Here is a 144,179-nt window from a genome sequence, read left to right as displayed (position 1 = left end):
TATCCACAAACAGATGTTATGTGATGGTCACTGAAATGTTAATGAGTCTCTGAGAGGGGGAACTTCAGGTAAATCTCTTTTCTATACACTTCTGTATTTCTTTTTGCAATGAGCATGTATTTTTTTTTATCAGAAGAATAAACACAAATCTGTTTTGATTAGAATAACACTTTTACTCATAACCTCAGGATTGTTTCTAGAAAATGTTTCACACAGATGAGTGTGAATAGCTCAAGTGACCAATGAAGGCAATGGGAGAGAGGCTGGGGAGAGGAGCATCTGAGCCAAAATGTGCATTCTTTTTATTTCCTGCACTCTGGATCTATTCAAATCTCGTCTCCTGCCGAGGGATTCAGTGCAGAACTAAAATATGATGACTTACTTGGCAGCAGCAAAAAAAAGAGCATTTACTCAAATGCAATAAAGATAAGCAATAAGTTTCAGTGATGCATATAGTATGTTCTCTGCTCGCCTGCTTGTTCTTTCTTCTCTCAGCAGAAGTTCAACTGAAAATAAGCTCAAGCAGCAATTTGCCAAATTAGCCAGTCACCTCACTTGTGACCAAATCACAGAGAGATGCTGAACCCCAAGCTTTCACTTCCTGGAATATATGCAGTTTGAAGAGACTTCACTTAACAAGTAGAGGGGTAATCTAGCCCTTTGAGTTCTCTGGAAATGAGCCACAAAAATAGGAGCGCCTGGGTGGCTCAGTCTGTTGGGCTTCCAGCCATGACTCGGGTCACGATCCCACGGTTTGTGAGTTCGAGTCCCACATCGGGCTGTGTGCTGACAGCTCAGAGCCTGGAGCCTGCTTCGGATTTTGTGTCTCACTCTGTCTCTCTGCCCCACCCCTGCTTGTGGTCTGTCTCTCTCTCAAAAAATAAATAAATAAACATTAAAAAAAAAAAAAAGAAAAAAAGAAAGAATCTTTGTGCATGATACCTAAACACAATACCCAAGTTAGCTCTTCCCAAACTACCACCTCTCAAAAAAAGGCAGTGTTAAAAAAAAAAAAAGAGAGAGAGAGATACTTTTCTTCTTTTTCCTGCCCTTTCCCAATCTCAAAAGCAGTTAAAATAATAATTGCATGGTAAAATCCTGAAAAGTAAGCTGCAGGAAGAAATAAAAAGAAGAGAAGAGGAGAGAACTTTGATAAAGCAGTGGCTAGATAATCAAGAATTTGATATATGATAGAGTCAACACTTAGCCACAGAGGCGAGGGGTATTTATTGTTTCTTTATGTTTCCTTTCTTCCTCTGATTGGTCCCGATTGTCAGTGCTTGATACTATGAACAACTCTGAATCAGTCACTATGCACAGACATTACTGCGTGTAGTTTGGGGCCTTCTGATTGGCTAACATGAAGCAAATGTCAGGCCTCTGGAAGAACAGACCGCCATGTGAACCAGCCCATCAGGAAGATGGGCAGTTTCCCCTAAGAAACAAATAACTAGGCGAACTAGAGTATTAGCTGTTGACTACATTGAGATGCTCTTGAGCAGTAATATCCTAGGTACTACCCTCATGTAACACCTTTTCTCTACCCTGTCTTTTAACCAGGGTTAAATTTTTGGCCAATACAAAATAGTTGACTTTTTCCCTGAGGATCAAGAATGAAGATTTTATTCCATATATTTATCTGGGGAAATTATTTCTAGAGGTAACTCCTGTTTTTCTTGTTGGCTAGTGGTAACACTGTTACATGCTCTTAGAAAGGCTGACATTTCATTCTTTATAGTATGCTCTACTTTTGTATACTATTAGGAAAATCAAATCAAAATGTTACCACTTATTGATTAAAATTCTCCCATAAGGTATCTCTCCAAGCAAACACAAAAATGCCTTCTCTTCTTGGAAATTCACTTTAACAACTAAAACAGGTATCTTTTCCTGATGTCAAGCCACTCCCAGACGGCCTGTATCAGTTTTCTGTTGTGTAACAAATTGCCACAATCTTAACAGTTGAAAACAAAGCACACTTATTATCTCACGGTTGTGAAGGTCAACAGACATGTGAACACAGCTGGGCTCTCTGCTCAGTCTCCCAAGGCTCATATCAAGGCATTGGCCTGCCCAGGCTGTATCCTAGAGATTCCAGGAAAGAATCCACTTCCAACCTCATTCAGGTTATTGGCAGATCTTGTTCCTGTGGGTGTAGGACTGAGATTTCATTTCTTTTCTTTTCTTCGCTGGCTGTCCCCAGGGAGATGTTCTTTTTCCTGGAGAAGGCCCTGCATTCCTTCCGGGATGGCACCCTCCACCTCAAAGCCAGCAATGGGGCACTGAGTCCTTCTCATGCTTTAAATTTCTATGGTGTCCCTTTCAGCCACCATTTGGAGAAAGCTCTCTGCTTTCACGACCACATGGATAATCTCCCTTTCTTAAAGTCAGCTGTCCCATATAACATAACATATAATCACAGAAGTGATAGCTCATCAAATTCATGGTTTCTGGAGATTAAGAATAAGGTAGGACATCTCTGGAGACAGTCTGAGAAATTGTGCCTACCACCTTGCCTCAAGCCAACATTTTATTCAGTGCTTGTTGTGTGCCCAACAGGCGCTGTGCTGAGTGCTTCATATGGGTTATGTTTACTCTATCTCTATGAGTTAGGAACTATTGTCAGCTCCATTTTTGGGTAAGAAAACAAGCTCAGGCAGCTAAGTTCCCAGGCGAAGGTGGCCAGCCAGCAAAAGGTGATGCCAGCCTATGAACCCAGGCCTTATTGTGATTGTATTCTTAACCACTTCCCTAGTTGATCTATATAGCTGCTCTCCCGACAGTAACCTTTTGAAATAATAAATGATAAACTTATCTAAAAATATTAAAGTGTTATCATTTTATTTAGTTAGTATTTGTATTATTAGTTTTAGCTACATTAGTTCATATGGCTAGTGTATCACAGACACTTAAGTGTGTTGTAAACCTAAAGAAAATATTTTAATTTTCAATAATAAGTTTAAAATTTACTTTATTTAGGGGCGCCTGGGTGGCTCAGTCGGTTAAACGTCCGACTTCGGCTCACGTCACGATCTCGCAGTCCGTGAGTTCGAGCCCCGCGTCGGGCTCTGGGCTGATGGCTCAGAGCCTGGAGCCTGCTTCCGATTCTGTGTCTCCCTCTCTCTTTGCCCCTCCCCCGTTCATGCTCTGTCTCTCTCTGTCTCAAAAATAGATAAAATTTACTTTATTTAAAACACAAAAAAGGAGCTATTGTCATTTTCATGACAAGCATTTTGAATTGCATCTGGTAGAAATGGTCATTTGCACCAGCCAAAATCGCAATGGCCAGACTATCTTTCCATGTGCATTATTACTAAAGGCACCACTTCAGACTTCTGGGTAGACCATTCAGAGCAAAGGGGTACCTCTGGGTGCATCAGTTAGAAAAAAACCACTGTCTCTTGGGCTGACACTTGGGGAATGAAATCTGGATAGGCTTTCATTGGCACCCGCACCCTTGACAGGTTCTCCCACCCATGCACTGCCCAGACAACACTGGCTGAAGCCCACTCTGAGCTATGCACGTTCCCCAAGACCCACCTTGTAAACAGCAGGGCTCATTTACAAAACTGCTACACACATTGTGCACTCTCTTGCCGCGGCCTAAGCTGCTGGCCTGTGCAGGATCAAGTGTCTTTCCAGGGCCTTCCATTGGATCAAATACAGAGGAGACTGGCCCAAGATACCAATGGAAATGTCTTACATATTACATAGTAGCTAAAGAAATGAATTTTCTGGGTATCAATTTAGAGAGACTTCTGCACCATTTCTTTGGGTTTAGTATTTCACATGAATCTTTCCCATTTTATGATTTAAGTACAAAGACACAGAGAGGGAAAAAAGTCAGAAAAATAATCTTTTGGGTATTTCTAAATTGCCCAGTTTCCTTTTTATAACCAAGCCTAATAATTAAAACCTGAAAGACAGAAATAAAGGATATACTGTGTCTCCAAGTCAACAATTCTAAACATTGTCATTCAAAAGTTGGGCTGTTTCTTTGCATTTAATGTAGAATTTATGAATTCCCATAAACCATTCATATTTCACTTAGCACTCTCTTGAGCCTTTTGAGTACTAAAACATTTGTTTTAATGCAGCACATTAGTGTCAGGATTTCCAAAGTAAGTGGCTGAATTACTCATTGTCTTGAAAGGAAATAATATTTGTTTTCACTTTTATGGCATAAGCAGTAACAACAAAAACAAAAGCCAAACCCAAACCAAAACTTAAAAAAGTCATTGCCTCAGAAAACACATCTCTTTCTTTCCAACACCCACAGTTTGCGACTTTCATTTGCAGTGTTTTGTTTCAAATCTCAAACTCCACTGTAATAGTCAAACGTTTGGAAGATGAGTCCCCAAGGGCCTGGGTCAAAGTCCAGGCTGACAGATTGGTACTGTTGCTCACAGGGCAGCAATAAAAACTCAGTGACTTGTTATAACATCCAGTACTTAAACATCTTTAAAGGTGTGATATATTTGTTCAAGGTAAATCTTTTTCCAAATTAAACTTTCATTTCGTGACACAAAACATTTTCAACTTGATTCCTAAATTCTATTTATTTTGGAAGTCCTCTCTAGAAGCAAGCTGTTCATTATTTCTCTTTTGATTAAAAAACAAACAAAAAACCCCCACCATAGTGCTCACCATAGATGACACCATCAACCAAAGCTATTTCACTTCTTTATCATGAAACAGATCCAACATTGAAACAATACCAAAGGGGCGCCTGGGTGGGTCAGTCAGTTAAACCTCTGACGATTTCAGCTCAGGTTATGATCTCGCAGTTGGTGAGCTTGAGCCCCACATCTGGCTCTGTGCTGATGGTGTGGAGCCTGCTTGGAATTCTCTCCCCTCCCCCCTCTCTCTCTGCCCCTTCCGCCTTTGTGCACGCTCTTTCTCTCAAAATAAGTAAACTTAAAAAAAAAAATAAAACAATACCAAAAATCCATTCACTGAAACAGAAAACAACACCATATCATTCTAAGGTGGAGAAGCACACATTTAATTAATCAAAACCTTAGTTGGGAGAAGTTTGTATCCTACACTTGACAAATAAAACAAACTGTAATCATGGATTTATTTTTTAAGCCCCTCCACAGAAGCCATATAAGTCATTTACTGTGATCAGTCCATAGTGAGATTAATCTTCTGCACCTTCTTCATTTGCTGCAGTGCATGTTCAATAAATATTGATGTTCAGAATACTGATGCAAAAGTACTGCCAGCTAAGCACCATCAAAGGAAGGCTCAAGGATCCATGAGTCCAGAGAGTAAATAAAGTAGAATCACTCATTATATTAGCATCTACTTGATTAAGGGGTCTAATTCTTTGATTGTTCTCCTTCAGAACAGGTGAAGTGGATTGTACACATTTCCAGATGAAAAACATCCAGACCAAAAGCCAGGGGATTCATCCAGATTAAATACCTATACTGATTTAATTAATCAACTAAATGCCAAATATCCATATTGTAGTATGAGTGGTTTCAGGCTAGGTCTTTGGGTTTAAGATGCATTCTGTGTCCTTCCTTGGCTTCCAAACGATAGGAGGTAGTGGAAAGTGGGCAGATACAACTTTTCTTCTTTTCCTAGCAAGATGTTTCTTTCCTGTTTTCATCTTAGAAGCTGTTTTGGGAAACTTTATGCATTATATTTTCTAAGGCTAAAGCAAATGGCTACATTCTATTTTTATTTTTTAATGTTTATTTATTTTTGAGAGAGAGACACACAGAGTGTGAGCAGGAGAAGGGGAGAGGGAGGTAGATAGAGTCTGAAGCAGACTGCAGGCTCTGAGCTATCAGCACAGAGCCCGACGCGGGGCTTGAACTCACAGACTGTGAGATCATGACCTGAGCTGAAGTTGGACGCTTAACCGATTAAGCTAACCAGGTGCCCTGGCTGCATTCTATTTTTTGACAGCTTTTGGTTTTCATACTGTAATTGACAAAAAAAAAAAAAAAAAAAAAAAAAGCAAAGAAAGATGTGACTCTACAACCCAAGTGGAAGTTTCCCTCTAGTGTCTGAATAACTCAAGAGTGAATGCCGGCGAGCCCCTGATTCCCAGTCCTAGCCCAACGTCATATGTTCTTTAGTTCTGTGAACTTGAGTTAACATAGCATTATGCAAGGTTACCATTGTTCCTATGGATATGTTTATATATATATTTTTTTGTTTGTCTATTTGTTTATCACTGTTTTAAAAATTCACAAGTTGGGGAGCCTGGGTGCCTCAGTCAGTTAAGTATCCAACTCTTGATTTTGGCTCAGGTCATGATCCCATGGTTTGTGGGTTCCAGCCCTGCATCAGGCTCCACTTTGGCAGTGCAGATCCTGCTTGAGATTCTCTCTCCCTCTCTCTCCCTCAATCAAATTAAATATATGAGCTTTAAAAAAATTAAAAATCCACAAGTGATTTTATTTTGTGACCAAAAAAATTATACTCTAGAAAGGAAATCAGTAAGTTGGTTTGAAATTCTCAGAGGGGAAAAAAATGTGATATGAAATTGAGTTGTGATTTGAAAAAGTGTCAGGTAGCATGCACTGAAGCTAATTAATGAACCAACAGATAGACCAGGTTCTAAAATGAGTAGGTGAATGTTTTTAAACAGCAAAAAGATTATGTTGAATAGAAACTGTTTGGACTTAAGCAGATAGCTTAAAAAAATTTTTTTTTAAATTTTATTAAATGTATTTATTTATTTTGAGAGAGAGAGAGAGAGAGAGAGAGAGAGAGAGAGAACATGTGTGGATGCATGAGCAGGTGAGGGGCAGAGAGAGAGAATCCCAAGCAGCCTCCATACTATCAGTGAAGAGCCTGATTGGGGCTCCATCTCATGAACTGAGAGATAATGACCTGAGTTGAGATCAAGAGTTGGATGCTTAACTGACTGAGCCATCCAGGAGCCCATCCTTGTTTTTTCTTTTTTTTTTCTTTTTGTTTTGTTTTGTTTTGTTTTGTTTTGTTTTAAACATGGGAAGTAGAACATTAAATTTAAAAAAGATATAACTGGCAGCAAGAAGAATGCTACTGAAAAATTTATTGAAAAGTTGACTTAGATAATACATGGTGATTTCAATAATCTAAAAGAATTTGTTGTAAAAAACAACAACAACAACAAAAAAACAAGGAATATGGCAATCACGGTTTTTAGCTTTTGAAGCCAAACCATTTTATTTTCAAGAGAGATCTTGCTAAAGTACTATTCTCTGTTTCATATAGCACATAAATGCCCAAAGAGTGAAATAAAAGAAAAAAACATGTATTAAGAGTATATAGTAATGCAAAATGCAAGTTTGAATTTTATTTTGAGAGTCTACAAGTCCAGGCTAATTAGGTACTTCAATGTTAGTTCCAGAAGGGGGATACAACTGATAAGGAAGAAACTTAACTAGAGTTATCATGCCGAGCTGCCTGTCTTAATGATACAGAAATCAACCATATTAAACATATCATTTAAAAAGAAAGTTTTCCTATGTCAACTATCAGTCCTGGAGGCTAAAACTTGTTAATTCCTTCTAGTGCTAGAAAAATGTTGAGAAATCTACAAAGTGTGACAGCAGCCTCCTTTGCATACTATCACTTCCTTCTTTATTCCTGTTGTCGCGCGCATTGTCAATGGACAGTGCTGATGCTGCCACTGACTATGACAAATGGAACACAGCCCATTTATCTGGGATGATCCCTTCTTGTTAAGGATCTTTTATATCAGGGATAAGTAATGGTAAACAGGAAAGGAGACCAGACCACCCCAAAGATGGCCAAGGAGCTTAGACCTCAGCTTTGAGCCTGACTGCTAGACAGAAGAGCTGTGGATTTTGGAAAGTTGTTAAAACTATAGTTTGCGTGTCTCTAAAGTGGGTATAATGATAGTACATGCCCTTAGGGTTAATGAGAGGACTAAATATATTAAGATACGAAAGCACTTAGCAAAGCACCAGTCATGCTGTAAGTGTTATACGTATTACCTATTATTATTGTTACCATTATTATAAGAATTTGAGAAAGCCATTATGAAAAATAGAATATAATATTCTATCCATATTAAATGATAGGTAATAGTATAACTTTTTATATCAGCTCCCTACAATGCAATAATGACAACATTCACTATGGATGAATTCCAACAAAACTAAGAACTCAAAACCAATGCACATAGATGTTTTCTCTAATTAGAAATTTCTCTTTCACATGGTGTTAATACTAGCCATCCCTCATTTATTCACTCAGCAAATATGTGTTAATCACCTAATGTATGCCAAGCATTAGGCTAGACATAGGGAATATCATAATGAACAAACTACCTGAAAGAATGGACCCCTTTGTCAGCTGACAGGTAATATTTACCATGGAGAAGATGGTTCATGGGATTAAATATGTCTAGATTTCTATAATATGGATCTGGGGTAAATGTAAATGTGTAAGTGCCTGGATACTGAAAACTGAAGTTACCTGAAAGTGGGATAGGATGTCACTTAGGGAGGTAGGAGGAGGCTGAAAGCAGACTTCATTATTTCAAAAATGTGCTCAGACCTGTACCACAGAGAGGGGTAAACTTCTCCTTTTCTGTTCTCTCTTTCTTCTCTTTTAAAAATTTTTTTCAATTAAATTAATTTTATTTTATTTATTTGGGGGCCGGCAGAGAGGCAGTGAGAAAGAGAGAAGCCCAAGCAGGCTCTACATGGTCAATGAGGGGTTCGAACTCACAAACTGAGATCATGACCTGAGCCAAAATTAAGAGTCTGATGCTTAACTGACTGAGCCACCCGGCCTCTTTCTTCTCTTTTGTTATTCACCCTGGAAATATTTTGTGACTATGATTCCTATGGTTTTGGACTAAACAGATGGACCATATAGGCATACAGAGAATCCCTGAGAGTTCTAACTATGATGTAGAACTTTATTTCTATTAAAAGTGTTAATGCTTTAGACAACCTACGTGCAAATAAAATTTTTTTGGAGCACAATCCTTTTGTCTATTGGAGCCTGTATTTTTATTCCTGTTGTGATAATTTTCTGGTTCTGATAATGAGTGTCATGAATGCAGGAGAATAAATATTGATGTTTTCATTTTCTTTGTTTGTCCTACACTCATTTTTTTTTCCTTGTATAGTTATTACGTAGGTTAAAGATGTTAACTTTATTTTCAACAGTGAAATCCAAAATGACTTCAGGGAGAACAAAAGGGACAGATGGGTGGTTTATACTTGAAAAGAGATTAATTTGCATGGTTTAAAATTGAGTGAAGAGATTTGCACCTAAACAAAACGAGAAAATAAAAGAGTGGAACGTGGTCTTTTCCTTTCTCCATAATTTGCTACCACTATGGGTCAGTGCATGGCAATATTTTCAAATATAATCCTTGTCTCATTCAAAAGAAAAATGCCAAGTGAGAAATGAAACACAAAATTCAATCTGTTATTCTGGGCAAAAAAGTTTTCTGGACAATTCTAATTAGCAAATTTGCTTTGATTTTTTTCTTTCCTGTATTAATGAACAATGTTGTGATTCTAAAGTTTGTCTTTACCTGTTTCTACCACTCTCTGAAATGATAACTCAAATTACTGACAACAAAAACACTGTGTAGTTTCTGTAAACAAACCAAATAAACATCACAAAGCGCTCAATTCATGATGCTAAAATAATGATGTCTGACAAAGCAGCAGTACTTAATGGCCATTGTCTTCTAGCTACACTGAACTAAAGCACCAACGTAGTAAAATCAAGCTGTCTTACATAAGAACCTATCTTAGAAGTTCTTAGTATTTTCCTGGTGCCCTTTGGCATTTTGGTTTCTGCCAGTAGCTCTAGCCTCACCATATAGCTCTGAACTAATTTCGTGAAAGACGCTGAGCTCTCATAGATGTCTTTTTGTGTACTTGCTTCCAAAACACACATATTATCATTGCAAAATTTTGTATGTCCAGATGTCTCTTACACTTTCCCTTTGATTATAGCTTAAGGGTTGGGAAACTTGCAGAAATGAGGTGCCACGCTCCAATCACCATCCCTGTTCTTCTGGCGTCTGAGGGGGAGAGAGTGACAGCAAGCTGAACTAGATAACCAGTCTGTTCAAACATACCTACTTTTCTAGAGATCTATGCGTGCTCGTCACCCTAATCAATGGAGTCAGAGATTCTTTCCTCCTAAAAGCTGACGTGAACACTTAAGAATTGAGATTTGGTGGGAAAGGAAGAAGGGACAAGTGTGTGTGCGCACGCGCGTGCGTACGTGGGTGAGTGTGTGTGTGTGTGTGCATGTATTTGTGTGCGTGCACGCCGCACTAGAGGTATTTAATAGCTAGAAGATGGTGTTAAGGTATGAGATCATTTGAGTCGAGAGAAAGTATGTACCTGATGATAGGAGATGGGCCAAGAAAAGAGGTATAGAGTGCCAGTGACCAGATATACCCTTGATCCAAGCCCTAGGGCCAGTAACAACTTTGAAAGCCACTGAAAGAAGGCGTATCCTCCTCATCAGAATTGTTCTAACATATTTTTTTGGGAATATACCCCAGAGGGTATAGAATATGAATAGAAACTGTGTTTTGCCATTGCCAAATAAAATAGCTAAAATGCTCTTCTTGACAAGATGGAAATAATCAAATAATCACATTTGATTGGTTCTAAATGAACCGACTGTTTTGCATGGTGTACATTAATATTTATAATCTATGGTACCAGACATCTGTATAAAATGTGATGAACTACTTATTAGCTATGTACTGACTTTCCCCATGATCTCATCTTCATGCTCGGACTGAAATTCTCCAGCTGTGACTTACAGAAATGCTTGCTCATGTGCTGTGTCACTCTCGCTCCTTGTTTTCCACAAGTATTGACTAAGCACCTACGGCGTTTTAAGGCAGATAGTCAGTACTAAAGATACAGTAATGAACCGGGTGCCTTTTAAAAATTTATAGTCTGTGGAAGGCAGGTATTAAACCGATGTTACACTGATGGAATTATTCAGTAGTCATTTTGCTGGGCCCAAAGAAACAAATTTGAAGTGCTGTAAGAACATGGAACATTGGGAGATAAACCTAGTCTGGGGAGCCAAGGAAGACCTTCCTCGCAGGGGTCAGAGGGTGAGGTGGGGCACTAATGGTCTCAGGGGAGGGTAACTTGGTTGAAGATCGTGATACATTAAAAAAAAACTTTTAATTTTAAAATAATTATAGACTACAAGAAGTTGCAAAAGAGGACATAAAGTACTCTGAGCCTTCCACCAGTCTCCCACAATGGGGATATCTTGTACGACTGTAGTATAATGTCAAAACCAGAAAATTGACATTGGTATTAACTACACTACAGTCCTTCCTTACTCAGTTTTCACCAATTTTTTTCCATGTGCTAATGTATATGGGTGTATAGCTTTATGTGATTTGCCCCCATATAAAGATTTGTGTGACCACCACCACAACCAGGGTGTGGAAGTGCTCTATCATCACAAGGATTCTCCCCTATACTTTCCCTTTAAAGCCTTACCAATGCCTCACCCTTGTCTCTGTTCCCTGGTAACCACTAATCTGTCTTCTCTATAATTGTCTCATTTTGAGAATGTTATACAAATGGAAATCTGTATGTATGCAATCTTTTTGAGATGGGCTTTTTTCACTAGTCATGATGCCCTTAAGACCCATCCAAGTTGTTGTGTGTACCGACAGTTTGTTCCTTTTAATTGCTGAATAGTATTCCATTGAATGGATGTATCAGAGTTCGTTTAGCTGTGAATTCACTGAAGGACATTCAGGTTACTTTCAGTTTAGGGCTGTTATAAATGAAGCCTCTATGAACATTTGTGTATCCTACTGCATTTTGAGGAATGAGAAAAAGGCTGTCATGCCTCTATCACAAAATGGGGCCTGGTAAGAACCCAATTATGCAAAGCCACAAATCCTTTCTGGACATGGTCTATGAAAGTACAAAAATGAATGAATAAATAAGTGGAGGAAACTGAATGTAAACCCAGAGTGTTTTTAGGACTCTGACTTTTGGTGGTAGATCAGATATCCAGATGGTTGATTTGTATTTTCCATATTTTTAAATCTAATTGTTTGAACATAATGAAGTGGTCAGATTTGAATACTAGTTTACAGATGGATGGGGTGTACTCTATACTTGAGATAGCTAATTAAGACATAATCTCTAAAAACAGGCTTATAAAAACTTCTCTTCCCTCTGTTCACTGAGGAAAAAAAAAACCTTATATTTAGCAAAAGAAGTTTTATTGGAAGCACCAAATTGAAAACTGTCAGCTCAGATTCTGTAACCTAAGGAGGATTCTGCCTAGTGGTATGTTGACTAAGAATTTAGAGAAACAAACTGAAAAAGCTCAAGTATACTGAGTTTTCTTTAAATCAGCAGGTGTAGCATAATGGGTTGTGAGAATTATGATCAAACCAAAGGTCTGCAGAGAGCGGATGTTCTCCTGCCAGAGGAAATATGGTTTTGAAAATTAAAAATGTTATCTGCTTCGCTGGCATTCACTTTCTTGATAATATTTAATTCAGTAAGTTTGAGGGAGGAGGTAGGTACCACTCAAAGGTTTGAGTTCCACTTAATGTGAGATGAAGGAGAAAATCACCAAGGAGATTTTAGAATCAAATCGGCCCTATCCAACTTAATGCAGTTTGTCAAAACAGTTGTTTCTAGCAGATGTTTTGCTCATCTGAACCTCTGGGTCTCTGCCTGATGATTTCCTATCCCTATATTGCAACCTTGTCTCCTCTTTGCCAATCTGAATTCTACCAGTCCTTTCACAGTATAGTCTAAGCTCATCCTCTGAAACCTGCATTGAAATGATATCTTCCCTCACTGGTTTCCTGCTGAAGTTCCAGGATCACACGGGTTTATACTTAATGGCTGTCAAATCATTGCATGTGTTAGTCGCATATGCCCAACCAAATTAATCCATTTAAATATAAAAGTAAAATAACAAAATGTAAAGTTTGGAAAATGGGAAGGAGGGTGGAATAGGAAGATGTATAATATTATTACTCAGTCCCTTTCAAAAGTCTTTTGATGTAATGGGGATGCTCAATGTTTGGAAGGGTGAAGTGAAACAAACATGCTAATACACTCTTGATAGGTATTTTAATTGGAATTAGTCTTTCAGGAAAGCCATTTGAGCACTTAAAAAATTTTATGTCCATGGACCCAAGAACCCCACTTCTATGAATGTTTGCTAAGATAATCATTAGAAATATAGACAAAAAAGTTACATATAATATTATTCTTGGCAGTAATGTGATATAGAAACATGGAAATAACCTAAAAGGGAATTGCAAATTAAAAATGTTTTTGCAAACATTAAAAAAATAATCTAATGTTTATTTATTTTTGAGAGAGAGAGAGAGAGAGAGAGAGGCAGACTGCAAGTGGGAGAGGGGTAGGGACAGAGGGAGACACAGAATCTGGAGGCAGGCTCCAGGCTCCAAGCTGTCAGCACAGAGCCCGATGTGAGGCTGGCACCCCTGAACTGTGAGATCATGACCTGAGCTGAAGTCGGTCGCTTAACCGACTGAGCCTCCCAGGAGCCCCTAAAATTAAGTAGTTGAAGAACATTTAATGACTTGAGAAAATGCTCATGTTGTAATAAAAAATGGGAATACAGAGGACACAGAACATTATGTACCATGTTCAAATCAGACCTAATCAGACCTTTCTTTCTCCTCGTGTCTGCCTTCTTTCAGCATTTTGCAATAAATGTTTTGCATCTGGGAAGACTAGGGATTGCTTTGGAAATTCGTATCCTGGTTTCCAAATCTAACATGCATCACTGATTAATTCCAAATAATTGGAACAAAAATACATTTAACACTAAACACATGAAATCTAAAAACTAAAGAGAACAGAAGTTAATCTGTCAGATATTCATTATGCCTGTCAGTTATTACTGTGCTAGGTAGAAGAGACTTCCATTGATTAAATGAAGAAGCAAGGAGTTTTATTGTACCATGGTCTACATTGTATATAAAGTCACATTATACATTATACTTGCATGTTGCCTTGGAAATAATACTGCACCTGTAGTGGAGTCTTAGTTTAGCTCTTGCTCTGTGTAGACATAGTTGTGTGTGACAATGGAACGATTTTTCTTTCTGGATCTTGGTCTCCTCATCTGTGAAATGAATGTTTGTCATTTCCCAAAGGGAGTGTGTGTGTGTGTGTGTGTGGTGAAGTTAATAAGATGAACGTTTTCAATAACAGATGAGAAATTTGAAGTGTAATCACCTCTAATGACTCAAACTTTTTTGAGTGTGTGATTTCAAGCTATATATTTGCCTCCTGCTATATTGTTTATCTCTTTGTAACCGGTGGCATTTCTTGTACTGAATTCCTTCCAGGTGCCTTAATGAGCACAAATACTTGTGGAAAGATGAAGTGCTATCACACTGGCAAAGGTTTAAAAGTTTGAAAATACCCAGTGTTGTAAAGGGTGTGAGGAAACAGGCATTGTCGAATTCTGTGGTTGGAAATGTAGATTGATTTTGGAGGGCAGTTAGGCAAATTTAAAATGTATATACCCTCCGGTTAGCCATTCTACTGCTAAGAAGATCCTACAATTATACTTGTAAATGTAGAAAGATTAATATAGAAGGATTTTTTTTGAGACATTCTTTATAATAGAGAAAAATACATATGACTCAAAATGAGTACTGGATATATAAAGCATGGTACAGCCATACAATGGAAAACTACCTAGCCATTCAAAAGAATGTCTTGGATCTGTATGTCCTGAAATGAAAAGATGTGTAAGACATTATAGTAATTGAAAATAGCAAATTGAAGAGAAATTTGTACAGTGTGACCTGTTGTAAAAAGAAATCTGTGTTTTCATAGATTCGAATAGAAAAATTCAGGGAGGTTGATAAGAGATTGTTAGGAGCAGTTGCCTCTAGGGAACGGGCTTGGAGGCTATGTTTTGTTCTCATGTACTGCATAAATCATTTTCCATGAATATGCATTGTTCCTATAATAATAGAAGAGCAATTTTCACTCACAAGATTAATAAAGAAATCAACAAAGCTGCAATGATCATTGTTGTGTTAGATCTACTTCTCTCTTTTACACTATTTTATTTGGGGAGACTCTCAGAAATGTAATACTAGCTCATTGGATACAAAAAGTTACACATCAGATTGTTTTCCAAAGATTTGTGCCAGTTTAAGATACTACCAGCACCATACAAGAGTAACAGAGTAATAGTTTTGCTAGTATCATCTGTAAAACAATTGTTTTTTAAATTTAAAATGCAAATTTAAAATTTAATTATTACTTTAATTTATTGCCATTTTGTACTATACCTTTTCTGGTTTATTTTATTGCTGATAAATTATGCTAAGGAAGAATCTTAAATACAAACAATAACAGCAACAAACAAAACGTTATGACAATTTTTATTCTAGAAATATCTGTAGTAGTGAAAACTTAGTAACGACTTAAAATCCATGAGAAACAGTTAATTATGGTGGACCACTTCATACCAAGGAATAGTTTTTAACCATATATGACAATAATATAACAACGCAGAAGTAGGTTATACTTACAATGTTTGGAAATGAAAAAGCTAACATATATAATTACTAAGTTATTGGAACTCCATAAGGATTATATATCCATTCATAGAATAAACAAAGGAAGGAAAGTCATTAAAATGGTAAATTGGGATAAATTTCATTAAATGGTAACAGAGGACATTTTATTCTCTTTAGTATTTGCTAACTTTTTTCTTTAATTAGTACATATGTATATATTTTTTAAAACTTGGGAAGTTACTTGACAGAGTTATTTTTAGAATTAAATTAAAAAGAGACTATGTGAGCGTCTATTGGCACAGGGTCAAAGTTGGTACTCAATAAAGGTTAATGTTCCTTCCATACCTGCTGTTTCAAAATAGATAATTACACATTCTATGCTTTTATATGTTGGGGAAACCAAAATTTTCTGTCTTAAAAGTGAAGATACACTCCTGTTATTGCCTTCCTATCCTCTTTTCTCAGCCATAATGGTAATTTTATACACAACTACAATGAAATAAAACAAAACAAAACAAACAAAAAACAAAAACAAAAAAACCCCACAAAACTTCCCCAAAGAATGCAGAAAAATGCAAGGGAGAGTATGTATTGCTCCAGAAAACTTGCAAGGTATAAAAAAGAGAAAAGTTTATGTTGACAGTCCCACCATAGGTGAGGAGGAAATCAATGATCTGGGTACCTACTATTTTGATAGATGAATGAAAACACAATTTCTCTTTCCTCAATAAAAAACATGAGAAGTGATATTTGAGTGAATGCCATATACTAACCCATGAAATTGAGAATTGTATAAAAAATTAGATAAAAATTGTATAAAAAATTGTATAAAAAAAGCTAGACCAAACTAGCTTCAATTTTGTATTTATTTATCAAAATTAGCAACAGAGGTATTAAGAGTTTGTCTAATATTAAAATTATTTTGACTCAGAAATTTGCAGTTATTTCTGTAAAATATGTAAGCAGTGAATCATGGGAATCTACCCCCAAAACCGAGAACACACTGTATACACTGCATGTTAGCCAACTTGGCAATAAATTATATCAAAAAAAACAAAAACATTAAAGAAAGATTAAAAAAATAAAAAAATATGCAGAACTGCAACATGAAGCAAAAAATTGTATTTGGGGGTATTTGGGACTGAAGATAGGAAGACTTGGAGGGGGGCTGTTGAATAGGGACAGCCCTTCCAAATATATATGACAATGAAAGAAATTGATGAGCAGTGAGATAAAATCTGAAGCGCTTCATCTACAATATAGTTAACTTGTCTAGGAAAAATCAAGGGACAGCCTATCTGAATCCATGCATATTCCCTTTGTTGAGAAGTTGATATAGAAAATCTGAAACTTGCCGTTACAATTTAAGGGATGATTGAGCTCTAAAAAGATGCACCACAACATCAACCAACTACACACTCCATATATTTTCTTTAATTCATTAGCAGTAAACCATTTGTGGCATAAGCACTTCTTCCCGTGTTCCAAATGCCCACACCGCTTTCTTTACCTTGTTTCCTATCATTTTGTATACAGTATGCAAATGTACTAAAATTGAAATATGGCTTAGCAATTTGTAACACTATAAAACCCTAAAATATAAAATATGACTGCTAAATATTTTGATTTAATGGGCCTGGTGTTGTACTACATATTTATTTTAACTCACTCTTAAAATGTCAAATGAAACTCAAAAATCTGTTTTAGTTCCAAAATGTAGAACTATTAATTTTATGGCCTAATATCTGATTCAATTTAACTACGCTTCTAAGAGGGTATAGATTCCAAGCATTAGACGGACTGACTGTTTAATTCCATCATTTTAAGTGCAATTGAGCCCCATCTTGCCAAATATGATAATATCCTGGAGGAGGGACGGGGGAGGACTGAAACAATAGATGTTTGAAGGCTCTGTGCATTTATCTCCTCTGCTTAGGAGGTTAACCAAAACATGTTAACACCTCCAGTATCCACATTCTGGGTTAGATAATACCCAAGTAAAAAGAAGTTTTTAGGGATTTCTTTTGTCCTGATAAAAACCATATAAGTGTCAATAGACCTCCAGAATTAAAAAGAATGCCTGCACAACCAGGGATAGGCTGTCTGGGAGGGCTCCGAGGCTGTCTAACTTCTAGTGAACAGTTCTGAGACTATTTCCCAATGGCCAGCTTTTGAGGTAATGCCATTCTTAGTCTGAGAAAAAAAAGGGCACAGACAGGCTTATACTCATGGCCGTCGAGAATCCTGCTGACTGGTTCATTAAACAGAACTGGCAACTGACTCCTAAGATAAAAGTTCTTGATGGCTTTCCAAGCAGGAGGAAGGGCGTTGAGTGACACATATAAATATATAAGGGAAAAGAAGGGTGAGCTGGAATGGTAGTGACCTTTTTGTGAAAGGTTTATGGAAGAGGTACTGGTTATAAGACCTTCGACTGCATTTTGGAGAATTTATTCACCACTAGACCAATGGTAAGACTTTGGGAAGAAGGAGATGTCGGATACCCTTTATAAATATGTGGTGAAACTTTTGAAAATAGTGTGGTCTTAGAAGTGAGTCGCTACACTGGACTACTGCGTGTTCTTTTTCTAAGTTCTACTACTGGCTTTGTGTGAGACTTTGGGAAAATTTCTTGAGGACTCTTTTTAATAGGAATAACTACTTCCATTATTTTATCTATGCATATTCTGTAAGTATCTATTGGCCAAATAAGTATTTGCTGATTTACATTATGCATATAATAAAATACCTAAGTTCTTCAGAAGAAACATAGAATTCAAACAAGGGATAGCTTGTTTAGCTATTTTTCACATATAATTGGATAACTTCTATGTAGTGACTACCCTTTTCAAATGTATTTTTTTTCCGGAATAAATGTATCTTAAAATCTACATCATGATAATTTATCCCAATCTCCCCTCGTCCAATTTTTGTATCAACTACATAATAAAAAACATTTTAATTAGAGATTGAGTAGATAAAAGTATTACAATAGGCCCCAGCTCCTTTCAGGTTTAAACAAGAAAAAAAAATCAATGTAAGTTGTTAGCATTATAAATGTTTGGAATGTATCTATAGCAATGATCTACAGGAATTTTTGCTAAAAAAGTTGAAGTATGATGTTCAAAAGTCAATTTTCTGTGGAGACAATAGTAATACCAATAAGTATTTCAGTCATTACTGGAATGGTAGTATTTTAATGTTACTTAATAAAATTTAATCTTCATTACTCTCACCAATTTTTGCAAACATTTCAGCTCCTTTCACTAAAAAACATCACACTTGTATAAGTATCATGATTTTATTATCTTACTATTAAGTATATGTATGAAATATACTTATATACTATTAAATATATACTATTAAGTATATTAAGCATATACTTATATACTATATAAGTATACTTATATACTATTAAGTCATATGTATGAAATCATGTCTTTAAAATTATCCTTATTCTTAAAAGGATAATTTAAAATGATTTCTAATTGTTTTTACAAATTCAAATGTTTTCTATTTTACTTAAATATGTTAATAAGGGCTTTAATCTTTTGTAACTTAAAGAAAAAACAGTGATTACGTTGTATGTTTGAACCCCTTTGGACAGTGGTTGTAACATGCTTTTCTATTTTGCTCTAACTATGGAAAAATGTCTGACTTAATAAATTGAATTTTAAATGATTCTTATGGAGCATTTATATAACAACTCTAAGATGACTATAATAGAGCCAAAAAGTAATTAAAGCTTCATAAATGCATAGTGACATGATCCAATCAGTCATTTACATTTGGGTAGTTCAAAGTCACAGGACCTGGGAAAGCCTTAATTCATATGAGAAGAGCAAAAAGAAAGAATAATAGGAAAATAAGAAGACAGTTTTAGGGAATTAAATTAATGTTAATAGACAGATATGGATAAAGGAATAGCTTTAAGATTAATTTTCCTCTTAAAACAGAAAGAATATGAGAAGTATAATGTTTATAAAATATTTATGACAAGAGCAATTTTCTTTTGATAAGAACAATAAAGACCTAAAAGAAATTAAGGTAACAGGTCTCACCATATCAAAACCATGACAACTCATTTAATATATATGTGAGCAGATGTTTTCATCAAGTTTTAGATAAAATTAACATGCAAAATAATTTTTTAAAAAGGATAGTTTAGAAAAAAGCTTCAAATGACAGAAAGGTTTTATTTTGAGGGTGCCTGGGTGGCTCAGTTGGTTAAACATCCGACTCTTTTTTTTTTTTTTTTTTTTTTTTTTAACATCTGACTCTTGATTTTGGCTTAGGTCATGATCTAGTGGTTGGTGAGATTGAGACAGCATGGAGCCTGCTTGGGATTCTCTCTCTCTCTCTCTCTCTCTCTCTCTCCCACCCTCCCTCTCTCCCCCTCGCCTGCTCACTTGCATGCTTGCTCTCTCTCTCTCGAAATAAATAAGCATTTAAAAAAAAGAAAGTTTGTGGCGCCTGGGCTGCTCAGTCAATTGAGCAGCTGACTTTGGCTCAGGTCATGATCTCGAGGTTTGTGAGTTCCAGTCCCCACTCAGGCTTTGTGCTGACAGCTCAGAGCCTGGAGCCTGCTTTGGATTCTGTGTCTCCCTCTCTCTGTGCCCCTCTCTCGGCCCCTCCCCACTCTCCTCTTTTATTTAAAAAAAAAAAGAAACTTTGTATTTTCTTTAATACTTGCTTTCTGAAAGAATAGGGAGCAAAGTAGAAAGAGGAATGGAGGGAGGGAGGGAGCAAAGAAGGAAGGAAGGAAAGTGGGAGAAAACCACACAACTCAGTAAGAGGGAATAAGTTCAGTGTCTATGTTTCATTCTTCCGAAATCCAATACTATTGAGTACAAACTTGCTTTAGGTGTATAGACAATCTCCTAATGGGCCTTTCTAATTAACTCCATCATAGTCACTTCAAACTCAGCGCATTCTAAATTGAACCCATCACCTGCCTCACTAGCCCCTGCCCCTCTATGTTCGGATTCCAAGTACTGTTTCCCAGATCTATCAAGCTAGATGCACGGTTGCACCTATGGGCGCCAACCTTTGTTTCAAACACTGCTTTCTATTGCTTCGATATCAGGAGGACCACTTGGTGCACTAGCCCACTGCCTCAAATTTCATAGTCTCTGTCCATTCCCATACTGCTAAAGTATCTATCAGTGAATTTGTTCACGCGACTCTTTTACCGAAAAACCTACTATAAGCAGAGATTGGGTAGGCCTCCACTGCCCCTGCACTTGACTTCTAGATAAAATTGGCAAAACTCTTCATCTTTCCCAATTTCGTGACCACATGATCAAAACCTTCCCCAAGAGTTTTACCTATGCCTGTGGGAGTTAAATTTTCAAGTTGCCTCAGCCTCAGTTAATGGTATGTGTTGTTATGTGCCACTAACTGGGCTTCCCTCTTGATTTGCACAAGCAATAGAATATTTATGTACATACAAGTCTGATGGGCTTAGAGATTTGGGAGAAAGACTCAAGAGTGGACTAAACCTTAACAATGTAAATAATTTCAATTGGAGCAGAGAAATAATTGTTCTTCAAAGACCCTTCATTTCCTCTTATGTGGTGGATGTTTCCTAACATGTTTATGAACCTTTTTTTTTTTTTTGCTTGCTTGCTTATTTTTCTCTGTCTTGTTGGGTTCTCTCTTTTCCTCTTTTCTTCATTTCTCTGTTCCTAGTCTCCTTCTTATCAAATAACTCTGAATTCTTCTCCTTCCATTTTTTCAGAGTAATTCAGCTACCTCTTCCCCCAGCCTCATGCACATTAGAGCTCAACAGACTTGTTCAGCTGAGCCCGTTGAAGCACAGACAGAATGGCTATCTGATTTGCAACTCTTTCCTTAGAAAGCGGCTGTAGTCATTCAAAGAGGAAAAAAATGGATAAATTTAAAAAATAAATGCTGTAAAAACAAACATCGTCAGGGATTTCTGTTTCCTATAGACTCCTTAGTTTATCCCATAAGAACCTACTTTCTACCTATGTCTTCAATCTTTACTTTGATGGTACACCCTCCACTCCCCCACCCTTCTAATTCTCCAGGTTCAGGGGCTTCTCATCTTTCTTCAAACACAACAGACCTTTTGTGCAATCTATTTCTTTTTTGGAGATGTCCCATGCCACCTTTCTTTTCTTTTTTCCTTTTTTTTTAATAATTAAAAAAATATTTATTTTATTTTTGACAGAGAGAGAGAGAGAGAGAGACGAAGCGTGAACAGGGGAGGGGGAGAGAGAGAGAGGGAGTTACAGAATCTGAAGCAGGCTCCAGCCTCAGAGCTGTCAGCACAGAGCCCGACACGGGGCTTGAACTCACAAACCGTGAGATCATGGCCTGAGCCAAAGTTGGACACTTAACTGACTGAGCCACCCAGATGCCCCCCTTTCTTTTCTTAATGAACTTCTGCTTCAAGATCCTTCTCCGGTGATTCCCCTAGGCCCTGTGCACAGATGATCTCAACCTCAGGCAGCTTTTGCATTTTAATTGTTTGAAACCATGTATCCTTCACTAGAATGGGTGCGGCTTCACGAGTCAGGGGCTGTGTTCCAGAAAAGTAAGACGGTCTCAATATTCTACTGTTCTACCGCCTTTGTGTAAAAGTGATCAACGTGACAATATTTCTTACATATTTCATTCATAGAGTGTTATAATCAAATTTCCTCAAAGTTGTAGTATCTTTTATGTGGCATAGACCCAGATTTAATTTTCAGAACCTCAGTCCCGTGAAAAATGATATGAGTTGATTTTTATCCCAATAACTCATTTTAGGTAGGAAAATTTGGCTAACACTTTTGTGCCACATCCTCCCTCTGGCTGCAGCTGCTCGAGATAGAAGACGAAGGCTGGAGGTTTGGCCCTGTCAGACCTGGTGCTGGGAGTAAAATGCCATATTCTGACCCATCAGGCCAGATGGAACTGACGGTTGCTGCTCTGGTCCAATCCTCCAATTTTACAGAAAGGGGACTGAGGCACAAGTTTAGCTGCCGTGCCTTGTGTCATCCAGCCAGTGAGAGTGTCAGGGCTTGGTCTAGAGCTCAAGTCTTTTGAGATCTAAGCTTTTGGATAAAACAGTGAGAACTATAATTGGCATCTTGAGAGAACCACTGCCTTGGAAATTTGTGTGACAGCAACTTGGTAACTTACACATTCTGGATTAAAATCTCCATTTCTGAGGTATTGTCACTTCAAAACTGACTTGACTGGGAGTGCCTGGGTGGCTCAGCCTCTTAAGCATCCAACTTCCGCTCAGGTCATGATCTCATGGTTCGTGAGTCCCATATCAGGCTCTCTTCTGTCAGTGGAGGGCCCACTTCGGATCCTCTGTCCCTCTCTCTCTCTGCCGTTCATGTTCTCTCTCTCAAAAATAAAATAAACACTAACAAAAAGCTGACTCGACTGAATTTAGCATATAAAAAGTAGAATTCAGGCGCGCCTGGGTGGCTAAGTAGGTTGAACGTCTGACTCTTGATTTTGGCTCAGGTCATGACCCCAGAGCCATGGGATAGTGTGTCAGCCTCTGTGCTGAGTGTGGAGTCTACCTGAGATTCTCTCTCTCTCTCTCTCTCTCTCTTTCTCTGTCCATTTCCCCCACTTGTGCTCTATCTCTCTCTCAAAAAAAAGTAGAATTCATAAAATCCTATTTTTCCGCAGATGATGTGAAATTAGGGCTTTGACAACTTTTTCACCTTGTGATTTGTTGTTTGAAGTTTACATGGATTTCACTCGAGGAAAGATATTGACCAGGAATTGCGAAGAGCTGAGAAGAATGTTAACTGTCTTCCGCACAGTTGTGACAATGACTTTAAGCTGAGAGGATAGCTTCCAGGTTGTTGTCCAGAGATAAACAGGGAAAATAGTTGGTTACAAACACAAATTTGTAGATCACAAATAATTTCTTAAAGCAGATCTGTTTATTCACGAAACAGTATAGTAATGCTACAACTGCTCAAGAACGGTTGAGTGTCTCTGTACCACACCCTGTAGACAGTGTGAATTCTGCATAAAACAAGGGTCTATAATCAGTGTTTTTGGCAGACCAACCGACCCAACGTTAGAGTTATCTAGCTGAAACAAGATAAAAGCATGGATGAGCAATAAGCAAGGCAAAGTTTACCCATTAATTTCAACTAATAATAGTATGTCTTAATCTTTTAATGAGACTTTAAAAAGGATACATACAACACACTTACAAAAAAACACACAAAGGCAGAAGATTTTTAACTGATGCTCAAGGGCTGAATTTAGTCAGAATTAAAGCTCAAGGAGAGAAGCTAAAAAGAATAGTTTGTTTTGAACTTAATGGGGAAAAATAGACACACACCTTTGTATCAACACTGCCTTATAAGTGTGATTTAAAAAAAAAAAAAACACTGTTAAAAATCACTGGTTTGGTTGAGAAATAGATTTCTGAGTAGTCATAGGAATAAAACCAGTATCGTTTGTACCCATGAATAGCTCTACCCCCAAGCAGCCTTGATAAACTGAGCAAGATCAAGGCCAGATTGTAGTCCCTTGAAGCATTGATGATAAGCACACTATGGTTAAAGGACACAAATTACCCTTGGAATCATAATGCAGGTACACTGGTTGTAAGGATAATGTGATTCAAACTAATTTCGGACTGTGCCAAGCAGGAAGAGAAAGTCCTTTGGGCATTCAAGAAGAACATTTAGACAAAGCAAAACAAGAAGGGGAATTTGTGGTTAGCAGGAAGCTGTTGCTCATTTATATTTTATTGAAGATTTAAAATGTTGGACAAAAGAATGTGGCTATAACAAGCAGAGAAAGAAATTTGGGATGTACATAGTTTACAACAAAAGAATCAATGAGAAGAAATGATAAGCATAGGAAAATTGAAAAGGTGTTCTCTTTAGTTTCCGAAAATTATTTATTTTGGAAACTCGGATTAGAATTATCAACATAGACTTCTCTTGCATCTCATTATGGTGCCTTATATCACTTACTACTCTTTGATGTTAATCAAAGTGCATCCCTTATAATTATACAGATTGCTATAAAAAATCATGAGACATCACATTTTACCAAATAGGAAAAACTATTGATCTAACATGATCCATTGAATAATGTAAGGGGTCCATTTTTATTACATATTCCATCTAGCAAGATGAAAGACGTAATTGATTTTTGTAGCTTCAGATGCCTAATAGTTTTAGATACATACACGATGATTTGCTAATAGACATAAATAATGTTTTAATTGTCTATATCCTCATATTGCAGTGCTGGAAACTGTTTAGGATCTGTTTAATAAATATCAGGTCTTTCCTTTAGAGTTTATAATCAGAGAAATATATGAAAGGATGGACAACTTTGTAAACCACAAATACAACAGGGTTCAAACATAAGTGCCTTGATCTGCTAAAAATGTAGAAGAGGTTTGTTTTTAATGGGGGGATAAAAAGAAAATATCTGTTATTAGAAGTAAGGTCTTAGTGCTAGCAGACTGTATTGAACAATTCCTTAGTATCTGCAGGATGTGAATTTGTGTATCTATCAATCTATCTATCTATCTATCTATCTATCTATCTACCCATCCATCCATCCAATGGAAGAAGATATAAATAAAATGATCATATGAAGGGGGTAGTAAGCAGACACCTGATGTGTTTCAATCACAGAGCATACAAGAAGAGAGAAAATAGCAAGACATTTTAAAAAATTAGAAAGAAAGACTTTGCAATTGAGCAAGAGGATCTTGGACATAACTTATAGGACAAACTTAAAAAAAAAATTCTATGGCCTCAGAAAAGTCCAGCATATACAAAATGGCACGTGAGAAAGATAACTTTGGCAGAAGAACGAAAGACTTACAGGAAATAAATATTGTAATTTGGGATTCTGGAGAGATGAGCCTATGGTTATCCAAACAGGAGATAAAGGATTATATAATAACCATAAACTGAAATTAACAGTTTATTGGATTAAATTATTATTTTTCACTGAAATAACAAATTGCTTTACTTTGGTTATATCGCCTCTGAGATAATATGATTTGGTCATTAAAATGACTAAAATAAACAGACAATGGAACAGCTAATTCACTTGTCTGGACCACCTTAATGACCAAATTGAGAAACAGTACACATAATCCAGTTGTTCGTGTGGCCATCACTCAACAAATAATAATTGGCTACTCTTTGCAATACATTAGAGCAAGTAGCTACTATACAAAATGCCAATTGAACACAAAGTACTTTTTAAAATTTATTCTGTGAAAAATCCATTGGAAGAGTTGAAAAGAAGGCAAATCAGATTCAGAAAATGTCATGACTGAAAAAGCAGATTTAATTAGGAACTGGAAATAGAATTGAAAAACAACCAGGAGTCAGTGAGGAGTTGTACTTGGGAGCTTTGTATCAGCGTTCTTTACTGACACATGGATGTTGGGTTTGGGAAAAGTTAAAGGCGAGCAATAAATTTCTGTTTAATACGGATTGGTCATGCGACTTGTCTTCCTGCCAGATGCAGTGTGCAGGACAGAAGTGAATATAGAAATTGATCTATTACATACAGGCATTCATTCAACAAATATTTTTTTGATCCCATGTTATTTTGCAAACACTGTCTAGGTACTGGGGTTCCAACGTGAATACAGCATGACCCCTGCCATCTATGAGGCAACTGTACATGGAATAGCTAATTTGCAAAGCAATGGGGATAGCCCCATGGAAAGTGGAAGCTAGGGGAGGAGGGGGGAAAGGTCTCTAAAGCAGATGAGGTGAGAGGCAGACTAAATGAGGAAAGAGGCTCAGAAGCCAAGAAGAGAGAGTTGTGTAATTGGTTATCAGCAGTGTCAAATTCTGTACATAGGTCAAGGAGCATCGAGATGGAGAAGTGCCATTTCGTTTGGCAGGGAGCATGTTACTGGAGACCTTGGCAAGGCTAGCTTCTGGGAAGTGGCGTGGGTTAGAGCCGGACTGGATCAGGTTCAGGAGTATTTTCACTGAGGAACTGAATGCATCTGGTGCACTCTAGGAGTGGGGAGAGGAAAGGGAGGGAACAGTTGTTAGAGGGTGTGGGCATTTCTGGAGGCCCGGGGATATCTGAGACAGCAGGAACCCCCAAACACAGGCTTTCTCGTTCTATTTTGTGAAAGCTGTAGCTTTCACAAGCAATAAGGAAACAGCATTTACATCTCGAAGTAGCCTTTGTTGGGCCTGTTTGTTCTCTCCGGCAATGAGTCACTCTGTAACACTGACCCTGCCATTGAAGTCAGCAGATTCTATTTGGAGAGTGTCGGTGATTGTAGGGAAAGTTGTTTAAAAAGTTGACAAAAATGTTTACTTTCCCTGATATGTAAAGCACCTGTGTGTATTAGTTTTGATGACTGAATACTAGCTGGGGAGCATGTGAATGCTACGGTTGAGTCAAGGAAAAGGGAAGTCTCATCTCCTGAAGGAGCTACATATACATACACAGGAAGAAGTTATACTACTTTCTATTTTGATTTCCCCTCCTTTGAAAAGAATTTTACAGAGGAAAGTGGTTCTGCAGGCACCAACGTCAATTAAAATGCTAAATACTAGTTGTAGTTTCCCTACCTCTGCCAAAGGGAATCTGTCCAATGTGACCAGCCACCTGTTTGCCTTTATAAGAGCTCAAGATTGTTGCCTCGTCCAGCACACTGGACTGACACTAAATATCAGTGTGATGATGAATCAAAAGTCAACAGTGGCAGAGCTTTATTTACCAAGAAGTGACACTTGGTAAGGTCATCTCTTTTCGGGAGAACATTACATTCATTAAAGTTGAAAGATGTATTCAGAGGGTCCTTACCCCCATGTAAGGCAGGAGGTGCATGGGTTACTGATCTTTGGTGTTTCCAACTTGATCAAATATATACAGCCCAACATTCTGGCTGAAGATGTTTGAACAGATAGCAATGGCACATGGTCTGTGATGGCCTAGCCAGACACAGTGAAGGTCATAGAACTAGAAATTTAAGAATCAATTACGAAACAGGTTAAAGTTGCAGTCTACAAGAGAGTGGGTTGGGAGTCCCTAGGACCTGGGTTTTGATGACAGCTGTGTCACGTATTAACTGTGGGACGTTAATCAAATGTCTTAAATTTCTAAGTCTCTATTTCCTCATCTATAAAATGCAAATAATACTAGTGTCTACCTTATATTGCTGTTTTAAGGATTAAATGACGCTAAATGCATTTTAACCCAAGACTAGACATGTAGTAAACGCTTCATAAGTAATAGCCATTATTTTACGTCCGTCAAGCATCGTCAGTTTCCTGTTGATCAGGGAAATACAAACCACTAGCATTCGGTTGAAGTATAACAGCAAGTATAAAAATGAATTTATTGTAGGAAACAGCTTATTGTGAAAATGTTACATTTTAAAAACACTCGAGATATGCCTCAGAGAAAAATAGCACCACAGATTCAATCTAATCTAAGGGGATTGAAATGAGAGCATTTTAATCACCACATCGAACCCAGGAAGAAATCCTAAAGTTATAAAAGTTTGATTCACTTCTAAAATTTAATACGATTCTGATTTTGCTAACATTAAAAAATAAAATTGTCTCTATTAAATGTAGAAATTAGCTTTATTATACATATAAAGAGCCTCAGCACTCTTGTTCAAATTAATAGTAAAAAATTATTCCAATTAGGTTCTATGGGACATATTAGCAATATTCAGATAACAATCAGTGCCCTTCTCTCCACGTATAAAATGCCCTACTCCATTTTTAGAATAACTTGATGGCTGAAGCTCTTTGCTACATTATCTCTTTTATGGTCCCTAGTTTGCCATTTAGTAGGGAGGCCCTAGAGCCCTCTCTGCCATCAGTCAGAGCCAGACCTTCCGCCAGTTCTGAGACCCCATGTTTAATCAAAATGCCCTGGCTCACCAACCCCTGCTCACATTATTCATTTTTCCCATTCTTTGGGGAACTTTGCCAGTTTGAGATATGTCATTCTATCTGCAAATAGAACACAGAGAGAAAATCTGAATGTTATAAAGAACGGATGGTCAATTGCTAAAGCACTTTGAATCTTAGTGAACACTGTGGTTAAATTATACCCTTAAGGAGAACCCAGAAATTCATCCTGCTAGCTCTCAACTTGGCCGGCTGAGGAAAAAGTGAACCCTGCCCTCTACCAAGTATAAACTCGATTTTTTTTTTCCCCAGGTGAGAAAAAACAAAAACAAAAACTGTAAAGGCAAAGTAGTGTGGAGAACAGGCCACTTACTGGGGTAGGTTGACTGAAATTCCACTGGACAAACGTTTCTTAGCCTCTATACCCCAAAGGAACCTCCCCCTCCATTTGTTTCCTACTTGTTTTGCCCCTTGTGTTCATATGTTCTCAGGTTATGAGCTGTCAGAGGGTAGCATGTTTAGGTCTTCATTAGAGCTACATATCATGAAGACAGGCTCTCTTTCTCTGGATCTCCTCAGAGCTGAAGCCAGACCTCAGTCTTCCCTAAGAGTCCTGAAGTCTGGGAGACAGGAAATAGGGAAGGGGGAAGGGAATTTGGGGTTCTGCTTTTTGCCTTTGTCAACCTCCTGTAAGTCATTCAGCTTCACTGGCAGTTATTCTTTTGTATGATGAAGGTAATTATAGATACCGGTTTGAAAAGTCCTTTGATATCCTCAGATAAAAGAGGCTTTAAAAGGGCAGAGGATAATTATTATTAGCAGCTCAATGATTCTTAGGTTTTTCCATATTCAGCTTCCTCCAGGGAAGCTAAATCCATCAAAATAAAACCATTTTGAGAGAAAAGGTACAATACAAAACTATTTAAACAAGGAAAATGACTTCAAAAAGATGAGCCAAATGAAACATAAAAGTGAAATAAAAAATTAAAGCAATGACATACTTCTAAAGAAATCTCTGCGCTATTGTTCAAGAATGAACTTAACATCACACACGAGTTGTGGCAGTAATAATGGCATCTTGTATTTGTATAATGTCTTTCCAATCACCTTACAGTTCTTTTGTGTCATAAGATGATACTTATTAAACCTTCAAGATGGTAGCAGGCTCATTTTCAGGTGAGATAATTGAATGCTGACCCACTTCATAGATTAAGTTAGTGGGAAAGTGAGAATTAGAATCCAGTTTTCCCAACTCACGACACAAAAGAAAGGAACTAGCGTTATCTGCTACTTCCTGGAATCTATCAAAAGTCTCTGTTGGATCTAGGCAGCTAAAAGGTACAGATGGAATTTTGGGCACTTGTTTTGACTTTTATCTTACCGTTTAGTAAATATCAAAAAACAATTAATTGTGCCTCTCCTCGGCAGCTGATCCTTGCTCAAAGAATAACAGACGGAGAATTTTTTTAAAAAACAAGAATAATATCCACTGTCTAGCCACAAGAACCTTACAGTGCAGCTGAGGAAGTAAGACATACGCATAAATCAATTTGAGAACACAATATTATTTGATAGTTTAGTATCAAATGCTATTTTCTCCCAAGAGCTTTCCGTAATAATGCTGCTGGAAAGTAATTTTTAACTTCTGGGGCATTCCTGGAACTATGTTTCTTATAACATTTGTAAAAGGCATATATTATGTCATGCCTTCTCTCTGGTATCAGAGTTTAAGTTCATGGAAAGCAGGAACCATGTTTTTATTGTATATTAGATTTCATTCCATGCTTCATGTTGTCCAGGACGTAAAGTAAGGGCTCATCCACATTTGTTGAATGACATTCTTATATAATAATTTTACAATACAATTAATTATATCATGAGGACAATATATGCTGCAAAAATCCTGAGCCTGTTTTCATTCATGATTAAAATCCATTAGGTTTCAAACAATTAGGAAATAATCACTCCAGTCTTGATACTCTCTTAGTGCCACAACAGCCTTACCAAATTTGTTGAAATTGAAAAGTGTTTTACCATTATATTTTGCATTATTCAAAAGTGTAGGAACATAACTTAATTTTACTTTCCTCAGTAAACAGATGATATAACAAATCAAGTGGGGAATTTGCATTCTTGTCCTATCTTTAAGGTTTTCTTGTCATCTTTGCAGGCCCACCCCACTTACTTTAGCAGGGATAGGGAGCAAGAGAAGCAACTGTAAGAGGGCAGGACCCATGAGTTCCAGAACATACTTGGAAGAACAGCTAGTAGCAGCCGGGCTTAATTTCTTCCCCAGCCAGCATGTAATCAATGTCTAAGTGCCCCTGGAATGAGGGGGCTCAGTGGTCCGGGACAGGGCTGCAGGGTAACTTTTTTACCTCCCCGAAGGAAAAGAAGAAAAATAATTGAGTGATAGTTTACTAACTCCCTTTCTTCATTTCTTTCCTGTTATGCTTTGTCTTTCATGGAAAAATAGCACATACTTTGCACGGATGTCTGATAATCATGTGTTTATGCCAAATGTTTCTAAATTACATTATGTTTTCCTTTCTCTTACTGGTGTAAAATAATTTATATTTACCAATTAAATACTGACCCAGAGAGATAGACGTACACAATTAGGGATGCAATTCCCTTCCCTTCAAGAGGCTCCCAATCTTAGACAGAATGATTTACCAGGGACATATAAGGCCTTCCCAAATCACTAATCAAGTACCTAAACTTGTTTTTAATGAGATCGGTATGTTTCCATTGTGCATAGGCCTAGGACCGGTCTTGCCATTTCACTTATCTCTCCATCTTCCATTCTTCTGAGAGATAGAGGAGAAAAGAAGAGGAAAAGAAGTAAGGAGTTCTACTACCATGAAAATCCATTTCTGGAGAGGTTCTACATGTATTATGGCTATCCAGTACCATGAACTTTGCAGGCAACACTCCACACTGTGTTTCTGAACTGCATGACATAACTTCCCAAGAGAAGCCATGATGTCCAGGCCATCCAGGGTCAGCCAAGTTCAGCTCCTGTTCCCACTATAGGGAGTGAGACACTGGAGTTGGCTTTGCCCAAAAATAGCCTGTGTCTATGTGATGGAATTAGCTTGATAGCACCAAGCCCCAAACTTGGAGCCAGAAGTCCTGCTTTCCGAGGGAAAGGACTCTGAGCCCTTTAACATTGCTGTTATGCAAGTTTTTAATTAGTCGTGAGGGCACTGATAGCCAGGGCCCTGGGATGGTATCAGGATGACAAGGACGGGTGCCGCAGGAGGATGCCAAAGGGACGGAGGCACCACATTTGAAAGAATATTTTCTCTCTATCAGTCCTGAAGGGAGTCTAAGCAAAAAGATGTTGGATTTCTACTGGGATAAGGTCATTTACCCCAAATCCCTATAATTTACCATAATTTGTTATGGCATTTCCATCTTCCTTCTTTTCCAAAAAGCTGCTCATATCAACAACTTAATCCAAGTAATGACAAATTTGATTGATAGGCCAAACCTCCATTAGACAGATGGACTTTATACTTTGAGCCTTCTCTGGCACTTGAGTACATGCCTCAAAAATTGGGTAGATGCAATTGTAACTGTAGAAGAAATACATTCAGTCGACTGTGTATGGAATTCTTATTTTTCTACCGAATCTGTTCCCAGTAAAATTCTTATTTTTAAAAGATTTTTGCTAAACTATTAGTGTGCCATAAATAATGATTTATAAGTGTTGCCTAATAAATCACTTTCCTGGCTTACAGCTAAATGTTAGTCTCCCTTTTGTTTTTACAGAGAGACAAAATGAAAGTCATAGATTAAATTAATGGAAGGAAAGTGAACTACAAACCGTGGTTACTTCTACTTTGGCAAAGTGAATTATTCATGAAAACTCTATTGCAGGCTTACAGTGCCAAAGGTAGCCCTCAGGATGATTTTTCTCAGCCTCTGGGCCCTGGGAGTAATTGCAAAGTGGGTAGCAATTACTTTTGGCATCTTCCCACTTCATATCCAGTGCCCTTCTCCCACCTACTTTTCTGGAAACAAGTATTTAGTAGACTTATCCAAGTTTATGGTTTCCCAAACTCTTCTCTGAGTCATTCCATTCATCTCTACCCTGCACTGAAGGGCCCCACGGTCTATAGTTGTTATACTCACATGCATTGTGTACACACACATACATACACAGAGTTTCAGAAGATGGTTTTCTTCTTATGGGCTCAAGATCATTTGTACTGAGGTATGTATGGCTAATATGTTTACACATTTTAAGAGAAGTTTGTTAATTAAAATGTAACTTGAAATGGATGTGATGTGCTGGGGAGACAGTCTTCAACTTCCTCATCCCCTTGTTTGTTCCCTGATGTCTCCATGCCCAACTCCCATCTTCCAAACAATACTGAGAAGAATTAACTGGTAATTAGTATTCTGCTTTTGAATGATTCCTTTGTCTTTGTTCTTGAGAATATAGACATCTAAACATCAGACACACTTAAAAATTTCTCTCACCATACAGTTTGAAGAAGCACTGAGACTCAAACTTCCTGCTCCCTAACTCATGACAGGCAATACAGTGTAGGGGTATAGAATAATTACCTTTGGGTCCAACCTTTGGTGTGTAAATTCTGGCTCTGCCCTTAGTAGCTGTGTGACCCTAACCAATTTACTTAACCTCTTTGTAAAATGGGGATGCTAATGGCTATTATTTGGTCAGATTATTTTAAGGATTCATTGATATAATGAATATATGGTGCAATACCTGGCTAATACCTGGCTTAGTATAAACTAAGTACTCAATCAATGTTAGCTATTACCATTACTGCAGACCCAGCCATTATTATGTACTATAACACCATCTAGCAAACAATCCCCAAGCGAGTGGCTTCAGGACTTACCTGTGGTTATATCCCTCTTGGTTCTCCAGTATTTTAGTATTTCATCCTTGCTTATTGTTTTTCTGTCTTTAGTTGTTCATTTGGGAATGCTGTGCATCAGGCACTGTACTAGGAGCTGTGGTGAGCTGTGCAAATATGGCTCCTATCCTGATGAGACTTTCAGTGCAGAAAGAATAACAGGAGGGCTAATTTAAAAAGCAATGATGACGTACCATGTAGTGAACAACAGATGTTATGAAAGCGTGTGATATTTGGAGGTAGGGAAGCTAACTACCAGGATCAGGAAAGACTCCATCTTGAAGGATGAGAAGGAATTGGATGGTCCAGAGTTGGGGGTAGAGGAATAGAAAACAAGGAAATGGAAAAATTGTGTGCTATGAACTGAATGTTTGTGTCCCCCCCAAATTCATATGTTGAAGCCCTAGGCCTCAATGTGATGGTATTTGGAGGTGGGGCCTTTGGGAGACAATTAAGAATAGATGAGATCATGAGAATGGTACTCTAGTGATGGGATTGGTGTCCTTATGAGAAGAGGAAGAGAAAACAGAGGTCCCTCTCTCTCTCTCTTCCCCCCCCCTTTCTCTCTCTCTCTCTTTCTCTCTTCTCTACACATAAAGAAGGTAGCTATCTGCAAGCCAGGAAGAGAAGTCTCATCAGGAACTGTATTGGCTGGCACCTTGATGTTGGGTGTCCCAGACTCCAGACTATGAGAAATAAACGTTGTTTGAGGCTCCTACTCCATGTTGTTTGTTATGGTAACTTGAGGAGACTAAGAGGTGGTGGAAGAATGCATTTGACAAGATGAAAGACAGACAGTATGGCTGGAGAAGAGGAGACTGGTTGTAGTGCTTCGGAGGCACGGGGGAGTAATGCAGAATTAACATAGAGTCATGGCATGGTCCAGATAGATCAGTTGCTCTCAGTCAGGGGCAGATATTTGGTAATGTTTGGTGATGTTTTTTGGTTGTCACAACTGGGGGGAGTTGTGGGTAGATGGCTAGATGCCAGTACTTACTGGCGTCTAGTGGGTAGAGGCCAAGAACTCTGCTAAACATCCTACAGTGTAGAGGACAACCTGCTCACAAGGAACTATTCAGCTAAAAAGTCAGTAGAGCCAACCTGGAGAAACCCTCGGGTAGATAGCCCATCACATAGGATCCTGAAGGGCAGGTTAAAAGTTGTGCTTTATCATAAGAATAAGGAGAATCCATTGGAGAGTTGTAAGAAAAGGTGTGATGTGGTTCTACTTTCTTTCTTCCTTTTTAAAAAGTTTACTTATTTTGGGAAAGAGAAAGAAGAGAGGGAGAGAACACACGTGGGGGGAGGGACAGAGAGAAGGACAGACAGGATCCCAAACAGGCTCCACACCATCAATGCAGAGCCCAAGGCCTGGCTCAAACTCACTAACTGTGAGATCATGACCTGAGCCAACATCAAGAGTTGGACTCTAAACCGCCTGCACCACCCAGGGGTGCCTCTATTTTCTTTCTTAAAAACCATCTCTGGCTGCTGCTGGAGAAGACCTTTGCAAGTTCAGACGAGAGATGATGGTGGCTTGGACCTGGCTTGACCTAGAATGTATATCCCAACATTTCTTGAACTTTGAACTGGGGAGTGAATTAACTGGATGTGAAATGGAAAAAGAGACAATAACCGGACTCCAAAGAAAGGGCATTGTGTGTTTCTTCAGACTTTTCTGGCTCTTCCAAAGGCACTTCCTCTTCTCCTTCCCATATATACAAGTCACTGCTGACTTTGCCCCGGTTGGTAGTTACCGCACAGGCCTCAACACCTGCTCCACCTTCTCCACCTGTTCTTCTACTTTCCACTCGGCACTTTCTACTAAGCATCATCTCTCGTGGGCTCCTCTGCCCAGTTAGACTCACTTTAGAAGCAGATGTATGCTGATCACTGCTACACGGATTCCCAGTCTTCCCTGGCCCAGTGTGAAATCTTACCTCTGTCAATAGCGTCAAAGGCTTTGAAAATGGAACATCTGTCTCCCGCTTGGAAACTGCATTTCTGACAAAGTTCACCAAACAACAGTCTTTCATGCCCAACTTCTGCCAAGCACACGGTATCAATGTGGTCAGGAATTTCCAAGAGAATCCTGACTTTATGTTATTTGGTGCTTTTATTTTATTTTATTATTATTTTTTTTAATTTTTTTTTTAACGTTTTATTTATTTTTGAGACAGAGAGAGACAGAGCATGAACGGGGGAGGGGCAGAGAGAGAGGGAGACACAGAACGGAAGCAGGCTCCGGGCTCTGGGCCATTAGCCCAGAGCCCCACGCGGGGCTCGAACTCACGGACCGTGAGATCGTGACCTGAGCTGAAGTCGGACGCTTAACCGACTGAGCCACCCAGGCGCCCCTTGCTGCTTTTAAATAAAATCAATTCGTCATGGATCTTTACAAGTACATCTCATCGCCATCCTAGATCTTTTTCAGGAAAAGAGACAAGATGTGATTAAACCTATTTGTGATTTGAATTTGAAATTTGTAAGATTTTTCCACTACCTAAATTCCTAAATCAGAAGGAATTTTGATTGGTTAGTGAAAAAATTAGGTTGCCATATTTATGAGTCATAATCTTACTTAATAGGAACACCAAAGTAAACCGTCTAGCACTTACATATGGAGGCATATAGAGTTAGATGTTTCAAGATGCACGTATGAATCAGATATAGACTAGATCAGGGTCTCTTGCATTGGGTCCAAGAAGATCTGGAAAGTAAATATGTGAAGCAACCAGAGGCAAGAGAATGGCGAGTGCTGGAATCTATTGAAACCAGGGTGGATGGATGTATCTGCCTAAAAGTATTCCAATTAAGGAAAAAAAAATAAGAAATGTGGAGCTAAACAAAACATGTCTATACACACCAACTGAACTGTCGCTACCAGTTTGCAAATTCTGGTCACAGGAAAAATAAAAGCAAAGGCCTAAAGACCTCCATTAGAAACTTCAAATGCAATTAAAGAGAAAATACTCCTAAAATACTGAAAAACAATCAAAAAATGAATGTATGGCTGAGACACAGGGGGCAATTTTTTTTGAAAAGTCTATCTTCTCTTCCCCCTTTTGATGATGTATTATTTTTGGTGAGATACGCACACATACGCACACACACACACACACACACACACACAGAAGTATTTCTCTTGCTCCCTTTCTCTCACCCTTTCTTCACCACCCAGATCGTTCTTCCTCACACACGACAAAACAGCACCATAACATTAGGGGTATGAGGTCAATCAATGGAGGCAAAGAAATTCATTATCTTTGCTGAACCGCGATCCTTAATGTGTACTGCCGCATCTGTAAGCCCAGAAAAGTAGGCCATCAAAATCTGAAGGGACATATTAACTGTAATGCCTGGTGCATAATAGAGCACATTAAAGACAGACTTTCAGCCTTAACTCTTAATCTCTTTTCCAGCTTTGGTAGATTTAAAAATCTGATATTCCGAGCACAGCATTATGCTTCCCAGGGTTACAGCTGCGCACTGCTTTCTATCTTGGGAGGAGATGTTTTTGCACAGGTCTGAGGAAATGCAACCCAAGGGAAATGTCATTTTAACAAATTTTAAGGCGGGGCGGGGGGAACACTCTTCTTTTTGCTGCAACAGAATTTTGCTGGGGTGGCAATGTTGTGCAGTTATCAAACAGACAAATAAAAATGAAAATTTCCATTTAAAGAAACTCTAGTATTTTAACATTTATATACCGTCCTTTATTCCTTAAGAATCCAGAGACCTTTAGACATAGTATGTACCATCGTTATGCCAGAGTTTATTTTTGGGAGATGTCCAGACCACTCTCATATTTTCTCGACTTTTCTCTGTGAGACGGGTGGAAATAGGGAAAGAGAATCAAAATGGAGGGAAGAGGCTGGGTTTTTCATTGGAGCTAACAGATGGCTTTTGCAATAACTAAAGGTAATGAAAATATATGTGTTGTGGCCCCTTTGTTTATGTCCTAAAACTTTCTGTGACATTCGGATGCAAAACCCTTACTGGGTCCCCTAAATCCTATACTCAACAAATACTGATAAAGTGTAGACACTATTTTAAATATTATAAATGGGGTCGTGACTGAGACAGATAAGCTCCCTGTTCTCATGAAGCTGAACTTAGAAGGAAACAGTCAATGAACAAAACCCCAGAAAAATGCAGAGAATTAGATGAAGGCCTGGGTGACTCTTTAGATTCTATGGTCAAGGTGACATACAGGTTGAGACAAGAGTGACAAACAGGACCCAGCCATGTACAGATTCCAGAGAAAGGGCGTTCTACGTACTGTAAACAGCTAGGTGGGTGCATTAGTTTCCTATGACTGCTCTAGCAAATTATCACAAACCTAGTGGCTTAGAACAACACAAATTTATCATCTTGTAGTTCTAGATGTCAAAAATCCAACATGGGTTCACCCGGCTAAGATTAAGATTAAGGTGTGGCAGGTCTGCTTTCCTATCAAAAGCTCTAGGGGAGATTTTTTTTTTTTCGTTTTCTTTTCTTTTCTTTTTTTTTTTTTTTTTACCTTTCCCAGCTTCTAGAGGCCACCTACATTCCTTGGCTTATGTCCTGCCTTCCATCTTCAAAGTCAGCAAGGTAACATCTTCAAATCTCTCTGAATCCAACTTTCCTGCCTCCCTCTTTTACTTATGAGGAGTGTTGCAATTACACATGTGGCCCACCCAGATAATCCAGGATAACCTCCCCACCTACATTCTTAATTTAGTCACACCAGCAAAGTCTCTTTTGCCACGTAAGACAATTGAAGATGTGGATATCTTTGAGAAGCCATCATTCTGTCTAGCACGGTGGAAATGAGGATTTCTGTGTTCTAGGAACAGAAAAAAACCAATGTGATGGGAATGTAGCAGTGAAATAGAAAATGATGGGGTGAGGCCCAGTTCTGACTTCCCAGTGGCAGAAATAGATACCATTACCACATTCGTCATTTCATCGGGTTTCCCAAAGATCATACACAGCCACGAGAGCATGAGGACAGTCAGGCTTTGGTGTGTCTGATCTTCCTTGATTAATGATAAACCAGGATTAAAATTCCTGAGTCTAACTTTCAGTTGTAAGTACCCCAACGTTTTAGCATTTATTATATACTGTCTTGTATTCTGTTTCATAAAATTGTGGAATTTCAGATCTCAAGAAAATCTGAAAGACCTCTTCACTGTGTTCTTAACTTTTGCAAGAAAAAACAAAAAAAAAAAAATAAAATAAAGAAAACAAAAACGTTGAGACCTAAAGAAGTTAAATGTCTTTCCTAAGAAGCTGGACCAGAGACCAGAAGCTAATTGTGCGGTGTGTCCATCCATATCTTTGGTGTATGATCACATTTTAGGTGTGTATTATTTTTTTTTCCTTAAAAAGATTTTTTTAATGTTAATTTAATTCTGAGAGGGAGCAGAGAGGGGCAGAGAGAGAAGGGGACAGAGGATCTGAAGCGGGCTCTGTGCTGACAGCAGAGAGCCTGATGTGGGCCTCAAACCCACGAACCATGAGATTGTGTCCTGAGCCGAAGTTGGAAGCTTAACCAATGGAGCCACCCAGGCACCCCTAGGTGTGTGTTCTTTTTGTTAGTCGCAACTGCTTCTGTGGGCACAGGGTGTTATGTTGGTCTGGATGCTCCTCGGGTCAAGCGTGCATTGCTTTGCCTGCTTAGAACAGTAGGCGGTGAATAATACTCATTGATTGAAGGGTTGATTCAGTCCATTGCCCTTTCTTTTTACCCAGAATAGACCCTCCAAATGTAGACGATGCTTCTAGATACGTAGCATTTTTATGTTACAAAACACTCGAGACGGATATCAAGCCAACCGGATGAGACAAACCAATCATATGTGGACGTACTTGACTTTCCTGATTACTTGACGCTCTTGGGTAAAGGTTTTCTCACTCAGAGGGTTACATTCTTATCTCTGCAATGCATTTTTTACACACATTTCTTTATATGTTAGAGAAGTTTGAGATTTTCCAATCCTCCAAACTACCCCCCTCCCAACTGGACCTGTGGCGAAGGATATGTAGATAGAACGGTTAACAAAGACTTGAAAAAACTCAAAATATTGTGAAAGGAAATAGTCCCAATGACTAATAGAAATTTGGTTACATAGATTAGAAAGTTGATTGGCACCAGAGGGAAATTTTGCCCTTTAGGTTTTGACTCTGAGCTTTGTAGATAATGTAGTAACTACCAGCAACTTCCAACGTGCTCCTAAAAATAACCTATTGAAGTAAGTCCTGAAAAAATTCAGGAAATGGTGAGACAAAGTGATTCACATAAAGAGGAACAAAAGAATTTCTTATAGCCTGTCCTGGGTAAGAAAGCTGTTGGGGCAGATCCCAGGGACAGAGAAGGGTGTGTGTTTCTTGGGTGTGGATCAAACTTGTAAAGTTCAGGGAGGAAGGTTTGCTAATCTCTGAGCAGGTGAGTGAAGATTTATCTGCATTCTGGATTTTACGTGTCACCGCCCCTTAAGTTTTCTTAAGAGCCTCATAGTAGAAATAAAAATATTTCTAGATCCTTCTTTATACTGTGTAATGTGGTCGTCACTTCAAACTGTTCACCTCTATTTTACCAAGGTAATTTATAATCTCGCATGTGCTGGGTAAATCAGATCATTGAACCAAAGGCAAACCACAGATTATTTATATATAGGGCCAGCTCCAGAACATTCTGTTGATTTATTTCATTTTGGTGAGAACTTAAGAGGAAAACAGGTACAGGGAGCATTTTTCGTTTATGTTAATCATAGGGCTTTTTGCTTTGTTAAAGGGGATACTGAAGTGTGTTCCCAGCATACTTGAATCCCAGGTTTGGAAAGTTCTTAGAACATGTGAACCCATATATTAGGTATTTTTAAACATATCTTATCAGAGCTATTATATTGCCATGTTATACATACATACATATCTATTTATTTATTTATAATTGCTTATCTATTTTTGAGAGAGAGAGTGAGCACCAGCAGGAGAAGGGCAGAGAAAGAGGGGGACAGAGGATCCGAAGTGGGCTCCAAGCTGACAGCATCAAGCCTGATGTGGGGCTTGAACTCAGGAACCTTGAGATCATGACCTGAGCCGAAGTCGACGCTCAACTGACAGAACCAACCACGCGCCCCTGCAATGTTATATATATATATATTTTTTAAAATTTTTTTTTCAACGTTTTTTATTTATTTTGGGACAGAGAGAGACAGAGCATGAACGGGGGAGGGTCAGAGAGAGAGGGAGACACAGAATCGGAAACAGGCTCCAGGCTCCGAGCCATCAGCCCGGAGCCTGACGCGGGGCTTGAACTCACGGACCGCGAGATCGTGACCCGGCTGAAGTCAGACGCTTAACCGACTGCGCCACCCAGGCGCCCCTGCAATGTTATATTTTTATGGTAACTTCATTATATAATTTTACCTTCTTTAAAATTAAGAGCTTATAGCATGCTGTCTGTGACTTCATATTGTGAAATGTGGTGCTGGATCCTCAGAAGCTCACGAAGTACGAACACTAACAGGTTAAAATTCAACAAGTGTTTACTGCCCATTATTGAAAGCTCGTGCTCAACAGAGACCCAAAAGATTTGGCCAGTGCATTCAAGGAATTTAAGATTCCTGAAGATTTAAGGGATTTAAACTAGATCTATGAGTGTATAGTCAAATATGAAATATTTGAAGAAAATAAATCTATAGATTTGGACCAGGAGTGAAACGTCTTCAAAGAAAACTTGACTATTACACTGTTGATTGATGAGGACAATGTGGAAGATGATGGGGGTGGAGAAGCATTCAATATTAATCATAGTGACGACATAGTAACAGATCACTGGATGGCTCCCGAATGCCAGCTAGAAGCCAAGTCCTTTATGAACATTTCTAAGCCTCAACATTAAATTACCTGAAATCTGCAAAGAATCGTTAGCCCCATTTTAAAGATGAAATGCCTGAGGCTCAAAAATGTCACAGCTGGCTAATGACAGAATCGGGACCATTAGATCCAGCTGACTCCAAAGATGACATTTTCCACCATAAAAGAGAATAAGCACAGAAAAATGTGATGGTGTGGCTTGAGGGGAGGGTACATTATGCATAACAATGGACAGTAAATTTGGAAGGGTCATTGAAGCTAATTTGTGGAAGAATTTGAGGGCCAGGAAAAAAAAAAAGTTTAGATTGGGTTGGTTCTCGGCTAAATCTCTACTTCTGGTACATGTTGTATGTTCTGTGCAGATTTCTGGCTCAGCTTTCTATCCCCAGGTAGAAATATACGTAGAAATTCTGTAGCCTAGCATAGTGCCTGCTATATATATGCGCCTAATAAATGGCAAATGTCTTTTCTTTCTGGGGACTCTGGACTCCTTTCTTCTTTCCCTGTAGAAGTTCTGCAGAGTAAGTTGGTCAATGGTCCAGATTTTCTCTTTACTCTTTCCTCTCAGACCAAAACAACCCAAAGCTAATATGTTTTTGCTAACTTCTTTGGACCCTTAAGGAATATAATAGGTGATGCCTGAACCAAAGGACTGTTGCTACTACAAGATGGATGGACAGATCTCAGGGAAAGTACTGTCTATCAGCAACGGACAGAGAACCTATATCCAGAAAGATGAAAAACTATGTTGAGAATTATGCCAGTAAATAAGTGTTTCAAACACTTGAAGGGCAGAAAGGAAGCATGAAAGGAAATGGAGCTATTTTCCACCTTTATGTTGACTTCAGAAATAGAAGAAGTGACTGAAAAGGAAATAGATAGCTTAAAAGTGAGGATGGGAGGGGCACCTGGGGGGTTCAGTCAGTTAAGCGTCCAACTTGGGCTCAGGTCATGATCTCATGGTTCCTAGTTTGAGGCTCGAGTCATGCTCTGTGCTGACAGCTCAGAGCCTGGAGCCTGCTTCAGATTCTGTGTCTCCGCCTCTCTCTGCCCCTCCCTCACTCATTCTCTCTCTCTCTCTCTCTCTCTGAAAAATAAACATTAAAACAATTTTTTTAAAGTGAGAATCTGAAAAGCAGCTTGAAATAGATAAGGGATGAAGGTAGCTAGAGATGAGAAATTATATATGAAGTTTGCATCTTTCAGATCAAATGATTTTGGAGTGCTATTTTTAGGAGTAGGGTAACTAATGTAAAAGGTGATAACCAGTAACTAGGCATTCATGCATGCACTGGTCTTGAGAACCAGCACCTAGATGACCTTTTAGATGATATGTTATTCTTTTTTTCGCACCCAGAGCAACTCTCTTTGGATAAGCAAAGGCAGTTAACCTTAATTTATGCCAAAGATAAATGCGAAATTAGCACAAGGAAGAAATTACGGGTGGAAACTACGGGGCTGTGGAGTTGATTGATGATGTGAAGCCGTAGTTAGTTGTACTGTGAATGGTTTAATGCTAGGGAAATTTACCACTACCCTCCATTCCTGTTTTTTTCTTTTTTTTTCTTATGGTATCAGTGCACTTTCTCTATAAAAGGAATCTGAACATGATGAAGGGAAAGGGGATTTGTTTGGAAATTACAGGAGAGACTGGCGTGATGTCTCAGAGAAAGCAAACCAATAGCATCCCTCTTGGAGAATGTTCTTTCCCTCTGTTTGTGACCTTCCTGCTTTCAGTGTGGCAATGTGTTGGTCCTTTTAGTTTCCTTTTCTTCACTTTTTCCTTTAACTTTTCAGTCTGGGAACCAGTGGCTGCATCCTCCAAAGCATCATTTTACAGGTAAAAATAATTATCACTCCAAGTGTTAGTGCAAGTCTCTGTCACTCAGGCAGTTGGTAGAGATCCTGGTACAGACACTTGTCCTCTTTTGCTGATCTTGTCCAGCGCTCCTTCTAATCTATAGCAAGATTACTGTCTGCTCTCCCCCTTTCTTCTTTCCTGTGCTCTTGTGTGTGCCCGTGCATGGGAGACGAGCTAAAGGATATGGACGGGGGGAGTCGTTGTTACATAGGACTTCCATGAAATACTGAACTCATACTAGTTTGTAAATTCTCAATCGTTGGTCAGGAACTAGGAACCAAATGGGATAATCGTGTTTGCTTCGCCATTCCTCTTTACTCAAAAAGAAAGAGGGAAAGGCAAATTCAATAAGCTTCATGTCTCCCATCTTTAAGCTTGGATTGTTAGAGAGGATATAAAGTCAGACTAATTTTGTCTTGTATTTTATAGCTGTCAGCTATGTAAACTACATTAACCTTTGCTTGTACTTTGTTAAACCTTCCTGCCTGTGCAGGTGGCAAGATTCTGGGATTGAGAGGCAGGTAGGGGAATGAGGAGGGGATATAAATCAAGGTTCAATTGCTGTGTTCTATTTGGGATAATTGGTGGTTTGTCTATGATAATTGGACTGAACTTGGAGGCCGACCCTGACTGTCCTAAGTGTGCTGCCAAAGCATCTGACTACATTGCTCTCAGAGCAAAGGTAATTAGGTGTTCTTGAGGAGTCCTACTATTTTTCAGATTGAGTAAATCCCAAACAGGTGCAGTCCTAATCCAGGGCCTTGGGAGGGGCCCTTGGAGAGCCAGCTGCGGGTGCTGGAGTGCTCCAAGAACAAAGTAGTGAGCAGACAGAATGCTGCAGGAAGGATCAAGCCCCCAGGTCCCAGAGTGCAGCATTTCAGTACCAAAACCTTGTTGATGTGGGAACAGTGAAACTCCTGCCATCCCGCTTGTGACATGGATGGTACACAGAAAGCCAAGTCCAGAAAATGAGAGATGTAGGGTCTGCGGATCATCCAGGGATGACACCGGACGTAAAAGCTGGAGGCTCAGTGTTTCCAAAGGAGTTCTCTTTGTTTTGAATTTCCTTTCTTTTCTTATAAATAATCCAAATCCAGATACCAGGATAAATGACTGGGCCACAGCCCTATGGCACCACAGGCTTGCAAAAATATAGTAGGGATGAGGGAGGGTAATGCACATAGAAAAGCCAGACCAGCTCCAGGATGTTTCCACTTGTGTTCCAGCGATGAGTATGTGTTTGAACAAGCTAAGAAAAAAAAAAAAAAAAGAAAAAAAAAGAGTGAAGGGAAGAAAAGAGAAGGGGAGAGAGAGAGAGAGAGAGTGAGGAGAGGAGGTAAAAACTCGGGGAAAACTAGAGAACAGTAAGGCAGGGATGTGTAAACATAGACTCTGGCTTTCAAAACCATCTTGGCCAAGCAGTTTAGGCATCAAGGGACTTGGTGGCTGGGGACTGAAACAGGCAGGCGAGTGGGGTGGAACCACCCTGGAGGGGTTGTGTGTGGTTGGGGGAGTGAGGGAGGGCAGGGAGGATGGGCAGGTTTTGATGCATGGTGCCCAGACAGGGCTGACTCCAGTGCTGACCCTTCTGTGAATGAGAGCTAGACACACAGGCATTTTTAAACATAAAAAGAAAAACGAGAAGAGAGTGAATTATTGTCTGAACCAAGCTCAGCTACTCCCAAAATAGACAAAGTAGCCAAGTGGTGAAAGGTTAATTTCTTCACCCCCCACTCCCCCAACCCTCCAGCGAAGCTTCAGGGGGCTCCTCGGTCCTTGTTAGTTACTAAATGAATAGCCTGTGGTCATTGCCTCCTGGGTCCCAGAAACCAAAGCTTATTTATTGATCGGTATTGAACCAAATGTGGCAATTGAGACAGTCTATATAGTCTCTGGTTTGCGGGCATGGAAGTCTGAGCATTTTCAGTAGAACTGGTATTTATTTTGTGGAGACTAATTAATGCTTGCCTCCCTAACAACCTCACTTTCCCTTTTCTGGAGTCTAGGGCCTCTTTTTAAATAGCTAAGCCTTCAAGCTTACTGGGTATCAGTCACTGGTGCGGCGCAGTTAAGTACAAACGTGTTTATTGGAGAAGGAGGATACTTGGATGTGCACTTCAATTGCCTTGACTTCCAGCTGCAACAAAACATGGCTTGACTACCCTGGCAGGGGAAATGATGTATGTGACAGGGTCACCATTATTTCACTTTAGTGCCACTGAGCGGCTGAACGTGCAGAAAGGAATGAGAAGTGGGGGCTGGGGGGGGGGGGTGGAAGGGGAAAAAGAAGGGACAAAAAGAGCAAAGAGGAAAAAGAGGTGCTATGGGAGGAAGAGGTGAAGTGACACCAGTCATTGCCTGGTGTGACATTGAACGGCACCGGGACTATGGTTACCGGCTCCGAATAGAAGCCAGATTGCAGTGTGTGGCCCTCGGAGCAGTAATGGCAAAGTGGCACCTCCACGGGGCCCATTCTGAACAGAGGAAAAGGCATCCCTGTGGAAAGATCAGCCCCTGTGCAGGGCGGGGAGTGCAAACAAGCAGAAATGCCCATCCCCGTGGCAGGAATCGAGGGGAGAGGGATCGGATTTTAAAGCTCCATTAACAAAGAACTTTACTCAGGGAGGAGCTGTTAATAAGTAATGAAACAAAGTGCCTGTTATGGAGATTAAATGCCCCTGTGTCTAGGTACAAAGTTCAGGCTGCAAAATGCAGCTGTCACCCTGTCTATAACCCCACCGCAGCCTTAGAACCCCTGGTTCAAAGTATGTCCTGCTGCCTTCCTGTTACCAGGCTGCCCAGTGCAAGGTCCGACCAGGGTTCAGAGTTCAGCGTCTGAGGCTCTGCTGACTGCTTTCTTTGTTTAGCTCGGGCGAGCTTTAGATAAGCCTCGGACTGCTTATTTAAGACGATTATTACATACAACTGACAGATTATTTTCCAAGATTCTTACACTTATGCTTTATATGCAAGCTTAAATGGTGCCAAACTCATTTCTTGACAATCTGTGGTTATACAGAAGCAACTGATACGTAATGCCGTCCGAAAGACTGGGGTCAAAAAGGTATTTCCAAGGAATAACTAGGTCCAAGCAGACACCCCAAAACTGAGACCCTTTGAAGTAAGTACTTGTGAGGGATATTCCAGACAGGTGAAAGAATTCCCTCTGCACCTATCAAAGATCAAATAAATACTAGATTTACCCTTGAGAACCCAGCAAACCCCTTTCCTGTGTGACAGTCCATCATTATTCATTTCTGGATGGAGCACTCCTTTTTAAATTCATTTTTTTTAAGTTTATTTATTTATTTTGATAGAGAGAGAGAGCATGAGCAGGGGAGGGGCAGAGAGAGAGAGCGGGAGAGAGAGAATCCCAAGCAGGTTCCCCGCCGTCAGCATAAGAGCCTTGCGATGTGGGGCTGGAACTCACGAACTGGGAGATCATGACCTGAGCCAAAATTAAGAGCCGGTTGCTTAACCGACTTAGCCACCCAAGTGCCCCAGAGCGCCCCTCTTTTCATTGTTCTTTTTATTGGCCCACTGAAGACTCAGAAAGAAACTCACTTTTTCAAATAGTTCCCATTGCTTGCCCTGATCTGGAAAGAATCTTGGGAAGACAGCCCAAAATTCATTAGTATCCCCATTTTATAGACAAGGAAACCGAGACTCAGAGATGTTAGCAGCATGCTCTGCGGTCACGGAGTTAAAATATTGCAGAACCAAGACCACAGTCCGTCTCGTTTGCTTTTCCCCTTGGTGCTTTCTCTACCAGTCCACTGCTGCCTCTTCTGACACCAATTTTCTTTCAATGGGCATAGTTCTGTTTCATTCTTTGCCTTTAGGGAAGTGAATGGAATCCAAATGAAACATGGAGGGGGGCAGGCAGTTTGGGAAACGTGATTTGGAGCAGCACTTCAGGTGGGGGCTGAGGAAAACAGATCCTGAGTCCACGTTGGCCCCAGTGCCAGGCTCTTGCGATTCATGTTCCTCCCGACCACGAGTGCCGAGGAGGCAGGATTTTAGACTGGTTACCCGGTCAGTCGGTTAGGGTGCTGCTCCTTCCAGTGATAGCATGGATTAATATTTTACCTCAGAAAGGAGCACAGCCCTTGGTGATATGCTAGAACCCCAAAGGCTTAGAATTTAAACTGTTACTTGTGATTCATACAATCAGGATACGATGATTTCCTTTCCCTGGACTTTCTCTACATTAGAATCGAGTTTACTTTTTTCCCCTTCTTATTCTTGTTTTCAATATTTATTTATTTTGCTGGGGTGGGGGAGGGTGGGTGCAAGCAGGGGAGGAACAGAGACAGAGGAACAAGAGGATCTGAAGAGGGCTTTGTGCTGACAGTCGATGGAGGGGGGGGTGCGGCGAGCAGCAGATGTGGGGCTGGAACTCACAAACTGTGAGATCATGACCTGAACCAAAGTGGGACGCGTGACTGACTGAGCCACCCAGGTGCCCCTACTTTTACTTTTAAAGTTTATTTATTGTGCGTGAGAGAGAGAGAGATCGAGAATACAAGTAGAGGCTGCATTGCCAGTGCAGACCTTGATGCAGGGCTCGAGCTCACAGAACCATGAGATCATGACCTGAGCCAAAACCAAGAGTTGGATGCTTAACTGACTGAGCCACGCAGGCACTCCTAGAAGAGAGTTTTAAAAATCATAATCCGTTTTCATTCTTTTGATATTATCTGTCAAGGCCTACCATGCTCCAGATAATTATTGAGATATTTATTTGCAGGTGTTTACATATACAGATATTTTCAGTTATTTACTGCACCACACTCTGTTCTAGAAAAAGGGCTCAAATATAAATTCAGATACATTCCATTCTTAGTCCTCAAAGAGCTTGAACTACAGTAGGAAGAAAGCAGTAAGAATGTATCTAGCCAGTGACAACAGAGAGATGCAAACAAAATGGTAAGGGATTAGGAAGAGCAGTGAGAGTTACGAGTGAGTCTTCATTTACTGAATGCATGCTCAGGACCAGGCACAGGAATGGGTAGTTTGCTGTTAAAGCTTTTCATTCTCGTAGCCACACCAGGAAGTAGAGATTATCTCCACTTTGCAGATAGCTATATTGAAACTCAGTGAAGTTAAGATACTTGTCCAAAACCACACAGCCTGTAAAGAGCAAACCACAGGTTGGAACACAGTTCTCCACCCAAGGAGAGGTTGTAAAAAAAATAAAACCAAGCAAAGAGAGAAAATAAATTATCGGAAAGGAAAGAAGACAAGGAATATGTTGTCTTCTGCATGGTAAGATGGAAGGGGGTCTCTGGGTGAGAATAGATATTCAAAGGCACAGAGGCATGGAGGCCAGAAACCAAAAGGTAATGCGATAGGTGGATGATCAAGTAGGAAGCAAATGTGAAAGCTCCAAGTATGCACTCTTAAACCCTGTAACACATGACAATGGAGAGAAAGGGTTGAATGAACAAGGTGCATCTTTAATGCCATCTTTTACTGGCTCCCTTTTCTCTGTACCCACCTATATGAAGGGCTATGTACTTTTCTCATTGATTTATATGTACTCTTATACCCTGCTATGATTGCAGCTATCACCTGCAGTTCGAAGACACACTCTGACCTAGATTTCTGGCCTAGATCTTTGCAAATACTGATTTGTGTTTCCAGCTGCTCATTCAGTGTATCCAACTGGGGAACTCGGAGACTTCTATCTACTCCTACAAACCTAGTTTTCCCCTATATTTCTTCCTTGGACCATGCCATTTTATTGCTTTAGTCTCCCAAATCAGAAACTTTGGCATTATCTTTGATGTCTTCCTCGCCTCCACTGGGTAAACCCAACATGTTACCAATCCTCATAGTTTTATCTCTAAAATGTCTCCAAAGCCATCACCTTCTCCAAATCCCCTTACCCATAGCTTGGCTCAAGTCATTATTATCCCTTGTAGTGATAGAACAATGGCTCTCCAGTTATGTTCCGCCCATCTCTTTCACTCCTACCACTAATAGAAATAATTTGTAAAGGATGAAATAAACTGAGCCAGATCTGGTAATGCTTCTTTCTTGTTTTAAAAACTTTAATGATGACCATCTATTTACAAAAGAGTTTACAAACCAATGACCGTAGACTAACGTTGGCCCACAGACATTTTACTTGGCCCATACAAGTATGGAACCATTGTGTTTTAAATCTGAATTGGTTGTCAATCTTTAAAAGTTGGATATTTCCCATAAACATTGAGATTTTTAGCCTCTGTTGAAAAATCAAGATCAAGAAACACTGAGCAGAATTCCCATAGAGTAGCCATCAGATGGAGCTCCATAGCAGCTGCCTATTATAGAGGGACATTTACCTCTCCAATTTGATACAGTCCTCTTGGCCGTAAGTCATGTTGATGGTATGTACTCTTGGTATGATACAATATGATGAGAATGGCACTTTATCTGTGTGGTTTTCCTCCCCACAGACCCATAACTCCAGTTGTATTAGAGAAAAAAAACAACAACAGACAAACACCGATTCTACAAAATACTGATTAGTACACCTCAAAATTGTCCAAGTCATCAAAAAACAAGAAAAATATGAGAAATATTATAATCAAGAGGAGCTTAAGGAGTCAGTGTGAATAAATTTAATATGGTATGCTTGATGGAATCATAGAACAGAAAAAGACACTAGGTAAAAACTAAGAAAATCCAAAGTAAGTGTGGAATATTTTTTTTTTAGCTTTATTGAGGTAAAAATGACAGCATGGTAAGATACTTACACATTGTGGTTTGATATAGATGAACATTGTGAAAGGATTCTCCTATTTAGTTAATTAACACATCTGTCACCTCACAAATTTATCTTTATTTTTTTAAGTTTATTTATTTGAGTATGTATGTGTGCACAGGAAGGACAGAGAGAGGGAGAGGGGGAGAATCCCAAGCACCGCCAGTTCGGAACCTGATGTGGGGCTCAAACTCACGAACTGTGAGATCATGACCTGAGCTGAAATCAAGAGTTGGATGCTCAACCGACCGAGCCACCCAGGCACCTCTATCTTTTTTTTTCTATGAGAACATTTAAGTTCTACTCTCAGTAAATTTCAGTGACATAGTATGCTATCAACTATGTTATATATTAGATCCTCAGACCTCACTCATCTTATAGCTGGAAGTTCATACCTTCTTACCAACTTCTCCCTATTTTGCTGCCTCAGCCTACTGGCAACTACTTTTCCACTCTCTTTATATGAGCTTGGGTGTACAAATATATATAATTATTTTGAGAGAGAGAGAGAGAGAGAGAGAGCAAGTGGTGGAGGGACAGAGAGAGAGGGAGAGAGAGAATCCCAAGCAGGCTCTGCGCTCAGCGTGGAATCCGATGTGGGGCTTGATCCCATGACTGTGGGATCATGACCAGAGCTGAAACCAAGAGTTGGATGCTAAACCAACTGAGCCACCCAGGAGCCCCCCCGCCTTTTTTTTTTTTAATATTCCACATATAAAAGACATCACGGAGTATTCGTTTTTCTCTATCTGGCTTATTTCACTTAGCATCATGCCCTCAAGGTCCATCCATGTTGTCACAAATGGCAGGATTTCCTTCTTTCTCATGGCTGAATAATAGTCCAGTGTGTGTGTGTCTGTGTGTGTGTGTGTGTGTGTGTGTGTGTGTGTGTGTAAAGAAGATGTGACATGCATATATATATGCCATATCTTCTTTATTCACTTACCATTGACAAACACTTATGTTGTTTCCACATCCTGGCTACTGTGAATAATGCTGCAATAAACATGGGATTGCAGATATATTTTTGAAAGCCTGTTTTCATTTCTTTGGATACATACACAGGAGTAGACTAGCTGGATAAAAATGTGTTTCTGTATATAATTTTTCGAGGAACCTCCATACTGTTTTCCATAATCGCTGAACAAATTTGCATTGCCTTCAACAGTGTATCTGTTCTTCTCCATATCCTTGCCAACACTTGTTATCGCCTGTCTTCTTGATGAGAGCTATTCTTGATGAAAGCCAGGTGTGAGATGCCATCTCGTTGTGATTTTTATTTTCATTTCCTTGATGACTAGAGATATTGGGCACCTTTTCATGTCCTGTTGACCATTTGTATGTCTTCTCTGGAAACATGTGTATTCGGTTCCTCTGCCCATTTTTTAATCAGATTAGTTTTTTGATGTTGAATTGTGTCAGTTCTTTATATATTTTAAATATTAATCCCTTATCAGATGCATAATTTGCAAATATTTTCTCCCATTGGGTAAGTCGCCTTTTCATTTTGTTAATGGTTTCCTTTGCTGTACAGATACTTTTTAGTTTGATATGGTCCCATTTGTTTAGTTTTGCTTTTGTTGCCTTTGCTTTTGGTGTAAAATCCAAAATATTCATTTCCAAGTCAGATGTCAAGGAGCTTACCTCCTATGTTTTGTTCTAGGAATTTCAGATCTTAAATTTAAGCCTTTAATCCATTTTTAATTGATTTTAGTATATGGTGTATTAATTCCTTCAATCCATGAGCACAGAATATTTTTCCATTTATTTGTGTCTTCAGTTTCTTTCATCAATGTTGTATAGTTTTCAGTGTACAGAGTTTTCACTTCCTTGGTTAAATTTATTCCTGGGCATTTTATTCTTTTTGATGCAACTATTAATGGAATTGTTTTATTAACTTCCCTTTCTGATAGTTTGATGTTAGAATAAGAAACTCACTACTTTTTGTATATTGATTTTGTATCCTGCAACTTTACTGAATTCATTTATTAGTTCTGTTTTGGTGGAGTCTTTAGAGTTTTCCACGTACAGTATTATGTCATCTGCAAATAGAGACTATTGTACTTTTCTTTTCTGATTCTGATGTGTTGTATTTCTTTTTCTGGCCTTGCTGCTCTGGGTAGGATGTCCTGCACTGTATAAATGAAAATGTGGAGAGAAGGTATCCTTGTCTTGTTCCTCATCTTTTAGCTTTTCACTATGAAGTGTGATGTTTGCAGTGGGCTTAGTTAATAATAATGCATCATTATTGATTCATTCATTGTAACAAATATACCATATTATTGTACGATATTAGGGGAAACTGAGTATGCAGGAGCTATCTGTATTACATTCACAATTTTCCTAGAAATCTTAGTCCACTTAAATATTAAAAATCATTTTTAATAAATTGAATCCATGGCAAAACTATAATGTAGGCAAGCTATTTATTGACCTCTTACCTTCTTTTTAATTCCTCAACTTCTCTAGTCTTCTCTAGTCTTAGTTACTTGACAATAATCCATAAAGCGTTATCTTTCATATGTATGTTTGTTGTGTATTTACTTATACATATGTAAGAAAGATAATAGACATATGAGAGTTTACATACATTACATATGATGTATATGGATGTGATATATATGATATAGATGAGCGATATGTACATAAATAAAGTAACACATATTAATATATATTAAGTATATATGTGTATATATATTTATTTATTATCATTGAGTTTGAGGATTACTAAAGAACCAAAAGCCTTTAAGGCCTAAAGGAACAACATTTCTAAGGTGAGGATTTAGATTATTTTCACATCTGAATCAGGAAGATACTTTGTGGTAGGAGTAGAAACTTTATCAGCATGCTCCAATCATTAAATCAGTCCTGACTATAATTAAGGTACAAATGAAAACAGTTGATTTTGTCGAAGGTGCTATTATGACCTTCCTTATGGGCATTATGGCCACAAAGCATCAAAGAGATGAACTTCTTAACAAATTTAAAGGTCTCTCCCACTCCACCCTGTAGAAATGGTCATGTTCCAAAACAAGAGAGATTGCAATTGATCTGCAAGGGAACAGATTCCTGTGATCTTCACAAATACTTATTTGTAAATCACTTTCACTTTATTAATTTCTTTTTTTTTAGATGCTTGTTTATTTTTGAGAGAGAGAATGAGAACAAGAGACAGAGCGCAAGCCTGGGAGGGGCAAAAAGAGGGAGACACAGAAGCCGAAGCAGGCTCCAGGCTCTGAGGTGTCAGCATGGAGCCCAATGCGGGGCTCAAACCCACAAACTGTGAGATCATGACCTGAGCAGAATTTGGAAGCTTAACCAGGTGCCCCTGATTTCATTTTGTGTTATTCCCCATGGTCACCTCAAGGGGTGCATTGTTCTTTTCTCATTTTTTCAAGGTGAAGAAATTCTGACTGAAAGAGGCTCACTGACTTTCCAGAGGTTATCTAGGGATTCATTAGCAGCATAAAAATTACCCTCCAAATAATGTCACGAAGCTATTGCTGTCCTCTGCATCTTCCTGCTTCCCTCCATCCAAAGAGGCTCTAAATAAGGAGATAACATAATGAAGTACTTTAAGGAAAATGGAAATGAATAAAATCTGGGGGGGGGGGAGAGATGAAGATAAATAAATCAGAAAAAATGAGATAGCTAAGGAATGCATGGTGTTTGGGAGACAATAAATTAGATTGCCATTTGCAAGTAATAAGATAGGGCAACAAGAAAAACCAGGATATTCTGATCTGTCCTCAAAGAGGGATAGGATAACCTGATGAGAAAGCGGGCGTGCAGACAGCGTGATGTGCTGAGATCATGCTTATTCTGGGGGACTCATTTTGGGGTCTTTTAGCACCCAACCTGCAGACGTTTTGGAAGGACTCCAAAGAGCAACACAAGCAGATAAAATGAGAAAAGTACTCAGACTGCTCCTCTCACTGTCCACTGCCTTCGAAAGGCAGATTAAGTCAGATGGAATTGACTTAGCAAGCTGAATAACTCGTGCCCGAGGCCTGAGTTGACATGATGCATTCAATTTTTGTTGCTTTCAATTTTTAATGCAGTTGCCTCTGTTTGGATGGAGGCGACCCTACGTGTAGGTGAAGTAAGTGCCTTACAACCTGCACGGTGTGGCCTGTGAGATTCTGCAGGCCTGCTTGCACCCGGATCTCTCTCCCACAGCTCTACTGTGTTGCTGCCTTTCTCCCGCTGTGGCCAGCTCTTCTCAGCGTGGCAGAAGAAAAGCCCTGGAAATGGAAAATTCCCTACAGAAGGTGTGATTCCCAAGAAGGCAGAGGTAAAATGCTTGTGTATTATTTTGGCAGAAGAAAATCCCTTTAGCTCTCTTCTTTAGAGCTTCACAGGTTTGTTTGTGAAGTGACCTCTTTGACATTGTGGAATTCGTAGAAGAGTGCCTGTTCTAAGAGGGTAGCATTTGCATTATGCCTCAGTGATCAAAGATTGTTATCCCCTTCCAAACAATATTTTTTCTAGCCAGTAAGTCAGGTAATGCCTACCACCTCTTGAGGTGAGATAATTCTGCCTCTTAAGGCAGACAGAGCTGAGTGGGGTAAGCAGGAAGACTAGTCATGACCTGTTGGTGGCAGGTGGAAGAAACTTCTCCAGACCCACATAATACCCAGTAAAGTTAGTGCTATAGACTAAAAGTTTGTGTCCTCCCCAAATTTATAAGTTGAAACCATCCCCAAAGGAATGGTTATTAGAAGTTAGAGTCTTTGGGAAGTGATTAGATTGTGAGGGTGAAGGCCTCATAAATAGAATGGGTGCCCATATAAAAGAGACCACAGAGAGTTCCCTCATTCCTTCTGCCATATGAGGATACAGTGCCATGTAAGGATATGAACCAAGAAGTGGGGATTTCTAGTGGGAACTAGGATTTCTCACCAGACAGCAAATCTGCAGGTGCCCTGATCTTAGATTCCCAGCCTCCAGAATGGTGAGAAAAAATTTTTCCTTTCTGTAAGCCATCTAGTCTATGATATTCTGTTATAGCAACCCAAGTGGGCTCAAAGAATGAGTCAATTCTGTATTTGTAGACAATGGCTGCTAAGTGGAGACAAGGAAAGTTTCTCTTGGGTAGAAAAGGAGAACTTAGAGGAAACTAACTTTACCAATTTCACTCTCCTTTAACCCTGATGACCAAGGCAGATGAGAGCACATTGATCTCATCTTCCCACCTTTTGCACTCCATTGTGCATGTGATTTCCCCTAAAGGTCAATATCCACTGAAAAGAGTGACTCAGTCCCTACTCTGTCATAACAACATGAAGAATTTGTCAGTAGAATTAATATCCTAAATGGATGGCTCTGTCTTTTCTTCTGCCCATAGCACTGTTGGAATAACATTTACCATCTGGAAAAAATAATCTAATCAGGCAGAGGAATGGTTTCAAAAACCAACTATAGAAATTGTCACAACTTGATCTAGTTCCAGTTCAGCAGGAGAGAGACCAAGGACATAGTAGAAAATGATTGGGAGGAATTGAATGCAGAAAGTTTGGCAAGTATGTTTGGACCCCAGAAAAGCTATGAAGAAACAAGATCTTAAAGAAAATGTGGAAATTAGCAAGTCTTTGGGCTCCTAAGATTAAGGAGATAAAGAGTTTGTCAAAGCAAAAGGCTAGATGAGTTGCTTTGGGAAGAGAGAAGAATCCACGCTTTCTCTCTGGGCCTGGAACAATGCAGAAACCCATCCCTCACAGAATGTGAATCTAATTCTTTCATGTTCTATTTCATTTATTGTCCTTTATTGGACCAAACATTTGAATGCTTCTAAAAATCCCCCCCTTCCTCTATATGCTGATCTCGCATCACGTGACTCGGGGTCTGCGACCAAAGATGTCTGGAAACCAAGAACTCCAGCCCTTCACTCTTGTGGGACATGGAAGCATCAGGTAAACAAAAATCACATATGTCATGTGGAGCAAAGTCTGTTAACACTTATGTTTATTATTTAATCCTATCAGTTCCTAATTTTTAAATTGTAATTGTCATGGGCATGATTTGACACAACCACCAAAAAGGACATTTGCTTAATATCCGTGCTTATGACCACAGCGGTTCTAACAGCATGTTGCCTAACATTTAATTGAGAATTGAAGAAATCCTCTGCAGGCTCAGAACAGCAGTCCATTAGAGCTTTTTAAGAGGAATATTACCAGACACAAATGTCAAGTCAAGGAATGAAGAAGCTAACCCAACTTTACCACACAGAATTTGCCTAGCCTCACCTCCTGAACCTGTGATTTCCTTCAGCACGGGTATGGCACAATGCATGAGGGGTTTCTTAACAATACAGGTTACCCAAAAACCAGAAAAGGCAAGGAGGCTGCTTCCCTCATTGTTGCTTAGAAGATTTCCACAGGTAACTCGCACTGAGGCTAATGAGAATTACATGAATTAATCCTGCAGTTCAGGATAGAGCTCAGAGAGGATAGCTAAGGACACAGAACTCAGAATTCAAAGGCGGTCAGAATAAGACCAGCTATATTATTTAAACGTGTTGGAATCCATCCACAATAGCTATCATTAGCTTTATTCAACCAGTGTATATAGTTCATTCATTAACTAGTAGCTTAAATACTGCAGAAATGCTCTAGCGGATATATTTCCAAAATAAATTTGGGAGCATTTGCCATATTTCATTCTCTGGAAGAGCGTGGTGAGTTATAACGGTCCAAGACAAGATGATATTTGTGAAAAAGTGAATAAGCATCCAAAGAAAAAGGAAGATATCTAGAGCTAGACTGTACAATACAGTAGCCACTAGCCACAGGTAGCAACGTACATTTAAATTAATTAAAACTAAATGGCATTTCAAGTTCAGTTCTTCAGTCATGCTAGCACCTTTAAATGCTCAATGCCTACACGTGGCTAGTAGCTACTATATTAAATGTAGATAGAGAACACGTTCATCAACACTGGAAGTTCTATGGCACTGTGCCACATGAAGACTTTCCAACATCTGTCCCCACACCAACCTACAGCATGTGTAATTTTCATATCCTGGCTACTGTGATTTCATGTTTCAAAATGGCCCCAGAAGAAATCATTAAAAACCTCACCAAGGACAAACGTGTCACCACCATCACTAGCTGAGCAGCTAAGGAGCTGATAACCATAAGGGCAGCCATAACTTTGGGACCTGAGTTTTTCTGTGCGTATAAGAAACCCTGAATCAACCCTATAGCTATCCACCTAAAGTCATCTTCTCCCTTCAGGTTGTGGTCATGTGTTCAAGAGGTCTGTGTGTGACCTAGTCAGCTTCTGACTACTTCTCTAACTATGTGGCCAGTGAGCACAAGTGAGACGAATGTGTAGGAGAAACATTCCTTTGTGGTCCCAGCCCATACATTGCCCAAGTCCGTCCTTGTCACCGTGGTTCCTTCATTGGTGTGAACGTGATAAGTTAAAGTGAGAGTTCGGAGTATAGAAGCAGAACATGATGTATAATAAAAAATCTTAGAATTAATGGGACAATAACGTAAAAGTGAGTTTGTACAAATGGCATTACATAATTAGCCAAGACAAGGGACAGTTCATCTCATGAAATGAACTTAGTTGTTAAAACCGTGTTTCATCCACAATCTTTGAGGGTTTTTTTGCGATCATTTGCATGGGATATTTCAAACCAACTTTATGTGAGTATAGGTATTAAAACTAAAAAAGAAAACTGGAGATCAAACACTCCCTGTCTTTCTGCCTTATATAACAGATCCAGCCTTTGATATTGAACTTGAGACAGAGCCACAGAAGGGGCTACACCTTCTGTTTACAAAAACATCTGTGAAGTAGGCAGAGTGTAGTGTTTTTCTCTCTAATTGAAACCAGTTATTTCGAAAAGAAACATTTCTAAAAAGAAAGGACTAAAGAATTCATTTTAACAAACTGTAGAAATGATCCCTGAAAGTCTAGTCTTTAAAGAATTTCTTTTAAAATAATCGCAAGGGATGATGACGACGACGACAAGGATGATGATTTGCTTATTCTTCAACTGAGATTGCTCAAAAAGCAGACGTGGCTGATAATACAGAGAAACCAGGAGCACTCTACTTAGTCAGATGGACCTGCTCTCCAGGAATAATTATTTTCTAGCAGGTTGCTTTTGAAAAGGTTAGTGTAATTAGGTGCTGTATTTCATCTTAACTTCTGTTTCTGATGACCAGGCAAAGATGACACAGTAAGAGAATTAGGAACTCTATCGACAACACTGCATGAAGACACTTCTTCTTCTTAGTCTTGCTTGCATTATTGCAATGGAAACAAGTAAGCACACCCACCATTTGCGGTATGTACCTGGAACAGGTGGAGGAATGCGGTGGCTCTCTTCAGACACAGGTGCTGCGCTCATTTGAGTTCATCCTCAAGTTCTCTGTGATTTGGCAAGGGAAGTTTTGAGTTCCGATTCAGTGACTGCTGTTTAAACTGCAGAGTTGATGCACAAATGATCCATAACGCATTTTGGCATATTAAATTATCTTCACAGCTCTAATATGCCATGAAACCCAATTTACATATAACGGAGGCATAGAAGATGAAAAGCTGAGAACAGACTCCTGTTTCAAAAGGCATCAGGCACACTACTTTATTTTCTTGAAGCACCACTAACTTCTATAAATCCATTGCTGGAAAAGGTTATTAAACTGCCAGGTCCTTCTTCTTTCTTCTCAATCCTTAACTCCCCTCCTCTCCTCACACGCCATATGGAACTCTTCTCTCTCTCCCCCTCCCTTTCTTTTTTTTTTTTTTTTATCTCATAGCTCTTTCCCCTTGAGCTGAATACCTCAGAATCTTTGGGCCACAAAAAACAAAATTATCTTTCCTTTCCTTTTTAAAAAAATTTTTAAATTTATTTTTAAGACAGAGAGACAGAGCATGAGTGGGGAGGGGCAGAGAGAGAGGGAGACACAGAATCTGAAGCAGGCTCCAGCTGTCAGCACAAAACCCAACGCGGGGCTCGAACTCACAGACTGTGAGCTCATGACCTGAGCCGAGGTTGGACACAACCAACTAAGCCACCCAGGTGCCCCTGTTTCCTTTCCTTCTAGACTTGTAATACGTTTGAAATTTTTTTGGAGAGGGGTGGAGGGGCATGGCAAATATGAGATTGTAATGGAACATAGTAATAGAAGATGTGTTAGTTTTTCAGATTCTGGACCTGACCTCTTAGCACCTAGATAATAGCACTAGGCCAGGGTGCAACCAGTGGGTATGATGTGCCATTCCATAATAATTCTGGTATCTATTGTCAGTATAGATAATACACTCCCAACCTACCATCCGATCATGAGCTATGTGGCATACAGCCAAAGACGTCACAGTGTGGACACAGTACAAAAATTGGCTTTCGCCACACCTTAAAATATGTATAATTTCTTTGAATTAAGTCAGTAAGTACTCAAGCATTACTTAATCGTGTCTCTTGGGGAAATAATGAGAATATTTTATGTTATATTATAATTAATATCAATGTCCTCAAGGATCATTGTCAGTTGCTTGGCACAGGATAAAAAGGACACTGTGCCTGCCAAAGTTTTGCTTTCCTCCAGGGTCTCCAGACCAGAGTTTCTCAACCTTGGCACTCTTCACATCCTGGGCCAGATAATTCTTTGTTGTGGAGGGCTGTCTTGGGCACTGCAGGATGGTCAGCAGCTGCCCTGGTCTCTACCCACCCGATGCCAGTAATATACCCCCTAGCTGTGACCACCACTGCCAAGTACCTCCTGAGGAAAAATTACTCCTAGTTGGGAACCATAGCCCTAGATTCACAAGGCATGGATCTTTCATCCCATATTTCCTTTTTCTCCTGTTTTTGCATGCTCAGTCCTAGTAATGCACACTTATCTTTACCCAACTGCAAACATTCTCTGTGCCTTCTGTCACCTCTAAAACTGATCCTGTATGAATCACCTGAAAATATCTTGGCAGTGCCTGTGTACACAATAACAGATTCCCTTGAGCCTCAAAAATGACATATAATGATTCCATAGGAGAACATGAAGCAATGTAGAAAAAATGAAATAGCTAGAAAGCATCGAGAATTCAAACCTAGCTTTCTAGGTCTCTGTAATGGAGAATCAAGTCTACATAAACTGTTCATGGTTTTGAGTTGACTTCCTGAGACAAGTTGAAAGGGATATTATGAGGTTAGCCTGAAACATCCTCAAAGAATGATGGACAGGAGTTTACATCACACATAACTTTTCTTCTGGTAGGAATGTATACCTCTTACTGATTTCCTATGAAAAATTATTCACTATGAATTTTCTATAACTTTTTAAAATTCTCTGAACCTCCAAGTCTGTCCCTCCTGGCCTCTGGTGTCAAACTATGGATATTGACAAGAATGGCCAAGTCATCTGATATGAGCCTTCTCTATCGTTTTCCTTTCTTCATTTAAACAGCTCTTTTCCCCACATCCTCAGCTATACTGAATTCTTTCTCAGTTTATCCCCTCAGCTGCCTTTTATTATTACTTCTGGCTTCAGTGGATGAGATAGTCTTCCTTTTCAAAAGTAACCCCTTGACCTCTGTCTATGACCTTGAACCTCTGATTATCTACTTTCTTTGCATCTTCAATATCTTACTGTCTATTGATATCTTCCACTCTGCTGTAAATATCACTTACTGTCCAGTCTACATTTTGCCCTGCCATTATCTCAAACTTTTCTCTCATATTTTCTCATTCTGTCTCCTATTTTCCTCTCTTCCTCTCCCTTCAACAGACTTCTCAAAAAAACTCACTCTTCATTTTCACTCTATAGTCCCACCCTCCTCATCCCTTGAAGGCTTCTTTTTATCTTCACAAATGTGCTGAAACACATTTGCTGTCTAACTCTGGCAATTCAACCATTAAACCCACTGGATTTTTAGATCTTGGCCTTTGAGCATCTGACAGAATGATCACTCCCTGAATGTTTACTTTCTTAGCTCCCATGCTTCTGGAGTCTTCTGATTTTCTGTCTGCTATTTTTGCTGATTCTTTTTCCTGCTCCCACTTCAAAATACTTTAAGAAAATAAACTCAAGTATCTTACTTTCTGTCTAATATATCCCATCCTAATAACATGACCATTCAGAGATTCCAATGCTGCTAGAAGAGTAGATTCAGAGACTCCCTTTAACTTCATGGTGGCATCCATTCTACTCTGGAAAATTTCTCTCTCTTCATGGTAGGATAATATCTTCAGTCATCTTGAGTGGGATCTTTTGAATTTAGAGAATTGTTTGATGCAAGGAACAGAGCTGTCACTTCATGATCCTCTATTATAAATATGAATGCCAATTATGAAGGAAACAGAAGTTTGGGGGGAAGATATAAGAATAGGAATTTTTGCCATCAGGAGTCTATTATATAGACAGAAGTATGCATTGGGGGAGGTTGGGAAATGGGGGAGAAATTGGTAAATCATTTCAGATTAATGTCTAAAATTAAAAAGTAAAAGATAATATTAAATGCTGTTAGAATTTTACAAATACAGAAAAAATAAGCTAAAGAATTAAAGTTAGCTCTGGGGAAAGAAAAATGGAAGACTCTTGTAATAAGAGTTTAGAATAGATTAACCCTTTAAAACTCTGCATGTGTAAATAAAACCCAAATACATACACAACAAGAGTATCATCAACATAGTTAACCATGAAGAATGCAAGATATAAGGGTAGCTTCCTATTATGTGGAAGACCATGACACCCTCTCTGGGCCAGCTGGAGAAATCTGGAAAGGGAGGGGGGAAGAACAAATAAGTTGAGATGCCAGTTTGGTGCTGATTCTTTTGCTTACTTCAGACATAAGTCTGAAACCCATAGGGGCAGGTAGGGACCATTAAATGGCTTGAGAATCTTAGCACTAAAAGAGGATATGTCCCATTTTTCACTGTGAGTGCCTCTCTTTAACCTTGGTGGCCACAGAAGAATAGAAATGATGTGTGAGGCAGAAAGCAAGATCTTGAGATATTCCCCACCTTCTCAACTGTCATGATCTCCTGTAGCAGGAGGAGACCAACAGTGTTCTGAGACCCCTGCTATGGGGCTCACGCTTTACTTTAAAGGGGTACACATTGGCTTTTCGCTGACCGAATTTTATTCTACAAGGCTAGAAGTCCTTGGGACCAAAGAGACTTGCCCACCCAGAGCTCACTCCACTCCTACATTCTGGGCTGTACTCTAGATCCTTGAGGTGCTAGAAATTCTACCAAGATAATCGTCAGGCTTTGTACATCTCTCCCTGGCTCTCGTCTCTGGAGGGCAAGTCGCACTACCCGTGTGTACATCCCTAGGGCTGAGTGGTGGCCAAGACATGGTTATTTGTGAGCTTGTGGGGGTGGGGTAGGCATTGGGTGTAGATGAGAGCTTAAATATGTGGGCTGGGATTTCCACACAGGTGTGTTCAAAGTCAAGAGGAAAGGAGACACTGGTGGGAGGAGAATGGAAAGTGCCCCAGAAACTGGGTCTTGCTTTCCCTTTCAACACATTTCAGTGTAGAACTGTGAGAAATCTAATGCTTCTAAATTCAAATGACCTAAGTCATTATAAAAGTATATTTGTCCAGGTCAAGGTATAGAATATATTATATTTAATAAATTTTTTGCTTGGTAATGTTTAGAATTTTGATATGTGGGCCTCCATTTATACTTCTGCCCTGAGCCCTGTGTTATGTGGCAGGCCTGGAGGAAGAGTTTTGGAAGCTGTTACAAAAGTTAGTGGGGGTGCTAAAATGCTGAGGGGGCCAGGGGACTGCAAGATGTTGGGATGGAGATAAGGACAGCACAGTGTTCAGTCCTTGTGAGTAAAGGTGAAGGCAGGGACAAATTTGTAAGGGTGAAAATGAAGAAAAAAGTGATAGCAGCAGCAGCCAGTGTAGCAAGAGCAGAGGCTGACAACCAATAACCATAGGCCATGCAGCAAGAGACATTTCAGTCATCTAATGGGAATTTGGAGGATCAAATGAAGATTGGCGCCTTCCTTACACATACACCCCACACAGATGACACTGTGACATTAGATGAGCTCCTCTTGCGCCCTGCAGGATGGCAAAAGGACAAAGAAATCTTTTGAGAGATTAGAACAACCATGCTAAGGAGATTAAACCATGAATTGAATAAATTTAAATCCTGAATAGGCATAAATTTTTACCTCAAAGAGAATAATTTAAACAGGATGTGACCAGATAGACTACCTTAAAGGTACATACTTTATTATTATTATTATTATTATTCTTTTGCTAGTGATCAAAGAGTGATTCAGAGGTACACTGAGGTCAGCTTTAGAAAAGTAACACCGGTGCATGTCCACACATCTGATTAATTAATGTAAATGGACTGGTAATGCTCTGAAATAAATGCTCATGGATACCTTCTGGAGAAACTGGGGAAAAGTGGTCCTTGTCAGCGTATGGCAGGAGAGCAGTACCATGATTATATGTCTTGGTAGCAAATAGCTCATTATAGCCCAGCTGTATGTAAAGTCTAACTTCCAAGGATTCAGAAACTCTACCTGATGGACACAGGGACATTTTGAGACTCACAAAGTTCGGAATACTCTGCCTTAGAGAGTAAGGTTGAAAGTGAAGTATGACTCCTAAGGGTATTTTGCTAGTGACCATTAACTATAAGGTCCTGGACAACACTTGCTGCTCCCAGACTCACTGAGAGCCAAGGGATATGATCCAAAGTCTTTGGGCAGAGAGAAAATGCCTTCAAGGGAAGGTCTATTACATTATTTGAACTGGATCCGATCAACAGGGAATGATTCTGGGCACCAGAATCATGGTGCCAGGTACCAGGGCATTAGAAACATCTGAAATTGTTGCCAAAATGGGAACTATCCATCCTATAGATATATTTTTTTTGACTTGATGTAGATCATAGGGAAAGGGAAAGTAGCATACAATTATGATTACTTGATTTTTTTTCCATCTTGGGATAGCTGAGGATCTCAAGAAAAGGTGTGTGATTTGCTCTTACAGTATTTCATTGAAGACCTGAATATTCAAATAACTTTAGAATCTGTACACAGTTATAAGCCCTAGGCACTGGGAATAAAAACAGCAATAAAAGAAACATAGTTCCCTCATACAGGGTTTACTAGGAATGGGAATGGCCTCTAATAAGTTCTTAATAAGATTTGTTTAAATCATTGTATTTATTATATTTTTGTTATACATATATTATTACATATTTTGTATATTAAATGTACATATTTGGAAAATGAATAAACTCAGGATTATTTTATCAGGGATTTGACAACTTCCATAACTGCTCAGATATTATGCAGATAATACCTTTCTTCTGAGTGTGTTTCTCACCTCTATTTATTTTGTTCAGGGAACTCTATTGCAGGAAGGATTTTAGTTGGCCAGGATATAAGAACCCAAGAGATCAATTCCTAACAATTCCAACATCATATGAGAACCTTTTCCTGAAAATGATGGAGACACTCCAACCATGTCATTTTCGTTTAGGGTGGAAAGCATGGCAATATGAAAGGCACAAACATCAGGCCTGGGGGAGAATTGAGAAAGCATGAAGTAGGTTTTATGGAACATGGCATCAGTTGCTGGTACAATCCCACTGAATGATTTTCTGTATCAGCCCTCAGCAAACTGATTTTTAGGGCATTGGAGATGGATTGTTGACTTGAGCTAGTGTTGGGGTTTCACTAGGTAGGTGCATCACATCAGAAGTTCTAGAAGTTAGGGGCACCTGGGTGGTTCAGTCGGTTAAGCGTCCCACCTTGGCTCAGGTCATGATCTCACAGTTCATGAGTTCGAGCCCCACATTGGCTCTGTGCTGACAGCTCAGGGCCTGGAGCGTGCTTCGGTTCTGGGTCTCCTTCTCTCTCTAACCCTCCCCCAATCACACTCTGTCTCTGTCTCTCAAAAATAAATAAACATTGAAAAAAAATTAAAAAAAAAAAAGTTCTGGAAGCTAATGGGCCTGGCTTAACCCAGAAGTGCTGACTGAAAGACAATGGAATGGTCAAGGTGATATAAACCAGCTCAGTTGGCAGAATGGGAGTAAACGATGGAGACAGCAGCAATGTCAAGAGGTTTTAGTCCATGAATAGGAGGCACATTTCAGACATGGAGTATTTGGGGATGATTTCAAGGGCCACTATGTGGCTATATGTGAAAGGTATTTCAAGTACAGGGGAAATGGAAGATTTGGAGTTAAAGATGAAACTGTGAGGAAAATGTTTTGGAAATATCACCTAAATGGCTATTTAACTTAACCAGGGTAATAGCAAAAGTTAAGAAGTTCACAAGTTAAAAGGAAATATGTGCTCCAGGTGCCCAAACCGGATGTCAGTAAAAGGCACTAACAAGGAGAATAGCTAGTTGACCTCAGCCCCAAAGGGAAGACTTTGACATGTAGGGGAATAATGGTTTAGTGTAAAAGTTTCAACGGGGGAAGGAGGAGATAACCACCATTCCTTTTCATTATAAAGGTCTGCATGGGAAATATTAGTTTTGGGGACTATTAGGTTTTAGTTAAGCCAAGAAGGTACAAGAAGGTATAGTGGAGGGGTTTTGGTGTCACAGAATGGGGAAATTGGAGGCCATGATGGTAAAGGCAAGAGAGAAGTGCACAGGCAGAAGGGAAGTTAGGGACGGAGAGTAGGGGAGAGGGTAGATGGTCAAAGGGACTTGAATGTCGGGCAGGGACTGAGAATAAACAAGGGTGTGAGGTCTGGTAGGATTAGCTGCTCTCCAGGTTCCAAGTAGAGCAGAGGTACAGAGTGGTTTCCTACCCTCCTTGGCTCAGACCCCTGGGGGTGTTGCCAGAGCCTTCATGATTAGCAAATTGTGATTTTTTTTTCAGCCTTCCAAATGGAATCTTAGCGGGAAGTTCCTGTGGTGCCTTTGAAAAGATCCTAGGTCAGGCATATGCAGATAAGGAAGAGTGTCCTTGACTCTACATGTCCTTCCCCTACATGTCCTCAATGTTCCTAAGGGATGGGATGGTTTTGAACTCTCAAAAGCTACCTGTAGCTTGACTCAGTAGCCCTTTTGAAGAAATTCTAGCTAGGGATAAAGGGGGATAGCTTGTTTCCAAGTCCACCTTTTTTTTTGTTTTTAATGTTTATTTTTGAGAGAGAGAGAGAGAGAGAGAGAGAGAGAGAGAGAGACGTGAGTTGGGGAAGGGCAGAAGAGAAAGGGAGACGGAGAATCTGAAGCAGGCTCCAGGCTCTGAGCTGTCAGCACAGAGCCCGATGTAGGGCTTGAACTGATGAACCATGAGATCATGACTTGGGCTCAAGTTGGACACTTAACTGACTGAGCCACCCAGGCGCCCCCAGTCCACTTTTTAAATGTAACTGCTCAAGAGACCAAGGCCCTTCTAAGGATCATCTTAACCACCACTGTTGACCTTTCTCATCTTTGAAGTTTGAGCTAAAATGTGAGTTCCTTGGTTGAACTACTACCAACTGAATCACTTTAATTAAATTCAAAGGATATAGCTGCAGAAAAAAACAAAACAAAACAAAACAGAATTGTAAGAAATACTAACACAGACTACTTTGCCTTAAGCTCAGGTCCACACTTTGTCAGTTTTCTTCCACCCAAGGTTTTTTCTAATAAGCCTGTGGAGGGAGATTGGAACTTTAGGATTCAGGATTTTGGTTGGTTGGTGAGGAGAAAATGAGAGAGAGGGAAGGAGAGGAGGAAGAAGAGAGAAAGAGTGAAACTATGTCATTGGTGTGGAGCTAAGGCCTGAAAAAGGTTCTTTCAGCCCTTTCACCATCCTGGAAGCCAAGAGTATTCTGGATGGAAAAAAAAAACAAAAAACAACAACAACAAAAAAAAAAAACACCCACCAAAAAACTCCACAACTCCTTTGTTATGCAGGATAACTCAATTTGAAATAAATATACATGGATTTAAAATAATACATTAATTTAAATTCTCTAGATGGAACTACTTTGATGGAAATTTCCCTAAAAAAGCAACAAATCATTTGCCTCTGCATCTAATCAGCCAATCAGACACCCCCATGCTGATTACTTAATAAGCTAGAATTTTAATGCAAAAATTTATGATTATCAACAATTCTTCTGGCCCCTGGCTCCCCCCAACCCACTTTGTGCTTATAATTCTTAACAAATTAATCTTTTCTTCAATCATATAACAGACTGTGTTAATCAAAACGAAATTCCTGGCCAAATATCTCAGAGCAGCTAGTAAAGCATGCAGTCAAGCAGTAAAGCATGCACCAAGTTGATGCCTAACCAAGTGGTTCTCTTTTCACTATCAAGAAGAAAATAATACAGGTACTTGTATGAAAAGGAAATAAAAGTCCAGAGCCTGCTGGTCTCATGGCAAAGACTAAAGGAAGAAAGAAAGCCCATAGAGTGGACTTGTACTATCCCTGTGATCTATTTCACTGAAGTTTCAAGGGAGACTCATCAGCGTGGGAACACTGGTCCAATTTTGGGTGGGAAAGTGAGACAAGGTAGATGGTCCTGGGCTGGACCTTGTGAGTTGTCATTGCTCAGTCCGCCTTAATAGAGTTGTGGTATTTTAGGTTTTTTTCAGAGCTCTTCTCTCTGAATTTTATCTCCTGGGTGGAATTCAAGTGTGGAATAAAACTGAGGAAGCGTGGATCTTAGCAGAAGTCAAAATAGTCTGTGGAGCCTAAGTTACATGTGTATGAGAGTATTTATGGAAGGGGTCTATGTTTGCTAAACAATTATAATCTGTTTTCTATGGAAAGGGTATGTTGACTACATAATTAGTTATTTACAAAATAGCATAGAAAGTTTCATGAAGTGAATGAATCCTGTCTGTGTCTCATTTTAAAAGTAATAAGCATGATTTTTTATAATCCATGTATATTAGTTGGAATGATTCTACCTTGCAGAAAAATAGCAACTATTTCATGGAATTGATGAGAGATCATCAAGCTGATGATGTGAAATCGTGTGTAGTTCCCAGAAGTATACAGCAAACATAAGTTATTATCATTATCACTCTAACCCCCTTCTTACAAAAGAGGAGCTTGAATTTCAGAGCATTTTAGTGACTTGCAAAAGATACAAATTAAATCACTGGATTGAGAGTGTTGCCAGATCGTATTGAAATCACCTGAACTGTTGGCCCGCTCCTAAATCTATTTCCAAACTCATAGATACAAAGCCACAATTGAAACAGACTCACTTGTGGGTGGTCGCAAGACATGCTGAACAGAATGTTGTCGGATCACATTTTACACTAAATGCTACTACAGCAGGAACAAAGTTTGAGACTTAATCTGCTCATCCTCATAATTCAGACCTTTTGCTGATGTCTGGAAACTTTGCAAGAAGGATCCTTCAAGGGTCTGTTTGCATGAGCAACCAGAGACCAGCAAGTAGAGAAATTTATTGTGAGAAAACAGAGATTCAAGATGCACAAAACTGGTTCCATAATTGGCTGTTGTCAGAAGGCAAAGCGGGGACAGGTCTGACCTCCCCACCCCAGCAATTCTGGGTCTAAGAGAAGAGAAGAGAAGAGAAGAGAAGAAAGCAGCAATAAAATCCCAGGATCAGAAATGTCTCTATGAGTTTTTTAAAGTAAAGGCTAGCCATGGACACTCAGTAATAGAATACAGCAGTTCCCCCTTATCCACAGGGAATATATTCCAAGACCCCCGGTGGATGCCTGAAACTGAGGATTATACTGAACCATATACATATATACTTACATGCTAAAGTTTAATTTGCAAATTAGATACAGTAAGGGATTAACGATAACAAAATAGAACAAATATAGCAATATACTGTAACAAAAAGTTACATGAATGTAGTCTCTCTCAAAATATCTTATTGTATTGTATTTGCCCTTCTTGTGATGACATGAGATGATAAAATGCCACTGTCGTGAGATGAAGTAAGGTGAATGACATAGGCATTGGACTTAGTGTTAAGCTACCATTGACCTTCTGGTTATCTGCTTCCAACATGGTTGACCATGGGAAACCAAAACTGTCCAAAGTAAAACCATAGATAAGGGGGTATGGCTGTAATCTTTATAATGTATAACCTGAGGAGAGTGGAGGATGTTTTTCACATTGGAAGAGGTAACTGTAGAACAGGTTGGCATTCAGAAAAACAGAAGGGAGGCCTAAATACATAACAGGAGCATCAGGAGTTCTAAAAACCCTGAACAGAAAGCCACAAGTGTTTTCACTGTCAGGATAGCAAAGTAGGAGCTTGGGTCTCCTTGAGTCCACATTCCAAGATGGAGAGGGAAATAGTGGATGCCTCATGGTAGGCAGGAGAGCTACATTCAGGAGCACACATAAAATGAGAGCTTCCTTAACAAATTAGAGGAGTTTAAAAGGGATTGGAGTTTCTATAGTCCCGTAGATGAGAGATGCACCAAATTCTATTTAAACATTCTTATGGTTTTTCCAAAGGTCGTGGGCATGCAAATTAATTTTCTATATTAACTTATTGAGTAGAGCTATGCTAGGCACTGTGGAGAGGTCAGGAAATAAAAGAATTACAAATTTTTTTCTCAAGGGGTTACAGTCCTCTGGTGGAATATATATTCCATGAAGGCAGGTACTTTATCCATTTTGTTGATTTTTGTGTTTTAGGACTAAAAAGGAGTACCTGGGATGGAAGAGGAAATTATCAAACAATTTGTTAAAATAAATTTTAAATGACATCAGTTAGTTTTGTAAGAACTGTAAAGAGTGATATCTATTATACTGCTAGATATGTATCAAAGGGAAATGACAACATATGTCCACATAAAATCTTGTATACAAATGTTCATAGTAGCCCCAAAATAAGAATGACCCAAATGTCCATCAGTTGATGAATAGATAAATAAAATGTAATATGTCTATAGAACAGAATATTCTTCAGCCATTAAAAGGAATGAAGTACTGATTTATGCTGCCACATGTATGAACCTTTTTTTTTAACGTTCATTTATTTTTTGAGAGAGAGACCAGCACAAGCTGAGGAGGTGTAGAGAGACACACACACACACACACACACACACACACGCACACAGAATCTGAAGCAGTCTTGAGGCTACGAGCTGTCAGCACAGAGCCCGACATGGGGCTTGAACCCACAAACTGAGAGATTGTGACCTGAGCCCTAGTCAGATGCTTAACTGACTGAGGCACCCAGGCACCCCATGGATGAACCTTGAAAATATTATACTAAGTGAAAGAAGCCAGTCACAAGACTACATATTGTATGATTCCATTTATATGAAATGTCCTGAATGTGCAAATCCATAGAGAAAGAATGTAGATTAGTGATTGCCAGGAGTTCAGAGAAGAGGGATGGGAATGGGGACTGACCATTAATGGATACGAATTTTCTTTTGGGGTGATGAAATGTTCCCAAAGTCTATTGTGGTCATGGTTGCACAACTCTGTGAATATACTAAAAAATCATTGAATTGCAGATTGATTTTGAGTGAATTTTGATTCATTTTGAATGAATGAATTGTATGGTACATGAATTATGAATTATATATAAATAAATTATGAGAGAGAGAGAGAGAGAAAGGGTAATATCTGTAGGTTACCGTGGGGACATATGAATGTACTACCATAGACCAACGCAAAAGTAAATTATTCGTAACTTAAATTTTAAGTTAGAGAATGTTTGAAATGATGCTCTTACAGAGATTTGCTGCAGATGCAAAACGAGAGGAAAATCTCATTCAAAAATGATGATTTCTCAAATCTCCCTTCCTCATATCTGGTGTCATGTGGCCTCTGTCTGCAGATTCAGTCCTGCCCCGGGATCTAAAAATCATTTTGATCTTGATTAGAGGACATTTGGTGAACTCGAGTTCAATATTCCAAGGACTTAGCATGATTTCTACCTTTCTGCTGGTTTGGTTCTGATCTGGCATTTGCATGTAAGCCTTATTCTTGAGTCTAAATCCCCAAGTCGCCCTCGCATTTCTGGGCTCATGCCTTTTTCTCTTAAGCCTAATCCCTTAGCCTAATACTGAGTATATTAGGACCAAGGTCTTGCCTGGCTTTTCAGGGATTTTCCAGGCATAAATATTTGGTCCTTGACTATGATTGAGTCTTGGACATACTTTCCAGACACCAACCCCTACTCAGGACTTCTTCCTGCGTTGCCTTGTCATAATATTGGGCTTTGTGATGTCATATGCCTATCCAGATGCCCTCCACCCGTCTGTGTCTTTCAAGACACAGCATTCCAGGGGTCTGGCTGGACTGACTTCCACCACTGTTGAACCTGCCTTCTTCCTCTCTGCTTCTTCAGTTCCACACCACAGGTTCCAGATCATCCCAGTGATGCCAATCCTGGTACGACTAACTTTTTTTTATGGTAGGTGTGTCATCAGAATAATTTTGATTTTGACAAAAATTTACACTTTTTGGAGGTGCCTGGGTGGCTCAGTCGGTTGAGTGTCCGACTGCGGCTCAGGTCATGATCTCGCCGTCTGTGAGTTCGAGCCCTGCGTCAGACTCTGTGCTGACAGCTCAGAGCCTGGAGCCTGCTTCTGATTCTGTGTCTCCCTCTCTCTCTGCCCCTCCCTGATTCATGCTCTCTCTCTGTCTCAGAAATAAATAAACATTAAAAAAAAATTTACACTTTTCATCCAATTTATCTTTTTTTAAAGATTCAACAGATACGCATTTATTTATTCACCACTGAGGGCTTTACTGTGAGAGGTATTGTCATAGGTGCTGGATATACAAAGCTGAAAAAAGTAAAGCTCCTACTTGAAATAATGAGGATGATGATAATAACAACTAGTATGGTTGAGCATTTACTAAGTGTAGTTACCAGACCAAGTGGCAGAACTTCACTATCTCCTATATGTTTCACAACAACCCTTTAGTATATGTTCTCATATTATTTGCATTTTGAAGATGAGAAAGCTGAGACCTAGGGAGTTACATGCCCAGGATTCAACTCTTAGACTATCTAATTCTTAATGCTAAGGTCTTAGTCAACACGAGAACCTAGATTCTAATGAGAATATAAAATACTGTGTTCAGCTATCACAAAGCAATCTTATATTAAGATAACATTTGATCCTGAAATGTCTATAGAAAAAAAACTATGAACAGACTTCCTACTCTCATGCCTAAGGTGATCTATCCAGGGTTAAGAACTAAGGTTTCACAAGATAAGGACTGATACCAGAGGTCAAGTTCAATAATGTTATCAAATCAGAAGGAGCAGGTGAGTTCCAGATGTTCAAACAACACCCGGGTACATAGCCCAGGTTAAAAAATATGAGAAATCCAAAGGCTAAATTACAGGCCAGTTTGAACCATAGTATTTCTGTATCTAGACGGGGGCTCTGAAAAGCAGACATTTGGAAACCCAGGTGTGCCAGGAGTTCTGCAATTTGCAGAAACTTTCAGAATTCTTTCCCAGACATAGCGTGATCACAGTGAGACAAGCCGAGGGTAAAGACAAGCAGGCCACCTGACTGGAAAGGGGAAGTGAAGAGAGCAAGTATTTCTAACAAATCGTGTATCTGCTACAATTTAATAATACAGACCCACATTATTAGAGAGACTAACCTGTATCTGAAACCAGCAAATTGGATTCCACTAAGTGATTCTTTTTAGCCAAAAAAGGAAGAAAAGTAAACATCGAAAGAACTAGAAACACAATTAAAGTGAGTTAAAGCAACATTAGCAGTATCATAGAATATTCAACAACAGAAATAATAAATAGAATTAAGATTCATGCCGAGCAGTGTTTCACCACTTTTAGTACATTGTATTTTCCAAAGATGTCCACCACAATATCTTTCATCCCCTAAGTTCTTCTAGAGCCTTGCTACTCCTTCAACAAGAGGTGGAGTCTAAATCCCCTCCTTTGAAACTAAGTCAGCTTGTTGCTTCCCTGTAACCCATAGATTGTGGCGGAAGGAATGTTAACGTGATTTGTTAGGTCACAGAAGGCAATGTGGCTTTTATCTCGTTGGCAGGAACACTCATGTTTTACAGCCCTGAGATGCCATATAAGAATACAACTGTCCAGAGACTGCCACGCTGGCAAGCTACATGTGGACATTCTGGTCAAAACACTACAGCTGACAACAGTCCAGACAACAGTCTGCTTCCAGTGTCAGCCGTATGGATGCGCTGTCTTGGCCACCGAGTCCAGTGGAGCCTTTGGATGATGACAGTAATAACTAACAACTGACCGCAATTTCATGAGAAGCCCCAAGCAAGGACTGCCCGGTGAAGAGTTTACAAATCCCCGACTCATAAAATTGTGAGCAAAAAACACCAGTCATTCCAAACTGCCCAATTTCGGGGTTAACTGGTATGCAGCAATAGTAACCTGAACAACACAGAGGTGAACTCACTGGGTTTCCAACACCCATGTTCCTCTTTTCCCATTGCAATGGTAAGAATGACTGCTGAAACATGACAGGAAGGACACCAGTGTGGGCGGTTAGAGAGTGAGTCCCACAGGAAGTTAGTTTAGGGCCACCAGTAAAATAATCTGTCCGTAAGAGTCCGTTCACTATTCACGGCATAATTAAGCAGTGTGAGATCTCAAAATAGTCGATTAAATTTTTTGTGAAGCTCAAGTTTTCATCTAAACAAGCGTTCACTTCCTGACTTCAATTTCAGGAGGTAAGAAAAGCTCCAAATGGTAGCATGGAATTTGCCATACTGATATGACCAGTGAGTCAGATGGGATATATGTTTTTGTGCGTTTATTCTCAACTTCATAGTAGCATGTTAGCGGAAACTACAGGAATGGATGGTAGAAAGAAACACTCTATTTCTTCTGCTTTGGTTATAAGTCTGCTAATTACAAAAAGATATATTTGGAATAATTGTTTTTAAACTATAAGTGGTAATCAGCAAGCTATGAATCAGGATTCTTAATTCTATTGCTTCCTTTTCACTTATTCTCATGAGTAGAAGTTTGCAAATAATGCACATTCTCCCTGCCTCAACTTCTCTTCCAACTAAAGACTCCCACAAAACATGCCATGTACACAATTCTCAGGAGGAAAGAAAAGAACTATTTCAGGCATAACCTCCTAACCTATTCAGCACACCCTCAGCCAGCAACCTCATTCTCCTTTTGGCATTCAGAGGGCTCTGGTATATCCCTTGCCCTCAAAAATGCTCTCAGCATAATGAAAGTTGAGATGAAAATTAATCATTTAGTGAGGCTTCTCCTGCATCTGTTTAAAAACCTGCCAGGGGTGGGGGAAATCTGTAGAACCTTGGAAGTCTATATGGGGATTCACATTGACTGTACGGTTCTGGGAAAGTTGAGAAAATTAATGAGAACTGGTTACTAGGGAGAAATGAGGTAATGTTCCTCAGCACTTGAGATCAAGAACCCCAGCTTGGAATAGGTATCTTGCCTCTAATTTCCTATAGCTCTCTACCCCTGCCATGGTCTTCCTACTTACCATCTCATATTTGTATTTTCTAGCTGGGCCCTTTCCCTTACTAGATTATAAGCTTCTTACATGTCCTGGTATCCTTAGTGCCCCGGATGAGATCAGGATATAATATGAACTCAATAGACTTTTCATAAATTGACACAGTTTTAATTTTAAAAAAGAAAAAAAAAAGAGATCATGAATTTAATGATGCTTGGGAAGTATACACCTGGGGGTCCATAAGGAGGCCCAGGTATCCTTACACTAAAGTTTGGCATCTCAGTCCTTTCGAATGCAATCAGTTTGGAAAGGTCTTCAAATCTCCTCACAAATAAAAGTAATAGTAACAATAAGAAGAACAATAGCAGCAGCAACAATGGTACCAGATATTTTTATAGTACTTTTGTGTTTATCATAGTGATTTTTCTGACCATCTTTTTAGAAACTATTTGGCAAAACTGATCATTGTCACTGTATTGTCAGTTTCTTAATATGAAATTCAAGGAAGTAAATTATTTGTCTAATTACACAGAAGTAAGGTGACAGCAGCAGGACAAAATTCTAGAGTCCAGGATTCCTGTCCCAGCCCAGTGCTCTTTCCGCTGCAGCCCACTGTAAAATTCTGGAAATAGTGGAAATCATGGTTTACAATTAAAAAAAAAAAATCATTTTGGATCCTGATCAAAATTTGATGTTGTGGGTTTCTGCGATCCACCTTAGCTGAGAGGTAGTCATTTTTCATTTCGGGTCAGCACTTCAGTAGCTGAAAGCAGTCTGTGCATTCATTTGAAATGAAGGATGGGAAGCTCCCTGAAAAGGTTTGAAGTCTTAATTCAATTGATATTGGCACAATAAACTCTGGGATGCATTCAAATCCATTACTAAGACTTCTCATGCCAGCAGATTTGCCAAACTAGATGTGGAACTGCATCAAGTTCCTTCTGCTGTGTGTTTTAAGGTGAAATGATACAGATCTTCTTTCTTCACTTGGGAACTGAAGGGTGTTTCACTTGATGATGGTCTCCCTGTCTAAGTGACACCATAAGGAAAAGCAAAAATGAAATATCTAACTCTTGCTTATCCCTGTAGTGCACACAGGAAGGCTTCCTGATTTTCCATGCTGGATTGGGATGTTCCTGTGGGTCTGGTAGTGGTCAATGGGGACTGGAGGACTCCATCGTTCCATATTCTCATGGTCTTTGATCAGAAGTTATAAACATCAGGAAACATGGAATTTTTATTGCTATATTCTAAAGCCAATTTTTTGAAATTTTGAGGACCTTTTAGATTAAATATTTTGGTCGTATCCAAATGTTTTGCTACACTTATGAAAATATAACCTAATTCTTATTCCTCATTACTTTTCCTCATAGCTTTCTACAAGACCTAATATCCCAAAGGAGGACTGAGTATACTGTTTAAAATCTTATATTTAGACATTCCAGAAAAAATATAAATATAGAATAACTTTTTATCAGGATAATTATAGCTTCAAGCCATATAGAATGTTGATTCAACTTGCTCCAACAATAAAGACACTAATTACCTCTTATAGCAAGAAGTCCAGAGATTGGGTAGCCCTAAGACATGGTATAGTCAGGGCCCAGCTTTGAACTCTTCAGTGCCTTTGATTCTTTTATACCCAGTTCTTGGAAAGGCGCAAGATGGTTAAAGCAGGTCTGGATGACGTATCCAGATAGAAAAGTGGCCAGTTCTGGGGTGCCTGGGTAGCTCAGTCAGTTGAGCGTCCGACTTCAGCTTGAGTCATGATCTCACGGTTCATGAGCTCGAGCCCTGCATCGGACTCTGTGCTGTTAGCTCAGGGCCTGGAGCCTGCTTCAGATTCTGTGTCTCCCTCTCTCTCTGCTCCTCCCCTGATCACACTCTGTCTCTCTCTCTCTCAAAAATAAATCAAGATTAAAAAAAAATTAAAAAAAAGAAAAGACAAGTGGCCAGTGCAGAAAAATGGGGCCACCTTTTCCATGTACAGTTCTCAGGAGGAAAAAAAAATTCCCAGTAGATGTCTAGCTCATTAGCTTAAACCAGTCATTGACAAAATCAATGGGACCATCATGTCTGTCTTAGACCCGTTAGGACCTCCGCCTGAGACGGGGATTGGATTCAACTCCCTTCAAGTACACGCCTGCAAAGAAAGGTAGATATGAGAAGAAAGGAAGAAATTGGTGTGGTTGGAATTGGAGAAATGAACCAATGTTGGACAGGTGATCAGCAATGTTTAGGACAAAGTTTCTTCAGAATATTTGATATTATAAATTCCAGTTTTGTCACTTTCTTTGTTACTCTTATTATTAAGTGCCTAGTATTAACTGTACTAAGACTTAAGCATGTTAAGGTTTTAAAAGATATAATAAGAACTCAATAGGCTTTTGATAAATTAATAGTTTTAATTTTAAAAAGAAAAAAAAGAGGTCATAAATTCAATGGTGCTTGGGAAATACATACTCTCTGCTAGAGAAGAAAACAGTCCTTTCATACAATTAAGAAAAAATGATTAATAAATAAGTAAGGAGTAGAAACCGAGCACATCAGTCTCCCAAAGTGAAGAAAAGGCTAAGGATCTGCTGTTCCACCATTTAGTAAAGGTAAATTACAACACTTCTATACAAGATAATAAGGGAACAAGAGACTAAAATTTTACCTATTTTCATAAACACATCATTTAGTATAAATGCAGATGGATGGGGGTGGGGGGAAGTTAGCAATAAGATTCCACCAGTCCCATATGAGGTCTAATGGTATTACAAGATGAAAGAGAACAGAGTTTTTTTAAATTGAAAACAAGATACCTCATGGTCTTCAATTCTTATTCTAAGAAGGTAGAAATTAAGAGTGGGTCCCCACTCCTCGGTCAATACTCTCAGCTCACAACCTGATAGAACTCCCTAGCTTGATGTTCACACAACAAATAGAACAATATATCCCCAGATCTGTGGAGGAGACAAGAAGATGATTGGGGATCTTACTTCTATAATTGTTGCCTTCAGAGGATGAGAACTACAGGTAATTTCATTAAGAGAGTCCCACTATCGGAACTTATAACACCCTAGAGTATCTTGAAGGAAGAGGAAAAGACTTCATTAGTGGCTTAATCCTGTACTCTTTGCAATTCCCATATATCAAAGTTTGAAGATGAAAACGTTGGAAAATAAGTCCCTATTCAGGCAATGATTTAATCTGGAAGAAATACATCATTTAAAACAGAAAATCCCAGTGAGGCCCAAATATGGAAACAACTACTTAGAATACAGAGCAACCTAAACGGGCGAGGCAAAAGATAAATAAAATATATTGAACTTTAAAAGCATTTCTCAAAGTCAGAAAGATAAGGATGTATTCTCTAGATGATTAGTTAGGATTTTGTATTTTTATTGTTGGTGAAGAGCAATATTTAGAGAAAAGAACCCAATCTTTCTACAGGGCAGAATAATGTTTGTATTCATGGCTCATGATGGTTACACTAAATGTGCTAGCATAAAGTGCTGAAAATAACATGATCCTTCACCATACCCATACAATGAGATACTAACTATTCATATGGAGAGGAAGATCATAAGCAAAGGATAGATCTGATTTTAAGAAGCAGAGAAGATATGTAATTATACAGTTAAACTTTGAATTTCACAGGACATTGGGGCAAGAAAGACTTTAAATGTCATCCAGTTTAACTCTCAAATCCTTAAGCAGAAAAGATAGTGAGAGATTTCATGATGGCATGTCATTGAGTTTATAGATGACTTTGCTACCCTTTTGTAATAGTTCCCGTGAAGGTCATTATGAGATCCCATGTGAAAAAAGAAGGAAGAAATAAAATAAGAAATTTCTTCTGAGAAACGCAATTGTTAAATTTTCTATGGTTTGGATTAGGAATGCTTAACACAGAGTTAGCAAGGAGGGCTGAGCACTTATAACCACATGCATGGAAATTTTAAAGCTTCTATTGGATCAAAGACTATATAGATAGTTATGTCTTTTTTTTCTTTTTTTTTTTTTTTAATTGCTTTAGCATCAGAATAGGAAGCTTGTGGAGTCTTGGTAAAAGCACCAATTCTATTTCCATTTTTATTCCTCTTCCAATTTTATATAAAAGGTACATTTTCATTAGAGGAATTAGGTAGCTAATTCTCTTGGAAAGATTCAGCTGTCACTGAGTAACACAATCTTTTCCTGCCTTCCTCACTCACTCTGGCAGCAACTGGGCTTAGCTAAGAGTGGTTCTCGTTTGCTGGGACGCTTCAGGCTGCAGTGACAGCTGACAGGAGAGTAGTAACAGCTAAGGTGTCAAGCCGTCCCTTCCCCAATTCCATTTGCTTTGGGGACGTGCTAACGTGAAAGTCCATAAGGGTCATTTAAGAACAAGTATTAAGTAGATAGTATAGGTCTTTGTTCCTCTACATAGTCCGCTTACAGAGGAAAATAATGTTTATTTTTTATTTAAGATCACTGTGTTTAAGTGATTTTATGGTCACTGATGCAAAATATCTTGGAAAAAATATCTCAGTTCATGTATGTGTTTGATGTTCAAGCAACCAAAATAACTAACTCAATTTATAAATGCTTTCAACCCTGTGCCTCAGGAATAGAGGATAAAATATTTTTTTCTTCAGTAAAGGATCACAAAATCCTAGTTTGATATAAGATGTAACAAAAAATAGATTAGTTTTCCAGTGTATGTAGAACTATGTTTTATATGGATGGACAGAAAAGAAAGAACTGTCCACCAGCTAATATTCCCTTTTGATCTTAGATGTGATCATGTTCATAGGAAGGATTTGAGTAAAATTCAAAAATCAACAACATGCGAAGCACCCCTGAAATGGGTTAAGCACTATATAGAATCAAACTGTATATAACACGGTTCCGACTGTAAAGGATTTTCCTAACTTATTAGAATGACAATTTTCTGTGTCATGTCATGAAATATTATCCTAATAGATAACAAGTATTACCTAAGTAAAATGATAATTTTGCCATTTCAGAGACACTATATGGTTTACTAGAATGGGCATTTGCCCTGGAGTCAAATGCCTTGGTCAATGTCCAAACACTGACACTTAATAGCTATGTAATTTCTCTGTACTCACTTTCCTCTGCTATAAGAATGTTGAACTAGATTATTTCCCAGTTCAAACATTTGGCAATTTATGACAACTTGAGAATATGTGCTATGTTTGTATAGTGGTTTACAATGTAACTAACAGGTAAAATTAGTCAATTATTAAAAATATTACCTAAGATTTAAGTGAATGTAGGTTAACAAAAGAAGTTCCATGTTCAAAACCTGTTTTAACAATGATTTGGAATAAAAATAACTGTCATGTGCCTTCCCACTAATGAAATTAGAGCATTTTAAATGAGTATATTTTTATCATGTTCAAATACGACAAACTGGGGCTGCCTGGGTGGCTCAGTCGGTTAAGCGTCTGACTCAGGTCTTGATCCTAGGGTTGAGGGTTCAAGCCCCACATTAGGCTCTGCATTGGGCATGAAGCCTACTTACCAAAAAAAAATATGCACACACACATACATGTATATATACATATATATGTATACAGATACATACATATACATATGTATGTATGTACGTATGCCATATACACATATGTATATATGTATATAAATACATACATATGTTTGTATGACATACGTATGTATGTGTGTATATATGACAAACTGAACTTTTATATGATGCCACTATTTACACATCTGGTGTTTGTTTTTTTGGCATATCCTTCTGACTTCTGCCAATCACTCAAGTAGTTTTAACTGAGGCAAAGTTATCCTGTCATCCTTGATTTGGGGCAATCAGCCATCACAAAACAATTCCTGATAAGAAACATTAGAAAGAGAGGCCTGCAAACAGCTCTCGAATGACAAATAAGGATATAGTTTTTCCAAATAGGAAACAGGAGGAGGTTAATTTAAAATAAACCACTATGAGGTTTCTTACAGAGTTAGCATCACCTACTTATCAAAATAAGAGTAATCATTACATGTGAGGGCAATTGTTCATCAGAACATCTTGTTTATTTGGCTGATTGTTCTCCCCAGGTATAATGCTTTTCAACAGATCAATCAGCGGTTTTAATCGGCTTTCAAGACTCTTTAACAGGATAATTTGGTCAAACGGCACATGTTATATAAATCGCCCACCCCTAGCTTTTCCCATTACAGACGAAGAAATGCACTCAAGAGTTTCGTGCAGACCTGTTGTCGCCTTCTGGCTCTTCCGCTTTCCTGGGAAGTTGGGCAAACTACTTCAAACTTTTGAATCTCATTTCTCTTATCTACGGAACGAATGTAATAATACCTACTCACTGACTTGAGGTGATGACAAAGTGTATTAATGTGAGTAACAAACCTAGTGGTGTGACCAGAACATAAGAGCCCCCCCCAAAACGGTGGGTGCTGTTATCCTCACCTATACGAGGACTCAATACCCTAAGTGTCTTGAAGAGGCGATGATGAACCAGGTCTTGCAACTCTATGTTCTTTTTAAAGAATAAATACCTGTAAGATATAAAGAATGCATGCATTCTTTGAAAAGTGAGGGCCAAACAGTCTTTTCTCTTCATAAAAATATATTGTGTTACTTAGTGTCTTAGCTCTGGCTACCATAACAAAAATGTCATAGTTTGGGTGGCTTATACATAACAGAAATTTCTTTCTTTGTCTCTTCTTTCCTTGCTTCCTTTATTTCTTTCTCACAGTTCTAGAAGCTGGAAAGTCCAAGATCAAGGTACCAGCAGATTCTGTGTGTGGTGAGGGCCTACTTCCTGGGAGTTCTCTGGCGTCTCTTTTATAATCTCATTCTTGAGGGCACCGTTCTTATGACTTAATCTTCTCCCACAGGCCCCACCTCCCAATAGAATCACATAAGGGATTAGGATTTCAACAAATGAATTTGGAGTGGGGCAGGGGGTGCATAAACATTCAGTCTATAGCACTAAGTAACATTATAAATGGGGAGAGTATTCTCCCGGGTGAGAGAAGAGAATCAGCTCTAACCTTCACTCATTACCTCTCTGGCAGAAAAATTCCATCTCGAGTGCTCACAGCTGAGGCATTTAGCTGAGTTATTTGTCCACCTCCCTGGAGAGAATGAAGAAAAAACCTGGGGACGGTGGTAGCAGGGATCAGCTATGGTGATATTGAAGCAAGTGGCTGTAGCACATAAGGAATAGGAGAAAACAAGTCCAAGCAACTGGAATCCTTTAAAGGCTAGTGATCATAACTCACTGTGGTCAGCATAGTCAAAGCGTGAACTCTGGAATATGACTGTTCAGGAGGCAGACAATGACGAAGAACAGGAGGCCTCCATAAATTACCTTACATACACAGAGTTGACATGCTTCAGATAGGATGCCCAATTGTCCAGTTTTTCAGACGATGGAATCTTCCAGGAGGCAGGTCTTCAGTCCTAAGCCTGGGACAGTCCCAGGCACCTAGTTCAGGCTCACTGATAGTCAAGTACAAAGGAGTTAGTGTCTCTGGCACTTTATGATAAAGCAGACATAAAATTCACCGTTGCTGGACTATGTGTTACATAATATAAAACTAGAATTTATTTTCAGGATACCAAGATTAGGTACTATATAAATTTTTAAAAATTCTTTTATTTTTAATATTAAAATTTTTTTTAACATTTGTTTTTATTTTTGAGAGACAGAGGGAGACAGAGCACAAGCAAGAGAGGGGCAGAAAGAGAGGGAGACACAGAATACGAAGACAGGCTCCAGGCTCTGAGCTGTCAGCACAGAGCTAGACGTGGGGCTGGAACCCACAAGCTGTGAGATCATGACTTGAGCTGAAGTCAGACGCTTAACCAACTGAGCCACCCCTGTGCCCCTAAAAAATTCTTTTAAAAATATATTCTAGTTATAGCACGCTTTACCTGACTTTATTTTATTTTATTTAGTTTTTTTGAGTTTATTTATTTTGAGAGAGAAACAGAAGACAGAGGTTGGGGGAGGGGCAGAGAGAGGGAGGGAGAGAGAGAATCCCAAGCAGGATCCCCACTGTCAGCATGGAGCCCGATGTGGGCCTGGAACTCACAAACTGTGAGATCATGACCTGAGCAGAAACCAAGAGTCAGACGCTCAACTGACTGAGCTATCCAGGTGTCCCTGATTTTATTTTATTTTTTTTTCAAATCTAGGTTATAAGTAATAAAATGAAAATATTATTAATAAACAAAAAGATTGCTTCATAACAATAAATCTGGTTTACAGCTAACACCGTAATGCCATTAGTTATAATTAAAACTTCTCCAATGTTCTCAATTTGTGTCTTAAATCTTTCAAATTTCAAACATTTTTAGCTTTTTTTTTAAATTATTTTTTAGAAAGAGAGAATGTGAAGGAGAGGGACACAGGGAATTTTTTTTTTTTTAATGTGTATTCATTTATTTAGACTGAGAGAAGAAGGCGGCAGACAGAAGGAATCCCAAGCAGGCTCCACGCTGACAGTGTGGAGCTCTACACAGGGCTTGAACCCACAACCTGTGAGATCATGACCTGAGTCAAAATTAAGAGTTGGCTGCTTAACTGACTGAGCCACCCAGGTTCTCCAAACATTTTTAGCTTTTTTTTTTTTAATGTGACAAATCCAAATTTCAAGTTGTTTTTAATGAACAAAACAGTGCCTTTGGTTTCCGGAAGAGGAACTATACTTCATGTGTTTACATGTGATCAAAATATTCAACATTAGCTACAGATGTATTTACACTTTTCAAAACTAATACTTATTCCAGAATACATGTTATTGAGTCTCTGTTGCACAAAGCAGTGAGGCAGCTAATTAATAATGTGTTTTTGTAGCACAGGAAGTTTTTATGTCAAATTTTTAATTGTAGGGTTTGATTATCTCTTAATCTGCATCCTTTTTTGTGGGAAATAAGGGGAATCAAATGCACATGTGTTTCAAGATATAGAAGGATACAGAGATGCTAAAGAAAGAAATCGTTAGACCAGACGTTATTAAGATGGGGAGAACCTGGCATTGTCCAGCAGCCCATCTATTGGAACCACATCAGTCTATAGTGAGTCCTGACTGGTCCCAGGAAGATGAAGACCTAGCCAGATAATAAATATTCAGCCCTCAGCACAGCGTCTACGTACAGAGTGAACTCAATAAATATTAGTGGCAGTGATAATTTAACAACTCCTCTCAATTAACCAGTCCAGGGACCCTTGATACTCTTTGCTTATCCTCCTAATCATTATTAATTCCATTACCTTTTAGTAATTGGATCAGATCGGTAAATAGTAGAAGGGACAGAAGGCAAAACAACAAATCTGTGAATTTTATTAATTATTAGCAATCCCTGAAAAAGTTAAAGAGGGATTAGGGTAACCCTCATTGTTAAAATCATGACTAATAGGTTTTTTTTTCTTTTTTTATGAACCTCTCAATGCCATTTTTTTACTCTGTTAGCACTTTTTAATCAAGAACTCACTTCAGTGGCCTTTTTTGATGTTAAGAAATGTTGAGAAAAGTAAAAAGGCATGTGCGGTTTTCTGCTTCGCTTGGTTGTCAAGAGAATTGCAATAAAATAACCATTTACAACTGAGTAACGGAGCAGGAGGCCCCACTCTGAAGAACATAGTACCTTCAATGGTTCACGAATGTTATGAGTCACAGGGACAGCTACCCAAGGGGCTCCTACATTGAAGACTAAAAAATTATGGGCAAAAGAAACTAGAAAAATAGAAGGGCTGGGACCATCCATCCTATGATGGCTAGCCTTTAGACTCTCTCAAACAGCCTTTCTCCTGGTGTTCTGAATCAGTGCCTCTCAAACTTTAATGTGCATACAAATTGCCTGGGGATCATCAAAAGTGCACACACCGATTTTGTTAAACTTGAGTTGTAGCCCGAGATTCTGCATTTTTAATAAGCTCCCAGGTCCTGCTCCTTGTCCAAGGACTATGCTTTGAGTAGCAGGTTTTAGGATTCCATCTTAATGTCCCTTCTGCTTATGGTGACTGTACATTCTGTTCTTTTCAGGACAGCCTCAATTTTTCGAAATTTCATTATTTTCAGCAAGCCAATTAGTTCACAAAGTTAATTCAATTTTTATATTTTTGGGAGGCTTATCAGAGATTACCCGGTCACACTAGACTATCTTGGCTTGGGCTTTACAAAACACTTATCGTGAGTGTGTTCTCTCTTTTTTTGAGACTTCCTATCTTATGCTAGTAGTCCTCTTTGTATCTGCATAACAACTCGGCTAGAACAAAGAAATCATTATTTTCTACCAGTCAAGGCAAAATGAATCATCCATGAAGGAAGAACCGCAGGGATGGACTGGAGCCCTGGACTAGGTATGAGGGCTGGACAAGGGGGAATTTGACACACGAAACTTTCCTGATGGTCATTCCTGGCTTCCTTTTCTATCAAAAAAAAAATAAATTGAAGAAAATCTCTTTTCTGGTCTCCAGGCTCCAAGCTCTAAATCTTGGTCTAATGCACTGATGAAAGATTACAGTGCTCAGGAGAATACAGTTGTTTTCTTGCTCTGTCATCTACCAGTTATTTGACATTGGTCAAACTTCACCGTTTTGAACTTCTGAGTGTTTTTGTTTTCTTTTTTTCTTCTCTTCTCTTCCCTCAGTTCCTTCTTTCTTTCTTTCTTTCTTTCTTCTTTTCTTTCTTCTCCTTTTTAATGGGGGAATGAAGTTAAGGAAACTCCAACTTCAATTTTTTTTTAATGCTATTTATTTTTGAGAGAGAGACAGAGCGTGAGGGGGGAGGGGTAGAGAGAGGGAGACACAGAATCAAAAGCAGGCTCAGGCTCCAAGCTGTCAGCACAGAGCCCGACACGGGGCTTGAACTCCGAACCACAAAATCATGATTTAAGCTGAAGTCCGCCGCTTAACCGACTGAGCCACCAAGGGGCCCCAGGAAATTCCAACGTTAAAAAGAAGTATGTTCCCCAAAGATTATCAAAAACCAGGATTCTCTATGCCATATTTGGATTCCTAATAATAATATTTTAAAAGTTGCAGTGTCTCTATTTAGAGATAATTTTGAGGCTGAATGCTGCTATGGAACTCACTTGGCACTTGTGACCTCAAAGTTCATTTCAATAAAGAGAAAGAACATTTTTTAGTATGAGGACTAAAGTCTTCTTTTCAAACTGCAGATTTCTGAGATAGGAATGTGAAACTACAATAATATTTTTCACTTCATTAAAACAGAACAGAAATTACATGGGCATATATGTTAGTCTGGATTCTCCAAGACCTGAGTAACTGCTCCATAAATGAATGAATAGATGGATAAATGAATGAATAAAATCACGGATAAGTGCTGGAAAGCTTGCAACAAAAGATAAAGAAAGTCCTTAGTATTTGAATTGAAGCAGAAACACCAAGATCTTTCTTCAGTATTTGAAATCCTTTCATTTTTGTTTTTTAAGTAACAGTACATCAAAGTTTTAGAATATTCAAATTCTGGAAAGGAACACAACACATTACTATGCAAAAGGTGAAAATTAAACATTTACCAAGCAGCTTTAGAAAGCACTTTTTGTGGAAGTTTATTTAAAGGGTATGTCGAAGAGAAAAAATATCTATATGAAACACCCCAGGAAGCCACAAAAAGACTTGAGTCCCTTAACTCCATAATCATTTCAAAGAACACTACCCAGAAAAAAAAAAACAAACAATCTTGCATAAATGCAATGTTTTCTCTCCCCACCCCCCAGCAAATTCATTGATTCAGACTGATGATTTCAGGTCGCAATAATTTAAAAATAAATATAGGTGGACCTGTTTTTTACGGGTCTCCCAAAGCAATATGAAACATGGATCTCCGTGTGCTTGATTATAGGTCCAGGATTCATTCCAGGAAGCAATTAAAAGCTGTTTTAACTTTGAAGTTTTTAACATGCAAAAGAAAATTCAAGAAGTGAAACTGGCTCAATGATTCCATTGCCTTTTGCTGACTTATTTTTAGATGAGATTTGCCAAAATGTGTTGTTTTCAAAAGTCCTAATTAGAGGGCCATCTCTAATAACTGCATCTATTAGACACCAAGTAGTATCTGATGAAGAATTAAGCAGAATATATGAGCTTTGAAATCAGTGTCTTAATGGAGAAAAAAAGCTTTCAATCAAGTAACCCTACCTTCTATATTGGAAAAAGAGTTTTCCAACCAAAACCACATGGATTGTGCTCAGTAAACTTCAGATAATTTGTCACCCCATCTTGTATCAGCTATGCTTTTTGATCCAACGACTCAATTCCTAGTAAGAAAGAAAATAGTCTATGTTAAAAAATTTGAAGGCATTTGTCTCCGGTAGAATCTCTTTTTGTAGGCACCCCAAAGGAGACAAAGATGATTTCTTCCTACTCTCACTTTTGTGTTAGATTTTTTTTAGTCATTTAGTTTTCCAAAATCATCCTGGACAGCAAGACTTTTTATAAAGTCACGCACTTAATCATAGTAATAAAACAATACTACAGGATAGAAGGAATACATAAAGAGAATTTAATTATTCTTTTACAGTCCATGAATTAATAATAGAAGCATTATTTTTCTTGTCGCATTTCTAATGAGTGAAGACTGACACTTCCTGAACACAAATTCCAGTGACTCAGAATTATGAAGAGATTGAAAAATTTCAAATATTTCCTACACCTAGAACAACTCTTTCAAAAAGACTGTCATTGTTGAAGAAATTCAAGATGGTCATGACTGCTTATGTGTAGCCTTTAAGACAAAGAAAAATATAATAAATCTTCTGAATTTTTTTTTTTTGTTTTGCCATGCCATTATAACTCTCCTCTTGCTGCAGGGAACTTTCTGCTATTCAGGATGCTATTGATAAAAACTCTCTATTCACCAAAAATTATCTACTCTCCCTCCCACCTCCCCCTGTGTTCACAGTGTCCTAGCACAAAATTTAATAACAGCCTGAAAATGAAAATGAAAGCTTCAAAGATTCTGAATTACTCTCTAAAACATCAAAATATTGATTAACTCATAGATTATCTGCCTTACTTAGGCTCTCAGTTGGCTAAGATTTTTGAGAAAAAAAAAATGCCCAAAGTGTAATTATTCTAATAAGATTTACCTGATATTTACCTGATACCTAAAATCAGGTGGAAAGATAACAGTATAAATGTTAGTAGGTCTGTCAAGCCTGTGCATAGTATTTATTAATTTAGATAATTGCAAATTGTCTATGAGAATTCAAAGAGAATGAGGAGGCTTAAAAGCTAAAACCTAGAGGTAAAAGGGGTCTGGAGAAAGAGAATGTAAAATCCCCTCATTTTACAGATGAGAAAACCAAAGCCCAGAGATTAAGAGATTAGGCTGGGACAGATATCCAATTCTGATTTCCCACTCAATGTGTTTTCCATAACAGAAATATATATATATACTGTTACACACACACACACACACACACACACACACACATACATACATATATACAAAATGTAGGCTAAGGGTTGGACAAGGGAAAGTACATATAGGGCTGAATAGAGATAGAGGCTACAGGTATTTAAAGGGCCTCTAAGCGTCAAGCATTATTCTCAACATTTTATGTGTCTATTGTATTTGATCTCACAGCACCCCTGTGAGGAAGCCACTGTTCTTGTTTTAGAGATAAAGAAACCTGACCCCAACCCCTATGCATTTTCACCATATTTACCCCAGACATGACTGATTCTATTTCTTTGGCCATTAGTTGGCTTCTCAACAGTATATTAATTCACACACCCGTTCAACAAATGTATACCAAGCCTCTTCTTTATGCCAATCCCCTCTGGGGAGCTGGGTGTGAAGTGATGAACTAAAAGGCTTGGCCTTTATGCTCAAGAAGCTAGTCATCACAGGGTCCAGCCCCACTATCTCCTAACCCAACAGTGTCCAGTGTCTCCTTCATTCAGGACCAGAACTGGGAATCCCTACTTCAGACCATTTTTGGAAGCTCTGATAATGATTCCCAATGAAATCACCTGAAAACTTAATAACAGCCTTTCATATTCTACCTCTTTTTTGAAAGGTAACTAATGCAAATGGTTTCAATAACAATTGGCAAACACATTTTACAGAGTTGTATTCCACAGTATGGAAACACCAAATTTTAAAATTGCTTCAAGATTCAGTATGTTCATAAAATTGTACATTTCCATGGGATTTGTTAATTTAAATACACTGGAATTTAAATATTGCGCATTTCTTTTTTTAAGTTGGGCTTATTTTTTGAACTTTATTCAATAGAGATCTATTAGGGAAAATGTGATTGCCTAGTGCAAATGAATCATGTTAAATCAAAGTGACAGTATAGTGCTTGAAACACCAATCTGAAAACTTCAACGGTTCTTATATGGCATGTAGTCTGTACTCCACAAATAAAATAAGAGAGCACTCAAAAGAATGAATAGACTTGGTATATGATTTTATCCCAGGCATTTCATAATATTCACCAACACACATGCATAACTTGGTTTTGTGTTTGAAAACAGTGCTAATCATTCTATCACCAATCAAGCATGTATGTGTGGAGCTCAGATAAGAATGATGCATGTCGGAGAGGCCTGTCTACACTGCCTAGATGAGATTGGTCCTTGATTTGCAGCCACAGCTGCTAATGGCCAAGCATACAGCTATTTTCAACTACTCCACTTAGATTCACATTCTTCCCTGCTCTGGTGCTTTAAAAAGCACCAGGATGCTTGCCTGCCTCCACTGTGTCCTGGCAGGCCATCATTCTACAGACTGATTTTAATTTGAGCTTAGGCATGTCATCACAAGTTTGTGGGAGAGTCCTCTAAAATCTTCAGGAACGTGAGGGCTGTGGTCTTGAAGCACACATGCAAGATGTCATACAAAAGATTATAGATCACTTTGAGGAGTTAACACTGTGTCCCAGAGTGATGATAAATCCCAAGCAAATGTGCACCTCCACATAAGCAAAGATTCTCCACGGTATTGCAGAGATGAAAAGTGCCTCTCATGAACACTCTGTCCCATGATGCACTGACAAGAAAGCAAGTGGTGCCTCAGTTCAAAAATCCTCTGAGGATGGGGGGAATGCTTTGGAGAAAGTTGGCCTGGGTCAGGGAAAATTCCTGATTTTTCAGTGCTTTCATGGGAGCTGAGCCAGCTCAAACATTTCTTCTGGAAAAACTTTCTTGATCCACAAAAAGTTGATCTTGCCCTTCTTGTAGCTTTACTAGCCCTTAGACATACTTCTTTTATTGCACAAATTTATATTCTCCATTACTAGACCCTTAGCTCTCTGAAGGCAAGATTTGTTTCTTCAAATGAATCCCTAGCACATCGTGTAGTGCCTGGAATACAATTTTTGTTGATTGAACATGGATAGATGAGTGGATGGGCGGATGAATGGGGAAGAGGAAACAGGACTCAAACTCAAGTTGAGTCTTGGCTGGGTCTGGGCTTGCTGAATTAGAGCCAACTTACTGGTCCTATAATTGGGTCAATTTGGCAAGTAAAAATGAGGGAAGAATGGCTCAGCAATAGCCATACGACATCTATGCCACTTGATGGGAGGATCTACCCAGAGGAGTAGAAGCATCCTCCATTTTTGCCAAATTTCTTGGGGATCAACTCCCCTCCTAGTATAAGGAGAAGAGAGGAGACTATTGCTCTGTCAAGATCCAATGAAGTTGCTAAACAGGAATGGTCTAGAAAAGAACAGGAGGTCTGAAATTTGATGCAGTTGAAGACCAACCAGAATTTTGACAATTACTTAAATGATTTTAGACAAGTTGTTTGATCTCACTGAATCCCTGGTTCTTTATCTATAAATTGAAAATCATAACATCAACCTTGAAAGGTGGTTGTAAGAATTTAAAAGACCATATGTAGAATGCCTAGCACAGAGAGGCACTCAGTAAATATTTTCATTTATAATAATTATGCTTGTATGATTTTTAGTTGTATAATGAAGGCTTTGATGTAAGTATCGTTGGAAAGAATTATCTTGGTTAATTGAGATTTATCTGTAGGAAAAATAATTTTTGTTTAAATGAGATAATTATTTAGCATCTACCGTCAGGCACAATGCTGTGTGAAGAAAGACTGTATATTCTTTGGAAGCTGTCAGATAAAGTGAGACGGCCACAAAAAGGTCCATACCTGGGGGATGGAGCCACATTGCTTCCAAATAAGAAGGCTATACTTCATACCTAGGGGATTGGGCATTAAATGGATACATACACATGTACATATGAATACACACATAAGATTGATCTCATGGTCACTATGGACTTACAGAATAATATTCGGGTATTCTGCTGATATTAATCTACAATTACAGAAGGCCAAATGTGGACTCAGAATGTCTGAGTTGATTACCTACTCATGAGCCCTAGCAATAGGTCCTTGAGATGTTAATGTTTTCTTTCTTCAGAACAAGTAAAATTGGCTTCAAGAATAAACAAATGACCTAAGAAAAGTGTGCCTGATGAGTCACTCTGAATGCTACTGAACAAGTCACAGGCTGTTATAGCTACCAGATCCCCACGTTCCAAACTCAACTATTTGAGTGTGACTTTCTCCCTCCTTCCTGCCTCACCTTCAGATGACCCCATGCTAGAAGGTGACAGATGCAGCAGAGAGACTCCTGACTGTGCAGGTCATTAGACATTCCTCCCAAACCCACCCACCCTCACCCCATCAAGTGACCTGACCTTATAATCTCTGTGTCCCAATCTGTTTTCGTAATTCTTCCAGAACCTTAATCACAGATGTCAGCAGATATTAGATAGTAGCAGGTTTGATGATTAAAATAATTCAAAATAAGGTCTGGATAACAGGATATATTTACACAATTTGACCAGTCTATTTAATTTACACAAATACTTGCATAAGTAAAACTTAAGCCTTTGGATCTGGGAGTCTTCCCAACTCCTCCCTTTTCCTGGTCCATAAGAAGAACAGGGACCAGCAGTTTGCTTCCTTCCCTTTTGCAGACCTACATTAAGATGAATTTAAAAAAAAAAAAAAAAGCAAACTTGTTGAATGCCAGGGAGAAACAATAGTAAAGAATAAAATCTAATGAAGATAAGGTTTTAACTGTTTAGGAAATTGTCTTTGAAAAGGGATTATATAACACTCAATTCTTAATTAGTTGATTTGTCATTCTTAAATGAGAAGCATTAAATTAAATTATGAAATTAGTTGTCTCAAATCATGTTTTGTTCAGTGTATAAGTAATATATAAATCGAGAGAGTGTGCAGCATGCAGTTTGAAAAGCACTGATTAGGAGGAATTTACCATGCCCCTCCCAAATGGTTTAACACCAAATTCTGAGGATAACGGAGATTGGCTTAGAAGGAATTTTTGACAAAAAGCTTCTGCACAATGAAGGAAACCATCAGCAAAACTAAAAGGCAACTGACAGAATGGGAGAGGATATTTGCAAACGACATATCAGATAAAGGGTTAGTATCCAAAATCTACAAAGAACTTCTCAAACTCAACACCCAAAAAACAAATAATCCAGTGAAGAAATGGGCAAAAGACATGAATAGACACTTCTCCAAAGAAGACATCCAGATGGCCAACCGACACATGAAAAAATGCTCAACATCACTCATCATCAGGGAAATACAAATCAAAACCACGATGAGATACCACCTTACACCTGTCAGAATGGCTAACATTAACAACTCAGGCAACAACAGATGTTGGCAAGGATGCGGAGAAAGAGGATCTCTTTTGTATTGCTGGTGGGAATGCAAGCTGGTGCAGCCCCTCTGGAAAACAGTATGGAGGTTCCTCAAAAAACTAAAAATAGAACTACCCTATGACTCAGCAATTGCACTACTATGTATTTATCCAAGGGATACGAGGTATGCTGTTTATAGCAGCACTATCGACAATAGCCAAAGTATGGAGAGAGCCCAAATGTCCGTCGATGGATGAATGGATAAAGAAGATGTGGTGTATATATATACAATGGAGTATTACTCGGCAATCAAAAAGAATGAAATCTTGCCATTTACAACTACATGGATGGAACTGGAGGGTATTATGCTAAGTGAAATTAGTCAGAGAAAGACAAAAATCATATGACTTCACTCATATGAGGACTTTAAGAGACAAAACAGATGAACATAAGGGAAGGGAAACAAAAATAATATAAAAACAGGGAGGGGGACAAAACAGAAGAGACTCATAAATATGGGGAACAAACTGAGGGTTACTGTTGGGGTTGTGGGAGGGGGGATGGGGTAAATGGGTAAGGGGCACTAAGGAATCTACTCCTGAAATCATTGCTGTACTATATGGTAACTAATTTGGATGTAAATTTAAAAAAGATAAAAATTAAAACAAGTTAGAAAGAAAGAAAGGAAGAAAGAAAGAAAGAAAGAAAGAAAAGAAAAAAGAAATTTTCAAAAGAAATGCCGACTTATCTTTCAACTATGATTCCAAAGAAGAGTGGTTTAAGTGATTTCTGGTAATTCTTGGGAGAAAACAGAACAGAGAATGTAATCTTTAAACCTAATGGGATGGGACACAGTCTTGAAGAGGAGGAAGAGTATACCTTTCAGAAGAGAAATCTTCAAAAATTCACAAGCTGTGGGGAAAGCACCTTTGAGGATGTTTCATGTAAAAGAACAGAACACGAATTTTGCATACAAATTCGGTGGGAGCATATTATGGCCACCTGGATGGATTAAAGATACAGAGGTTATCTCAACAACCATTTCAGAGACTGAATAAAGGAGGGAGAGAAGATGTGAGCTATTCACATCCTTGCTGAAAGTCTTACCATCTAAGAACAGACCAACATGAAAGTTCTTGGTTCTATAACTTTCAAACTACGTTTATCTACAAGAAAAATGTTGCTGCTTCCTTCATTCATCCATTTATTCAGTGAATACCTATGTGTTCCCACTTTGCTTCAGGAACTGGGAATATAAAAATAAATAAGAGGGGTGCCTGGGGGGCTCAGTCTGTTGAGCATCCAACTTCAGCTCAGGTCATGATCTCGCGGTCTGTGAGTTCAAGCCCCGCATTGGGCTCTGTGCTGACAGGTCAGAGCCTGGAGCCTGCCTCGGATTCTGTGTCTCCCTCTCTCTCTGCCTCTCCCCCGCTCATGCTCTCTCTGTCAAAAATAAAATAAACATTAAAAAAATTTTTTTTAAATAAATAAGAAAAAGCCTCTGAAATCTAACAGAACAAAATATTGTGGCAAATGCACAGAGAGACGTATTCAACAAATGACATAGGGGAGCTCTGCAAGGTGAAGTCTATGAAGGAGGCCACAGGCATGGCATCCCAGAAGGGACAGCTAAATTGGGGCCTAGAAGATGGCTCAACCAGGGACAGAGGTAAGAAGGAAGCGGGTCCTACCAGGAGGAAGAGCACATTTAGGAAGTTCGGTATGTTTGGAAACTTTTAATGATGGGGTCTGTTGAGAGATATGGCTGAAGAGGCCAGCATGTTAAATTTGGAGAATGAGAAGCCAGCCAAGTATGTTAAGGAAAATGTAACATAATTGGATTTGAATTTTAAGAGGTTCACACTGACTCTAGTGTAGAAAATAATGTTGGAGGAGAGCAGGATTGGGGGTGGTTTGTTATACTGACTTCATTTTCTTTTTGGCAAGATTGCAAAATTGCTAGATCAGGGAAATCCAGTAGCTAACATGTTTTTAGATTTCATCATGGCACTTGATGAACTCGCTTGTCAACAAGTTCTAAAAATATGTACTGATGATCGTACAATTGGGTAGATCAGGCACTACGTGCAACCTACCTTTCCAGTCTTTTCTTTGAGTGCTCCCCTATACTTCCCAATGTTCCAGTCATTAGATTCCTTGTTGATTCCTGTACACACCCTGTGTGTTCCAACCTCATTGCCTTTGTTCATGATGTTCTCTCTATCCTTTCATCTCTTAACTGTTGAAACCCTATTGTTCGGTGGGCCACCGCCCTCGTATGTACTTGTCTGGTGATCCTTGCTTTATTCTATCTTACGTTGTAGTCATTTGAGTAAGTATCTAATACCCCGCACCACATTTTAATGTACCTGAGGGTATAAACTTTTTCATATTCCTCAGCAGAATGATAATATTGCTTACAATAATACCGACAACGATGTCTGTGGCACTTCTCTGGATAGAAAGCCATTTGCACACCTTCTTGTCTTACTTACTTTCAAGTGGCAGTCCAATATACTTGTTAAAAGCAAAAATACATCAGTCACCCAGACCCAGGTTAGCGCTCAGCCGTAACACTTATTGTCTGTGTGACTTGGGCAACTTGTTTAACCTCTCTGAATTTAAGTTTTCTCATCTGTAAACTATTATATTTGTTTTGAGGACTGAACACTATTATTTAAAAGGCATTACCATAGTGTTTAACACATAGCAACTACCCAGCATACAAATAACTCTAAGAAATTACTGCTAAACCCATTGCACAGACACTGGGAGACACAAAAATGCATGTGGACCCTTCTCAGGGAGCTTACAATTTAGTGGAGACCAAAACCTGTCAATGCTGGTTAATTTTGTATTATAATTTTTTTGTTTATTTATTTACTTTGAGGGGGAGCAGGGGCAGATAGAGACAGAATCCCAAACAGGCTCCACACTGTCAGCACAGAGCCTGATGCGGCACTTGGACCCACAAACTGTGAGATCATGACCTGAACCGAAATCAAGAGTTGGACGCTCAATCAACTGAGCCACCCAGGCACCCAAATGCTATTTAATTTCGATAAACATACTACGTCTAGAAAAATGTGAAAATGGCAAATAAACACTATAAACATTTCAGACTTATATTGGTGTTTCAAAAAATGCCGCATAAAAGTTAAATAATTTTTTCCAAAATGGCACACTTAGATTACTCCATGTAACACATTCATACTTCACGCAAAACATTTTAATTACCCATTAAACTTTTTTTTGTTAATGTGGAAAAATCACCCTGGGAATATATCAAAGAAGATATGAAAGAAAGATGTTGAGAATTTTTAAAAAGCTTTTTGGTATAATTTTCAACTATTCTTCTTAGCCGTTAACATCTCCCTCTTCACATAAAACATATCCACAGGATTTTGGTCCTTGGAATGATCCCCAACCGCCATCTAGCTCAGAGAGGGAAGAAAAGTCTCAGGACCCCAAGATTTCACCTGTGGCAAGATCTGCTGTGCTAGGTTATTTTCTTTTCCTGGAAGCTCCATCGCAACCTTCACCACACATCTCGCCACCATGGGAGGCTGACCTGTATGAATTGTGAGCACCAGCACTCCTGGCCTCAGGCTTCCTGCTGGGCTCCACCAAGGGGAGATGCCATCGAAAGACGCCATTTTGGGGGAAAGTAAGGTTGAGGTATTCATTCTCTGAACGGGAATGATGATGATAATGGTGATGATGATGTCTGCAGCTTCCAGCAGACCCACGCACCTTCTTCTGCATCTAGATATACAGTTATCTCACTTTCTTCTGCCCTTTCAGCCCTAGAGGTGGCAACACTAGCCCCCTCGGTATTTCACCATCTTTTGTTGGTTTCACTGTACCCTGTCTACCCTTCTGTAAACTGCTCCATCTTTAAACTCTCCTCAATCACTCTGCTTGAATATGCCATTTGGGACATTGCTGGTATCCTGCCTGACTCTTAGTTTCTAGTTCAGTACTCTCCCCCCCTACCCCCCAACACTGTGCTGGGTTGAAGCATGGAGATAAAAAGATTGCTTTCATGGGAATGAGTTTTACTCTTTTCTTCAAAAATTATATTTTCTTGGAAATATTTTGATAGTTAAGAATGGACAGCAATTTCATTCCCTTTTGTGATGACATTGCAATTTCTTTACAGGACAGGTCAGAAAAAAGATAGGAATTTTTCCTAGGCGAATTACTGATAGAATCACATCCCTTTCCAAGCTCTTGTCCATCCTAGGAATAAAATGAAAAGAGGTTATTCTGTATGATTTTGGAACCGCAAAACAATAAGATAAACTCACAAATAAAAATCTTTCTTAAGAATAAACCAGAAGTCCATGAGTGTAATATTTCAACTATAAGATCGCTTGAAGAGAGGAGAGCCTGAAAGAAAAACGTCAATGGAGATGAGTTTTCTTTACATACTCTGTAACAGTGTTTCTTTTATAAAAGTAATGAAAGAATGAGGTGGGGGGAAAATAGGTGGGAAGATAAGACACGCATGCCTGGTGCTGAAGAAAAGCTATTTGTACCTGGGACATTGTAGTTCTAGGACAAGAACAGTTCAGCCATGTAAAAATATGACCCTATGTAATACTGCCAAGGTCAATCAAACCCATAGTTATTGACTTGGGCTCTCCTTGTACGAGCTTTACAGGATACCATTGCTCAAAGCCTACTAGAGTTTATGCACCGATTATTAGCATTTGGAAGATATTTTTGAACCCTGAGGACTTAATTGTACTGAAACCATGATATAAAAATCATCCTTTTTTTTTTTTTCTGGTGGATGAGACTTTGAAGAGATACCATAAAAATATAAAGGGGATGCTCAGTAACTCTATGATAGCAATGTACTTTCATTATTTGAATAGCAGTTATTGCTATCTGATATTTTTCCTGTTTACATATTTTTTTGGCTTGGCTTTATTTCCCTAATAGAATTTAAGCCCCATATCATGCTTTTTATTTGCTGTTTGTTTGACAAATTAATTAAATATTGAATCAATTATAAATAATAATCTGTAGAGAGTTACCCATTAGACTTCAAATCTGTATACCTGAAAAATGAACAATTATGATGTTCATACTAGAATAAGAGTAAGGAATATGTTGAAGCATATGTTTATTGTTATCCCACTCATGCAAAAGAACAAAACAGTTCCAACCCCACTTCAGTAAAAAACCCTTATATGTGTGCATTACCTATTGAAAAAATACATGTATATTAAGAAAATATTTGCTGGCAATAAAAAATTACCCAGTTGTAATCAATTTTTCCTTCCAGAGCATTAGATTTGGGAAGTTCTGCATTTTTTAGACTTTTGTATTATGTGATCTTGTTATAAGGAACGGGCATTGCTTTTATAATTTGTAAAAGAAAAATAATAAAGTTATGAGATAAAATCTTGTAAAATAGTAACTTTGGAAATGACTATTGGACCAAGATCGAATCTGAATTTATAATAAGTAATGATTTTGGTTTCTGTCTCACTCTTTGTTTCTGTTACTAGACTAATGAAATCTCTCCCAGATTTCAGGTCCTATCCCCAACCCATCCCCTTAATATGTTTTGCAACCACCTTTCTACCCATGACCATCCACCCTATTAAGATTTTTGTGCCCAGCACTGTTTCTAGGCTGAGCCAACTTTCAGGTTGGAGTAGTCAAGGGGGAAAGGAACAATCCCAAGGAACAGGATGAAAAAGATTGAAGATGATTGGGGGCTTGGGCCGGGGTGCTCTAAAAATATCTCTCTGCTTCCTATCTTTCCCCAAAGGCAAAGTGCTTCCGTGTCTCTCTTTACACAGATTCAGGCAATATGTATTAGAGCTAGAAATACTGGAGTATCAAGTATCCTGAAGTCTGAACTGGCATTTTGCCTGCTAGTCCATGAACCCTCTCATTGGGTACATGCTGAAGCCTTCTTGGAGATTACGGGTCATAAATGTGCATGATTAATTGCATATGTTGAAACCCAAAATAATGTTGTTTCCAGAACATTCAGACTGGAGGGTGAAGCAAGATCCCAGCGGGTGACATGAGAAATCTCTGTTAGGGAGTCTGACAGTGATGGCTGAAGAAAGATTGAGCTCACTTGGGCAGCCTGATAAACGTTTCTGGTAGATAGAATAACAAAGGGAAAAAAACCAGACAATAGGAATTTGTTACAGATTGTGAAAAGTACCTAAAAAATTAGAAAGGACACAGGCTATGGAACAGTGGCATAGGTAAACGAGAAGAGGAATATGTAAAACAATAGTCGAGAGACGTTCACAGCTTGGTTTCTAAATAAAATTTATCCATTGAGATGAGAATGTAGCAGCAGTATTGTCTTCCCTATATATAGTTACTTAGAGGTATCTACTGCCTATGGGTAAAAACAAATAATTTGTTATTTCCCTCTTCTGGTTTATAAACTATAATTGCCTCCCTTGGGATTGTAACTGTGTGTGTACAAAAATTTGCACTAAATATATTGCAGAAGGGCTACCCAGAACCTAGTAAAGAGAGCCCAGTGTTGGCCTCCATTGAGGCCATACACTCTTAAACACCTCATAGTTGGCAGATCAAATATCAGAGAATGTGGTTTAAACTTTGAATACCCAAAATCTTTTTTTAGCAAATGGGATTGATTATATGTTGTATCTATCTATCTATCTGTCTATCTATCATAGATACATATTTTTAACAATTTTTTAAGTTTATTTATTTACTTTGAGAGAGGGGGGAGAGAGAGAGAAAAAGGTGCATAAGTGGGAGAGGAACAGAGAGGGAGAGAAAGAGAGAGAATCCCAAGGAGGTTCCACGCTATCAGCACAAAGCCCAACGTGGGGCTCCATCTCAAAACCTGAGCCGAAATCAAGTTGGACGCTTAACTGATTGAGCCACTCAGGCACCCCTTAGATATATCTTTTTATAGAGGTGCAGCTAGGGATGTCTCTAACAAATGCAAACTGTTCCCCAAATCCAGATACAAAGGCAGTCACTTAGCCATTCTTCCTTCATTTCCAATTAATTACTGTAGGACCCACATGCCTTCTTTTAAATTTTTTTTTTTCAACGTTTTTTATTTATTTTTGGGACAGAGAGAGACAGAGCATGAACGGGGGAGGGGCAGAGAGAGAGGGAGACACAGAATCGGAAACAGGCTCCAGGCTCCGAGCCATCAGCCCAGAGCCTGACGCGGGGCTCGAACTCAGCCCAGAGCCTGACGCGGGGCTCGAACTCACGGACCGCGAGATCGTGACCTGGCTGAAGTCGGACGCTCAACCGACTGCGCCACCCAGGTGCCCCCCCACATGCCTTCTTAACTGGAGGTCTGGTACTTTTCTCTTGAGGTCTCTCTGCTTTCTTCTACCTACCAACTCCCTACCCAGTCCAAAGAGGGGCAACTCCAGGTACTGTTAATTAGAGAGAGAAATGGAAGGGATTGGTGCTTTGCTGCTGCATCTGCTGCTACTTCTCATGGTTGAAGACCACCCTACACATTTAGAGCAGTGGTTGCTAGACCAGAAGGCTGCAGCCATTCTACCTCTTCACTTCTAAGTTTGGTCAAAGGTGGTTTAGAGACCCAACAATTCCAGTTTTTAAAATATTTTTTTTCAACATTTATTTATTTTGAGAGAGAGAAAGAGAGAGAGAGAGCAGGGGAGGGGCAGAGAGAGAGGGAGACACGGAACCTGAAGCAGGCTCCAGGCTCTGAGCTGTCAGCACAGAGCCCAGTACAGGGCTTGAACTTGTGAACCATGAACCATGAGATCATGACCTGAGCAGAAGTCGGACACTTAACAGACTGAGCCATGCAGGTGCCCCCTCAGCAATCCGAGTTTTTAAAGGCAAACTAGTTCTGAGGGAGTGAGGCAGGGCAGATCAATCCTTATGTGAACTAACTCCTGAGCCTTGCATTCTTGTCGCCCCAATCCCTATTTCTCTTCATACTTACCCAAGGAGGAGTAACTGATCTTGACTGGACCCTTTTAGATTTATCTCATGCCCACATTTCTCAGGAGGAGCAATCCTCAGTGATTTAGCCAAGGTGATATATCCTTCTAATGGAGGTCCCCAAGTAATTTCAAGGTGCCATATCTAAATCAGGCTGATTTCTGTGACTCCAAGGTGATTTTTCATCCTGGCTTAAATTATGAAGGCTTTGGCACTTCTGTCTCTAAAAAAAAGAATAAACACAATTTTTTTTTTTTTCCGATTGGTCACTGCTGGGTAGAGCAACCCTGTACATATGTAGCTTCTGCTTTCAAAATTATAAATAGATATATCAGGGTACAAACCACTATCTTTAGATGCCTTGAAACCTCAGGGCTTCACAATTCTCTGTAAAGCAGAACTTTGTACTCATAAGGACCCTTTTTGGAGGTAAATGACAGAAATCTAACATCTCACAGAGGAAAAAAGTGAATTTGTTAATTTAGCTAACTTAAAATTCCAAGTAGGCCTAAGGGGTGTGATTAAGGTTCTTTTTCTTTACCTCAGATTTGTATGAATTGCTTTTTCTTCCAGTGTTGACCTAAAGTTTCTCACCATGTGGCAGGAAAGGTTGTCAAACCCCTACCCTTACAGGATATGATCCAAAAGGAAGAGAATAGCCTTACTCCCAATTCCCGTATGTTGAGTTGGCTCTGCTTGAGTCACGCATGCACCCTGTAAATCATTGTGAATAGGGGAATGAAGTTCCATGATTAGCTAAGTTCGATTATGATTTTCCTTTGGGTGGAGACAAGTCCTGATTGGCAGTGTGGGACCACCACAGGAAATACGGAAAGAGAAGAAATACTTCCCCAATGAAAGAAGAAAAGCTGGGTTTACGAAACAGACTGGGGGTGGATGTTGCACTGGGTCTCCTTAAGCCTTTTTGTTAGTGGCTGACTTTGCAAGGTTCTACTGGGGGCCGTAGTCCTGTATGGAGCTTTATCAGGTATGCAGGTGAACTGGGTCAGTCCACAGGTTTGACTGGGTCTTTGGAGCTTAACTGCAGGCTCATTTGATAAAATGTGCTGTCACAGATGCAGATTGGAATATCAAGAAGAGCTTTATTGATTTTGTGCCAGAGCATAGGATCTGAAAAGTCATTTGTTCTGCAATCTTTTCAAAGGACAGGGGCCAGGTAATATGATCTTCTTCTACTGTGGTATTGCTGGAAAGTGGTCTGGACTTCTGTTCTTGTTCCATTTTCTGCTAATTTGTAATTGTGACTGAGGGCAATTTATGTCACCTCTTTGGAACTTGGTTCTTATGTGTTAAGTGCGGTGGTCACATAGTTTGATCTCCAACCAATGTTTTTGATCTTTCAGCTCTGAATTTCCAAAGTATTAACTTTGTTTCATAGTTTCCATCTTAGACATAGGCTGGAAAAGATGAGACCATGGTAAGAGGCTAGCAAAAGTCATTGTACTAGATAATTTCTAAAGGATGTCTAAAAGATAATTATAAGACAGATGGCCATCTTTTATTTGTTTTAATTTCTCTAAAAAGGATAACAACTCTAAATGCATTCTTTGCTTTTGACTTAAAAAAAACACTCATTTATTCTAAGGGATATTTAAGAAGTGCTTTATAGAAGTCCAATGAAGTAATTTCAAAAGTAAATTAGACAGGTACCTGGGTGGCTCAGTTGGTTAAGCATCTGACTCTTGATTTCAGTTCAGGTCATAATCTCACGGTGGAGTTCAAGCCCCATCTCAGGCTCCATGCTTTTTGTGGAGCCTGCTTAGGATTCTCTCTCCCTCTCTCTTTGCCCCTTCCCCATGTGCATGCAGGGTCTCTCTCTCTCTCTGTCTCTCTCAAAAAAAAACAAAAACAAAAACAAAAAAACCCAAAAAAGTAAATTAGAAAAAGAGACAAGAGTTATAACAAGCCAATGCAATGAGCAGAACTTGTTTTGACCTGGCTTGGAAAAAATAGCTGTAAAATATCTGTCTTGCACAATTGCAGAAAATTTTAATTCAGCTTAACTATTAGATGATATTAAGGAATTATAATTACTCTAATTTTCCTAAATGTGATAATATCAAGATTTAGGAGAATCTTTGGGAGAAAGTTTTGTGAGAAATTGGAAAATTGTTCTTATTTTTTCCGTGATATCTACTCAAATATTTAGCATTAATGTGGCAAAATATTAACCTTTTTGATGAAGGTTCTATGGCTATTTCATATACCAATCTCTCAGCTTTTCTGTAAGCTTGCAAATTAAAACAAACAAACAAACAAAAAAACCCTAATTGGAGACAATGGATTATCCTTTAATGTTTCAAGCTGTGTTCACCTTACAGTTTTATTTCAAATACAGTTCAAGTTTTTACTTTTCCCAGTTGAAACAGCACTTAAACCTTTTTAAGTTAGCTAAAATACGGCACCAGGATTTTCATCTTTAGCAGTGTGAGTGATAAGGTAGCAAAGTGGCAGCCTATTTTCTATGAATTAGGCCTTAAATAGAATCCTTAATAGTTAACACATCCCTACATACACATAAACACCTGAATCCTTATAACTTTTGCTAATTGTATCTATGAGGCAAACAATATAGTGGTGATGCATTCAGACTCTGAATCCAGTTGCCTGGGTTTGGGATGCTGTTTGTCTTACCACTAATCACCTGAATGACCTTGGGTCAGTTACTTCACACCCTGTGCGTCAGTCTCCCCAGCTGTAAAAATGGGCCAAATGTTATCATTCATATAATGGGATCTTTTTCAGCATTAGGTATACAACATACTTAACACAGTTTCTCGCACTTAATAAAGTGTTAATGATTATGTACTTTGCCATAGGAAAGACAAAAAGGTCAATGTCAATATTTAAGGAAAAAAATGCTTTTGCATTTCAGGCGATAAACTTTGTTCAAGAGATATGTCCTGCCCTATCTCAGTGGATAACACTGAGATAGGTTTTTAAAAACAGAAAGGGCAGCATAGCACTGTGGCATCTCTTCCATTTTAGTAATTTCCGTACCAAGTGGTTTAGTTAAGGTTTTCCCCAAGTGCTAGAAAACTAGTATCTGAGAAAATAAATTTCTCAAGGGTCTCTAAAAATAACTACATTTTCCCAACAACTTCAGGCTGGAAATATATTTGATAGATGCTTCATGGTACTTGGCAGACATACTAAGATGATGGTGTGGTTGTTATTACAAAATATCTTGCAATCGTTTATAACCAAGTAAGACTCCATCATTAGCTTATATACCTATTGTAAGTGCTTATTAAAAATCAAGGACTTGATCTCCTTGTAATATGTTTCCCATTATCTATGACCTTGTAAAACATTGCCCAAGAATATAACAAAGAGGGGCACTTGGGTGGCTCAGTTGGCTAAGCATCTGACTTCAGCTCAGGTCATGATCTCAGAGTTCATGAGTTCGAGCCCTGCATCAGGCTGTCTGCTGTCAGTACAGAGCCTGCCTCTGGCCCTCTGGCCCCCTCCCTTTCTGCCCCTCCCCTGCTTGTTCTCTCTCTCTTTCTCTCCAAATAAGTAAATAAATAAACTTTAAAAAAAATTAAAAAAACAGAATATGAACAAGGAAATTATTTTCAATGGAGATACCCAAATATTCTTTTTCTTACTAGACCTTATTATGAAAATTCAATACTATTCAAATTTATTTAATGAAACTTTAGAGAAACTGCCAATGACTTGGGTTTCACGTCTGTGATAAATTTTTATGACATGTGTGTTTTACCCAAAGTAATTCTTTCCTCTGGAAGGTTAGGTCATGGGCGACTTCTTTATGGAGACTTCCCAGAGGCCTTAGAGTCCTCTGCCATGCCAAACACAACTCTTTGCCCATCACAAAAGCCATTTAAAATAATCTGTATAATTAAATCTGTTGTATTGCCGGAATCCATGTAAAGAAATTCTTTATCGCCTTGGAGCCACGGCAAGAAGCTAACATCTAAACTTCTTAATTCAACATAAATCAGGGAAATCTTTTCCTCTCAGGGAGCTGTTGGTATTCCTTTGGAAACAAGGTCATTTCGGTTCAGGTCCTGTCACTCCCTTTGCAAACAGTCCTACTGCAGGGAGACACATAATAGAAGCTGTTCAGGAAGGCCCAGTCAGATTCAAGGCTCCTTTGGCCCCAGGGACTCAACCCAGGTTGAGGTGGAAGTGATCACTTTTTAACGTGGTGTCACTCAGCTTTGCTCCGGGCAAGATAGATGCCTTGATTCCATCTTCAAAACTGTCAACTTGAACATCAACATGCATATCAGAGCTTCCTTGTAAGTGAAAATCACTTTGATAATATGATTAATAAGTCTTCGCCATTTCCAACTGGCAGTATCATTTTCTTCTCCTCATTTTTAAGTCTTTAATGTTTGGCCCAAGCTTTAGCACTAAGAAGAGTACCCAGACCTTGAAAGTATCTAGCCAGCACTGCATGCAGAGCAGTAGAAGGACGCAGGGTGCCTCCAAATTATTGGGTATTTTGCCCTCTCTTTTCCAGCTCCTTATGGTATTCACTTTGAACCATTACTCTACTGTATCTACATATTTACCAAAAAGAACCCGCATCTGGGGGAACTTGGGTGGCTTAGTTGGTTAAGCATCCAACTTCAGCTGAGGTCATGATCTCACAGTTAGTGAGTACAAGCCCTGCATCGGGCTCTGTGCTGACAGCTCAGAGACTGGATCCTGCTTCAGATTCTGTCTCTCTGTCTCTCTGCCCCTCCCCCACTTGATTTTGTTTATCCCTCTCTCAAAAATAAATAAACATTAAAAAAAAATTTTTAAATCCCCATCTGTAGACTTTATATGCTTATAAATAATAATAATTATTGTTATTATTATTATCAGATTATAAATTTGTGCCACATCCTCAATTTCTTTAGGCTCATTTGTTCTTACTAAATGTGTTTCTAATTGCCTTTGACGATATCCTTCAATTCTGGCCCCACCTGGCCGCCAAACGAATTTGCAAACTTCATGAAAATGTAAAGCAGCCAGGGTTCCAGGTCAGCCCTCACATGTGGTTCTCTGTCCCTGTGAGTTCGCATTTTCTCAAGTCTTTGGCTAGCAGTCTAGGAGCCCAAAAAGGAATGTGACGTCTTACTACACTCTCCAGTGGTGAGGCAGGCAAATTTGGACACAGCAGCTGTCTGCTCCTGAAGACAGTTGGAAGTAACCACGTCTGATAAGATCAGCTATCAGAGGCAGGGCAGCACTGCTGTGTGTAAACAGGATGCTATCTCTGAGACTCGAGACAGTGACAGGAGCAGCTCTGGTTCAACCTGCCCCCAAAATGGCAGCGAAGACGCTTCACACCCAGTCTTGCCTAAGTAGAATGAGAACCACAGACTTTTAGGACTGCAGAGCCCCTTGGAGATCGTGTCACAACACTCTTGTTTTACAGATGAAGCAACAACAACAAAAGCCTAAGACCAGGGGAGATACGGAGACCAGTGATATTTATAATTGTCACATATGCATGGATGGATATATAACTAAGTCCTTTAGGGAACATATCATTCTTTTGTGCGTAAGCTAGTATGTTTGTGGCCTTCCAAAGAGGTAACTCTGCACATCAACAAATTTCAACAAAGCTACGATTTAGCTTTAGACATAAGAGTAAATATTTGGATCCACCCTCAATCCAAATATACCCCTACCATGAATGACATCACCAGTTCTGTGGTTATTCCATGCTAGCCTTTGTCTGGGATCAGGCACTAAAACTACAAAGCTGAAAGGCACAAGGATCTAAAGATGTTCACAGTCCAGTGTGGGAAACAGGTATAGAAGTAAATAATTAAGGGACATTCAACGGGAGATTTATGTAAAGTGTGATATTAGCATCTGAAAAAGGAACCATAGAGCAGGTGAGGAGAAAATCAATGAAGGCAGTGCAGAAAAAATCATATTTAAATCTCTATAGTAACATTTGAATCCTGGAGAAGGGAGTAAGAAAGACGAAGTGAGGGTACAGAAGAGACGGTGCAGAGAGAAAATTTCAGACAAGAAGTAAGAGTGTTTGCATTTAATGTGAGCCAGCGTCAGAGTCATCTTAGCAAAATGATGCAGAATGTATTCGTTTTCTCTCTCGGATTCTTCTATTTTGTCACGAAAATTTGCATAAACAAACTCTGTTATAAGGGTCTGTTTTGGAGCAATACGCGTGAACTTCATGACTGCATTTTCCTTCATTGTAGAGACCTTTATTTTTTATCTCTTGGTGTGTGTTTGTGTTCTGTTTGATTGAGGTTGTCAGAAACCCTAGAATGGACAAGAAGCATTGTGGGTTAGAAGTGACCAAAGAATGACTGATGTTAACTCTTAAACTAGAGAAGACATTGGGAAATCGAAGGATCATAAAAATAACCCAGAGAGAAAGACTGTTGCTGTGACTTCAGACTAAAAGTAAACAAACAAAACATTCACCAAAAAATAAAAAAGGAAGGACTAAAGCACAGACTTTCAAAGTTCAAGTTTTTAGAAGTCAGGAACACACAAATTAAGGCAGTAAGATAATTGTTTACCTACAAATTGACTGGGCTTTAAGGAACGAGAGGATAAAGGGAAATAGGTACTTCCTTTTATTTCTGAGGGAATAAAAATTGGTAAAATTTGTATGAATATCCTAGAAGATAATTCTTTCTTTTCTTTTTTCTTTCTTTCTTTTCTTTCTTTCTTTCTTTTCTTTCTTTCTCTCTTTCTTTCTCTCTCCACACACACACACACACACACACACACACGTATATATTATATTTACATATAATTTAAAACAAAATATGTATTATCTAAATATGTACATTTTGCTAAATTACTTTTAAATTTATGAATCCATAGACTCTCATCCCAAGAAGGTAATATGTATGCATCTTGACTATGATATAAAAATGCTTATGGTAGAGATGTTTATTTAAGCCAAAATATGGAATAAATCTAAATATTTAATAATAAGATACACTTCAAATATCTAGATATGTTCATATAATGGAATACTATATAGTCAATAAGAATTATGTTCTTCTGGAAGCCATAAAGATTAAAATAGTAGACTTAAAATACTTAGAACAGTGCCTGGTTCCTAATAAATATTCGTTCAAAGTTAACCTTTTCATCATCAACATCATCATCATCATCATCATCATCGGTATATCTTAAGACATAGGGAGATGTTCCTACATGTAAAATGAAAAAAAATTATAAAACAGTATTAAATTATTATATCAACTCAAAAATATTTATACATATGTGTGTATGCATGTATGTATGTGTGTCTGTGTGTGTGTATATATATATATATATATATATATATATACTCAGCAAAAAGATGAACAGTGTATTAGTTTTCTAGAGCTGCCGATAACAAAGCCCCACGGACCAGGTGGCTTCAACAACGTAAGTTTGTTGTCTCACAGTTCTGGAGACTATAGGTCCAAAATTAATGTGTCAGCAAGACTGGTTCCTTGTGAGGGCTGGGAGGGAAGGATCTGTTCTAGGCCTCTCTCACTGGGTTGTAGGCAGTGTTTTTTATCTATATCTCTCCACATTGCCTTCCTCCTATGTGCAGTAGGTCTGTGACCAAATTTCTCCTTTTTGTAAGTCATGTTGGATTAGGACCCAATCTAATACCCTCACTTTAACTTGACTGTGTCTGTAAAGACTACCTCAAAGAAGGGAACATTCTCAGGTACTGGGGGTTAGGACCTCAACATTTGAATTTTGGGAGGACACAACTCAACTTATAACAGAATGTATGTATATTAGTAATTTTGGAACTATGGACGACATTTATTTTCCTCTTTTTGCTTATCTGTTATTTTCTACGATGGACTATTACCACTAATAACAATTTTAAATGTTATTTTGTAAAAGTCCATGCTTCAGAAACCTACACACCTTGTTTAAACATAAAATGAAAATACTTTTAATTCCTCGCATAGTTCTCTATTTAAATATCACCTCTATTTCTACTGTTTAAGACTAAGCCTATGACTTCTAAAAGAATATTTAACATTCTTTCTTAGCAAAGGGGAAGTTTGAAGATTGAAACTCTGGATAGTCAGATTGTATGTGCTATGTATACTGCCTGGACTATAGAGTCCAAGATTATTATTTCTCTTGGAGTTCTTGTTTCATTGTGAATTCCTACACTGCACTGACTTAGGATAAAGTAGAATTATTATGTAGCTTTTGACTACTGTCTTTGGAGGAATGCTTATTCCTTTGCCTGTTTCAGAGCTTGTCAAATCTAAAGCTGGTATCGTACATATTTCTTGAGTGGTGCATTGCTATTCAGTAGGAATCCTGAGTATTGAAAAAGTTAGAGCAAATGTAAAACCTGTTTTATACAATAAATGGGCTTCTGAGCAATCATTATTATAGAAATCAGATTAGACTTAAATGCAATAGAGTAAACTGTACATTTATAAAATAAAGAATAAATCTGTAAGCAACAAAGTGATAATTAATTCATTTATATATATGTTTAAACTTTGTTGCTGAATTGGACTTTTTTGAAGCCAAGGATGTGCCTTGCTTGCGGTCATAAAATGGGTGGAATTAAGACACGCTTTGCGAAGATGAAAAGTTTCTATAAGAAGACCTCACACAAAAATTGTCTTGAAATCTATCATTTGAAAGTGCTAGTCCTTTTCTTTAAGCTTCATAGCTAATTTATGGGTGGGGTATTCTGCAAAATTAATTCATTGCCCATAGTTAATATATATCCTCGACAATACTGTCTGGTGGCTTATATGGCTAATGCTTTAGCTGTCATAATTATTGATCCAATTTCATAAAATAAGTCAGATACAAAAAAAAAATCAGGTTCTTTACTAAGATACCTGGTGAGGCTATAGAATTAAAAAAAAATTACTGAAGCCTGTTTGGTGGCTAATACCTTGCAGAGTGAGAAAATTACTCATTATGTTAAGTAATGTCTTCTATCAGCATGTAAATAACTTGAGTGATTGCTTGGAAAGAAAACTACTCCAAAGAGAAAATTAATGTATCTGATTTGTTTATTTATTCATCTAATTTAGGGCCAAAAGATTTTTGGACTGATACTAGATATGAAAATGTGTCACTGAAATTTATTGGAGCTTAGAGCTAGAGACCTTCCCTATAAATATAGATTTAAATAGTCGCATGCTTGGTTATCTCTGATAAGTTAAATCAGATAAGATATTTAATATATAATTCTCCCTTGTATATTAGAAGACAGTCTTCCCCGTCTCTCTGTTTCTGTTAGTTGTAGCTTGGATGGGAAATTAAAAGTTAATTTTGTCTTTGTCCTTCTGTCTTTTTCTTATCAGCAATGCCTGGGAGGCATGGTAAAGTATGCTGAGAGTGACCTTCAGTTTCCTCATATCATCTTGACACAAATGAGCCAGGCACTTGTAATTTTCATTATTCGCCACAAGAAGAGGAGCTTCTCTCAGTAGGAAATATACAACATCCAAAAATATAGAGGTATTTTATGTATCTCATGAGTGATTACTTAAAGAAGGTTGAAGGGTTGGAGAATCAATGGAGAAGGTGACGAGTGAAGGAGAGAAAATTATAGCCAAACTGCCACCATGCAGAGGGTGACATGATTTACCCAAGGTGAGTAGCAGAACTTCTCTTTAGGGGCACAGTCAGAACTGGAACCCAGAGATCCTGGCTTCTGGTGCAGAATACCTTCTCCAATTCCATCCTGCTTGAGTGGACAGAAAAGCAAATGAAGTTCCTTTGTCAAATGGGGCAAGATAACTGTTTTTGGTGCTGCGTCTCCACATGTCAGCATGTCATGTTGTTTCTTTACCTCTGCCCTATTCATATTTTTGTTTCTCTTGACTGAAGTCAGAAGGCACTGCTTGTAAGGACACAAAGTGGCCCCATGTCAACTTTCCCCCTGTAAATTATTTTTATGAGCATACCAACCAAGGGCATATCTAGAACACATGATCGCTTTTGGCATCTAACCCACCCTTCTCTCCCCCCATCCTCCTACCACCATTTTATGGGTAAAAAACACTTTTTCTCATCATTCTTCTCAAACAGGATCCTTGAAACTACTGTAATGTATAATGTTAATATATCAACTACCAAAGGAAAAAAAAAAAAGGAACCTGATGAAAGTAGGCATCTGGGAGTTCAGGCTTCTGAAATCGACTCCCATTTCTTGGGATATGGAACACGTGACTTCAGGCTATTCCTGCATCACTTTTCACTCCCCAGTAAAAAGCTGATTTTAGAAGGATGTCCTGTTCAAAAGTTGCTACACTAAGAATGTTAGAACTACAAGTTTTCTGCATCTATGGCTGAATAGATAGGTGGGGTTGCTAATGACTTTCTTGCATGTTCGATGAAAAATGCTGTGTAAAGATCTTAACCTGGATTTTCTGTGTGACCCCTACGTGTTCAATAAACACAGTGCAGGGCATCTGAATTCAGCAAAGGACACTGAGCTGTAGTCTGTGCCCTTGGGATTCTTCTTTATAAACATGCCAGAGCAGAGATAGTGACCTCATGCTTCCCAGGGAACATCTTCACTGGGTTGTCCTGAAGTCACCTCAAACTCAACACGTCCAAAATAGAACACAGTCCTTCTCACACATTCATGGTCACATCATGGGGTCACATCATTCCTCCGTTTGCTAGGACCAGAAGTCCCACTTTCGTGCCAATGACCAATTGTTTCTGGGTCTGCCCTGTCTCTTATATCTATACCTTCCATTTCTCTCCCAACATCACTAGCTTGGTGCGGGCTGGAATTACCTCTTGCTTTGACTTTTGTAATGACCTCACAGATGGTCTCTGCAAATGCAGATTCTCCCTCACCAGCCCACCTTCTGTGTTGCTAATAGGATAGCCTCTTAAAACACTCAAATGTTAACCACCTTCCCCAAAACTTTCATGGGCTCTTTGCTGCCTACAGAATAAATTCCAACATTCTCAGTCTTGCAGACAAAGCCCTTTTGTAACTGGGGCCCACCATGCCTTTTACAGGCTTATCTGAGACTAGATCACTAATGAAATAAAACAATTTCCTTCAAAAAGGTGCTATGTTCTTCAGCCCCTAAGTCTCTTCTCAAACTATCCCCCTAAAAGAATTCTCTTCCCATTTGAACTACCTTTTAAGATCTACCAAACTTTTATATCTTTATTAGGAAGACTGGGTAAGTGTCAACCCAAGATGGAATCCTAGCAGTTGCCCCTTATTCAAATATACAATCAAATCATAAAACATGTAATGATGAGAAAATATGATGTGGGAATTGTTGGCTGGATATCAATAGGCAAGATTCCATTACAATGTGGCATGTTCGGAGGACAAAAATCACACTGGAAAACATGACCCACGCATCAGTTGTACTACTGAGAAAACTACATATATATATATATATATATATATATATATATATATAATGTATATATTACTGTAATCGGGGATGAAAGTTAAGGAAGGTGAGAAGGCAGATGTAAATGATGAATGGAAGGTCTTCAGTGGTCTTTGTTTCACAATTAACCTAAGGTGCGGGGGGGGGGGGGTTGAAAACAGTTTTATTCCAACACTCACAATTCCTATACTTCCATTGTATAGGAAGATGAGATTTAGAGAGTAAATTAAATTTTCTTGCACTTCATTTGTTTCTTTCAAATGTATTTACCAAAGCACATTTTAAGGGAGGGGTGGGAAATGTCAGTTACACAAGAAAATCTATCCTCTGCCCGACTGAAGAAATTGTTCAAATGAAGTGCATTCTTTCATAAGCACTGCTTCCTAATGTAGCCAGGGTCAGTAAGGGCTTAGGTTATTAGTTATGTAATCCCTGGTTCCTCAAACTGCAGTTTTGATTTGAACACATGGTTTCAATTAGTTACTTCAGTTTTTGCCTCTAGATGTATTTCATTTTTAGGATCAAGAGAGGCTCAGACAATCACAGCATTTTGGAGCCACTCCTAATTTCACAAATATACACCTGACCCCCAAGAGGTAACTTTACCACAGACACAGCTCTCAGCCCAGTTCTCTTTCCATAACATCACTTGTAGGTTGAATTATGTTCCCCAAAAAGATTTGTTGAAGTCCTCAGCCCTGGCATCTGTGAATGTGATCTTATTTGGAAAAGTCTTTGTAGACATGATGAAGACGTAAGTTAAAGTGAGGTCCTATGAAGCAGGTGGACCTTTAATCCAATATGACTGAGGTCATGACAAGAAGAAGAAAAGAAGAGTGCCTGGGTGGATTAGTTGGTTAAGCATCTGACTTTGGCTCAGGTCATGATCTCACAGTTCCTGAGTCTGAGCCCCGCATCGGGCTGTGTGCTGTCAGCATGGAGCCCACTTCAGATCCTCTGTCCTCCCTCTTTCTCTGCACCTTCTCTGCTCATGCTCTCCCTCCCTCAAAAAGAAATAAAGGTTAAAAGAAGAAGAAGAAAAAAGACATGGAGACAGACACAAGGGGGAACACCATGTAACAATAGAGGCAATCCATGGTGTCCCAGGAATTGTTGGCTCCCACCAGAAGCTAGGAAGAGGCACGAAAGGATTCTACCCAGGATTTCAGAGGAAGCATGGTCCTCTTGGCAACTCAATATTGGACTTTTAGCCCTCAGAGCTGTGAGAGAATACATTTCTATTTTTTTTAATGTTAATTTTTGAGAAAGAGAGAGAGTGTGAGTGGGGTAGGGGCAGAGAGAGAAGGAGACACAGAATCCAAAGCAGGCTCCAGGCTCTGAGCTGTCAGCACAGAGCCTGACATGGGGCTCGAACTCACGAACTGCGAGATCATGACCTGAGCTGAAGTCAGATGCTTCACCGACTGAGCCACCTAGGCGCCCCAGTTCCTACTGCTTTAAATCTGACTTGTGGTACTTTGTTACAGCAGACCTTGGAAACGAAGACACCACTTGCCATCTTTTGATTGCTCATTTTTGTTTTTATCATGTTCTTTTGGGGAATCTCAAAACAACTTGGGTAGTGTCTGGGTGCCAGACACTGCCTTTCCACTGGTGAAATCATCACCCCCGTCACCCTCCACCTGCTGCTCCTGAAGTACATCTCTTCTGACCTTTGGGGCCATTGTCATCCATAATGTCACATGAAATCTTATGTCTGCCAGTATGTTTGGTCCAATGAGCACTTTAAATTCTGATCCCTGGATGCTTCTATAAGCTGCCTGATGGTACTGTAATACATGCCAGCCCTACCTCTCCATGTTGCTGTGAATCTAGTGGCATAAAAATAATTTTACAAGTGTAATATTACTGGGCTAACATTTATTTAATACTTCTAGGTGCCTAGGACTATGCAGATGCTTTACATATGCTGTCTTGTTCAATTCTCACACACACACACAAAAACCTTGAAAGTAGATGTTACCATCATCTATGCCCATTTGACAGATCATAGAAATCGAAGCACAGGTTAAATGGCTTGCCCAAGGCCAGATGGCAGGAGAACACTGGAGCTTGGATTTCAAGCTACATCTGACAGCTTCCAAAGTTCACGGATTCCCCTCTATACTGTAGTGTAGGCAATGACCCTAAACTATTTACCTTAGAAACTCACCTTGAAAACCCCCTTACTTACCATAAGAATTTAGTCACAACCTTTTTTTCTAGCCTCGTTTCTTGTTATCACCCCCACCACATACACACACACATACACACACATACACGTGTAGACACACTCACTAGCTACAGAAGTATTTTCACCTTGGCTGGAATACACAAGGCTCTTTTATCTCTGTTTATTTTCCACATTCTGTTCTTTGACCCCAGATACCATCCCCGTGCCCTTGCATATTTCAAGGAAACATCAACTTCTCTGAGTCCCAAATGCTCCACAGGTAGCTACTCCCTTCCTGCATCACTTACTCAAGCTTATACTCTGATACTGGCCTTGGACTAGGATGAGGCTATGAGCCACGGTCAGAACAGTTGAGGAGACACTCACTCTTGGGTTTCAGGGGCAGAATAATCTCTAAGATCTTACTTTTTATTCATTCCTTGAACATATCATCTCCTGGAGCAGATTCTGTTAGGGTGAGGGTAGAGAAAATACAGATGGGGGAGACAGAGAAAACTATGCCCCCAGACAAGGAAGAGAGCAAAGCTGGATGGTGTTATGGGCAGCAGGACCTTGGCAGGGCCGCTACAAGATAGCAGAACCACATTTTGGGAAGGGGTGGCTACCTTCATATCTAGGAACCTGATCTTAGGGATCTGGCTCCCAGGTCCTCAAGGATCCAGTAGCCTATCTGTACCATGGAAGTAATGGGGCTTCTAGACCTGAAGCAACCAGCCAGGCTTAGACCATGGGCATCCAGGATAGTCTGTGTGGACAGATTGCAGGGGATCTCCTCACATGCTCTGGGCTAAAAAAAACCCACAGGACCTTTGCGTGACAGAGGGACAAAGCAGGAAGGGATCCTCAGTGATGACTGAAATTGAACCTCTCAGATGCTCTGTAAGATGAGAGTTCAGAGTAGCATTTAATCTCCTTAACAAAACAAGCAAACAAACAAAAAAACAGACACATGATGTTTATTGCACATACACCTCAGTTGGTGAGTCATGAGCCACACCCAAAGCATTTGTTTCCATATCTGCCTCCGGCACTGGATATGAGCTTCTCCAGGGCAAAAACTGATATTTTTTGTCTTTGCATTTTCAACACACTCCTTCCCCCCCCACCCCCAAAAGTGCCTACGGTAAAGCAAGTCCTAAAGAGATGCCTGCTAAATGGATGAATGAATAAATGAATTAATTGAACAAGCAGTTAATCAGTGTCTATGGGTTCTTCATGTCCTTAGATTCTAGGAAAGAAATGAAAAAGTACCGGATTCTCCAACTTGTCTTTATTTGGAAATGGAGCTGAAGCCCAGGGAAGAGGAGAAAGCAAAGACGGAATGGGGTTACGACCTTAGAAGGGCTTCTTCTTTCTTTAGGCATTTGAGTCAAGAGGATGAATGAGTGAATCTTCCTCCCCTTTTATTTGGGATAGCACTAGCTTCCTCCAGACCATATGCGACATCAAGGAATTGGGCTGGGTAGCTACATCAGAGAATTTGATAGAGGTCTGCTGGAAGTCACCAAGAAGTGAGCCTCAGGGGAATTCTGTTAGCAAAATAGCACTGTCTCTCTATTTCTCTTCATGCCCACTGAGAACTCAGAGCTCTACTAGCTGGTTCTTCCAGGTGTGTCCATTCTGGACGGCCATGACCAGGATAATTTGAGTGGGGGAATTTCTGCTCATAATTGTGTAGTTACTGGGATTCCAAACACCAAGGACACCAGGACACAAAAGAATATTCTATGATAGCAAGGTTTCATGAGATTTCTTTTATGTGCAATTGTTGGGACTTCTCTCCAGGACCAGATAAGATCATCAAAGACCAAACTGTGAAAATATTTCAGGGAGCCATCAGGAACACGAAAGGGACCAAAAACTTCTCATGGGAATTAGTAAACCAGCATACTGCTCTCTGGTCTCTTTCTAGCTTTCCCACTACAAGGAATTAGGCTGACAATTTTATCATAACCAGGGTGTGTCGCAGGGAGCACTGGCTTCCTAAAATCTTTAACCAACTGTGGAATTTCATTCTTCTTTCTGTTCCTAGGGATCCTGAGAGCCCCTTTCCTCTCAGGAGTGGATATCAGGAGTGGTTTAGCTCCTAATTAAATTGTTTCCTTTAAGACAAATGAATAATCTGGCCATTAGCTCCCAGTTCCAAAGGTCTTATCCTCTTTAACCATCGGTTAGAGCTGAAGTGTCCTGCCTGTCCCAAGAGGGAAGACATGGAGGCCAGGAACCTCTAACCCCCTAGGGCTACTTGGCCATATTCCTTCTTCCTTCTACACCCATTTTTGAGGTAAGAGTCATCCCCATTCCTGCTTCTTTTAGGTTCTGCTGGAGTTGGGAGGATTAGGCAATGGACGTGACTGAAATGCTCCAGCCCCACCCTTGGGTCAGGGCTATTGGCCAGGTTACTCATAAGAGGTCACTGTGGCTGTCTGTCGCCACTCAGCCCAGGCTGAAGCCACTAGCCACAGATTACAGATACACAAGGGCAAAGACCTAGGGGTCCGGCTCTATTAGTTATAGGACCAGTTTGTCATGGTGACCAGATGGATGCTTCAATGACTGAGCGGCCCTCCTCACGTGCTCCTGGGTTCAAGGCCAGAAACACAGATTTTGAAACCAAGAGAAATAGAAAGAGACCTTAGAAACCAAGAGAGAATAAGAAAAGTGCTCTAAGATTTACAGACTAGAGAAAACAATTTTGCCTTTACGAGAATGTTTTTGATTTCTGATAGAAATATTATATATTCGTTACATTCATGAGCCCAATATTGACCTGACCATGGCTTTTAATTACAGTGTTCAGATAAACCTGTAATTCCTTTATCAAGGAATAAAGTCAGATGAAATTAGATATAAATAAAACCAGTGTCCTAAGCTGAAAATCTCTTGGACGCTTAGGGTTCAAGTTCAAAGTTCAACAGCAATTTGTCTACCTTCTTGACCTCCTCTAAAACGTGTCTGCTTTTCCCTCAAGTGTTAGCAATCATGATGTGCTAAATTTTTTCCCCCTACTTTATTTCGAGGCTTTTCAGTTTTGTCTCATTGGTCATGTTTTTTTAAGCTGCAAATTGCCTGTGGGTCTATCTTTCCAGATACTGGATACACCCTGTGTGTTTAAATAGGCACTTTGAAAAGAAAGGTTTCATTTACATCATTATAAGTTTGGGTAAATTCACCATTGCATTTGGGTTAAAAGAAGCATAATCGATGATCTAACTTCCATCACCTCCTCACTGCCTTGAGTTTCTTTGACTCACAAAGTGTAGAGAAAGTTGGAGATTGCTTTTCGCTCTAAGCACCTTTTATTTTTTTATTTGTTTTGTAAGATACTCTTTGGTACTGATGCACTTCCTTAACATCATCCGTAGAAAGATAGGTATCAATGCCCTGGTAGAAACGTCCAGACAACCAGAACCTGTTACTGGGTTCTAGTTTATTCTTCACTTGCTCCATAATCCATTTAAAACAGAAGAATGAAAGTGATCATAGAAATAGGTTAGGTATCATAGAAATAGGTTAGGTAAGGGGAAAGGAAGACAGAAATGCTTACAAATTGCAAACAGGAAAGAGAAATGAGGACAACAGAGCTTCAGAACGGCTGCAAACACATTCATAAACAAACAGAGGCGGCCCTGGAACAATTCATGTTTGTCTTTGCTCCGATGGTGCAATGTGGTCTAGTGGTCCGACCAACTGGGAATCCAGGGCCTGGGTTCTCAGTTTTGCCGTAGCCTTGCTGTTCTGCACTGAACGGCCTTGGGCTGGATGGATTTGGGCAGGGTTTCTTGATCTGAGAGATAGGCAGATTTCCCGACTGCCGGGCTCAATGTTTGTAAGCGGACAGGTGGCAAAGGGGTGAAGGGCAGTATTAGAACCAAAGCAAGATTGTCATACATGAACAGTCCAAGGAGTTTTACCTTCACCGGCACATTTAAAGTCAAACCCCAATCCTCTCGGCCCTGTACAGTGTATGTGTTTGTTTGTTTGTTTTGTTGAGGTCTCTGATAATCTCGGCAGTTTGGAGAAGGGTAGGTCTCTGATAATCTCGGCAGTTTGGAGAGGGGTAGGAGTGTGCGTGAGGAGCAAATGGGGTCATCTACTCACAGTCTGCCAGTGTTCAGTGTTTTGCGCATGCTCTCGCCCCACGCCCAGCACCAGGTCTTAATTTTTCCTTAGGAATTCATATTGTAGTGTTAGATTTTATAATTAGCAAGACTAGTTTGCGTATTTTTCTCAAAATGATAGCACGTTTACATATCATAAAGGAAAATATTCAGACCTATCTGAAGTTCTTTTTAAATGCACCCCTGTTTAAAGAAAACCCCACTTCTATTAAAATACGGAGCTACTTGGAGTTTCGCCGAGCCTGCTGATCAGTGAAATCCATAAATAGTTAAGAGCCTCCAGCCCATGTTAAAGAGGAAGTAAAATGGACTGATCTCATGACCCCAAAACACACCGGATACTGCAAACTAATTGACTTTTTACTTGGTATTTAAGCAAACTATTTTAGAGTGAGAATTCGGTTATTTCTGAATTGTTTTTATGTCTTAACATCGGAGTCAAATAAACTTGAAAATAATTATGCTTTCTTTGATTTCAAAGTGCAGGCTTTAATGAGAAAATTATTGCTTTTGTTTTTTAAATCATGTAGCCACTCAAGAGGAATTGTATCAAAACTATTGCTTTTAAGCCTTATGAACAAGTTACAAAATATAAGAGCTAATTCTTTAAAATGTATGTTTTATGTTTAGAAGTTTTGTTTGTTTGTTTGTTTGTTTTAATTTTGGGCATTGTTTTCCACTTAGAGCTCATTTCTGGCTTAGAGAGCCTAGAAAAATGGTCTGAACAAATAGTAATTTTTTCCCCCTCTCCCTTCCTCCTTCCCTTCCCCCACCTTCTCACATTCTTCCTTTTTCTCTTTCCCATGCTCCCTTTTTTTTTTCTCCAACATGTTTGAGCTCCTACTGTATACCTGGTATTATAATGCCGAGTGCCTTGAATTTAAAGGTGAAAAGACCTGGGTTATTCAGAGAGCAAATCAGGGAGAGACCCAGGACAGGAAGCCACACTAGATATGGAGAACCCCACTGGATACAGAGAACCTTCTCCATAGCTAGACGGAGACAGCCAAGCCGTAGGAAGTAGGGTTTCAGGGAGAGCTTCTCAGAAGAGGTGAGCTTTGAACTGACACTAAAAGATAGGTAGTGATTAGCCAGGTACCTTAAAAATATGAAAGCTGGGAACAGCATACACGAAAACACAGAAAGAGAATACAAGTCAATGCATCTAATTTATTTGCAGGGGCGGGGGGTGGAATGTGGGGAGGAGGAGTAAGAGATGAAGCTGGAGTCCCAGGCAAGGGTTTCCCATGTCACACTGTGAGATTTGGGTTGATTCCTATGGGCAAATGGGAGCCACTGAAGGTGATCACCGAAAAGAATGACAGGACCAGGTTTGCATTTTAGAAAGCTCACACTGACATCTTCTAGATATCCAGAGGAGGTAGGGGTTGAAATTGAGAGCTTCCAATAGATACTATGTCATATGAATGTAAATTTTCTTTCAGAATAAACCTGGGCTCATGCATTTATTCATGCAGCAAGCTTTAATTGAACACCTACTTTATGCAAGGCCTCTGGTTCAGTGCTGTGGTCAAGACAGAAAGAGATGAAACATAGTCACTGTAAGCCTCTCAGCATCCCTCCCAAATACCATCTTTTTTGTAAGATAAACTTCCTACTGCCTGAACCTTACCAGAGGACCCCCCCCCACCCATACTGTGTATAATATACGTTTTGTGTACAACTTAACTCCACTCTTCTAGAAAATCTTTTCTTTTGTTTCAAAATGCAACAACTCTGATAAGTTAAATAGCATCCATCCTTCCCCTTCCTTAAAGAATATTTTCAGTGTCAATGGACATCTCCCCTGGTACCCATCAGTAACAAATCCTGTAACAAAATGAGGAAAAAAACTTCAGTCTTGTAAATCTGCACACCTCCCTGATCTAGGTGGATGAATTTCCTTCATTTCCAAGAATGTTCCAAGTGCTAAAAGTTAATTTAAAAGGAAAAAAAAAAAAGGCTGGTTGAACATTCTCACTCTAATTCCACTTGTAGGAAATGAAGAAGAATAGAAATTAGCACCTATCTCGGTGGAGTGTCCTGAGAAATCACTGTGTGAAAATACAGAGTGTGATCTCAATCAGAAGCTTCTGCAATGAGATTTTGGAACTAAATATAGCCCCCATAAGCAGACTTGACTCATAAGTGGAGACAATTGATCTTACAATTAAATTTCTAGGGCTTTTTAGATAAAAGAAAATCCAAAATAATCTTTATTCATATCTTACACCAATCTCTTTAGGTTTTAGAAATCACAGCACTTGACAATTACACAGTCTTTTCTACAGGTACTTGTGCAAAACAATTCCATTTTCAAAAATTGGGAAAACCTTCTAAAATAAAATACCTCAAGGGAAATTTTTTTTAAAAATTGGAAACTCAGGTAGCACTGGAAATAAGAATACGAGCTGACCAAAATGGATGTCATACAAGGAACAACAATACAAAGCTGAATGCAGAACTCATAGTTTGCATATTAATAATGCAAGATCCATATACATTTATTCATAATAATTGAAGATAATTTGCCATGGGATAACTGAACCAGAACTAATTGTTGCTCTCTGCATTTTATTTTAATACTGTAACCCGATCTTATAAAGATTTTCATAGTAAAATTTAATGTCAAGTCAATGCAGTATTAATATCTGATTATCTATTCATACAATACATATATTATGGATACTATGAACAAATTAAACACATCACTAATTACAAGTAGAGGCCTACTGTATTGGGGAAATAGGATTCTGTTTATTTCTTGGAAGAGAGCTTCAAAAATAATAATGGATCCTGAAGAATCTATAAAAATTATATGAAGAGGACATTGTCAGCTATCAAAGATACTCCAAACTGCTTAAAGTTTATTTATTTGTTTCACCCACAAAGACAGGGAGCCTTCGCTGCCTTCCAGCTTCTTCTGCTCAATAGATTTGGTGCCATCGAACAGTTGAAATCAAAACAATGCTAAGAATGGAAAATTAAAATCAAGAAAATTGTTGAAACATAAAACCACCAGCGCTGTTCTTGGTATCCAAAGACTTGACTTCAAATTGCCTCCACCAATAAATAGCTTCAAGGCCTTGACTACAGCACTCCCTTACTCTGGACCTCAGTTTACTTACCTATTAAATGTTAGACAATACTATACTATTTATATATTCCACTAATTGTGAGTAACAAAGCAAAACAATGGGATAAGAAATGTATAAGTGTGTGTCAAAGTATAAGGCAATGAAACTTTGCTACAGTGATCAGTACCATTCTTCCTGGATAGAGTTCTCTCTCTTCAGGTGGTTTCTTTACTTAGGTACTAAGAATACACAGGCTAGTCCAAGAAAAACCCACCCGAAATATTGTTGAAAGAAATATTTTTAAAATTTTAATCATCAGAAGGAAATATTTTGGTCTGGTTGAGGAACATCTATCTTTGATATTTGTTTGTTCAGATATTAGTCTATTCAGGTATGCAAGGGTAAGTAAAGTATGGCCTCTACCCAGAAGGCACAGACTTGTCATTTCAGAAAATCTATAAACTGAGAAATTTCTGTTCTATGAAGTTCCAGTTTATGGTTTGTAGGACTTTGACACCTACAATTTGACCACATGTCTTACCACCTCCTTGAGCGTACAGAGTTTTTGTGAGGACAGGCTTTCCAATGCCCCTTCCTAGCGCCACTAACACTGTGTTAAAACTGAGTATTGATGAGATGCCAATCTACTTAAAAGCTTTATTCAGTTCAAGTCAGTGCAGTTCAGCAAACATTTGTGTAGGGTTAATCCTGGGCTGGGAACTGTGCTAGGTACAGGGCAATTCAATAAGGATTTAGATATAGTCCAGGCCCTCCAGCAAATCCCACTGCCTATGAGATACTACCCAACTCCATGGGATGGCATTTGAGCTTAAGAAAACAAAACCCATCACCAACTTAATATTAGCCATGTAAAAAGACAGTTTTGAGGAAAATTGGGAAATTTAATATGGCCCTACTATTAGGTGATACTTCAGAATTATCACTAATTTTGTTCATGATAACCGCATTGTGATTATATAAGATAATGCCCATTCATTTTAGAGACACATATTGAAATCAGAAGAGGTGAACTGATAGATGTCTGGGATATCCTTTTTAAAAAACTCAGGAAGGGGCTCCTGGGTGGCTCAGTCGGTTGAGCGTCCGACTTCGGCTCAGGTCACGATCTCGCGGTCCGTGAGTTCGAGCCCCGCGTCAGGCTCTGGGCTGATGGCTCAGAGCCTGGAGCCTGCTTCCGTTTCTGTGTCTCCCTCTCTCTCTCTGCCCCTCCCCCGTTCATGCTCTGTCTCTCTCTGTCTCAAAAATAAATAAATGGTAAAAAAATAAAAAATAAAAATAAAAAAAACCCAAAAAACTCAGGAAGAGGGGCATCTGGGTGGCTCAGTCAGTTGAGCGTCCGACTTCAGCTCAGGTGACAGTCTCATGGCTTGTGAGTTCGAGCCCTGCATTGGGCTCTGTGCTACTAGCTCAGAGCTTGGAGCCTGCTTTGGATTCTGTGTCCCTCTCTTGCTCTGCTTCTCCCCCGCTCATGCTTTCTCTCTCTCTCTCTCTCTCTCTCAAGAATAAATAAAAAACACTTAAAATTTTTTTAAAAAACTCAGGAAGAAAAGAAAACAAGTAGATAAAACAAATGTGCCACCAATTTGATAATCTTTAAATGTGGGTGATGGGCATTTATTTGAGGGATCATTTTATTATTCTCTCCCTTTTGTGAATGTTAGGAATCTTTCATAATAAACACAGTATAAAAATTGGTTGCCCTGTCTTCTAGCTTTTGTTGTTCTTCCCCTTTACCCAGGGTGAGTCTCAGCACTTCCAGTAGTGGGCTACCTACTAATATATGGATCCTCAAGTAGCATTGGGCATCTCCAGTTCCTAGTTCAAAGCCATCTTTGAAGGCCTCACTCAGGCCACCTCTGCTGAGTGGCTCAGAAAAAACAAACAGACAACAACAACGACTTCTCCCATCTTTGGGTACTCAGTACATGACTTATAATTCTTTTATGGTTTGTGTACAATTTATTATAATTATTACTTCTCTTTTCCTCTTGCTTGAGTGGAAACTCCTGTAGATTGGACATCTTATCTTAATTGTCTTTCTTTCCCCTTACTCATCACAGAGTGTGACAGAGTCTCCATCATGTACGGCCCTTAAAAATGTCTGAGGGATGGTAGCATTATCAGTCTTCATGTTGCTTAGTACCTAGCACAATGGTCATGTTTGTGAGCTCAGTAAAGATCGCTTGAAAAGTATATTTTGGCAGCTAATCTGTGCAAATCACATTTGGCTATAGAACTATGGAACTAGGCAAAACTTAAGTGTATTTGTTTAGCTTAACCTAGCTACTGTAGCAATTTCCAAAGTCTCCTCATTCATTTCAGGTATCAGGCATTTGATTGAAGAGAGAGCCAGCAGAAAGTCATTTGGAGAATGCTGCATAACTAGGGCTCATTTTGGTGCAACACACAGTATGACTGTCCACGAAGCGCTCTTTGATTTACCAGGCAGTCTTTTGACAGAGCTCTTCTCCCTTCAGGGAGGTGTGGGTGGTAGAGCTGGTGACATGGGACAGGGGAGCAAAAAACGTCACTCCAAATAAAGCAGCGAAGTGCTCCTGTGCAGTTATAATGTGATTCCATGAGATAAAGAAGATTTGCTTTTTACATTTACTTTCACAGAGATTAATTCCACACATCTTTGTAATAAGAAAATATTCTAAGGGCAAAACAAACGTGATACTTTCTAGAGGCTAACTCTATATACAAATTTAGACTTTGCTTAAAATAACGAGTTATCATGCAAGCCAATCTTGACAAGCTTTTAAAAATCGGCAAGGAAAATATATTTCATTCGTTTAAGTTGGCTGTCAGAGTCCAGTCTCAATACATGATTTACTTGGGCACGTGGCATGTGTTTTGAAAAATCAACCTCCTTTGGGAATTGTCCTCTTAAGATATTTATCCAGAGATGTGCAAGCTGTCAGTGAACACGACGCTTGAGCCAGAAATGGGCAAGTCTGGGTAAAGTGCAGTGGTTATGTAGTTTTTCTGTGTGTGTGTGTGTTTGACAGTTTTGGTCAAATATATAGGTGTCATTTCCCTCAAGTAATCTTTATCATCTGTTGCCTCGGCTCATCTGAGAGTTCATAATTGTGTTGTTTCTCTTAGGACCAAGCTGAGAGTATAATGTTAAGCTTAATATAGAACTGTTTGGAGGCTTTTTTCTCCCCCCCATCCCACAGTTTCACCATGTGCATTTGTCCAAAGAAGGCGACAAAGTATTTTACAATATTTGACGACAGATTGTGACTTCCCACTTTACTGGCTTCCTTTGCCCACCCTGCAGCAGTATCTTCTGTGTTCCTTTAACCTGCAAAGTTATGACGGTGGCTGATTGTATTTGATAAAGATATCACCTTTCTGGAGCAATTCTTTACTAAGAATTTTAAACTTCATTATTATAAAAACTAGGGAAAACTACAGCTTACACATTTATTTTTTCCAGGCAAAATTCATTTGTCATGAAGAAGGATTCCTCAGTTCTAAAGACTGAATATGCATAATAGATATACTTGGAGGTAAGTTTGCTTTAGGGTAGGAATAAAGCTTCTAGCTCCTCGAGGAATAATGTGCCTTTGATTTGGAATACTTGGACACCCCTATGAGCATAAGTTAACTGAACATTTTTGTTACATTTAAGCCCCATTTTCTTGGGAATATAAACTCTGTATTTGTTATGGGACTTACGTATGGATTTGTATAGTCTATGATAGGTTAATCTTTGTGATTCAAATCACTCTTACTTTTATGGGAAGTACTGTGCCATTTTCGATATGGTTATGTAAGTTATGCAGTTTAGCAGCAGAATTACATTCATTCTCTCAGTGAATAATATTCTTCTAATAACAGCATATTTAGACCCAGATAGAAGTTGAGTTATTGTTCAAGTTTCATTTATTGAACAGAATAAGGACAAAATGCTGTTAGAAATTCAAAGAAAATCTTATGAAGTATACTTAGAGTCTATACTGTAAACCCTGTGTGTACGGCATCCTTGGGACTATGCAATGAAAACAGTGATGAGTAAACAATAAAACAAAAGTAAATCCACTTACCAAACCCAGAAAGGTGAAAGCACTTGATGAAACACAACTCCACAAGAAATCTGAAGTGCTGATAGAACTGTTACATAACCTTCAATTTATTTTAATAACGCTGGAAGGGCAGATGTCATAGCTGTTCCTGGAAATCTTTTTGAGGTTTCCAGGATGTGTTCCTATTACTTTTTTTTTTTTTAAAGCATCTACTATATTGTGCAACCTGCAACCAGCATTGACTAATTTATATTTTGTTTCCTCTTAAGGCTGACTCAGGATCAGTTCTCCTAAAAGAAGTTCAACTGAGTAGCATGTAGGAATCATATGCAAAGAAGCTTCTCGATGCAGGACAGAGCACAGCCTCAGGAAGGTCACACAGGTCAAGCTGATTACCTCCTCCAGCTCTGGCAAGCAGAGGGCTCAGCTGGGTTACCCAAGTTCACAAGGAGCTATTGACATTCAGCTTCAGCTCTCACTCATTACAGATCAGCAGGGGACTGTCTGGGCCTTAGGTTAACTCTTCCCTGCCCTCTTTCAAGATTGCAGTGAGGCTAAAAATGAAAAGAAGCTGCACGGTAACATGGACACAGTTTATGCCTGGTTATTATTCAAGAGATGAACCTTTTCAACCAATATCTAATAAACCTCTTCCAAGGGAAGCAACAATCGCCTTCATCATTTTGCAAGTAAATGTGTTTGTCCCACATTTGTTCATTATGCGGTAAATGTTTATTTTGGAGGAGGATGGTAGTGGGGAGGATGTTTTATCTTCCCATGGATTATTCCCACTTCGGCTTTGAGAAAGGAAGCCCCATATGATTTCTAAAAAGATAATAGCATTTGTAATTCTCTGTCACTTAACAGTGCAGGTTTCCCCTGAATTCTTCATGTAAAACTAACCTCGGGGGAAAAGCATAACGACCCATGACCTGAGAAGCGAAGTTTTAGGAAAGTTTGGAACCTCTCTATTAGGTTACAGCTCAGAGCCCTTTAGTGGTAAGCAAGTTCTGAACTTCAGGCTTTGATTTCCTGCTGACACATTAGGATCTTCCAGAAGTGACTTAACCTGTCTGCCTCTATAAACTCATTTGTAAATTGAAAATAATAGTTATTTTTTAATCCATAAAGAATGTCTTTCCAGTAGCTAGGGGAAGTCTGACTTCCTGTTAAATTTGAGGGTCATCTTTACCTTTGTTAACTCTCCATTCTTTAACATTCTACTGGTCCTGGCACACACATTATGCTGAATCCTTGGTTCTCTTCTTTTATTCTTAATTACTCCTGCAAATGGCTGAAGATTTCACAGAGTAGAGGCCAATTTTTATTCTACTACTATACGTAACAAAAGCAAGTATCAAGCTTCCTTCAAGGGCCTTGCCCTTGCAAGACCCAAGCCCTACCTTTAAGGAGCTTAGAGTGTAGCCAGAAGACACAGAGTTAGAAAACAATGTGTTCACTTCTAGAAAATCCAAATGAATGATTCAAACTCCAGTTAGGTGAGTTAGGAGTTACCCAGTTAGATTTCTGACTATGTCAAATGACCTACCTAACTGCCAAATTCTACACTTGACGGGAGGAAATAAAAAGACTGCTTATGTAGATTCTCAGAATCATGACTTTAATCACAAATGCAAACAGAAATCCACAGATCTACCTTTTACTGTAACATTCAACATTGTTGACCGTTCTCTCTATGATGGAGGTTCTAGGAGCTGTTCTGAATTTAGTGTGAGTGAATGAAGTAAATCGGGTAATGCTAGTCCCAGATAATTATTAGCTCTCTACGTTTCTGTCACCATATTCTTTCATTCGGTGATTTTAATTACTGCCTCTCCCCTCCCTTGGTCTTAATCTCTTTCCAAATCTTCAACACTAACAACCAGCCCTCTTTCGAGCTTCAGCTCTATTTCTGCACTGGCCTTGTCTGGGTTCCCAACCGGCATTTTCAACTCAGCTATTCTGTAGTAACACCTTTCCCCAGACAAGCTGCTTCTTCTGACTTGCTTTTTGCTGCGCGTAGTCACCACCCACCCAGTCAGTCAGGCTCTCAACTTCAGAGTCATCTTTGATTTCTCTGTCTGCTTGACCCACACAATTTCTCTTCCATCAATATCTCTTGAATCTCATTTTCAGATTTTACATGCCTGTTACCAGATCAATCTTCTGAAAACAAAACTGTCACTCTCATACACTCTGTCACGCCCTTCAGGACCACAGGGTGACTTCTAAATTCCTGAATGTTACATTTAAACATCTGTAATCTGGTACCAGTTTGCCTCTTGTCAACCTTATTCCTAATGATACCCTATGCTGTCTTGATAGCCTCCTCCAAAGTTACCCCATTCCCAAACATGCTCCATATAGTACTGCCTTCTCCCATCTACACTTTCTTCCTGTACAATCACTATCCTACAATTCTTCAAGAACTAGTTCAGATGTCCATGCAACTGTCACTGATTCCTCTTCCAAATAATCTACCTTCTGATATATAGCTTTTAAGTTCTCCTTTTCTTAAAGACTTTAACATTTACTATCAAGACCATCACTACTTATGAATGTATATTACTTTTAAGTTCTAAGAAGATACAGGAGATTGTGTCTCGTTGATGTTTGGATCTTCCTCAACACCTAGCACAAAGCTTTGTAGAGAGCAGATGGTTAATAATACTTATTGTGAAGACAGTATGAATGAAGTAGAATTAAAGGCTACCTTTTTCTGAATATTTTGAGACATTTAAAATTTTTGAATGTCAAGACTGCAATAAAATTCATTTTTGCTCATCATTTCTTGTAGTCACATTTCTCAAGAGGACAGAGAAAAATCTAATTTCTTTTTTTTTTTTTTTTGACCTGTAGAGTTAAGGACAACAGATGGCTTATAAATGAGGATTAAAATTTAAATGTGAAGAGTTAATAACATCAAGAGTGAATATCCCATTGGATTGCAAATAGAATGGGAAAAATCAAATAGTGTAATCATACCGTTCTCATTTGACTCTCCATTAATAACTTGCAGTAACAAAGTTCTCCTCAAGAATATTAACAGCATTGTCCAAGCAGGAATTTCTGTGATCAGATCTATGCAAGAAACCAAGGGAAAGAAATGAAACAGAAAAAGTAGTGTCTGGAAAACATGGATAATTTATTATCATATTATGGTGAGATAATTAACAAATTAAATATTAGTAAGTCAAAGACAAAAAGAAAAATGAGTTTTATTATCTCTCTGTATAAGTAGAAAGACTAGCCTGTGTGGCTCATGGCAGGGGATCCAAGAAGAATATGAAGTTATTGAAGAGGCTGATGGAAAACTATCTTTTTGGGAAGGAACAGTGACAAATTAGGCAACATAATCAAATCAATGTTGTGAAAAGTACTGTAGAAATACCCACCGCATAGGCGCACATTTTGTATATCTGAAAAAAGAAAAGAAGAAAATTGAATTTTGTCTAATCACTGCTTTTAACCTCTAAGGTTGAGTCTGTCGCTCCTAGGTCATTAGAAATTCATTTGTTTTCTGCCAGTGTTCTTGACATAAAATCATGGGATTCCTATTGGGTATTTTCCTTCCCCTGGCAGGAAACTTTTTATGATTGCTCCTAGTCAGAAATGAAAAGGTCCTGTTTGGAACTGTTAGAGATTGACATGTAGGTATGAGGTTGTGACACTGATCATGACTCCAATATGTGACTTCCCCGTGGTATGTGTTTGCAGTGTCTGCTTACATTTTCTCTTCTATACTTTTCACCTGTAGTCTGACCTGGGCTTTTCCCTAACAGAGGTGACCTCACAGGAGGCTGATCCATCTGCCTTCTGGTTTCCCAGATCATAATTATGCTGTAATTGAAATTGTGCTTCATGGTAACTTGAAGTCATCATGTTCCAGACTGCCTGTAACACCTCAGTGTAGATACAAGCACCATTATGCTGATCTCGGAAATCTGGCATCATCCATTCATCCTACGTCTTCATTTCAGTGGACTCATGTTATTGTAAGTATTGCTTCAATGCTAATATGTAGGAGACTTCATATTAAGTCACCTGTGAGCAGTTTGTATTGTAACAAGCTCTTCTAGTGATTTTGAAACATGCTAAGTTTGAGAGTCACTGGTTTAGGTAATTAACAATAACTACTGGAACAGTCAATCCCCAAATCTCAATTGCTTAACACAACAAGGCTTATTTCTTGTTCACATCACAGTCCAATATGGGTCAGATAGGCTCCCTCTGTCTTGCAGCTGAGACATCTTGAACACCTGGCTTCCAAATTGCTGAGGAAGGGAAAGACATATGTAAGATTGCTTGGGAAGAGTTTATGGGCCAGGTTTGGGAGCGGCTTACATCACATCTGCCCACATCCTGTCGGCTAGAGTCTAGTCACATAATTGCAACATCCTACAAGGACGGCTGGGAAATGTAGAGGGGCACATGGTTATTTGTGAGAGTTAACAGTTGGCCACAAGCAAAATCAGAGAAACAGTATATTACTTCCACTAGGCAGATAGGTTGTTCTAATTTTTTTTTATTTTATTTTTTATAGTATCTGTGAACCCCCAGATACTGAACCATTGCCTTGAAAGCCATCTTCCTACTTATAGTTGACCCTTCAATAAGCATAAGGTCTCTTCATTTTCTTCTGAAATTTTATTATCTCTGACTCAGTCTGTGGCCAGACTAGAGCCAGGTAAGATATAGGCATAGACATAGAAATACATGGACAAATAGACATAGAAATAAAAGAGCTGGTTAAAACTGTCCTTAAATGAAAGATTATTATCTCCCAAACTAAAATCTTTCCACCCTTGATCTCATTTCCCCAGAGGTACCAACCTTGAGACAGGTATAGTTCTTCCGATATTTAACTCTGTAACTCTCAGTGAGGGGTCAAAGATTTCACTCTCACAGAAGCTAGGCAGTTGGTGTAAACAAAGAAAGCAGGGCATAAGTAACATACCTGGAAGCCTGTAGAATGTTGCCAAAGGCATAGCACAGGCTCCATCTAAGGGAAGCCTGTTTGCTAGCTCTGGCCGATTGCTCCCACGGAGGAATGCAATTTCAGTGTTGCTGGATCTTTCTAACATTCTTTTTTTTTTTTAAAGATAAATTAGAAATCTGAATGTTTTGGTTAAGCTTCTCAAGTTTTACAAACATTATATGGGAAATAAACAACAACAACAAAAATGGATTCTTGCAGAATTAGCTTATGGGCCATCAACTTGGAACTCCTGTGCTAAACTGCACATTCATACCTCTATTTTACACTAACCGCTTAAAATTATTTAACAATTATAAACCCTCAAATTTATACCTTAAAATGTTTATTTTTCTATATGGAAGCTGATGAATTAGCTAACTTATACTCTCTTAACTTCCAGTGGACTTCCGTCCCTTAAATTTTTGTCACATGATTACTAAACTTCATGTTTTATTCATCAAAATCGATATTCATTACTCCGTAGGTCCCATTATTAAGATAGAAACATTAGTGCTTCTTTACACAATTTTTCCTACTTTTTCTCTATACTTACTTAGCTCTGTAAACTATGTCATTATTTTTACACTGACCAAATTCGTACTATTTAAATTCTGCATTACCGTTATAATTAATTAAATATTTAACCATTTATCTATACTTTATAGGCTAGAATTCAGACCCAATAAGTGTTTTCAATATTCTAATTGCAGCAATTATTAACCACCATGGAACATGGTAGAATGATATAATTTTATCTCACTAAACATGGGCCACTTTAATCATGAAGGTCAAGTGGATCTCTTTCCTTCCACTCCATGAGGACCTCAAAGTTATTCCACATCGCACCTTTCTTCATATTTAGTCCAAGGCTTCCTTATAGAGTTCTTTGATCTTCCTTGAGCTTCTAATTTTCTGTTACTTTCGTTTATTTAAAGAGGCAGCATAAACCTTTATTTCAGCCCCACAAAGATCCTGCCTTTTAGCTGCATTATATGTCAACATGAAAACATTGTGGTTAAAACCTTCCATATTCATTTGCCAAGTTTGACCATTGTTTCTTCTCACTTTCCACAGAGCCTGCTTTGAAGGAGTCTCTTTTCACTGTAGTTCTGTGTTGGGTGTACTATTTCTTGGATCCCATGGCTTCCCTTTTTTCAATTTCTTTTCTGTTGTTTTGAAAAGAAACCACAGCTGTTTTTTTTTTTTTATAAGAAAAGGTAAATGAAGATAACTCATTGTGTGTTCAAAAATGTCTTTATTTTATACCCTCACATTTTTAATTGTCCTCAGACTGAGAACGCTGAAGGATATAACTAGTTCCTGTTGGTATAGATATGAATACCTCATCCTATGCCCAGTTGGCACTCGGGCATTTCTTGAGCTCCTGCAAATTTGCTTCTTCTTCTCTGCCTCCTGCTTAATGTCTCCCACTTCTGTTCTCTTTGTTGGGAATTTCTCTTAGGATATTGAACCTCTTGATTAAGTCTCCATGTCTATTAATTTTTCTTTACATATATATGTATAATATATAATACAAATATATATAACACAAAGTATATCTTAAAAAGTTATATATTATAAATTAACATGCATTTTATATGCATTTAAATATATTACATGTATAAATTTCTATACAAAGCTACATATATATTAATCACATATGTACAAGGAAACTTAAACTGAGGTGGTCTAAGATCTCGGTAGCCTGTATAACACACTGAAACCTAAGTCAGGGTCAATGAACTTGAATCCGAGAAAATGAAACTTAAGAACATCTAATCGCAAACATCCAACTAGGCTTCCACAAATTGGGCAACTGATTAAGCGGTAGCCAATCAAATAATTCCCTTACTTTGCTTCCATCTGCAAAAGCCTTTCCCAGCTTGTCAGGGGAACACTCTTAACTTTGTTCGGTGCTGCCTAATTTGAATGGATGTCTGTGCAAAGAAAGTAGTGTAAATTTTAATGTGCCTCAGTTTACCGTTCAACATATATAGCCTATATATTTAATCTTTGAGGCTTTGGCTCTGGGTTTCAAATTAGAATTATTTTGACTTATATTATTTTTAAAAATTTGCCATTCATACATCTAATTTCCAAGAATGCTCATTTTCTATTTGTGTATTTTTTCATAGTGATCTCTTCTTGATGTGCTAGGGTTTTTTTTGTTTGTTTGTTTGTTTGGTTTTGGTTTTTGGTTTTATTTTATTTATTTATTTTTTTGTGAGCAACATATTCTTGAATCTCTCTGAAAGACTAATTCCATTCCATGGATTATTTGTTTCTCAGGGGTCACTTGCTTCTGTTCAAGCCCCCTTTTTTTGACCCCCTGGTTTTCCTCAAATAAGTAGTATTCTTCGGTTTGTCCACTCGAAGTTGTGAGTAAAAGGTTCAATTAATGAATGTAATAACAGGGGAGGGTTTTCTCTGCCAGGAATTTTGTGTGTGTAAAAAACAGCAGGTGCACTTTACCATTTAGGGGTAGACCTCCTCCCCACTCTTGGAAAAAAATAATAATGAGAACGAGGCTTTGCTCTAGGGTATTAACTCCCACTGGGGTCCTGAATTCTGTCTTGTTAGGGAGTTAGTTCCTTTGGAAAGCATTTACCTGAAAATTGTCCCTAGATTGCCATATGGCTATATGATCTCAAAGGTATTCCTCAATCTCCTCCTGCCCTGCTCCACAGAACAGAAGCCTTACTTCTTTTTCTTTTTTTTTTTTAATTTTTAAGTTTATTTACTTATTTTGAGAGAGAGACAAAAGAGAGAGAGGGAACAAGTGGGGGAGGGGCAAAGAGAGAAGGGGAGAGAGAGAATCTTAAGCAGGCTCTGTACTGTCAGCACAGAGCCCCATGCGGGACTCAAACTCACGAGCTATGAGATCACGACCTGAGCTGAAACCAAGAGTTGGACATTTAACCAACTGAGCTACCCAGGCACCTGAGCCTTATTTCTTAGGCTTCCTTGTCAATTGGATAGATTCCTCCAGCTGAAAGTACAGGTGGAAGACTGGAGGGTGGGAAGAAAAAGAGAAGCCAGGGTATTTATCACTGTTTGTGTGTCCCAGGCAGCTGTAGTATCGCAGGCAGAATTTGCAGAAGTGGCAGTGCCTTCTTCATACCTCTCCTGCCAATCCGTCCTTTCTTCTATGGTCTCAGCTTCAACCGCGCAGGCTTGCGGCCATTTCAACTTCTGCTAGAAGGCGATAGCTTTGGGCTCTGTTAACACTCCCTTGTCCTTTGGCTCTTCTAGCCCTTGGGGATGATAGAGGCTTACTGCAATTACCAATCTCTGAGTTGCATCACCGTCTCAAGATCTTGGGCATTTCCAGTTCTTCCCATGATCAGGATAACCCATTCTCTGTAGCAGTTGATTTCTCTAGTTTAGGATAACTTTTAAAGGTTTTCTTTAATTGCCACACAATTCCAGGCAGAGAAAACCCACCCCTTTTATTATATTCATTTTAAGGTTTTTCTTGTTTGTTTGTTTGTGTTTGAGAGAGAGAGAGAGTGCAAAAGCAGGGGAGGGGCAGAGAGAGGGTGAGACAGTCCCAAGCAGGCTCCGCACTGTCAGCCGGAGTCTGATGCAGGGTTTGAACCCGCAAACCGGGAGCTCATGACCTGAGCCAAAAATCAAGAGTTGAATGCTTAACTGACTGAGCCACCCAGGTGCCCCAAGGTTTTTATTTTTCTCGTTAGACACTGACTGGCATTATTCCACAGCCCTTTGCTTCCCTCTAATCTGTTGATTCTTTAGAGTTTTTCCAGAACTTCACCTAAGAAGGGTCCTCCCTGAAATACAGCATTCTTCAACAAGTGTATATTACCGTTGAGTGTGTGGCTTCCTTCACCCTGGGGGTACACTTCCCTGCGATCCCCATCTGCTTTCATTTCCTAATTAGGCCACCTCTTGCACTTTCTATAACCCCCCATTTATGATGTTACCAATTCATTCTCTTTTAAACACCTTACTGTCATTTCAATGGCGGGGGCCGTCAGCAATTGTGGTGATTTGGAGACTGGAAACTTGGTAATTTGGGGAGCAATTTTATTTATACAAATTTACTTTTGTGAAAAACAACAAGTCGATAATACTTATTTCTGTATTTAAAGGCGAGGGGCTAATCATTTTGAACTAGGCAAAATTAGGGAGGGATTTAGGTGAGCATTTTCTGACTTACCCCTTCATCCATGTCCAATTACATCTTCAGAGCAGAGGCCCCTCCTATTCGATGTTTCTGTGTATTGGAAACTGCCTCTCTCGAGGTTACATGGTTTAATCGGTTATTCTGTGAACACACCAAAACTATTCAATTTGCTAATTTGGTCCTGCAGTGATTTGAGTATGTCCCTTTCATTTAGCCACTCTGTTATGACACAAACATGATTATAATGTAATAAGAAAAGACATTTCCTACGCACATTTTCTTTAGTTGTAGTTACATTGAACTGAAAACATCCATCTACTTGGGAAAGTGGAGAAAATTACCTAACAACCAGATAAGGTATGGATTCAATCATTCCTAACGATTTTATAGTGGCTAAAAAATAGTGGTCTAAATTTTTAGGATTGAATCTACTACAAATTGAGAAATTGATGCCTCAATGTTGTGTATTTTGAGTATTTGGCAAAATTGTAACATACAGACATTCTAACTGGTTTCCGTGCCAGAAGAAAGCTGGATAAGAACATGTATGGAATGGACAATTATTGCGGCATCTGCTCAGTTAACACGGACTCGTTTTCTCTGAGAAATTCACCCCTAGGTTATTCTTTCTTTGTGTGTGTTGCTTTGACTGCTAGCAACTGGCCCAGAATGGACACCTGACCATGCTGAGCCAATCAGATTCTCTAAGAAACTGATTCTCAGGGGCATCTCATTAGTCTATAAACATGGCTAGAGACACACAACATGTAAAATATCCCTGGGTGAGCTATCCATCTTCCACTATGTAGAAAGAGAAACAGAGAAATGACAAAAAGCAATGATGGAAACCAGCAAAGAGAATTGTGGAGATAAGAGACCATGGAGAGAGAGAGAGAGAGAGAGAGAGAGAGAGAGAGTCACTGCCTAGCAGCTTTTATTTCTGAGTCCAATTCCTTTAGAGGGGTAGAATTTGTGAGACCCTCTTGAATTCTTATAATTAAATCTCCTTTTCGCTTAGGCTGGTTGAACTGGTCTTCCACTTGTCACCAAAAGAGCCTAAAATACAACAGAACACACAGAAGACTGGGTTGCCTGTTTACTGCCACTACGTGAATACAAGAAAAAGAAATGCAGGCTGATGGGTTTACATCTGTGTAAAGAGAACAAATTGAATGCACTTTTTTTGCTCTGGTTCTTAGTTGGCTTTCACTGATTTTGTTCTTTATTAACACATAAGAAATGCATCTTCAACAATTTGCATAATAAGTCCTAAGCAAGCCTCTAATTCCTGAAAGTTTAGCAGATTTACTTCATTTGGTTATAGTGTTAGAAATTTGTGTTATATTTTATGTAATATAAATAAGTTTAGATAGAAAAGTGAACTTTTGATAAAACTCATTAAATAGTTTGAATGAGCTTTGTAGATTCAGCATAATGCCTGGTAAATAGCATAGGTGCTCATTAAACTATCAGCTCATGTTTCCTTTCGTTCTTCAATTAGAAAATGTTTCATTGATTGATTGCTGCACTGCCTCAAGAAACAGATGAACACCAAAAACTATAGGTAGTCCTGGGACTATGGACGTCTTAACTTCAGGAAGGAATCCAGTTAGAACTGCAGAGGAAACAGACTGAGATAGATATTTTCAATACTTCCTGCTAAAGACTGCAAAAGAAATTTACAAGAGCACAGAGGAGGGACAGCTCCTTGGCTGTGAGGGCAATGGGGGCAAATTTGCCAGTTGTACCCTCAAAACAAGTCCTTTACATTCTATAGTCCCAGTTTATTATTTGTACAATGAGGCTAGTAAGAATTTCTCTTTGGTTCTTGTCATGGTTAAAGGAGATAATAAAAAATTGGTGTCCCAGGAATATTAACACTACCTGGAGAAGTTGAGGAAAAGCCACCACTGACAGGACACTTGAACTGAGTCAAGTGTTGAGTGAGTCATGCATAATTAGCAGTATACATTTTCCCAGAAGAACATTTTAGAAACAAGAAACAGTTTATATGAGAGCAGCTCCTCCCCAGTTTCCAGGTAAAGTGTCTTCAAGCAGTAGGGAAAAGTTTTGTGCGGCCCCCTACAGAAAGTGCTGGAAAAGAGTGGTTGGGGAGACAGGTTGGGGCTCATTGTGAAGGGTCATCTGCAGAGATGGGTTATTCCATAAGTATAGGAAGCCAACAGGGGTTTTAAGCATGAGTATGGTGATGTCGGGGAGGAAAACTTTTCCCTCTACCTAGCTTAGTTTCACTGGCTGAGGCCTTGTAAATTGGACTAACAAAAGACAAATTAACAAGAGAAAAGCAAACAGAAGTGTATTCATGTGTGCTTACACATGGAAGTACCCAGGGGTGAGTAACTCAAAGGGGTGATTAGAGCTTGGGCTTATATGACATCTTACCAGAAGAACAATGCATTTTTGGAGAAATGACAAGACAAAGGACAAACAACTTTGGGCTTTTAGGGAAGCATATTGGGGGAAGGCAAATGTATTGGGGAACTAATGGAAGATAAAGGCTAGTTGGAAACATTTGTTATGTGGGTTCATCTGGTGCCATCTCTGGGCTGGTAAGGATCTAGAGTTGTCTCTAGTGATTAACTTCTGTCCTTCCTGGTGGAGAGGAGAGGAGAGACATATTTACAATTTATGTCCTGCTTTTGGATAAATAGGGGGAGGGCATAGAGCTTTTCTTGTATCTGCTTTTTCTCAATTGCCCTCAGCTCAAAACAATCTTTATACCAAACTGGCATATTTTGAGGTGGCATAGTCTGCTACCCTTTAGCAATCAAATTCATTTTGAGGATAATGAACTGCAGGATTTGTGGAGAAAGCACTAGAAGGAGAATGGGGAGACATCCAGTTTAGAATTCTCAAGATGATAATGCACCTATACTCTGTGTGTGTTTCTTAGGAACCATTTATTCTCAAGACTCAAAAGGCTAATAATGATTGCTGTGGAAAAAGACTACCTTCCCAAAAGTGCTTATGGATTTAAAGATCATCTTAAATATACAGAAGCAGAAACACGTGAGCTGAAATACAAAGGAAGAGAAATATTAAGTGTTTTTGAAATTTGTACGAAAAATTAAACATGCAGATGGATAAAGTGACTCAGTGAATGCGGCTGTTTAAGATGGTGGAGAGGAGTGATTGATTGCTGCTTGCTTGAGCCCAGGGCTGAAAGCTATTTAGCCAAGCTGAGCAACGTGAATCGTCTTATTACACGACTACAACAATGTGTGCCCTCAAATTTTTCTTCCTACACTTTATGGTAAGTTTTAGCCATGCGCTTAACTTGGGTAATAGTTATAAAGCCACGAAGCCTGTGGTCCAGTCTCAGAATGTACCGTCGTTAAAGAAAAACTCAGAAACTAATCATTTCAAAATAATCAAATATCTTTATTTCTTTTTCTAGAACACCACAAAGAGAACACAAGTCTACGGCGTGACTTTTTAAATCCAGTTCTACTCTAGTTTCACACACTGCGGTTTCCCCCGTGTTTCTCATTTCCGAAGCTTCCTGAGAGCTTTCCCCAGACCCGGTCTGGGCCCTGTTTTTGTTTGTTTGTTTGTTTGTTTTATTTCTACCACTTTGCTTCTGAATGTGCATGACAGAAGTTCAGAAGAAACAATCTGGAAAAAGAGGCTTTTCCTCAGATGGCAGAAGGCATTGGGAGACACTCAGAAAGAAATGTCAAATCCTCTTCAGCAAGCAGGAATGAGACAATGGTGAGGAACGTTCATATGAGTGATTTATCTATATTAGTAAATTGGACCAGAGTGAACCAAGTATGAGAAATAGGTTATATCAGACAAGAGGATCAAAGTGAGGTATGGGATAAGTTGATATATACTGTATAAGTTTAATCTTTGGTCTGATAAACTTTACCTCACTCCATTATTTTTTTTAAATTTATTTAGAGAGAGGGAGAGAGCACAGGTGAGGGAGATGGGCACAGAGAGACAGAGAGAGAGAGAGAGAGAGAGAGAGAGAGAGAGAGAGAGAGAGAGAATCTCAAGCAGGCTCCATACTCAGTACAGTGCCCAACTCGGGGCTCGATGTCACAACTATGAGATCATGAACTGAGCTGAAATCAAGAGTCTGATATTTAATCAACTGAGCCACCCAGGTGCCCCTCACTCCATTTTTCATATTAGCTTGATGAGAATGAAGCATCTGAGGTATTTATTACATTTTCACTCACTTATTTGGATAAGGTGTGATTTTATTTTCCTCAAGTCTTTAGATGGGGAAATGAGGAAAGACAATTTGTAACAATACAAAATAGTTAATATTTATTGAGTGCTTATTAAGGGCCAGCCATTTGGTACACAATATCTTATTTAATCCTCACAGAGACCTCTGACAATGTGCTGTTATCTCTACTTTACAGATAAAGGAAACTGGCTGTACACTGTTTAAATAATTTGCTCATGATGGTGGAGTCAGAATTTGAACCCAGGCATTTTTAGTCAAGAGTTTATAATTTAACAGTTGTGTTGAGAATGTGTTGTAAACGTTTTCTTCCACATTAAGTCCTTGAAAGGGATGGAAGGAAGAGAAAAAGATCATAAAACACATTAAAGTTATTGTCGTTGTCTCACTTCATGATACCTCCTCTGAGTTGTTAGCTTTTATAAAGATGAGACTAAAATTCTTATGAATATGAAAATTGGCTAATCTTAGAAGGACCTTTACTAATGGCTAATAGAATGAACTAGCATTAATAACATCTTAGGGAGGAAATAACTTTAAAGACTGATTTTAAATGAACAAGCATTTCTTGAATACCAGTTTTGCCCTGTATTTTGGAATTCAACAAGAAGTGTAAAACCTTGATCTTGTAATCTGGGATCACATATACAAAATACGTAGCACATTCCATTGTTTATAACAGGTCAATTAGCACTGATTCTCTTCCTTGTTCTCCTTTATGAATTAAGATCTAGTTGGGGAAGCATGACCAACATATGTGACATATACATAAACTAGTGAAATATGATTAATACAGGTGGTACAAACTATATTTTAAGTGGAAGTGAGCAGTTAGGTAAGACTTCCTAAGAGAAATGGGCACTGAATTGGGATTTTACCTCTGGGGAAGATTTACTTAGTTGAAAAGTTAAGAACTTACTTTAAGAAGATGAAACAATTTAAACGTATGTAAGATTAAATATGAGTCTAGGAGAACATTGAATGTATTTGATTGGCTGAGTTAGACTTCTTTCTTTAAGAAAAATCCCACAAATTTCTAGCAAATGATATCATTTTAAATCCTTTCACTCACTAATTTGGGTTAAACACCATAATCATGATAAATGCTTTGGTGGCACATTATCTCAAGTGAATTAAACATTATGAGTGGAGACATCTGACCCCAAAAGAGATTTTGAAACAAAACAAAGGTACTTATCAAACGTTTGGTTCTACTCCCAAGAAACCTCAGAATCTGACTAAAGGGAAGTATTTTAAACATGTTTCTTAGGATAACAGCCTGGATTTTAGGAGTCTTCCAGGTCATTTGGAGAAGGGACTGTCAAGATAAGAACATTATCTTAATATCTGATCAGGTATTATCCGTCCTTACAAATACAAACTTTTCCCCTTGTCCTGAAATATTAAATTGATCATCACATGCAACTTTCACTACTCAATATATTACCCTGGAAGTCACATACACATCGGAATGTACACTTTGTGACAGTGATTAATGAAACACCAGTGCATTATGAGGCACCAACTGTCTGTCGCCACACATTTTTGTTAGTTTACAGTCTTGGCGTTTCTTCTGTATTTTTAAGGGAACGATTTTGTCAAACGAAAGCCTAAATCTTGGGAGTGACTTTTTAGTTTAGAAGAGAAAATTGGATCTTGCTAAAGCTGAGATGTATAGTCATTAGTCGTGCTGCAGTATATCTTGAAAAGACAACAGAATTACATCTCAACATTTATGCTGCCATCCTGTATTATGCAAACTTGCAATATTCTGCATGATGCCTAGCACATTCCAGAGGAGAGAAGAGCCAAAGATGATAACATTTTAATGACATTAGGTCATATGAATTTATTTTTTACACAATGCACATTGGATAAAATATATAATCTTATTAGAGCTAATTGAAATCACATGCCAAAAATGGAACTATAGTTCATTGTCTTTAACTTGTCCAAGTGCCATTTAATACCAAAATTTTTCACAATTAACTTGATTACTTATATATTATATTTGGTGCCTAGTGGGTATCAAATGGAACGATATATATTAAAATGTTCTGTGAATTAAAAAGCACAGAACAAAATACAAGGTTTTCATAATAACAGCTTTCTTGGACTCGTGTGTCTTAAGTGAAAAATGTGGTATACATGTGGTATTTTTTTCTTGTAAATTTTCGTTTGGCTATTTTAATGAGTGATTCCAAATTATCGTCTTTATCCAATCTATTGGTGCTACAGCTTTCACAATAAAATATGAAGTGAAATAAAAAAGACCTAAAATTAAGATACTTTATTGATACTTTATTTTTTTCCCTTCAAAATAACTTGGAAAGAAAGGTAAACACAACTAAAAACTCAGGCATAAACTGCTTAAAATGTACTTTATACATATTTAAAGGTAATACCGTAAGGTCGTTAATGCCTCATTTTGATCTCTGTAAATATATGGCACACAACGCTAGGAAATTGTCGGCACCCCGAGTCTTAATGTCATCAGCTTCTAACAAATATAATCATTTCGAAGCACAACACAGAGAAAATGGCACCAGTGGTCATGACTGTGTGCAACAAGCAATAAAATTGACACCTTGGTCTTTAGATAAGACCAGCACACATTTATTGCTCTGAAATAAGTCAAATTCTTATGAACCCAGCTTAAACTTAAAGGCATGTTTCCCAACACATTTAGGTTTGCCAGATTCCATGGCCCATATTTCTTTAACCTTGGCAAATCAGCCTATTGATCTTTCTCTTGCTACACCCTCACGCATGGGTTTCTTCCAGTTCCACACTCTGGTTGAAGTCTTGTTGGCAGAGCATTCTGACCTTTGGGACACAGCCCTGGACATCCCGACCCTAGTGACCTGACCTCTTGGTAAAGGAACTTCTGACCTTTGGATCCCAGTCTTTCAGGATAGCTAGGAGGCAGTTCTCATTTGAAATCTGAAACCTGCCAATTTTGCAACCACCCGGTGAAGGTCACTGGGTTCTAGGTGGGCAGTATTTTTGCTTGATTAATAACACCAGCTGTGCCATTTTCTAACAGGAAGAACTGCTATACTGGTCTGAATGTAATTTCTGACTATTGGAAATTCTCCATTTATAGGAACTTCTGTCCTTAAATTCAAGGACTTAGTTAAAGGGGTAAGCAAACCCAGCGGGCAGTCCTCTTTGATGTGCAGGAGTTCAGATATGCAAAAGTCTTGATCAGCAAATGCTTGAAAAGTGCTTACTCTCCTCCCCTTGGGATTGGCCATTAACTCACTTGGAGGCATTCTCAAATAAAACTGTTTTTCTGGTTGCTTCAACTTCAGTCAATAAGTGGCTTTTCGTCAGCAAGTGTGAAAAACCCTCCACCCAAAATCGCCAACGTGAACTCATTTAGCATTTGTTAGGGACAACCCTTTGGCATCCACATGGGGTTCCCGGATACTATGGTCTTTTATTTGTTCTCTCTGCCTTCAAATTTCTTCCTGATTCAATAGAACCTATACGTAACTGTGTTTGAAATCGTCAAAACTCACTACATTTCCTGACTCAAGACCTTTCACTGGGGACGATGTTCCACCTTGGTCATTTTCTCACCATTATTTCTCAGCATTATTATTATTTCTCAACATACTCTCCTTCAATATGTTTCAATGTTACTTACCTACTCCTGGTATCATTAATTTTACCTCCAGTAATTTTTCCCCTTCATTCCATGACCTCCGTTTGCATGACACCATTAAAGTTTAAAATCCCCTTCCTCCAGAAACTCTGACTTGGTTTATTTACATGTGACCCATCCTCTTCCTATTCATTACATCCTCAATACAAATATATGAAATTTTACTTTATTCATAGGTATGTGAAATTTAACTATATTAGATTTAAGCTATTCTTTAAAAATAATGACAATATTAACTTCCATTTTCCAAGTCTCACCGCATTCCTTCACATGTCACTTTTTGTCATAGTAACAGCTTTCTGATACAGATATTATTTCTTTTATAGAGGAGAAAACTGAAGTTTCAGGAAATTCCATAAGGTCACCTAAGTAATAAGTATAGGGTTGAATGTGAACTCAGATTTATCTAAAAGCAGAACATAAACACTTAATTACTCTGTTGTGCTTCTGGCTACTTTAATACCTAACCCTCATTAAACACCTAGTAGGGGCCAGACTAAATGCTGGAGACAGTAAGAATGGAGTTCCAGCCTGCCCCCATGGGCAAAGAGATAAATGGTGAAATGTGTTGCATTACCTAGGTAAATAAGGAAGACTCACCAAAGAAGGTGACAGATCTGAATCTGAAATGAGAAGAAGGAGCTTGTCAGGCCAGTGAGGGAGCGGGTGGCTCTCCAAGTGAAGGAGATACAGATACAAAGTGTAGAAGCAGGAAGGGTCTTGATGCCCTTGAGAACACAGGAACTTGGGTCAGGGTTAGTCACAGAGGAGGCTTCAGAGGCACAGAGGTTTATATCCCAAAGGGCTTGTGTAAAGTCTGAGGAGGTTGGACTTTATCCTCTGACATCTGGTTGCCTTTGTAACTGTACTTTCTGCATGATTCTCTCTCCTGATTAAATTGTAAAGGCTGTGAGGACGGGGTCATTATCATCTCAATTGTTTGTATTCCCACCAGGATGATCCTTCAAGCAGAAAGGGATCCATCTGGCCATTGGAGACCTTGGATTCCTTGATGTTTTTGCTTAGTGTAAACCTGGTACCATCAAGAAGTACTATGTACCCTTATTCTGGCAAGTGCTAGATGGCTTCTGAGCGTGTGGAGTCCCTATTCCAAAAGTTAGGTGACTATTGTTTAGTGACATGATGCTTATGGAATCTGTATTAAAGGTGTGATATAAAACAAAATGTGAGAGAGGCTTTGAGAGAGTGAAAATGGAGGGGATGAAATGGAAATATACATTAAGAAATAAAACAGGGAGAGAAGGGAGGGAAAGACATCATTTATCAACACTTACCAGCTTTGCTTTGGAGAGGGACACTATTTTTATTCCCATTAAAATAAGATCACTCCTCTGCACTAGGTCAGTGTGAAAAAAAAAGGCTTCAGAAAGGAAGTAATGTGAGTTGAAAAGTGAGAGGGAAGTCAGAAAAAAATCCAAGGGTTGGACCAGTAATTCTGTGAAGGGAAGTTCAATGTGGGTGTGTTTTTAATCTGTCATAGAGATATTATCCCTTCTTGCTAATGAAAGGGATGGGTGGTCTTAAAGATATTTATAACCTTGTAGTTTGGGACCCATGCTGTTTTAACTGTAAGAGATTTCTTAGTGCTGTATGTTAAAAGACCCCAGAAAAGATGGAGTTGTAGCATTCCAGAATGCATCCTGACCATCCACCTCACATGGGATGAAGGTGTCTTTGACATTCAAGTTCCTGGCAGGCTTGATTGTAGGAAATGTGACAATTGTCCCCTTGTATTCTGGAGTCTCAACACAGTACTATGTAGTAATGCAAACTTGGGAGGTCACAAGAGAGGGAATCAAATGTGGCTAAAAATAATAAAGAAAACTGAAATAGCGGTGTAGAATTCCTTCAATGACAAAATGATATACAAAGGTTTGAAATTCAATAAATTAAACCAGGGAAAGCAAATGTTTAAAGGATGCTTATATTCTGCTTGAATTGAGACAGCTATTCTACTGCTCAGAAGTAATGTGACCCTGGGGGCACCATCAAAACTCTGGCCTCTGTTTCTTCATCTATAAGAGAGGAGAAAACATGGCACCTCTTTTTCTGCATTCCTACGAGAATTAAAAATGTTACAGGGCACGGAGAACTTGGAACAGTGTTGGCATGCAGAAAGTCCTCACTAAATGTTAGCCATTACTTTTATTCTTTCTGAGCCTATAAATCTCTTGCAACACTATAACGATTTATAAAAGAGGTGTCATTTGAGTGTCTAATGCAATTGTTTTCAAGATGATTAAGATGATAGTTTGAACAGATTTATGTATTTAATTTTTGTCATAGCTGTGTGTTGGTACCAGGTGTTTGAATTTTTTCTCTTTCTAAGAATATATATATTCTTCTGCCCTTTTGTCTTACCCCCAAGGCAAATAGTAGCATGTATAGAAAGAGGAGGGGGCTGACCACTACACTATTAAATTTAACACCCACACACACCCACACACACACACACACCCATTCTAAAACAACATTTCTCAACACATGGCACTCTGTACATCACTCATGTTTTCCCTTC

General features: G+C 38.9%; 2 long non-coding RNA genes across 4 annotated transcripts; one reads left to right on the top strand and one right to left on the bottom strand.

Moving 5' to 3' along the window:
• Positions 1-62,376: 62,376 nt before the first annotated feature.
• On the bottom strand, positions 62,377-70,850 carry LOC122230636. Its single transcript, XR_006207648.1, has 3 exons — positions 70,628-70,850; positions 70,423-70,547; positions 62,377-62,812 (listed from the first exon to the last, which is right to left on the bottom strand). It is a non-coding gene; the product is annotated as an uncharacterized LOC122230636 (long non-coding RNA).
• Positions 70,851-70,973: 123 nt separating this feature from the next.
• LOC122230501 lies at positions 70,974-125,268 on the top strand. Of its 3 annotated transcripts, none has more exons than XR_006207488.1 (5): positions 70,974-71,106; positions 72,731-73,020; positions 109,110-109,401; positions 124,038-124,110; positions 124,896-125,268. It is a non-coding gene; the product is annotated as an uncharacterized LOC122230501 (long non-coding RNA). The 3 variants fall into 3 exon arrangements; XR_006207489.1 differs by having other exon boundaries at positions 72,731-73,155; positions 109,110-109,266; XR_006207487.1 differs by having other exon boundaries at positions 72,731-73,155.
• The last annotated feature ends 18,911 nt before the right edge of the window (positions 125,269-144,179 follow it).

This window comes from Panthera tigris, chromosome C2, assembly GCF_018350195.1.
Source record: "Panthera tigris isolate Pti1 chromosome C2, P.tigris_Pti1_mat1.1, whole genome shotgun sequence".
NCBI lineage: Eukaryota > Metazoa > Chordata > Mammalia > Carnivora > Felidae > Panthera > Panthera tigris.
The sequence above is the reverse complement of the archived record's forward strand: the minus strand, read 5'-3'. Positions and strand labels throughout refer to the sequence as shown.